Consider the following 121896-nt stretch of genomic DNA (forward strand, 5'->3'; position numbering starts at 1 on the left):
CAATAAAGCTGCACAACAACAGAAAAGACATGATTAAAGTTGTTTATGGAATCAAAATGGACGCAGTTATCATCTTATTTTTGAATTGTGTTTTTATAAAATTGCATCTTCAAGTGCATTTTGTCATAGACTGTACACTATTATGAAAATATGTGTCTGTACGCAGTGTTATCTCCTACAAATTATGTTCAAATGCAAGTGTTTTGCAAATTACATTCAGGAGAGTGTGTAATACCACACAGATTGTGTTTTTTATGTTTTTCTTCACTGCATCAGACAGAACTTTCGTACTGCAGATGTTTTTAACCATTAACTCTTAATGGTACCTGTTGGATTGACCTTTACTATCTGCCAGAGGCAGATATTAATAAAGCCATTTTATTAACTTTTGAGACATCTCATAACTAAATAAAAAAAAAACAGTTTTGCAGTTAGTTTATTTTTGCTGTCTGTCTGAAGCAGACAGCACTACATTTTTCTTAAACATTTGGTTATGAAGTTAGTTTTTATTTTTAAAGTGGAATAATATTCTTTGAAAATCTTAAATATATCAAAGTGTTTTCCTCTTTTCCAGGGAATTGAAGGAAACAGCCCTCTTGTATAACTGAATCAGTTCCCAAGGTAATGCCTTTCCACTTTATTTCCTTGGAAAATGAAGTTATTTTGTTCTTATTGATGGTCTTAAGAAGGAGGGTATATTTAGTAATGAAGTGTTTACCCTGTGATATGATATTTAAACTTTTCAGCTTCCACAAAGCGGAGTGGCGCTTTAATGCTTTATAAAACATTAATGAGAGAAAATAGTATTACTTTATCTCAAATCCGATAATAGCATCATGCTGTAGAGTTTGCAGTGTTTGATACTGTACCTTTAGCCAGCTTTGCCTCGGGGCTCATATTTGAAATGCTGCAAATGCTGTAGCAACACAGGATAATTTAATAGGTTTCTGACTGCCAATCCCCAGGAGCCAACATGAGACAGGGGGAAAAAGGCAGTTATTCTAATGTGTGCTTGGCTCTCTTACTTGACTCGGCTGCAACTAGCACTGATAGGAATGATGGTTTTTATATGTATCGCTTTCTGAGTGGCGGCAGATGTTCCGCATTCTCCAGCAGCGCTCCGTTCCGGGGGGAAATCAGGGAAAACTACGCACTATAAAATTAAACCACTGACACTTCACCAGCCCTGAAACCAAATAGGGCCAGCAGCATCAGCAAGCTGGAGCGAATCCATCATTTCTCATTTTTAGAGGGTTCCATCTGTGCTAACTTTCATTAACACTGGCCGTATCTGCAGTGAAGTGCTTTATAATAGATAAACACCACACCACTTATTCACCAGGGCCCATTGTGCTAAATATCATGTGAAAACATACAGAATGTACTCTAGGATTAGGAAAACACCATATGATTTCAAAATAATTGTCTTATTTCATTATACACAAAACTACAATTACTATTTATGTTAGCGTGTCCCACAGTTAGAGTGTGTCTGTAATAAGCCCTTGTTCTAAAAATAATTTATTTCTCTTCATAACAGGTTCCAAAAAAGCTATGGTGTTTTCTTTCCCTTTAAAAATGTGGTTTAATTTCACTCTGAAAGATGAGGTAATGTCATTCATCATATTCTATGAGGTGAGGACATTGTTCGTTCTTAATTACAGGAAAAGTTTAATAAACAAAATACAATACATAGAAAATATATAGACTGACTTCTCTCAGTCTGGGGGAAAATATTGTTTGAAATAAATGATTCATTGTATGATTTTACACTGTTAGACAATGTTTTTGCGCACCTGCATTCAGATATTTTTTTTTTAGTAATCAGTAGCCAGTCACACTCAGCTGGACCTGGATAAGGGGATTAGACCTCAGGCATTATGGAAATAGTAAAGATCAAAAGGGGACCAGCAACGGTCAGACTGTTCACAGGTAGACTGGTGGAACAAAGCCTTTTTAATTACCCTTTTAATTGCCCCTTTAACAGTATGAATTAGCATTTTAATGATGGCTTTGTAATTAGGGTGGAAAAGGCTACTAGAGCTGCAGGCTGCTAATAATGCCTCTCAGCTCAGAGATCACAGCAACAGGAGACAAGAGCAGCTGCACCTGAGCGCCGACACACACTGCACTACTCAGCCAACAATGAGCAGATGCTACATATACACATGCATTTCTGCACACAGGCACACACACGCACAGAGTCGTGTTTCCATCACTTTTGGGGACATTACACAGACTTTCATTTCCTGGAGGCTTAACCACCACCTAACCATAACAATAAACATTACTTACCCTCTCTTAGCCTAACCCTAACCTAAGCCTAACCTTAAAGCAAGTCTCCATCCTAATATTTAATGATTTATGTTGTGGGGATCTGCATTTTGTCCCCATAAGTAAGGCAGGTCCTCATAATGTGACTGTGTAAACAGATTTTTGTCTTCACGACTACAGGCATACGTGTCCACACACACATACACACACACACACACACACACACACACACATCCATTTCTGTCCAAATGTCTGTTTGAATCATTAAACTGGTCATTAAAACCATGTGTATTGGAACTTAAACCTGACAACTTTGTTCATGCTGTGTAGACAATGGCACCTTGGTGGAAATAATAACCATGTCAACAATGACAAAATATAGACAGCTTATGCACACACTCATGTGCACAGACACACACGTACTCTGACACTGTAGCAAGCACAGCCTGTCAGTGGAGCAGCATCACAGAGGAAAGTTTTGAGGACCTTGGCAATTACACTATTTACAACAGGCTCCCCTAACAAGTCACATGTAGAGATTGAAGGACAGTAAAAAATGAGAGTAGTTTAGCAAAAGGCTTTCCAGCTAATTAAAAGAATAATCCAGCCTCCAAATGAGCATTAAGATTCATTTGGCCTGCATGAATAAAAGCAGAGATGTATGTCAAATTTTTGAATTTCCCTTGGGATCAATAAAGTATCTATCTATCTATCTATCATGAAACGGGAGGAAGAGGAAAGCAGGCAGCAGAAAATATGTCATTCATGAGGGCCAATCATTTCTTGTCATAGAAATCTTTACCTGTTTTTGCATACTCAACTTCAAAATGAGTATGTGTTTCTTTGTTTTATTTTGTTATGTTTTGCCTCTTGAATATACAACAACTTACATAGGCCTAAAGGAGCCACAATGCAGTCAGTAATCATACGGCATGATGGCACAATATGATTGGCACATATCTAATTACAAACCCATGTATCAGATATCTGCAGTGCAATGGAAAGCTTTGCTCATGTAGCTATTTAAAAGTTGATATATTGTGAATTCAAACATTCTTTTGTTTTGTGGCCAAAAATGATCTTCCTCTCTTTGAACCCAGCTTTGTGCTTTATAACAGGCGTTAAACAGCTTGTAGTATTTAGGACTGGACACTAATAGCTGCACCAATGAGACACATTTTATAAGCTGAAAAGAGATCAAACCTTACATGTAGCCTTTATTTCCGTGAAACCTGTAATCAGCTTTTGCATTCAGTCTGAAAATTGTCCTACTTTTGGCTAATCTTACTCTAACTGGTGCTCCTCTTTAATGTACCACAAACTTGGTTCTATTTAGCACCAGCATTAAGATTATTAAGCCAAAGCCCAGACATAAATATCAAGGCAGGGGTGGCATCAAGAACAGAGGAATGTCTTTGTGTAGTGCTGCCTGTGGGAGAAATAGGGAAGGTATCTCAGTATGCCCTGGACAGCCGTCCTAATTATTTTCCCAGAGATGAGGTCACATTCCTCATGGCCCAATCAAGGAGAGAGGAGAGCTTGTTATTAACAATCTGCAGACAAACAAACTTGCTCACTAAAAGGCATCTATTCAGCATAAGCCCTTAGAGCCTTTTTGCTCTCTTTGCAACGATCAAATTCAAACAAACAAATGTAGACACACAGTAAGGCAAACAAATAATAATCACAATATTTCATATGAGAGTTTTAATTTAGAACAACCGAACAGATTTCTCTGTTTTCCCTTGAGGCTTGTAGCACTGTGGCATGATGACACAGTGGGCAATAATGCCATTAGCAGACTATTACTGTTTTTTGATGTGCATTAAGCAACCCTTCTACAGATGGTTTAGTAATGTTCAGGGGTATTAGTCTTGTTGCCATGGTGAATAAGAAGGCTCCCACAAACTGTGTGGGAAAATTTATGTGATAATTAGCCTTTCTTATCATAATTTGTTTCTAGTGATTTAGAATCAAATGCCACGCTAAAAAAATATGAGACAAACCAAAAAGGCATCATTCAAATGTACATATTTGCTTCATGTTCTCTTTGATATCTGGCAACCATGCAATGTGTAGGATTCTTTATGTAACCACAAAGGAAAATGAGCTTTTCTCTTGCTCGTCTTATCAAGGAGGTCTGAGGTCAGGTTCACTTGAAGAAAACCATCCTAGAGTTCGGAGGATTTCATATCCTGGTCAAAGATACCTCAGTAGATGGTTAAAAAACACGAGAGTTAGATCCCTAAGATCACGTTGTTTATCTACTAGGCTTACCGTTCAAGAGTGGCACCTATAGAGTTTACAGGGATAATGGCACACTCAAAACGTCCTTAATAGGAGCCTAACAGGCCCTTGATTTCATACAGAGGTACACAAAAGCAGACTTCTCATTTAGGGGTTTTATCTGCTATTGCTAACTAGCTAATTAACACTACTTTCATGATTTGGCTGAAAATTGTACACCAAATGTTATAATTTCTCTCTATAAAATTTGTTATAGCATCCTGGCTCCAACATAATAGATGTGTTCAGAACTGAACAGGAGTTTCTCAAAACTGTAACCCTTGCAAATTAATGTTGTTAGCTAAAAATATGCTGCTTGGCTTTGGATGTAGGTTACTACTTACAGTCTAGTTAACTGAAAGTGCTAACATTTACAGACTTCAAATAAGGATTATCTTATCTTATCTTAAATCCAGGCTAGTGGTTTAGCCAATGGTCGATTCAAGCAATTTACCCTCTTTGTACTTGGCTTTGTTTGCACTTTGATTTTGAGCTAAGTGAGCTCTGTTTTAGTTTAAATATGCCACTCAACCAAAATTTTTAAAAATTATGAAGTGATTATCACTGTGTTCACAAAGGTTACTTATGAACAAAAGCAAGGCAACAACACACAATAGTATCTTTCCATGCATGTAGATAACACAGAGTCACATCTGAACCCATACTGACCATACAGTGGCTACCATCACACGTTTGCTTTCACACTTTTTTTTCTTATCAAATTTGATATTTCGCAGACCCCACTCGTCCACATTCACAATAGGAAGAGCTGATTCTGCTGAAGGTCACTCCGACATGCGAGCTGAATGAATGACATTTAGAGTACAATTTCCTATTTTTCACCATTTCCTTTGAAAGGCGTCACTCTTCATGTGCGCACCATGCACACATCCACACACATATCCACATTTGTGCACATAGCCTTACAGCAGGCTTTCAGCTGTCACTGTAAGCTCATGTATTTTACTGCAATGAGTTATACAGCAGTAATGACTCGGTGAGTCCCAGTGTCACCTCTCACTTTGGAACAGATTAGACACAGAAACAGCGCAAACAGGATTTACTCCTCAAATATTTATCTTAAACTTCAAAATGAATATTGGTTATAGGTAACAAATAATTTCACTTAACATTATTTTGAAAACAATATGGAGAATTCCAAATTTCAACTTTCCAATTTGCTGCTTTGTCCTTTCCAATTTCTTAAGTAATTAGAAAAAAAGAAACACCAGAATTATTCCTTTATTCAGTACTTTCATTTAGGTATTCACTTACCTATATGAATTTTCAAATATTTAGAGCTTTTGCTTGTGCTCCTGTTATTAGAAGATGGTATTTCTTTGAACCGTGTTGCAAAAGGACATGTCTCTTTGTGCTCCCATCCAGGATAATCAAGTCATCCTTGTCCACATGCATCCCTGTATCTCTCCTCCAGCGCCCTGACCTTTATCTTCAGCTAAACCTTATTTGCCTTCAGGACTTATAGGGTTTTCCACTCGTTCATAATCTATTTGCAGTGTCCTACAGACTTTTCATTGCTATGACATTTGACAAAGAACTTAACGGTAAGATATTTCAGTCCCTGTATTCATTTGCGGTCGACTTTGAGTGAATCCTTTTGGAAGCAGTGGGTAGATGGATAGTGAGCAGCTTTGCTCCAGGGATATTTTTTCCATAGTTGAAGGAGATTACTTTTTTGAATATGTGCTCCATTAAGCAGCTCCTCAAATCATGAAAATACTCCACCAAAAAACTTTCTGGAGTGGTATTGTTTACTGTCCACTAAAAGGAGTCTAATGGACTACATAACAAACCAATGAATCACCACTGTTTCCTTTTCCTCTTCAAATGACATGACGACTTTTTCTTCCTCACCAGAAGCAAGTGAAATACAAAAAGCAAACAAATGATTCAAGTTGAATGTGAAGTGGAAATAAAGGGAAACTTTCTGTCAACACATTATAAGAATAGCTATCTACTGCATATGAGGTCTTTGTTGAAGCTGCTGTCACAGGCTTTGGAAAACACAAGCCCAAAGTCCTGATTAGCTCACACAGCTAACATGATGATCCAGGTTATTTGGTTATTAGCGTTATATGCACACTTCATCAACTGTTACTTGTCTATCTGATTTGAGCTTTTTTGGTTTATAAATCAGCTTCCCAAGTATTTGTTTTTGGTGGTTCAAATCATGACCAAGACTGGAGTGTATTATGACCAACATGAGACAAAGTCTTTTAGGGGTTCAGTCCAACTCAAGACACAGAACCAAGACAGAGTGCGATCGAGTCAAGATCAAGACTAGACCAACTATGTAAGGCCCACATTAGAACACAAATGTGTGGGTCAGCACAATGCATACACAACACAGACATTTTGGCAATCAAGTTTTTGAAATAGTTACTTAAAACTCCCATTCAGCTGTTAATAAAAGGCAGTGATGTAGGCTACAGATTTGAAATAAGGTGCTGTGCTTTACCATACAAAGCAGCAGTACATAAATTATTAAACAAAGTGCAGGTGCATTGCTGTCTTCACTCTCTGCTGTCACATATGTAGTCCTCTCACCCAAGTGAAGCAGCGGTGACACTGCATATATTGTTAGTGCTTATGTCAGAGTTTCACATCCAATCACAAACATTATATTAACAAATAAATCAGACACACTCAGGGACTTTAGTTATATCCCTGCAGTTGTTGTCTTGTTCGATCTTTCAATTAAATCCCAAGTCCTTTTGTCTGAGACAGACACAATACTGAGTGAAAATGTGATCGATTCCAAGATGAGAGCTTCATAAAGTGATCTCGAGACCAAGAACAGTCTAGTGTACTGCCAAATCTGAAAGAACTCTCTTAATGTAGCATGTAACTTTAGTAATAAGCATATAATTGAATTTACACAATTTGGACATTTCTAATAGTAAAATGAACAGCTGATCCTGGTACTGTGTGGGTGGAAAACTGATCAAAACAGCACCATTACTTTAATAAAGGTTGATATAAAACCGCTATGGAAGAACTCAGGTCTCTGTTGTTTTGTTCTTTTTGTTTTGTTTTTTCCAAGTGCTGGCAGCCCTGAATTCTGTGATATTGTAAAACTGGTCAGATACTGGCATCAGGTGATCCCAGCATCTCATAACGTTTCCCTGTTGCTGACCTGTGGTTTCTATTTTGAAACCTTCAGGATTTCAACCATTCAGCATAATTTATCACTATTTTTCTTAGTGATAAGGACAATACTGGACTCTGTTGAGAATTACTTAGGAATGGCTATTTGTGTTCAATAACTCTGTATGAACCACCACTTCAAAGACATCGGTGTCTCAGTTTTGTGTAAATATATAGCGATTTTCTTTGTTTTATAAAACTTAAAAATAAAGAAACCCATATCCCTGTAAATAACCAGAGCTGTGTTGCTGCACCACAGTGTGACTAGGACAGCCTCTGTAGCCTGCAGTGGTGGTAGGGGTAGATGAGAAGGAGGAGGGGGGTAGGGAGGTTGGAATCAGTGACATTCTTCAAGGCCAGTGTAAGATTAAAGACTGGGGCTGTCGTGCCTCTGATCATATATTCACAAAAGATACCCTGTGAAGAACACATCTTTAAAGAGAGGCTGGTTGAAAATAAGACCACTACTTGTGAATATTTGTGGCAGCCCATTATACATATCATATAAATGGTCCATTACTGAATAAGGAGATTACACCCCAGAGAGTTTTTTTAGTTACCCTTCTCACTTTCTGTTTGCCCTCTTTTTTGGCACAGTCCTGTGAGCAGCTGCCTCCAGTGGCATGAGTTTGTCCTCTGTGATGTTTTATGAGTGCAAACGTCATGGATCTTAAGTTCGGATTTAGCCGGGAGAGCTTTTTTTTTTTTCTACAGAATCACTCCAACATTAAAGTAATGTGGCATTGAGCTCAAAGAGCAATGATTAAAAAAAAAAAAAACTAACAGCCTTGAGCATAATGTGCAACCAGGAGCATTTATGCAGAAATGGAATATGTCAATAGTGCTTCCTTCCACAATATTGCCTATTTCACCAGCGCATAACACTGGCCAGTTGCTTGTGAATATAAATGCGGTGCACACAGTACAGTAAACCGAATAATGATTAATAGAACTTTCATCTTGGGTTTGCTTCACTTGGTGTGGCCTTGGGTCCTTTAATAGTCATGGCACAGTGGAAAAATTTAATAACTTGCTATTCTGCATGTCCTTCAAAAAAATTTTCCATAATGGATTCTTATTGGTATATATATATATAGTGCACCATTAGTCTTGCCCTTTTTCTATCTTTCCAGCGAGTTTCTCAAAAAAAAAGAAGATCACAGGATTACAGCCCCTGGAAAGGGACAGCAAGCTGCTGAGAAGCCGTAATATAATAATCAAGTATCTCAGGTTGCTCTTAATTCAATTGTCTCTCTTAACATTTCCCAGCTATGTCAATCAATGTGCCTGCTTTGTCCTTAAAGCAACAGAGGAGTTATCCATTCTGGCACCATTAAAACATCAATGTCTCATTCCTGCTAAATGGCAGTGGAAAGATAATTGGCATGTGTGCATGCATATTAATTAACTGATAATGAGACGATAAGGCCCCCTCTCTATCTGCACATGTGGAGCCACTAATCAATTGGCAGTGAAATGGGCTAAAAATGTGCTCCTTTTATCCCACTACTGAAATTAAAAACCTATTTAGTACCACGTTTTCCAACAAAGTGCTTTTCATTTATCTTCTCCAGCACATTATTCAATCATGCTTTCCATTTGTATAATGGTAATATTTTCATGTAATTTCCCACTGCATCTGAGATGGGTATTTTTGATATGGCTTTGTGAAATGGCTATTCCATTTCAGCTCCATTCACTAGCTGGTTATAAACTTACAACCTATATTTCAGATTAAATGTCTTCAGCAAATGGAGCCAGCCTCAGATGTCTCTTAGCAACGTGGAAAGATCACTTCTGCTCCCTGGTGGCGGCAGAGCAAACTACTTCAACTTTTGTCCACGCCCCCTGGTGGCAAGCACCAGGAACTGCTTGAACATCTTTGTAACCCAACTCTTGGCAGCATCTCGTTATTTGCTGTATAAAGGACTCGCTGTCTCTGACTGTTCAAATGAACAGCAGTAACAGGCCTGTGATATGCAGAGCATGCTCTACTTGGAGAGCTGCAAGGTATCAGCTAAAACATAAGCTGACTATCTTAAAGGGTTGCTGCTGTAGCCTGCAGCAGAATTGGAAGCGTTTGAAAGAGTGTGTTGCAACTATCAGCCCTGACCAGAGGTGTGTGAAGGCTTCAGAGGAGGAGGTTAGGAGAATGAACATATAACGGCTGTGAAAACAAAGGCAATGCAAAGCATGCCGCAGGGAGGGCTGTACAAAGATCTAAACATATGCTGAAAAAAATATAAGGAAAAACAGGTACACAACAACACAACGCAGTGTTTGAACCAGTGTATTTATCAAAATAGTTTCTAGAATATGAACAGAAGAGATGGATTTCTTCACAAGCATGAGTGTGTGTGTGTGTGTGTGTGTGTGTGTGTGTGTGGCTGGCACAGATGACACAGAGGTTGATGGACAGTAGTGCAGCGTTGCCTCCTCCTGCTGACAGGCCCTCCTTCACCCCAGACAGGCCAATCTGTACACACAGTGACACAGACACACAGAGCCCATCTCAGTCACCACACAGCCCATTTGTCATGTCAAATAGCCTTAGAGAGACATGGCGGGCAAGTTATAGAGGTGATTGTATCAAAGTGACCCCAATGCTACGGTCATAAATTGCTTGTTTTTATGGTGAGGCACTGCATCCTTTTTCCATTGATAGAATTGAAAACAATGAAAGGATAGCTTACAAATAAATTAAAAAATAAAAAAAATCACGTAGATTGTGAATATTAATTAAGTAATGTTCCTTAATTAATAATATAAGAAGGATACATCATTTTCAGGTAATATGTCATATTTCTTACTTTGAGAAGAGTTTAGGATGAGGTGTAAAGACAGCTCTCAGCTGGAACTCGCAGTTTTTTCATCCTTGTTTTTATCTGCTGGTCCACTGGTTTCCTCTGAGGATGCATCCTTGGTGGAAGTGGCTGTCTTTGGCCTCTCCTCCTCCGGCTTTTCAGAAGGGTCCACCACTGGGGAACCCCGGCTTGAGTTGCAACCCATGATTTGGCAAAATCTAAGAGCCTGTTCAGCTGATGGGAGTACAGTGGCGTATAGTGTTAAAACACTGTTCCTAACCTTAAAACCTGTGTAAGTGTTGTGGACTCAGGTGCCTTTGTTCTCCATGGCAACCTTAAAACTTCCTGTTGAGTCTGGGCACCTGACTGTGTGTTGGTTTCATTTTACAAACCTTTGTCTGCTGGCTATACTGCCTGTGGTAATTATCTCCTAAGCAACATTGGTTGAGATTTAACTCAAAACCCAAAACATGGTTACTGATAAACACTCAGGGTGATTGCGTGTCAGTCACAGGGCAGCCATGGTTACCAGATTGGTGGGAGTTTCTGCTTTCACTCAGTCAGAGAAATTTATGAATTGTATTTATTATCAGTCAGCTAAAGTCAGAGCAGGTCCACTGGGTCTTAGGATACATAAAGGAAAAATAAACTGCAGATCATTAGTTTGGTAGCACTTAGCTTTGTATGAAAATGGAGTATGAGACTAAAAAATGAAATGAATATTTAATCATAAAATCACAGTCTATGTTATAAATTATGTTAGTGAGTCCCTTGCTGTTTGCTAGTATCGCTCTGCCAAGTAAAAACAGGTTTCCTGGACACAGCTCATTAGCTTTATAAAAAAGGGAGCACAGCAAACTGAAGCTACGATGCTGAGGGTAAACCAGCTTTCTCAGAACTGAGGACAGAAAATATCTACAGTATAAAAGAGAAATTCAGCAGCAGCAGCCTCTGTCTTTGATAAGTGTCTGCAATCATTTCACCATACAATAAAGAGAATGATTTAATGATCAAGAACGTTATGGAGACACAGATACGTTTATGTTTATTGTTAATGTGTAAGTAAACTCTGTGTAAGTATCAGAGTTTATAGCAACACAAGACAGTTCAGAAAAAGTCTGTAGAAGCCCATTTCTGTCAATGTGTAAGTCAGTATAATAAGAGACTTTCTCAAAATAATGACTTAATATGTCAAAAAAAAAGAGAGATAAACCTTCTCAGTATTTTGACTTAGGCCAACTGTCACAAAGTTGCATGCACTAGCTTCTGTCATTGTTATTGGGAAGAAAATGTGGGAAATAGAGCAAGCTATTTGTAGATAATGTTGTGGTCTTGACAACTTAAATGTTAACCTCATGAAGGTATCCTGCCTCGTGCTGTTCTGGTGGCAATGACAGAAAGTTGTTGTGGCTTTGTAATGGAAGGCCTAAGTCAAAATACAAAGGAAGTTTCTCATTATTCTGAGATATTCTAAGATAAGACTAAGATATTAACCTATTGTTTCAATAAAATTCCACATCATAATGGCTTACATGATTTTTTTTTCATCACACTGGTAGAATTGGGCTTCCATAAAACCCAGAATCTTTGAAATATTTGTGAACACAAGATGTCTCCTACTTCTCTGAAAAGTGATTTCTCAGTCTCCATATCATATATCATATACATATAGTTTCCATATCATATTTGTGCAAGTTGAATACTGGACCATGATTGCCTTCCAAACTAGTGGTGATGTCACAAAATCTCGCTCCTAAGCACTCATCTTTAACTCCAACTTAATGTAGAGAAACCTCGTCAGCGGAAACACATTTCTGAGTGGACGGGGACTTTAATAAAATTCATGATATTAAGATTGCAAGCTGTAATAGCAAGATCAGATGATGGGATGTAAAATATTATTTGTCAAACAGATTTTTTTCAATTTCTCTGATCTGTCAACTTTTTTAAGTACCACTCAGTTTCATTCTGCTGTGACTTCAGCAATTTCCTTTCATTCCTGTAAAGAAGTAAAGAATCACGTTTCACTGTTTTCAAAAAATTCAGCTTTATTTATTATTATCATTATTTATTTAAAGCTTTTAAGAAGCTTAGAACGTATCATTACATTGTAAAAAAGAAAAGAAAACATTAAAAACTGCTTTAGAGTGGCTTGCAATGAACACTTCATGTCACCCCTTGCTTAATCAGAGTCTAGTCAACTACAATCAAGTATTCATGAAGGCCATAGACACTAGTGAAGCTTGACATGTGCTTGTCCCCATGAGTACTGTAAGGGGAAGACAAGCCTGTCCTCCTGTTTTAACAGCAGGTCAGTTGATATAGCAACATCCTTACTCAGTCTAATCTTTATTCATCCAAGGAAAGTCAGCTGAGCACTTTCAAGACATGTCCTACTTCAAATTCATACAGCATCATACACTTCCACCAGGGAACTGCCAAGGACGGAGACAAATCTTCTACCAATGGCCACTGAGCTGAGGGTCGAGTGCCTCATTCAAGGATAGCAGATGTCAGAAACAGTGCAGAACAAAAGAGCAAAAATGCATAATTTTAGCTTAGATTGCAGATAATACTGAGTCAGTCAAAGGATTTGGCCCAATGGAATTTTTATGCCATACCTGTAAAGGAAGTAAAAGCTGTTCTGTGCTTTGTCCTCTAACAACCTGACATTGTTGTCAAAGTCTCAGAAGCAGGTGTAGAGCGAGGCGACATGCGTCCTCTTTGCTCTAGTGCAGGTTAAGCTTTATAGTTGGAGATGGCTGGTCGTGGCCCCTTCCTGTTGCACGATCATTCACCACATTCCTTAGTCGCCTCTGCAAGGCTGACTCATCATCCAAATGAAGTTTCTTTGCTGAAGGACCATCTTCTCCATCCTCCTCTTCTTCATCCAGTGACATTGCACAGCACCGCCTGTTGGGTGATCTGCCCGTCTTGATCATGTTATTGATCTCACGCAGACGCTGTTGGAAACAAGAGGGATAGTTCTATCAGTATTTCAGCTATACTAAAAGTGTCGACTGAGTACATAATGAAAATGCAGTGTCTTCAGTCTACACAAAGTAAATCACATAATTTCAAGATGACAGTCTGAATGTGATGTCCACAGACCTCTGGAGGGCTCGAGTTGAAGAAGTAGCAGAGACCACTCGTGTGAGGGGAAGTGGTTTCTGCGTTGTATGGAGAAATGTAAATGGAAGGGGAGCTGGACAGCCTGAATCTCCGCGGAGAAGATTTCCACTGTCGGGGGTATGGAGACAAAGGAGGAGTGTCTCCCTACACGGCATAAGTAAGAAAACACTTTGAGAGATGAAGTGATACAGCATGTTACAACATATAGAATCAAATGGTATCATAGCTTCTTACTTGAGGGGTGGGGGCAAACTGCTCTGCAAAGTGCTGCATCTTTGTTGTGTAGACCTGGTTGTAAAAGTGAATGAGATTGCCCCTCTTCTCCTGCCAAGGTCCTGGATAATGTGTTGATGGTGTGCTGGGGGTCAGGATACCATCACTGTGGTCTCCATTATCTGCAATCAACAATGTAATAAATGGACATTTCTCATTGTGCAAGTAAACTCCACTTGCATTACTGATACAATGCAGGTAATATATTGTAAGTTGTTGTGGTATCTTGATACAAGCATTACCATGTATAATGTATCTCTCCAGCCCCATACAGTAACACCTGACTTTTGGCTGACCCTAGCTCTGCTACCTAAAGGGGTTCAGTTAAAGGGAACATGTCGGTGTTTGGGCCAGATGGCAGCTTAAAATAAATATATAGCCTGGGTTCCAAGAACCTCTTTAAGCTGATGCAGATGACACTCGCATACTGCTGAGTACAGCTGTAGAAGTCTAGAGTTTGTATGAGTTTATTCAGTCACCTTGTCTTTCTGTGCAGTGAAATAGGAAGCGTTTCATTTGAGCTATGTAACTCCAACAGAAAAGTCAAAGCTTGTCTAATCTATTATTATTTTGCATTAAGGAACTTTTAAGCAAAATAATATATTAAAAATATTAAGTAAAACTCCTCCAGTGACTAAAAGGATAAACAAATGTTTATGTATGACTATGAAAGGAATCACTGAATAAAATAATATAGTGTATGTGTATGTATGTTTACTGTGTTGATACAGTGTATACCACACAGACTTTTTTGTGGGTAATGACAGAAAGTCCTTATTCCTGCTATTACTCCTGCATGCAGATGAGTCATGTGTATTTTTACATATTTATTTTACTGAGGGCTTCCTTACTGTTGTCTCCAGTCACAGACCCGTCTCCTTCCCCTACAGAAATCAGCACATTTTTGCAGACCTGAGAAAAGAAAATGTTTGTGTTCATAAATACAAAATTAATATCGCTATAACACACACACTCACACACACACACAAAAACTAAAATATACATTAAATATGTTGATCACACTCAAATAATGAACACTCAGTGTTCACGTCCAGTAGCATCTAAAATCACATCTTCTACATGAATTCTCTTAGCAGGTTAGCGTAGCTGGTGGCAGGAATAATCTAAAGAAAACTTACACTTTTGCTGGCAAGTGGCTGAGACTTGTAGCACGTCATTATGCGTTTGAAAGGCATCTCCACATTGGTAATCTGTAAAAGTAATGCAAATTCTGTGTTATTTACTTATTCTGTGTTGCTCTGAGACTACACTAAGACCATGTCCTTTAATATCTACAAATGAAATACATTTGTTCCAAAATTGTTTGACCCCTTCACTGACCAGAATCAAGCACTTTGTAAGAGGTACTGATGTCAAAGTAGAATTAATGAAAATGAATGTAATTTGTGATTTGCAGAACTTCATATTCTTAACTGTAACTATAAATAAGTCTGCACCATTACTGCATCATCAACTGAGAATGCAGAGTAATTGTAATACAAAGGAGTTTATAAGTGTGACATTAAATACATCATGTCTGAATTTGTGCAGGTGGCACTGATTGTTTGAGGACAGAACACCACAATAGTCAGACAAATCTAACACATGACTTCCCTGCATGCTTATCACATCATGACATGAATAAACAACCATTTAATGTACCGAGAGCGCTCTCAGTTTTATCCAAACCTACCCTAGCCATGATGTAGATGGCACACATGAGCGGCTGGTCCAGGTGACGGTCTACCATGAGGTCAGTGCAGCAGTGGACCAGAGAGTACTCAAAACAGGTCCAGATCTTAAACCTCAGCTCATCAGAAATGCCCAGAGTGGAACACAGCTCCCTCAGACGTCTGCCCATTAAGCTGTAAACCTGAGGCGAAGAGAAAACGTCACCGTGGTAAGTGCAGCATCTCTAAATTTTACCAAAAACCTCCCCAGAGAGATGATTATGTGATATTCCATGAATTACACAATCATGGGAAAAGTGGGAAAAAAAATCAGTTTGAGACATAATGTGTCTATAAATAATATCCTCTATCTAAACAAAATGGTGAGTGAGATGAAAGCTGTTATTTGGAGCCATAGATTAGCCATTTTACACAATAGAACAATGTTGTGGTGTGGTTGACTGACTTACCTTGCGAGCAAACAGATGGAGGGAGTTACTTTTCTGAGGCCTGTTTGCTGTGGATGGTGGCTGCTGTGGATCAGTGCTCCTGGACACCTCAGCTCCCAAACTGACATCCACTGGCAAAACCATAAGTCACCAGTCAAACCATAATAAGAATATCTTTGTAATGCAAAGCACTCCCAATAATGTAATCAAAAGGAGTTTTAATGCTCTGTATTTATACCTCCAGGCACGTCTGTTCTGTTCGGATCTTCAAGTTGTGTAGGAGGCATCACCTGCGTATGACACAAAGCCCTCCTTAAAGCCTCATTTGCGCAAATAAATACTGTCATGCTTTTAATGTTTTGATAAAGATCCATTGAAAGAAACATTTTAATCATATTTTTTATTTCAGACACTGTCACCATTGGAAGAAACTCAAGCATTAAATTTTAGACAACCTGTTGGCACATAGGCAGATGGCCCTCGTTGGCTCGGATTTCTTCCCACAGCGGTGAGTCGCTGGTCCAAGCCAAACTCTCTAGGACTTTCTCTTCCACTTGGGCGAGGTGTCTGAACACAGTGCGAGACAGGCCCTCTACAGCCCGCAACACCAGCTCAATTACCTGTCAGACAAAACAGAGGACAAAAGTATCCTCAAAGTTAGAGGTCAAAGAGGTGTTGCTCTTAGTTCAAATCTCAGACCAAAAACTACTGTTAAGGTTCTGATGAGGCAGGAATGTTGCTGTATTTTGCTATATTTGTCCTATAATATTATTCCCACAAGTGTTTTAACCTTCTCCATCCCCCTGTGCTCTACAAAAAGATAAAAGTTGACTGTTACAGAAAAGTTAAGAGAATATTTTTTTATTTATTTTTTGGAAATTATTTAGAACTCACTCACTTACACACCTTACAGAAAGCTGACATAGAATTGATTGCTCACAAGTTTGGAAACACACCCTCCAGAAGTGGTATGGTGCCAGCCTGAAGATCTGAAGTACCAGAGGGAAGTCACATGGGAGACGGTTTGAGAATATGGTAATCTCCAGACAACAGGCAATCAGACAGCGCTGGAAAAGATCATTCTCAAAGATGATCTGTGAGAAACACATGAATAAAACGGTACGGGCTCTTTAATTGAAAAATAAAATGCAAAAAAGTTGAACAGAACTCAAAGCTTAAGAGAGACACAAACATTTAGTGTAACAAGTCTTGTATGACTCATTGACTGTTCACATAGCGCCCCTAGTGAGCAGATAAGGTGTTTGTCAGACAGCATTTCCAGTTGTGACCACGGGAGGGCAGTACACTCACTGAGATGTCAATGGCGCCCAGTCTGTTCCTCTCTCCACTGGCATGGTTCTCCAGGATCCTGTAATACCAGATCCCAGCTTCATAGCAGCACTTTGTTGCCAACTCTGTGAACAATATCACATGGATTATATGTGATGTGTCAACAACAAGGGCTGTACTGCAGAATATAATACCTGCCATTAAAAAAGCCATCTACCTAATCATGGAGAGATTAATAATGTAGGTAAGCAGATGGTGCTTCCCTGCTGTGCTCAAAGAGGCGTTGCTGCTTCTCTTAACACCAGTAATATTAAAAATGTGGTCTGTTGTGTCTCTAAAGTCTCTAAAATAAAATTATTGGTTACAAGCCAGTAAACCACTAACCAGTAACCATCTCTCCTCAAGAAATATTAAAGATAAGATGGCAGTCCTTACCATACGCTCATCACCAACATTAAAGTTACATCCCCTCAATCCATTAATTGAGAATCATCAAATATGTTAGTGTACCAGTGATCTCATTGCTTGCATTGTCCCTGTGGTATTGTAGAAATGTGTGCAGCATACATCTCAGTCTGGCTAGAATCGACTCGGTCGGATCTCTGGAGCAGGCCCTAGATCAGATCAATCGTAGTAGTTAATACAGTAAATAAATTAGTTGATGGTTGGAAAACATTTGAGAAGCAAAAGTACAAGGTTGCTCAGTACAAGACGTTCAAACTCTGTTAAACAATCAGCTCCTTTGTCTCACTACAGTGTAGTTTATACACAGTATCAGTATCAGTGTCTCTGTTAAGACTGCTGTATAGGCTACTAGCATTTCCTGCCCTAACAAAATGGCTTCTGTATGAGTAATACTGCAATACTGTAGAGCAAACCTGAACATAGCGATCAGACAGTCACTGGGGCCAAACCTCAGCTTTCCCAGGTTACCCTGAGGCTCAGTTGCCATGGTGACATCCACACTCACATCAGATGAGAGTCAAAACAGGAATGGGCACCTGAGCAAGAACATTAGAAACATTGAGACATTTAGGGAACATGAAACCATGCAGTGCAGTACAACCAGTGACCTAATTAAGTCAGGCAACCATTAAATAAATGCAATCCATAAAAACTGTACATAGTTTTCATCGCTTTTTAAAAAAAAATATTTTCATGAATCTCGTCTTGATATCAGTCATATAAGTAAAGAAACAGTTCACTCCACAAACTGTCTTGCACTAAAACCACAGACATGGGCGGGGTGTGACTTTAGTGTCACCTATATTCTGAATGAACTTACAAGAATAGTTTGGTACTGATATAACAATATACAATTATTTGCTTAGATACCACTCGGTAGTTACTGCTCTCACAGAAAAGCAATCACATGTCAGAGATGGTTAGCTTAGCTTAGCTTAAAGTCTGGCTATTTCCTAAGGTAAAAATAAATAAATAAATGAATAAATAAACAAAAACAACAACAACAAAAAAACTGCCTATGAGCACTAAATATCACAAATCTGCATGCTGTATCAAGTTTGTTTAATATAAACACAACATGCCATGTAGCGTAGCTTGTGAGTGGATTTTTAAAGCTCGGACAGAGTTAGGCTAACTGTTTCCTCCTGCTTCCAGTTAGTGTGCTAAGCTAAGCTAATCCCCTGCTGGGTCTGGCTTCATATTTAGCATACAGATATGACAGTAGTATTAATCTTCTCATGTAACTCGAGGAAAGGCAATGAATAAGGAATTAAATTACAATCTACTTCTTTAAACTTAGAGATTTTAAATCATGCTCCAAAGCTAAATTGTAACGCTGTAGTGATGGTGCTTGCTGTGTTGGTATCCTCAGTGCCTCTTTGCTGTTAATTTACCACCAATTTTTTAATCTCTTCTTCTTGATCTCAACAGGCAGTTCTGATGAGTCACGTGTTGTAATCATCTCAGACAGGAAAACTGTTGTAACGAGAATTTTTTTAGATGCCACAGCAGACTCATGTCTGTAAGCAACGAATAAAATAATGAAACCAATAACAGTCTTTTTAAGAAGTTTTCATTGTTGTGAATTGTGTCAGGTGATGAGGCCATGGAGGCCATGTGTTATCTCCATCACTTCAATTTACTTTCCACTGTTGTCGGCCTACTGGTACTTTTACTCTGCATCCTCCTTTTTACCTCAGCCATTTCAGTTTATCTGCAGAAGCTATGTTAGTTCCCCTCCAGGTCTAGTCTGAATGGTAACTGTTCCTCTAATCACTCCCACATGTGCTGTTGCTCATTCTGGGCTATGTCCTCACATAGTCTGACAGACCTCAGTCTACACTGATATATGTGTGTGTGTGCGTGCATGTGAGATACAAACCACGAGCTGAGAGACTGTAAGGAAGCCAGGAGAGGTTGTCTGGCACAGAATGAGGATAATGATGTGATTTTGTTCCTTCATCAGAAGAGCATCTTTACGTATGCACAGGCTGGGCACCATGTGTGCATGACATTTGTGTCAATAAATCAAACTCAACAACCACCTCCTTAATATTTCTTACTCACAAAGTCATTTTGAGATCCACTTGATCAGGTTTAGTTTTAAAATAAGTTTGCAAGTTTGTTTCAATCTGAAACAGTCTCTCCCAATGATGACACACTGTATACTCCGTCACATTCAAAACTCTCAGTAGCATAATGAGATCAATCAGGGATCAATATCATTCGATGCCCAGGCACGAATGTTTGTTTACTCTTGCTTCATTCATTTATCTGGACACATTTCCAAGATGAGGTCGCTTTTATCTAGTGATGATCTAAATTAAGTTGCGGTAATTCTTCACCACCACTATAGCTCATCTGAGGTCAAGGGGGGGTCAAGGGAATCCAAGTAAGACAGGGAAATATTTATTTTCACTATAATTCCATCTGTAAGGAACACAGCCATAGGATGTGTGACTGCTCTGGTCATTATTTTCATACATTTTGTGCAATAAAACATCAAAAAGCAAAATTGTTATCAGATGAGGACAGCATCTTTTTAAAATTGGGGTCTGTGCTCTAATTTGTGTTGGTTCAGAGGTCCTTGGTATGAAAAGAATTGGGAACCACTGAACTAAGACACTTAAACAAGAATCAGCAGACAGATGCAACATTTGCACATACAGCATATGCTTCTTCACCAAAACATCCCCTTATTCCAACACATTCATCTCAATATGAACAGCTGCTTTTCACTTCAAGGCCTAATCAGCGTCTGGCCTAGCTTCATTTTAATACTCAACAATTCAAATACTGAATTTGGGAGACCAGACAAATAACATTTATGCCAAATTATGTCTTCATCAGTCAAATACTGGTTTTCTGACTCACAGCTGCAGATGTGAGACAAGACATTTCTCTGAAGCAGGGCGACACCTCCAACTTACCATACCTGGAAGCATCAGCATGCACATAGCTCGTAAGAACCATAATCTGTGCCTCTCATTATCTGATTACAAAATGTCCTGAGTCAAGAAATCTTTGTTTATCCTCCTTGTACAACAGATGAGTTAATACGCCATTACAAAGGACCACCAGTACCGTGAGTCACAAAAAACAGGAAACACGGAAAATCAGGCAAAGGTACATTTTGCATACGGACGTATTACATAAGTAATATACTGGACCCAAACATACACAAAAATTGTCCACATTTAGTTTTTAACGGGACGTGACTCAAAGGTGTTGCTCTCATTCATGCCTTCTTTTTAACCTAAAATGAAATCAAGCTGAATTGTGTGAAAAGACATAATTTTCTATATAATGCCATCCAACACTAACAACATGTTTGTTTGTTGTAAGTATCAGTAATACTGAGCAATAAACAGGAATGAATTTACGCTCTGATCTAGATATGGGTCACACCCATTTCCTGTTTCCTCCTGACTGGCCTTCACTGGCAGACGTTCCATCAAAACAGGCCTTACTTTCACTTTGAGACACGTGCTACACATTTAAATGGCCTTTTAGTTAGGGTATGGTTATCAGTTAAATGTTATTGATCGGTGCACTGAGCCCTAGCTGAAACAGAGCTATTTAAAGGAGTCAGTGATTGACTGTAGAGGGTAGTCTGAGGTGCAGAGCTGGATGACGGCAGTGTTGACATTTAGCTTAAACTTTCAGCTGACTTTTCATGCAGTTTTTTGTCATGTCAACTAAGCAGAACTTTTTAAATTGACATGGGAATCATAAAGTCAAAAACAGGCTTACTTACCGGTGCTGGTCACTCTTGTGAGTGCTTTTTGTTAAGTTCAGGAACCAGATGAAAGCTCTTCTGCTCTTGGAGTACCCCCTGTGTGTGTCTTACAGCCAGCTGGTTGCAGTGGTGAGGTGCACCATGGTACAAAGCAGTCAACCCACCACTCTGCAGACTGAGGAAGTTCAGATCATTGGCCTCTCTGAGCAGCAGGCAAGTCCCAACTTGTCATCTGTATCTGGTTGCTATGATAAGCACTAAACAGTGCTGTTAAAGTGACTTACACAGGTCACTGAGCGCCACCGAGAGGATAAACGGAGCACTTACAGTACAGTGGAAAACCTGTTAACCCTTTGCTTTCACAAAGATGTTCATGAGTTGGACTGTTCATGCACTGATGTCTGGCTGTATTTTTTAGGAAGTTGTGTTGGTTATTTCAGGTTTTATAGACCTTTCTTAAACAATTAATATTCCTTTTTTAAGGGCTACAGTTAAAATTAAAACTAACAAAAGTTTTTGCAGAACTTACAACATTGAATGATGCATTATAATAGCTATATTGAGCACTGAGAGAATCCTGTGGAGCTCCTTTTCACTACAGGTATACTGATGTTATGGTTTTAACCACTGTAAATTGATCTATGACTCTCCATGACAACTTTAAAAATGGAGGCAGAAATTGACTTAATCCAACCCTTAACTATAGCCAATTTATTTTCTGCAACTGTGTAGTTTTATACTAAGACTTTCTGTGCCTTCTCCCACTGACCGACAGTGCCAATGAGAATGCTTTACATGCTAGCGTGTAGCAGGAATTGGAATGGAGCAGTAACAAAGTGCACATATGGGATAGGAAAAGAGTTGCCACAAAGTTCCTAATATCAATGATTTTCAGACAAAGCAAAAGGCAAAAACCACACTTAATTGATAGTCAGAAGAATATGTTTAATAAAAATAATTAAACCTCAATTTCCTCTATAGAACTTCATAGAAAGTAATCCAATAAATTACAAATGACTTTTAAGATGCGTTTCCTGCACTACATAAAGAATTATTTTAACTACACAGACCACAATTTGCAAATATTACAACTTTCCAATGAAAAAAAAGAAGACAAAAACTGACCAGGGTGACAATTGAATATTATCAAGCTTCAGAACCCCCAACCCCCCCCCAAAAAACCCACAAAACTCATGATGTTAGTTTTGTCATCTCAGTGATTACACATAAGAAAACGGAAAGAAAACCTCCCTGTACAGCAGTAGTGTGTTTTGTCATTCCTCTTGCATATCGGGCATGGTTTACTTGTGTCGGTGTTAAAGCGCAGATTCAACACTGCTTCCCTAATAATAGCAGTGCATTGGGAGTCCTCATACAATACGACCTAAAGAAAACAAAATATGAAAAGAGAAGCAAAATGAAAGCAAAAAGTCCAATCCTATGTCCACCATTTTTTTTCCATTTGTGTCCTAAAGAGGCTCAGCAGTCTTCAATCCATCTACCCATCGCTGTGGGGCAACAAAGAGTAAAGCAAAAATTGTTAGATCAATCACTTAGAGCAGAAATAGCAATGGCTGGGTGTTTGCATAAGGGCACTACAAGTTTAAAGAGAGCAGGGGTGCAGATATACAAAATGACAATGGCATGTTTAAGTTCATTGCTCAGACATAGAAAAATACTGTACTGTTAGTAATATTAAAAAATGCATTTGCATTGCAAGCAAAACCCATGTCGAGGTCTATATATATATATGGGAGACACACATATATATATAACAGGCATACAAGAAAACCACTTTAAAGCAACATTATAAATCAGATGTGTCTTCAGCCACTGGTCTGTTCATGGTTTCACCCACTAGAGAACGATGCTACAGCAATACTTAAGAGTTAAACAAACTGAGTTAATTCAGTGGGTTTCTCCAACACAGGAGGAGTGCTATGTCGCCCCCAGTCCAGATGGAAACCTCACTAAGGAAATAATTTTGAAACGTGTGTCTAACAGTCCACTGTGTAACAGCAGTCCTAGAGCAAGCACTGCTGTGCCTAGAGAAAGATACAAAAGGTACTTCGGCTTGACCAGTGTTCCAGTGTTTATGTGTATTGGGGTTACTGCTGAACATGTGCAGAGATGATGAACAAAAATGCACAAACATGGAGACTGAATCTGAGTAGTCTGTCAAATAGAAGGTGAATGAGAGAGTGAGGTACAGGATAAGGGCACTTCTACATCTAGCTGAAGCTCCATTCATCAGCACAACAGAGTCAAGAACAAAGTGAAACACACGCAACCAAGCTGCAAACTCCCAGCAACACAAGCTGCTATTATTTAGCCTTTTCTAAAGCTAGCCTGACTAAAAATGTGTTTGAAAATTTAATACTCAAATACGATGACATTTACTACAATCTTAGCCTGGATTTGAACTATTTTGTGCTTGTACCAAGTGTGATCTGTAAGACTTTGGTAGACAGGTGGTCATGCAACACAGCATCCAAAGGAGTGTAATTTTTTCCATATTTCTAATGAGACATGTTTAAAGATTTAAAACACTGTAATGTGTTTTCAACTAGTCATAATTTACAAGCCCCCCCCACCCCCTTAAGACACAACAGTCAGAAACGGAAAGTTATGTAAGCAGTAGATACACTGGGTGAGATGAGGAGTCCAGCCAAACAAGATAACACAGTGGAAGCTCTCAGTAAAAGTGAGCTCAAACACACACATTCCAGCAGAAAAAAGGACATTAAGTACATGGACAGCAAGAAACCACTCCCATGTACATGTACATGTGCACAGTGAAGCCAATCCATTTAGCACAGTTGAGGTAAAATGCAGTCAAATACGCTGGGGTTGTAGTAATAATATCCATTTCTTCAAGAATCCCGAATCTTCCTCAACACAGAGACAACTAAACTCTGTCAGGACCTCACAGGGTCAAAGGGCAGTTTTTTGGCACACAGTAAAACGTTGTTTTCTGTCCCCACAGCTCAAGGAGTTTATTAGACTCTGACACTGTAGTCAGAATCAACAGATGTGCAAGTGAAAGTATATGCTTACTGTGAGTAGCTAAAGTGCACCTTGGACATTTTGTAACATGTTTGTAAGGTGATGGTGAAAATGAGTTTCAAAAATGAGATTTCATGTGAAAAATGAAACCTCTCAAAAAAGAAATCTCAGCAGACAATAGAATTATGGCCCATTTTGAATGACTTAAGCTTAAGTTTGATGTGTTTGATTGAAAAAATAATACTTGTACAGATTTACCCCAAGTTGAAGCCTTGTTACAGAAGGAGCTTCAGGTAATTCTGCTTCCAATAAGGATGCAAGTGAGTGCAGAAATAAACTCTACAAAATGATTTGAAGGTAAGTGACAGGAAAGTGAGTCTGTGTGAGTTGTGCACTGGGGTGGAAACATGGCGGACAAAGAATCTACAGCTTCAGTGACATTCATTAGCTGCCCAAGTTATTGCTGACATATCCAACGTATGATCTGCAAAGCATAAGTGTCAACAAACCTGTGAAAGTACTGAATATTTACAAGAGAAACCAAAGTTTTTGTCAAGTGTCATTCTCCCAATCCCCAACAATCAAAATATATTAATAGTACAGCTCAACGAGCATGTTGATGTAGTTTCACTTTTTTTAATAAAATTAAATCCTGACATAATTACAATAATGCCTGTTTTTGTTGCAATTGTACATAATTGTGTGGTACAAGTTCACAGAGATCAGAAATCTACTAAAGTCTGACATGCAAAATGTCTCAAAACAAGACTGTACCTTGTGAACAAAAACTGAAATTTTATTTCAGTTGCTTTTAAGTCAGTTTTTACTCTTTTTTTTGTTAGATTTTTGTAGTCTTTATTACACAACATTTTAGTTAGTTCTTATATTTACATGTAAAGAAATCGCAACATAAGTGCTGGAAAATCCATATATGTGAATATATGTATACATTTCTAGGCAATACATAAATAAATTTATAATTATATATTCATTGAATCAGTCCTCATCACTGGAGTCTGAATCATCTGATGAGGAAGAAGAGCTCCCAGACTCCGATGAAGATGACTCGGCTTTCCCCGAACCTTCAGCACCGCTGTTTTCTTTTTGTTCTGCTGACTCTTCTTCTTCTTCTTCTTCGTCCAAAGCCTCTCCTAACTCCTCGTCATCCTCCTCTCCATCCTTCTCTGCCGCTGGCCGCTCTGTCTCCTGTGGCGACGACTGAGAGGCATTCTGAGGAGGAGGGGTGGTGTCACTGTTTGAGCTCTGTGGCTGTGTGGCAGACACAGGAAGGTTAAGGCCTGGAGTGAGAAGCATCCCTGGGTAAAGCATACTGGAGAGTAACAAGGGGTTAAGAGACAGTGGGTGACTGGAGGCTGCAGATGCAGTTGAAGCACTTTGTGGGGCGGTGGCAGAGGAACTGGAGCTGGAAGTGGAGGAAGGAGTCATGTTCGAGCCCTCTGTCCTTTCTCCTTTGGTGTCTGAGGTGTGAGGCGGTGCTTTAGAGGCAGACGGCTCTCCTGATGCACCGCTGGAGGTTCCCGTTGTCTTCTCCTCAGAGCTTCCTGTGCCTTCCTGAGCAGGCTTCCCAAGCAAGCTACTCATGCCAAGCAAGTTTGGTAACCCAGCCATACCAGACAGCATCATGGGAAACATGGCAGCTAAGTTACTTGCTGCCATGTTGCTAGTGTCGGACGGCAGCCCCATCAGGCCTGTGGTGAGCTGCAGGGACTGTAAGCTCTGGAGGTTTTGCTGGAAGGCCTGCAGGCTGGTCAGGTCCATTCCAGAGAGTAGGCCGTTGGCCAGCAGGGGGTTCAGACCCAGGGCAGACGCTGCTGGGTTGGGCGCCGCCGCCGCTGCTGCCGCTGCCGCAGCTGCCGCCTTGGCCAGAGGATTCTTAGGTCGACGTCCACGCCGGCTCACCTCCTCAGGAACGATGGGTCCCGTCAGGATCCTGTCAAACATGCTTTCCGGGAGGTAACCCTGAAAGACATAGGCAGGGTTAGCAATTTTACAGACCGAGCTAAAGATGATTACTAAAACTTGCTAAAACTAATATACTCTAGGACAAGAGTCCTGCAACTAATTCTACATTTTTTTGTTGACACTGTTTAGGCAACATCTCTCTAAAACAGGCTATGACTTTCGTAAGATAAGATAAATCTAGCTTGATACCCAGCGGGGGTCAATAAAGGCAGCAGGACAATGACAGAAATAAGTACAGATAAGTATAGAAAGTAAAAGAAAGAAATAATAGCGCTAATTAAAAGTAAAACACAAAAGTAAACTTACAGTGATGTGGTTACCAGAGTCAACAAGTCAATGTAGAGAGCAAACAACAGTATAATATATGACATGGTTTATTATTATAGTAGATATTCTATATTGTAATAAAATATATATTCTACGTTATAAGAAAGTTGCTTTAATGCAATAAGTCAAAGTAACAGTATAATAGTAGTATTATAATAGTATAATATATGGTATATATAATGATATAGTATGGCATATTAGATGTAGTATAAGGTGAGTAGTACAGCAATATAACAAAACAGATTATATTGTCAAATATAATATGGTAGAGTATGAGAGTACAGTGTACTATATAACAAAATATGTTAACAAATAGGGAGTGTTGTGTGGCCTTACAGGCCGTGGTCTCACTACAGTCTGATGGCAGCAGGTACAAAAGAACACGGTTTTAAACTTGGGTGGGTTGATCCTGTGGCTGAATGAGCTGCCCATCCGCCACAGCTCATCTTGGAAAGGGTGAGAGGGGTTTGCCACAATGGTTTTGATCTTGTTCCCCATCCTAGTACTTGTGGGTACTTATAAGATTCCACCCAGAGCACATCTTCTCCTTAGGTGACAACTGGGACAGGGGAGCCTCCTCTTTCTTTGGCAGTTAACCACCAGCTCTTTGGTCTTGCTGATATTGTGCATCATGGGACTGTACTGCACAATGAGACAACACTCCGCCTCATGGAACAGTTATCAGTCCGTGGTATGGAAACAGTTTTGGAAGGTCTCTTTGGGACCAAACCTTCACAGTCTTTGTGGAGGCTGCCTGTTACTTCACCAGTGGCTTGCAGATGGCGACAAGTTTTATCAGGTTGTTGTCTGATTCTCCAAGCGGAGGGAGAATCAGCCCTCTTTCGCGGTGACATGAAGAGATGCATGATTGTTTTCAATACATGGTTCACACATTGTTTAAAGTTTGTCAAGACAAGCTTAAAACTCCAGCTCCATGCTGGTATTTGAGGAGCTTGATGAGCGTAAGCAACCATGGTACACAGAGTGAAAGTAGGAAAGATAAGAAAAACAAGAAAAACAGCGAGAGAGCTGCTGCATCAACTAGCTGCCAGCTGCTCTTTGCCATCTTGAACATGTAAGAATTTGCTGGTGGGCAGTTAGTTGTGTTATGTCATCAGTATTTACTGGTGTACCTAGTAAACCGGCAACTGACTGTATATAGACATTGTTCAAAACGGCTTTTCTTGTTACAGTTGAAGGTAAAGTTTTGATCTGATTGATGTGTTACTTTGTGACTCACCGACTGTTTGACAACATCAGCCCATTCAGGTGGGACTCCGTATTCGGGATTCTCCTGAAGGAATCGGCACAGATTCTTCAGAGGAGGAGCAAAGGCTCCTCCAACCTGCAGGGCAGGTTAAAGGCAATGTGAACCCAAGTGAACAACAGGCCAAGACACATGTTTCACAAAATATCACTTTCACAACCACCTTTAAAAGGCAGCAGTATCTGATTTTCATTATAGAGGATAATGTCAAAGTTACAGCATACCGTTTTAGAAAGTGAACCTGACCTTTAATGGTATAGTTGGTGGAGATGACTGTGAATTTTGTGGTTAAGGTCATACGCAAACTCAAATACAATACCACACACAAACACACCTTGCGTGCATTTCTCCTGTTGATGATCTGGACCCTTTCCTCTCCTGTCAGGCTGTTCACATCTATCTTGTTTGGGTTCCTGCAGCGGTGCCTCTTCTGCTTGGGACGACCATCCTGGAAGTGGAACTGCATTTGCATCTTATTTACCCCCTGGAAATGAAATGGAAACATTTTCATGTGAAAAGAAAATGTGTACCTGCACTCCCTTTTCTGTACAAAGGAACTGCTACTTGTTACATCTATTACACTGTCAAAATGTGGATGAGCTTACTTGCCAGCGAACATCTGTACACATATCAATCTCTCTAAAGGTACAGTACTCCATAAATATTAATAGCTATTACTGCAGGTTAAACATGCCATATCCATAAACAAATCTTATATTAACCTTTAACTAACTAACTTTCTGTAACACTACAGAAAAGAATGTTTACATAACTAACTCTTAGGAAGAAGATGATTGAGAGACGAGGTCTATAAGATGTACTCACAGGGATAAAGGCTCCTGTGTCTGCCACAAAGCCAGGGTGCTCTTTTAGCCATTGATCAAGATCTTTCCTCCTGGGAGCGTCGTCCCCAGCAAGCCGAGTGCCATCTTTAAGGTTAATGACAGGGACCCTGCTCTCGATATCTCCGGGGACCTGACTGGAGCTCAGCACAGGGGCCACAGCCATGCCCACCTGGCCAATACCACCCCACCCTTGAGGCACCTGTTGACACATGAGCACAAAGAAAAATTTATATAATTTACATTACAATTCATCATATATAGCATGCATGTATAAAGTATACGTCTATATATATACAATATAAACATCAAACCATAATTTCAAATTTGAAGCCGAACATTTGTGGCACTCCAGCTTTTTTTACAACGAGGAGCAAAAGATAACTGCATACCTGATCAGGAACAGCAGGGACTCTACTCCTATTCATGAAGAGCAGGTCCATCCCCTCAACATTCTTCCTCCTTCCCCTCCTCTTCTTAACCACTGGCTGGCTGTCCAGTGCGCCGTTCAGCCTCATCTGACCAGTAAAATCTGCAGGCACTGCAGAAGAACCAGCATGTAAGCAGTGAACTATTGTGCCAATGTTTGCCTAATTTAAAGTTATACATATGTATTTCAGACCGAACATAGACATTTTCTGTTCCGTAAAAATCTGTGAATATAACAGAAGGTGACTTGGCAATGCGGTTTCCAATTCAGCATAAATCATACTTTGCTGCCATCTAGTGGTGGCAAAAACAGAATGGCCTCACCTCAGCATAAGCTGACTTTAACATAAACACAAATTTTCATGTACTTGTACTTGCTCTATTTTAAAAAAACACACCAGCCTGGAAGCTGCACTGAGGCTTAGTGATGTCAGCCAGTCCTGTGTCCGAGGCGCTCTGTAACTCGTGAAGCCGGGCCAGGTACTGCTGCTGTGCCTGGGGCCCCTCTTCTGACTCCAGGGGCCTTTTCAGAGGTAGACCTTGTTTCTGGAAGGTCAACTTCAGACCTCCCTCCTGCTACACACACACAGACCAACAAAGGTGTTAGGTATGTCTAGAGAGATGTATAGTCACAGGAAAAGCAAAGAGTTAGAAACAAGGAGAAACAATAGTTCATTTTTTTTATTTCTTCTCAGACTGTGCATTCCACATGGGATATTTCCCTGCCCGTCTGTCTATCCAGTGATCCATTTTCATGTATTTAATTCTATATTCAGGAAGGTATTCTGAAATTCAATTCCCGTAACAAGCCATCATCTCACTTCCAAGAAACTAATATAAGATCAAACATTTCTCAGGTATTTTCTTGTTAGTAGTGGGACACATGGACACACAGTGGGTAGTGACTAGTAGGGCAGTGGGTAAAGGCTATTCGTAGTTTGAACTGTAGTGGGAAGCCATGCTAAGGAGGTAGCCGCTGTCAGCATATAAAGACTTTAAAGCGGTGTTTGAGGATCTGCAATGGTAAAAATCAAACAATCTGGGAAAAGATCCTTATCGAAAAAGCAACACAAAAGCAAGGAATAAATGGATGCAAGTATGAAGGCTGCCAAGTTAAAAGCCACGTTCCCTAAAAGCACATTAGAGAACACCCACAGCCGAGATTCTCCATTTCAATCAGATTATAAGCAAGACCCCTTCAGTATAGAGAGGCTTCAAACTGAACCTTGTTATATTCTCATGACTGAGTGATTTGTGCTCATGTAATCACAGCCTCAGAGCACAATTCAAATTGAGTGTGTGGGAAAAGAGAGGAAGGCTGCTATTAAATTAATCTCTCCTCCTGCCAGGCAGTTAAAACCACTAATCACACCCAAAGGAAAGAAGGAAGAAAACCAGAGGAACATGCTGAACACGGCAGCTAGCACTGGTCATGGCAGCAGAAGTGGTAGGGTCCTACGATTAGGGCGAAGCGGAGGGAGGAGGGGAATAAGGGAGAAATCAACATACGTCGTTGAGTTTTACTGAGAACTCCTTGTTTTCTGCAACATGCTTGGTCACCTTTGACCCCTGTGGCGAGGCAGAGGGGTCCTCGCACAGGCTGTTGGCGTTGTCCAGCAGCTTGGTGGTGTAGAAGGAGGCCACTGCACCTCCAGGCTCGTAGACCCGACGCGTTCCAGGCCACTTGCCCTTCAGCACTGCTTGGCAGATGCTGTCCAGGCGGTTAATAATAACACGATCCTAAATAAACAATACAGACCATCAGCACACTCAAACTCCTGTATCAGTTTGAATTTCCCCCACAACTATGCTTTAAATTTTCACATTTATTTGTTTTTACGATGTAAATAATAGATCGACAGAATTAAGTACCTCTCATATATAATGATCAATTATTACTTTAACATTATACCAACAGGGACATTTAAAGCAACGTTTAACGTGATTTCACATGCTTTGTAAGCCACAAGTGTTGTCATTCATCGTATTAAACAGAGACACAAGTGCAGTAGAGTTCACCTTTGGCCAATAGGATGCAGCGAGCATGTACCCTCCTCCTTGGAAAGGATGTGAGGAGTTGTTGGTGATGCCATTCTCAGCCACTTGTGTTTCATCCTGTGTAGTGCTCAGAGATGCCACACTGTCCTCATCAAAGCCCTTGACAGTTGCTGCTGCAGGCACTGAGAATGGGACAGGACACGGATACAGACATTAGAAACACACCTAAACCTTTCTTGGTGCACACGCTTCTTGGATACATTTTTATGCCATAAATAATTAGGATAAAACAGCAGGAGATTCAGGTATAATAAGTATAGGGAAATATGTCTTTGCTCTGCACAAAAAAAAAATCTTAAATGAAACAGCTTTTAGTTCAAGTTACTCACCTTTCTTCTTCCTTTCCTCTCCCTCACTTTCACTGTCATCAGAAGATGATGAAGAGGAGGACGATGATGATGAAGAGCCAGAGGAGCAGGACGATGAAGAGGAGGAGGAGCTGGACCCAGAATGTGACGAGGAAGAAGACGAAGAGGAAGAAGAGGAAGAGGAGCGTGATGAAGAGCTTGAAGAAGAGCCATCTGAGTCGGACTCTGAGCCACGCCTCGCCTCTCTCCGGGCCCGTTTGCTAGCCTTCTTGGGTTTCCTCTCAGAAGAGTTTGGTGTGAGAGGTTTGGTTCGTGCTGCCACCATCTGCCTCTCGCTGTCCCCTGTCTCAGACACAGGCTTCTCCTCCAGACCTGTGGGAGTAGCTGGTGCTTGAGGAGGGCTCCAACTCTCACCCTGCTTCTCCCTGCACTCCTCCTCCTCTGAGGCAGGCTCCTCTTTGGGTACAATTCCACAAGGCTCTGTGTTTCTCTGGGTGGGTGGAGGCTGTGGAGAGCCAGTCAACACCGAGCTTGTGGCCTGAGACTGAGGGTGTAGAAGCGGGGTTGATGTGCGTGATTGCTGCTGCGCCGATTTTGTTTGACTGTAGTTGCGTTGGGCGGCCATGAAGCTGAGCTCAGGGTCTCTCAGAATGTGATAATCTGTACGGCTGACGCCATGCTTAGCAGCACCGATTAGAAGGTCACGGTCATGGGTACCAGCTTCCCACCAGATGGGCAAGTCAGAGCTCATCTGACACAGAGACAGGCGCTCGTAAAGTAATGGATGACGAAGGACTTGTTCTCTCACTTGGCGAAGCAACTCTACTCTGTACAGGGTACGAGACGCTCTCTCCTCTGTGATAGGCTGGATGTTCAGAGATGGATCCACTGCAGAGTCTGGAACAAAGATGAAGAAGCGGGTGTCAGGGAAAGTGTGCAAGCTGAACAGCTACCACCCAAAGACCTGTTTGCGCCTGGAGTTTAAACATCACACTGTTTATCCTTCCACAAATGATTAACCTTATCAGCCCTTCCCAATCAGTACTGCTGAGCCAGCTTGTTTACTAAGGTGGTAACGACCTCGCTCCAGAAGAAAATCATTCCCAAATAGGAATGAATGCAGCACATACTATAGTCATCATCTTTACAGTGTATATGTATATGTAACATCAGAGCATTGTTCAAAATATAAAACACTGTGACGTGACCCTTAAGGCACGTTTAGATTATGTACCCTTATATGATTGATTTCACCATTTCTGACAGATGCATCACACAATATGCAAGACAATACAATATCCTAATTTATCTAATGAGCATCATTTCTTGTTGTGGTCATAGCACAGTATCAGAGGTTATATTGGTGACTGCTCGAAGTCAAAGACAAAATGTTGACATGCTCCAATCCTCTTCACTTCACATGTGTACAAAGACTGACAGATGTCTGCATGTGTGTGTGTGTGTGTTCATGTTTGAATAACTAAGTAGACTTCTGACCTCCCTCTTTGGGTGGCAGGCGACACACCCTTCGGCACATGGCGGTGAAAGCACACAGGTATTTTTGCAGGCTCTCGTCAGTCTTCTTGTGCAGCCGAGCCATGGCCCTGAACTTCGTCCAGTCGAACCGGCCGAGGTTTGGGTCAAAAACAACACCAAAAGTGGAGACCACACGATAGAAGTCAGCCTCTTCTCGCCTGGTCCATCTGGGGAAAGAGAAAAATTTACAGTGTAGTAACAAGCTCCGTAGACATTCCTTCTCAACCATCAAACCCTCAGAGGTCCAACCAAACGATCAATCGATCTGCTCCATGCTCTGACCTTTGCTGGCGTTCAATCTTAGCAGCCATCTTGGGGTTGAGGGTGTCGTTGAGTGTGGAGGGCAGAGGGCAGAGTGGGGCAGACAGTATCATGGTCTGCTGGGACTGAGACTGAGTCTGGTGGATTTGGAGGATCTGCCGGCTCTTGGTGAAGCGCTGAGAGGCTGTGATCAGACGCCTCAGCCTGGCTGTCAGCACTGAGGATGAGGGCCAGTAGATGGTTTCGCCTGTCTGTGGAACTGCATCTGGAGCAGAGTAATAAACAGTACAAAAAACATTCAAATTCTGAAAATCAGAGCACTGATATTCTCATTTTTGTTATTATTATTTTTTCATAAAATAGTAGCAAGCGCACTTCAATTTTCACAACTTTTCCAGAATTTCCCCATCTGCAGAAAGCCTGTTTTTCTAATAATCATAATAATATCACAATCACCTGTGGATTACAAGCATCTCATACTCACCTCCGGCGCTGTCAGTGACAACTAAGTCTCCAGGGGAAGAGGCGTCATCCTGCATGAAAAGACAGCATGTTTTTATGGTGTGACAAAACATCATATGCTTTATCAGAAAAAAATTGCCTCATGTGGAATTACCTCCATATCGTCCTTCAGCAGGGCTGGAGCAGGCTTGTACTCTGGATCATCCACATCACTACACACAGATAAAATTTGCATCATTTTTGTAGCATAGCAGACAAATTATATATATGTATATATATGTATGAGTAAAGCACATTAAAATAAAGGCCACATAGTGTTTCTCAGACTTAGGACTAGTGTGATGCACCCACCCATCCATGAAATCATTGCCTCTCTGTTCAGCAGCGATGGCCTTCTCATCTGGTCGTCCCACACGCTCTATGAAGCACAGGGTAGGGTCTGCACGAATAGTGTTGTACTTCTCATAACCTGAGAGTGCATAGGAGGATAAGCAAATACCAAAGTTAGCAAAGGATAATGCATGGAAAGTCTTTGAGTGGGAATGTACACAAGCTGGATGATTCCCACAATCAATGGATATTGATGGAAAACACACTCTAAAAATAGTGAAGCCAAACTTGGAAGGTATTCTGGAGACAGACAGTTGATTTTTGAGTCTCATTCAAAGGTTGTCAAATACTGACATTTTGAACTGGTGACTCAGGACGTGCCACAAAGCCAAAGCGTAGGTATTTGATGATCTGCACCTTTAATATAACTTTTTAGCTTTGAAACACTTAATGTACTTTTAGATACCAGGACTGTTTCACAGTAGATGAAACAGCTACTGACTTTGTCCCCCCCCCTCTGAGAAGTGACAGTGAAGTTAAGACTGGTTGAGTTAAACTTTAACTCTAGACCACATATTTCTCATTTGGATTACCTTATTAAATAAAAGAAGTCACAGAGAGTGCTGAGTGTTCTTACCATGCTTAAAGACACCCAGCAGCAGACACTTGTCAGAGATGGCATCCCACCACAGGGCTGGCAACTCAGAGTGGTCAGGATCTGGCACCCAGATCTTTATCTCACTAAAGAAGATAAGGTTGAGATTATTATTTCTTAATTAGCTTAATTTACTGATATCCAACAGTACTGTGGATTATTGTAGATATTTTTTAAACATACTGCATATTATAGTAGAATTTAAAACAGGAGCTCAAGCTGTTTCTTAAAGCTGCTCCCACTTGCTGTATTAATTTGCTGTTAACGTAATCACTTTCAGCTGCTCCCCATGAAAGGCTTTTATCGTAAAACACCAAAATAATAATTAAGAATCAGTAAACGCTTCCCCTAACTTTCCAATGTGATTTCCTGGTTGATAATTTTTAACTGCGCTGTATGGTAGAACAGTGAAAATAAACTGCCCATCTTTCACCAGCAGGTGGAGCTCCAGAACCGTCTAAGACATTTGGCTGATCAGATGATTCTTTCCTTCAACAGGTTAATGCCATGTGCTAATGAGCACACTCAAGGAGAAAAATGTCTGAACCAGATATTTCACCTTGATATGGAAGCTCTACTGTATATACATGTGGCGTGAAAGTTGCTGAGTTGTTGAATAAAGTAACTTTGTTTTCTCAATGCGAGTCTCGATCACTAGAAAAGGAAGTGTAGGCCAGGTAAGATAACTTTAAAAAGCTCACCTGGAGTCTGCACCATCCAGCACCTTCTGGGCCTGGTTTCCTATCACCTCTTGTTTCAGGTAGTAGAGCATTCTGACCCTGAGCAGCACCCTGCGCAGAGAAAACCCATTGGTCACAACAAAGCCCTGACAACGCACAAACGCTGAGCGAGCAGAACCAACACAGACAGACACAGACACAGACACACACACACAACAAGCTATTGAACACGATGCAAATGAGTGAAATGTCTGACAATTCAGATGTAATCCTAAAAGTTCACTGCTGCAGCATACATTAAGCATACATTAATTCTAACTAAATAATGTATAATATTCACATCTGGGTTCTGGGATTTTTGTGTGTGTTTAGATAGAAATCATTAGCTGTAAGGCCTTCCAAAGAGCAGGACACATACACTACATGTTACAATTCATGTTACCAATTCACGATAAACCTGATCAATTAAATCTGTAAATGATTACACTGGAGTTGATGTTACTGTATAGACTTTGTAGGGAGTCATGAGCAGCTCCGCAGCTACAGCTCTAATGACTGAACACACAGCCAACAGTCTCTCTCTTCAGTCGTCATGTGGTCGTGCACTGGCAGTAGATGAAGGCTGGTAAGCCTGGGAAGCTGAGGCTGACAAGGTAGAGAGGCTGACTCACAGGGGAGACATTAGCTCTGTGATGCATGATCACACATCACAGCCAGCAGGCTTTGAGCGACAGTGAAGTGGTGGGAACTGTGGTGCACTGGTGTGCCAGGCTGTAATGTCTTGTATGCCTTGAGATTTTGCTTCATGTTGTTCTGTGTAATCGTTTTATCAGAACACAAAATGATTTTTAAATTACATTAATGTTACTGCTGTTGGAAAAATGCAGCACGGAGATTTAAAGAATTCCCTTTACCCAAATTAAAACTTAACTTTTTTTCAAACCAAATCAATGCAAATTAGTTATGAAATTTCTGTAGTTACTGTAAACATCTTTCTTACTGTTAGTAGCATTAACTAGCAACTGTTGTCAGACTATTACTATTACTTTTCTCATCACTTTATAAAACAAATTATCACAAAGACTTCCATATTAATCTATCACTTCATGTCCTCATCTTCTGCCATAGCTCGTCCGTATGTGCTGTTCTCTTCTTGTGGACTGCCATTCTGAAATATAGCGTGCCAGACATTCCATCTTTCTTACACTGTAATTCAGCAAAATATTGTTATAAATGAGCCCAAAATCCTTCCCTGATTTACTGACAGGAGCAGGAAAAACTGCAGGGCTCCGAGGTCTGTCTGTCTGTGGGAGTGATGGATGTCTGTCGTGACCAGTCTAGACTTGTAGCTCTGGTAAATCAAAGTCTTGAACTTCCTCCCTCTCCTTTGTCCACCCCCCCCACCCCCCCATCCTCCGGTGTGACTGGACCCGCCCAGGAGCAGCTGCTGCTTCCTCTGCCTGTCAGCACAACCCTTCATCACTCCCTTTCTAAGCCTTTGTTAGTCAGTGTGTGTGTTCGTGATGTGGTTCACTCAGAGAGGCTGCTGAGGATCTCAGCACGTCATACAGTCTTACAGAAGCAAATAAGCCAAGCATGCATGACATGAGTGGCATGCAAAGAATTCCTCATGATCTGTTGATAGAAAAAAATGCGTTGAAAAAAACGGTTTAACAGCAGCACACAGTCACTGCTGTAAGTTTGATTCAAAACACATTTTATGTGCTTTCTCAAAACTGTATCCTACATGCCAAAGCACATTTAGTCACTTCTTTTCACATCTTTACTACAATATGCAGGAGGGAACATGTGATATTTATACAGCAAAAGGCACAGACAAGCTGCTTGAGGAACAAGAAATTCAATATGATGATCCGTGGTGATCAGATTTTCTGACCTGTTGGGTCTTTCAGACTTTAGGAATAATTGCCCATCAATTCGGATAGTTTCAGTTCCTGTGCAGGAGCTCTGTCCTACATTTACGACCCTGTTAAAGAAGCCAATGAACACTCCCCCACCCCTCACCCCACAGTCACATTCCAGGTCCGCAGACCGAAAATGCACAAGTCAGCAAACCCTGCTGACTGTGTGTCCCCATTTGCCCGGCATGTCACACATGAGACAATCTCTGGATTCAGCACAACTCAACCAGGAAACAAAGGAGAACTTTCTATGGAAGCTTCAGCTCTCTGCAGTCCAAAGCCCTACGGACACAAGCCCCCTTTTTAAAAAGAAGCAGCTATCATTTCGCTTTATATCTCAGTGACCCATGTTTTGATAGCAGCCAGTCTTTCCCCCTGTCTGTAAATAAGAGAGAGCTATGATGGCCATTAGCTGGGCTGAAGTCTCATTAAGAATCATATCAGTTAGTTGGTCTCGATGTGATGTGCGTTCATTAATGAATCAGTCGAATGTCGGCTCCAATAGATGTTTTAAGGTGTCCTAATTACAGTGGCTCAGTAGTGCCACTGTTAAAATTTGAGCCCCATTCAAATTGCATTTTCATACACTCAGGCTTGTTCTATTAAAAATAAACTGATGCAATCTGTGCTTGAAGAGAATAATGACCACATGCCAGTTGCTATAATAGCACAAAAGGTTTAAACACAGAGACAAGAACACGCTCTCACTCTCAAGAGAGAGAACCACACACCAATAGACTATGAGTTACCATGTGCACGGTAAGCAAGTTCAGTGCTCAAAAATATTAGACATTACAAATGTCTCTTCATCTAATAACACTATTTTGGATAGTGAACACGGATAGGAATATTTATCCTTTGTGCGGATGATACTCCTACTGTATTCTTACAAACAGCTACTTACAACATGTGAAATGGCAGGTTTTCTGTGAATTGATATGTCCTTATACTTGACGTAAACTGAAGCGGATTAAAGTATCAGCTAAGTGGGATAAGGAAACACCTACTTGTTGCAGTGGTGTTTGAGGTGTTTCTTGTAGCCGTCGTCCTGAAGCATATGTTCTGGGTTGTGCTTCCTGAGCCACTCGGCTTTGTGGATGTCGAAAGAGCTGGACTGGGTCTTCATCTTCTTTCCCTTTCTGCCTCGAGGGACCGGGGCAGATAGACCTAGGGGAACAAGAGGAGATTTATAAAGACATTTTGATTGTTTGAACCTCTACACGTGCCAATGTATGTCGTAAAAAAGTTCCAGTGAAATGTAGGCTGGAGGCCTTGAGGCTCACCCAGGTGATTCTGCAGCTCCTTGGTGCGTCCATCCTCAGTAGGGGCAATCAGGTCCCACATGAAGCTTTTGATTTTGTCATCTCCACGGTAATGGACCAGACAGTAAGACAGCAGGGCCCTGCAGATGGACTCCACATCCCACTCTGTCAGCTGCTTCTTAAAACGCCCATGTTTGAGGATATCCTTCCAACGACCCCACCTGGATATTAAGAGGGAAAGGACAAATTTAAGAAAAGGGCTGACGGACTGAAAGTATCACTTGTCAGGGTACACTGGGAAACTTATTGTAAAACTACACTAGACGTACATCGCTTTACAGCTGCAGTTATGGCAGCCCAATCATTTGTATTCAACAGGTATTCATTTTTTACTATTTTATTATTTACATCACTACTATTTTCTTATCTCTTTAAATCATCTCACCCATAAACAAGTAGGTTCTTTTCTACTCTGAAGCACTCAGTGCGTCCATAGCTGTTGAGGCGGTCGTGGTTTCGCCTGAGCTTAGGTTTGGTCTCGTCACTGTCACTTTCACCCTCTGAAAGCTCTGCCAACTCATCCTTCGTGGCACTGAATGGCCTTGTCTGCTTTCTGACACGAGGAGTGTCAATCACCAAGCTGTTCTGTGGAGAGGGAAAGGAGAGCAAGCTAAATTTCAGCAAAGGGCTTTTCAAGTAATGCAGAAAAAGGAAAACTGCAGCCCTTTTGTATCGTAGTGAGGTCAGCAAATCTTTGTGAACACTGTCCTAATTATGCTTTGCTCTGTACATTGTGTGATTTGTGGCGCAGTACATACTCTGCCGTTGACCATATCCACATCAATGTCAGCCTTTTTGGCCCATTTGTCCCAGAAGTTGGGGTCATCCAGAGAGATGTCTGTGCGGTTTCCAGATGCTACAAAACTAGCCTGAAAACAGATACAAGAATCGGATCAAACCACGACTACTTCTGAAATTCATCATAAGCTGCTACTAGTCAGAAATCAGTGACGACCAGTGAACTGTATCACTTGTGTTTGGGTGGTAGCATTTATGTTCTTCATTCACCTTGGCAAAGGTGGAACCTCGCCCTTCAGACTCAATGGTGATGGTCTTTGTCCTGCGCTGGAGGATCTGGTCGATGTCCTCTTCACAGAATTTGGCCCCTTCATCCTCCTCATCCATGATGGCCCCGTATGCACCACGTCGCAACAGATCTTCAATCTCCTTCTTAGACAACTGCTGCTGCACTGCCTGAGAGGTAAAGACATTTAGGGCCCAGAAACTACATACAGTAAATAATATTAAATTATACTGGTCTGACACATGATAAAACAGACCTGAGGCGCAAGTACTACATAATGCACAGCACACACATAACTTCACAATTTTCTAAAACAAGGTACTGTCAAATACACAGCACAAACGCAAACACAGAAATGTTGGGTTATTAAAATCATAACCTCAGCAACCCTGTGCATACTCCCAGCAGCTGTTTATTGTGCAAATATGTTCAGTCAGACCAGATGTGGAAACCTGTTAATAGCTCAACCTCCTTCTACTTCAGATGATTCTCGGAGGACATCAACTGCAGATAAACATCCACCTACACACTTCACATGCTGTTGACACACTCCCTCACAGAGAGATTAGACTCTAATAGGATTGGTTACACTTCAAGCGGAAATTTTAGGAGTGAGCTCCAAGTTATCTGGTTTGTGAACAGCTCTTTTTCTTTGCTTGGCATTTTCTAGTTGTCTGCCATCTGTTTTCCTCTGATGTCATTCAGGACTGATTACATTAAGACAATAGGAAGAAACGTTGTGTATTTTGTTTTCATAATTTCAATCATTCTTGCATGATGACAACAGGAAAGTTAGTAGTAAGTTCAGTTATTGGCTTGTTTAATGGTGCCATGACTGTCAAGTGAGTGCTTAAACTTGAGTCAAGTTTCAGATCTACCTGTGCTTGAAGATTTTAGTCTACTTCATGTGATACTAAACTGAGTAGGACAACAGAGTGGATAGATCTAATTAGAGTAAACAAATAAACAGAAAGAAATTTAAAAAAAAGAAGGGTTTAAGAAGAAAACATGGATAGCAAAAGGGCCAACAATGAGGGTCACAGTATTAAATCTTGTATTCACTGTTCTATAATTATCCTAGTGCCAAACCAGGCTTTTGCTGCTTCCTGCTCGTTTGTGAGATGATTTGATGATGAGAAGGTTGAACTGAAAGATTTCATGTGCGGCCAAGGTCAGCTTGGGAAATACATGGTATTCATCTCTAGCACTGTCTGAATACAAATACTCTGCTTTGAAAATTCACTGAACACAATTTCCACGACTAAATGATTTAAATCCCTACTTCTATTCCAGACTATCTGGACAATTCTCAAACTTACCCCTCCCCCAGCACCTCCCCCCAGGCTGTTATCTCGGCCACTCATGCTCTGCAACACGGCTTTGTCCAGGCCCAGCTTGAGGCTGGCGCGATCAAACATTTCCCTCTCGTACGAGTTCCTGGTGATCAGACGGTACACCTTCACTGCCTTGTTCTGACCGATTCGATGGCAGCGAGCCTGGGCCTGAGAAGGACAGAAAAACCTGAGTTAAGGGCACTGTGCATACAAGCAGAAGCATTTGTGTTCATTTCTTTAGTGTGACCCAAATGTCAACTGATACTAAATGATGATAACTTTAAAAATTGAGCGAAATTTGCATGTGTTCCTGAATGGACGCAGTGCAATGCACTTGGTGAGGAGTCTTGTTGTCAGTTACTCTGGTGAATAGATATCACGTAAACAAGAGATAACCGTAAATTATCTAATACCTATACATTAATAATAAAAACCTCCAACAGTATGTTGCATCTGCTGCTAAATAAGTCTGTGCGTGGTGGTGTTATACCTGCAGGTCGTTCTGTGGATTCCAGTCAGAGTCAAAGATGATGCAGGTGTCTGCTGCTGTGAGGTTGATGCCCAGGCCACCAGCTCTCGTACACAGAAGGAAAACAAAGCGTTCCGAGTCGGGCTTACTGAAGCGGTCGATGGCTGCTTGCCGCAGATTCCCACGGACACGTCCGTCTATCCGCTCATACAAGTACCTGCAACAGGAAAAAACATAAATAAATAATGCACGTGGACACACAATAACAGGGTCTAAGAGATTTAGGTAACAGTTTATTTTTAAATGTAATGAAATAAGCTTTTAATAACATATGTTAACCTGTTACAACGCTTAATATTCCTAATACTTACAGACTAATTCTTTAAATTCACCCAACACAATTATTATTTTGCCTCCCTTCTACACCTAAGAAACACTATCTTCACTATCTTCTTCCTGGTTGGGAGTAATCCACTCCCAGCCAGAAGAAATTTTACAGAAGCTGCCGTTTGTCTGATGTGGTGGAGCCCTGAGGGCTTCTATAACCTGTTCCTGAACCCTGTCTGAGGTCTCTGCTGCACAGCAACTCACATGTTTACAATAGTTTAGGGTTTGCTCTAGCTGCTGGTGGGAAACCAGAAAAGAAAGATTAAGAGAGAGAGAAAATGAGACCTGTGAGCAACAAAGGGATGTTGAGAGATAATGGCCAACAAATAAGTCAAGTGAAATGAAAAAGGCTGAGGAGTGAAAGTTGGGAGGTTACAGTATAAAAATAAATCAATAACCCAAGCTCTATATTTGTGATCAGTAAATTCCTAAGTGGTATTAAAGTCTAAACTTAATGGCTAGTTGTAAAGATTTCCCAATGATTGTCTTGCTAAATGTTTCTGACCACTCAGTGCATTTCATCTATTTATGGGGCTCAAGACAGAACTGACAGTGACTGAACCAGACACACAGAGAGGTAAGCAAGGTGAGAGCTCTTACTTCTCAAAGCAATGATCCAATGATGATTTAAACTGTTTGCAGTAGATTCTACAATTTGCTTTCAAACGATTTTCATCACATGAAGCTGGTACTGAGTGTTTGCAGTACACTGTACCAGGAAATCTTGCCTGTTATGTGCAAAGCTTCGGTGCTTCTTTTGAATGTTAATAAATGTGATAAAGCCAGAGAATGAGAGAGATTTTACATCTCTGACTAGCAGCACTAAGTTAACAATGAAAAGAGAAAAATCTTTTAAAACAAATCTTAAGTACAAGTTGATTTCCCTCCCACATGAACTATAACAGAAGACGAAGCGGAAGCCATCTGTTGTAACTCTATACTTTCCAATTCAAATTTTCATTGTTATTCATTACTGTTACTGTTTAATTTGATTTAAACCGACGCTGATTGAATATCTTCATACAGCTGATTTTTGTCTTCACTGCAATCCATGACGTTTGTTGAAAAACACAATGACTCCAAGAGATTAATGTAATTACAATCACTATCTGACCTGTGTAGGAATTCTTCAGTCTGAGCTGTAAACAATAAATCCCTCATCACCTGTCAAAACATTACCTTCTCTGAATGAGGTAGTCTTCCAGGATGTCCAGGCAGCGCACCATTTGGGAGAAGATGAGCACCTTGTGCCCTCCAGCCTTCATCTTAGGCAGCAGCTTGTCAATAAGGACCAGCTTCCCAGCAGACTGTACCATAGCCTGCAGGTGAAAGTCGATGGCAGTGGGGCTATATACCTCCCTGAAGTCCTCCAGGATCTTCTCTTCTGCTCCTAACATGGCAAAGACACAGATACCATCGGCAACACTGTTTTTCATGCTTCTCAAGTTTTCGATGCTCAAAATTTTATTTCACATAATGCTCAAAGTATCTTCTTGAACATCAGGTTTTTACCATTTTTTCTGACAAAACAAATGCACAAAACAAACTTTAGAGGCACATCTTTGCAAAAGGCTTGTCTTGCCTCTGAATGTCAACTTTTTAGATGTCTGTGTAACATAAATTACATAGCAAAATTGTAGGAGTATGTGCCATACAAATAGTGAGCCTAAAGATGTGTAACTGTGATGATGTGGTTCAATTAAAAAATGAACAAAGACAAAACACCAGACAGATTCAGTGCACGTGCAATATCTGCTAAATCCACTGAGATTTTCGTGGCTTTTTTAAGGCAACATTACCAGTGTGCAGTCTCATGCAACAATCACTTAAGGTATCAAATTATAGTGAGCACCTAAATCTTCTAAAATGAACCCACAACACCTCCTGAAGACTAAACAGGAAATTGCTGAAGTGCAGACCTTCTGTTGCAGTACATTTCCACTATATTTAACAAAGTTAACCTGTATTTAAGCTGAAAAAGGTATTATCCTACCTTTGATGAGGTAGGGGTGGTTGCAGCACTTTCTCAGCTCCATCATGGTGTTGACCAGGTTGGGCATATTTGCCTGGCCAGCTCCTTTAGCCAGGAAAGAGAAGTTCTTCTCTAGGATAGCGCGGTAGTATTTCTTCTGAATGTTGGTGAGTTCAACTTCGATGATGGTCTCCTCTTTCGGAGCCAACTTCTTCTCCACGTCCTCCTTCAACCTACGAAGCATCATGGGCTTCAGGATACCCTGAAGCTTCTGCACCTATGGGCCCAAAAATGAAAAGAGTTATAGTTATCATGCTACAGCAAATGTTGTGGGATTGTGATATATACTGCAGAGGTATACAGGTGGCTGTGTTTATATTAGCTTTGATTAAATCACAATCATAAATATCAGAAATCATAAGTACAAATCATAGATATAAATAAATGGGTTTCCCATTACCAAGCTGATAATAATTTAGTGTATTCAATTAGAACCAGCATTTCAGTTTTCTTTCCAGTTTACAAATTTTTATATTGGACATGTGGGAACGTGTGTTTCCTGACTACAACAGAGGACACAGAATATTACCATTAAAAACAATATACATTATGTAAATAATGACTTTGTAAATGCTGAACTCAATGGTAGATGCCTGCTTATTATCTACAACCAACTCATCAAAAATCAAACAAGAACAATCTGTACTATTACATAAAAATTCTTATGACTCATCATATGCTGTATATTATTGGTATCTAAAGAATAGGTCTTTATGTATATATTCAGTTTTACCACCAGAGTTCAGAATGAATTTCTTTGCCTTTGATGCAGAACCACATTTCCAAAATCAAGAATTTGTACAAGCAGTACAGCATCACAGCTTAGTTACTACTAGGCCCCCAAGAACGGTCAAGCTTTAACCAGCTTTCTTTTTTTATTACCAATACAGGTCCCTGTTCAACATCAGATGTTACATGTTGAAAAAGTACCTTTCACAGCACTGTTAACTTTTACTATGAAAAGGATTTCACATTTCCACTTGCTCCAAGAGCTTCTAGATTTAGTACCATGTGTTGAGCACTAGCTGTTCCAAATATTCTAACCTTCAGCATTGAACCACACTTGTGTTGTACTGGTCTTTCCTCATGCATCACTTTAGTGCTTTCGCCTTAAAATGAAATGCCAAATAACTATATGTAGAAGGAAAGGTTAAAAAAAAAAAAAAGAAAAAGAAAAAAAAAACCTCTCTCTTCGATTCATAGATCAACAACGAGTAGCATAATACCCAATTATCTGTTATCATTATTCACCATATGTTTTGTGTGTGTGTGTGTGTGTGTGTACATCATGTCACTGTGGCCTAGTTAGAAAAAACCCCATTTTATGGGTTCCATCTGTACCAAGAGGATCATTATATCTGAGCATCGATGTGTGTTGTTTAGCTCCAGGAAACAGTAATTTGTGTTTCCCTAGAACATCTGGAAACAATAAGATAACAAAAACTGCACCAGAACCTCAAACACCATTGTCTAAGCTGTTTATGTGACGTGGATTTCTGATTTGTTTTTTTTATGCTGCATGTTCACTATAACATGTTGTACTGTATGTACACGTTGTACCATCGATACACTGTATTCATATATATTATCTTGCATCTGTGGGCTCACCTGCTCCTCAGTCTTGAGGTCGCCAAACTCCTGCATGAAGGTGTTTTCTGAGGGGAAGCGTGCCGGCTCCAGGAAGTGGAGCAAGCTGAAGAGCTCCTCCACTGTGTTCTGGAGAGGAGTACCTGTCAGCAGGACCTTGTGCTCCTGAAAGAGAACAAGAGACATGAGATTTAGCAGTGAGTCTCATTTGTTAAGAGCACCCTTGCATCAGAATGATTACTTTACTAACGATGCTGTCTATGATTTTATTTCATGACATACAGACATTAGACTGTATACTGTGGAGAGTGGCAGGAACTAGACACAATGTTTCAGCTTTGCATTTAAGTCAAAATATACTGAATGTGTTTTTAAACCTGTGAGCACAACAATGCAATTTCTCTTTAAGTGGATGGTATATCTACCAAGTTCATGAGCTTGAAGCCCTCTAGCAGCTTGCAGTTCTTGTTCTTGAGGCGGTGGGCCTCATCGATGATAACACAGCGCCATTCTATGGCATTGAGCTCGGGACAGCCTCCGAGGATCATCTCAAAAGTGGTGATAACAGCCTGGAACCTGTAGGCCCCTCTCAAAACACGGCCCTTGAAAGAAGAAATGGAGAGATGTGGGACAAATTTTGTCAAATTGATCAATCAAAAATTTCATAAAACCAATACAATTTTAGAGATTACATTTTTGATTTTATGCAGAACAAAACTGTGTCTCTTCTACAAGTGCTGAGCTGTTTTCTGATAAGATACTGTGAACACATTCATACCTTAGGTACTCCAGTGCACCCCTTGGAGGTGCTCTTCTTCCCTGTTAGAAGCATACTAAATTTGCAGCCTCTTGCTGTCAGCAAACACACGGTTCAGTTTAGATTTCATCAGCTATCTAAATGCACACTTCCTGGTTGGGAAGCTACTACAGTGTAACCAGGACATGTTTGTACACCCGCTGGTGAGTGTTTATGCTGTTTTGTTTATTTGTTTGTTTGTCTGTCAGGGGAGGCTTTGCTTCAGCCCGCCCCTCCATTTGTATCTATTGCCTTGACAACAATCCTCAAGGGATACTCAGTTATCCAGTAACCCCCTCCCACAGTCGGTCCAGCCAACAGACTGCTGTAGAGAAGCCTCTCGCTCTGATATGCCTGAGCAGCGCTGACAGCGAGCTCCCCTTGGAGGCTGCCATGACATCACAGGCTGCCTGGGAGACAGCCTGGTGGCGGCTCTGCTCTGTTATGCTCTCGCTCACTTTAATTCCTCCTACGGTTCGTCTGAATACTAAGAGCTTCTAACTGCCTGTTGTGACACATCACACGGCCTGCCAAACACAGAAAGCCTCTGCCCAAGGCTCACTAACTACCTAGCAGCCCGTTTATTGTAAGGCACGTGTCCTTCGTTCAATACTGTTATATGCTACATTAGCACAAAGAGCCACTAATTCATAAAAATGCTCTCAAGCACAACACAGTAAGGAGTCATGGGCTTTGTGAATAATTCCACTTGACTTCATTTTTTTTTTCATCTTAGCATTTTCTGCAAATTTCTGTATTTTAAATCTGTTACACTATTTAAATGTACAGATATTTTATAGAACATTTTGACATGACTGAATAACAAAGTCACAAAGTATAAAACATTTTTTGCTGTTTGCTCACAAATAGTACCCACACAAACTTTTTCTTTACAGAACATTTTTGCTTAGATATTCACTACCATTAAACTGCTGCCTACTGTCTTATTTTTAAAGATGCATCTGTGATAAGTGAGTTTGCTATATTACTTCCAGACTCTCAGTCTATCTAGCTTTGTGTTACACATGGTAATGACGTTCTGCTGTGCTTTTTCATACCCAACTCCTATTGTTGTATTTATATTGTTTTTAAACATGTCATTAGATTACTCACAGGACTTCATATCGCTGCTGTTTTCTAAAGCACTGTGATTATTTTAATCGAAGTGAATCACTACTTTCCGGTCCGGGGGTAGTGAAGTTGCTTTCTGTTCATCTGTCTTTGAAAGGGGAAGATTAGATATGTCAGGATGAACTAAAAGACCTCTCAATCCTCACGATTCCATTTGTGTTAGGTATGTGAGAAAATCTGAATGCCCAGCTGTGTATCCATGACTGAGTTTTGCTTGGCCCAGCTCAGAAGAAAAGCAGTGATCTTTCGTGAAAAACGCAACCCGCAATAGTTGCACTGCTATATCTACATTTGTCAGCCTAAAACATATACAATGTACAGAGGATGTTTACCTGACTTTCTGTACTGCTGTAGCCTTTCAATAATGGTACCTTTACGCACTTACTTGAAAATGCTATAATAAGCTCTTAATTCTGTCATGTGAGAATGATATATAATATGCTGTATATGCTGCACTATCCCAGCGCAATATGTTGGAGGTCCTGCACTGAAGGTCCCACTGTACTATGGCACAACAATGTATATGTATTTATGCTACTAATTTATATTTTTTCCCCTAACTATTTTGGATACTTATGTAAGAAGGGTATTTGTGCTCAGCGAACTAACACCCTGACTACAAAACATCCAGGAAAAAGGCATAAAGGTCTGTGTGCTTCTTGTCAAATTACCTGTGCATCCCTGAAATACATCTCATACTGTTGGAGCATCTGCCTGCTGACCATGCTTCCATGGTAAACGATGACATTTAGATGGGTCCAAGTACGAAACTCGCGCTCCCAGTTGGCAATGGTAGAGAGCGGGGCAATAATGAGGAATGGCCCTTTAATGCCCACACGATGGATCTCTTCTAGGAATGTGATGGACTGGATGGTCTTTCCGAGGCCCATCTCGTCTGCCAGGATGCAGTTTCGTCTGACAGGTGCAGATAATAATGGTTAGGACAAAGGACAATGTAAAGAGTACATCCCTGGTGTGTGCATCACACAATATGTGTGGGGATATGGATTTTTGTGGGAAATCTGACCATGCTGTTAGATATTATGTCTCCATATCACCAAGGTAAAGCAGTATCATGAGGATCTTTGTTACCTCTATCTTGTACTTTGGTACACAAATGCGTAGTGAGCTACAAAATGAAATTTAAACAGAGGAAAACAAGGTAACCAAGGAAAATGCAAAAATCTCATGATACTAATAGAATAAACAATGAACAATGCCAGAGAAAACGACATCATCAGCAATAATAACAGACCGAAGAGATGAGATACAACATAATGGCAAATGCACGTGCATTTGCTGCGTGGTGTACTCCGGCAAACCATTTATTCAGCTGTCCAGTGGGTGGGGGTATTTTGTCTTGATGCTAATTGCAACGTGCAGATATTCCCACTGGCCTCTTAAGCAGCTCTCTCGTCTGATGAATATCTTTGCGTAGGCATACAAAAAAATCCTGCATGCTCACACATAAAGCCAATTCCCAGGCTTAATGCAAACACATTGACACCATGTTCTCCAGACGTACTGTGCAGTGCTTCTTTTCTGATTGTGGGCGAAGAAAAGCCATTTTTGTTGCAGCAGTATGCACCTTGACAGGAAATTTGACTCACCTTGCAGGCCCAATCAAATAACACGAATACAGTCAAATCACAGCATGGTCTATACATGCACAAAGATCTAAACTAAATTATAGGTACGGGAGTATGTAGAGGGATGTCCTTTTGCTTGAGGTGTAAGACATATGCTAAAAGCTGTCTTTTCGTTTGGGAAGTGTGCTGCTATTGAGGCCAGCCTGGCTAAAGAGAGAGGCAGCATGTCCCTGTCCCAAGGCACTTGCTTGAAAAGCATAACAATCTATGATAACTGGACTGAAATATTTATTCCTTTAATTTCCCTTCATGTATTATATTGTTATATTTCATGCATGTGAGCATGTATGCATACACAGCACCTAATACTGACCTGTTGTACCAGTTGAAGAGGAGCCAATTGACCCCCTCTAGCTGGTAGTCCCTGAGGCTGTTGCCATTCCTGTATTCCCTGGACTGCTCCCTCTTCTTCCACAGATTGGCTGGGGGCCGTTCCTGAGTGACAAATTTCAATATTTTGAAATAAAGTCTACATTTACCTTTTAGATGAAAAGATTTCTAAGAAATTACAACATTTTATATGTAAAAATGACAATGATAGACAAGTGACTATCTTAGGAAATTCACTTGTCATGGCAGCTCACAAGAATAGAATAGAGTGCAAAAAGCAAAAAGTGTGCAAACAAAAACAAAGAGTTACAAAAAATATAGAGATAATAAATTAACAATTTACAAGTAAACACAGTACAATATGCAGCTATATACAAGTCAAAAATGTTTCAAAGTAGTCTGGAACCACTCCTATTATGTGGTAGCTGCATGGCCGTAAGTGTTTATGCATTTGTATGCTGATAAACTGGTGGATCTACAGTTATGCAGACATGCAATGTGTGAACTTTCCTGGTGGACAGGGAGGTCAATATGGCAAGAGGACCTGAAGATAAAAAAAGGACCTGAGAAAAAAATCTTTCTGGGACTGACTGGTGTATAGTCAGATGACTACCTATTATTTTATATTATACTATAAAAACAATCATTATTATTGTTTCATTGAGCAGAATCTATGAGTTAAAGGTAAAAACATGGTTCTCTTGAAGCCCTTTGTTTTCTTCTTCCTCCTGAGGTTTTAGTCTAAATAGGCTGTTGCCAGCTGATCTTAGCCAGGAAGTATCTTCAGATAAGTAATAAACAAACAAATAAACAATATTTTTGGTTTTACAGCAGAAATATCATTCACTGCTCTTTAAGTGACTGGTAGCAGGTGGTTCTGAGCCTTCTAAGTTTGTTTACATCGCTGTGTGAACGTACTATATTATATATAGGAAGAAAATGGAAATGCAGGGCCAAGTGAGGAGTATCAGAAGGCTTGGCTCACCATTCTGCGAGAGTCTGGCTTTACTGCCTGCAGCTGCTCAAACTCTTCAATCTTGCTTTGATCTACGTCGTCCTTTAGCTCCCAGGTGCTGTCCTCGTAAGGCAGAGAGCACCACTTCACCAGGTAGTACACCACCTCCTGTAGCAGTCAGAAGGAGAATTAGTGCTGCAAAAGACTAGAGCGAGGCCAAGCTCTGCTTTTATAATATTAACAATGGCTGCGAGGAAGCCCATTAGAATGGCCTTGGGCACTTCTGAGATACAAAGACATCACTAGAGTGGAGAACATACTGAAAGGACTGAAAACGGAGAAGGGTAAAACACATTCACGCAAGTAGACACAAATAAAACACACACAGAGGCAGCTCACGGATATGATTAACAAATGAAAGAGGATTTACTTTACCTCTCCTGTGTCTTTGTCCTGACAATACGACACCTCCAGCACTCGGTCTACTTCTACATAGTCAGGGTTAAAGGGCTCCTCTTCCATCTAAGAGACAGGAAGAGCAACAAGAGGGAATAAAAGCGAGTGAAAAGAAGAGAATAAAGCTAAGTGCCCACTCACCATCTGGAATCTGAGATAAGCATCACTGCTGTAAAGAGATTCAAATATATGCACACAGATGTGCCTGCCCACACAAACAAAACACAAAAAGTAAATTAAACCTCCACACACACACACACACACACACACACACACACACACACACACACACACACACACCATCGACATATATGCATGTACACTAAACACACGTCCTTGGAAAAAAAATGCACACCTGCTCATACCAAATGCCCAAATACAAGTACACACATAAAGACAGTATGCACAGTGTCCACACAGCCTTACATCTGCAAAGATGAGCGCCCTCTGTGCTTGTTTCATCTTGAAACGTTTGATCTTCTGCTGAATCCTCTTGTCCTTCTCCAGCTGTTGCTCCGTGGCCCACTCACAGTGTAGGTAGGAGCTGACACCCGCACACACACACGTGCAAACACAAACACACACATTCAGATTAATCTGAGAAACACTGATAAAATACCTTCTAAACAGCATCTGCAGCTAACAGGTGTGATCACAGATTGCAGATCTGGTTACAAAGTCTTATAAAGACATGCTTTCCAGAAAGTTGTTCATCTCCTCATGTATTATAATAATAATATTTGGTTTATAAAAATTACAGGGATTACATAAATTTTTCTGCATTTTTCATACAGCAAAACTTCGCAATTTGGCTTCATGACACGTTTATTGGTCATGTGCAAAAAAATATTTCTTTGGAATTTTTAATAACTGTTGAAAAACTGGATGATAACATATATGGCAATACTGAAAGCTGTCCCATAGCTGAGATGGTTTTGTACAAAACATACTTCTTATTCAGAATTCTTGGACAAAGCCTTCAGGACATTTGTTTACTATCTTTATCCAATTTTTGTTGCTTAATTTTTCTGTTGTAATTTTAGGGCATGCAATGGTAATGTTTGGAATGGTATCTATAAAAAGATCACACCCTTGCTTAAACTGGAACGATCACAGACATAATACATGTAAATATGTAAGCACACATTATAATTTCTGATATTTCTGCTATGGTTTAATTAAAGGAAAGCAGCGGCTAACTGAAAACTAACCACAAAGAGGCTACAACCAAACAATGAACTTACTAGTTTTTGTATTTGACAAAAAACTCCTCCACTTCAATGACCACTCCTGGAGAGACCTGTACAGAGAGAATTTAAGATTAAAACAACTAAGTAAGATCATAGTTGTATTATGCTATATAAAAAATATGTTTAAGATTTTGATTAAAGATATATATACACGACCAGTCAGCAGTTTGGACATACCTTCTCATTCATTTTTCCTTTATTTTTACTACTTTCTACATTGTAGATACATACTGAAGACATCAAATATATGAAGCAGGATATATGGAATTATGTAGCAAAGAAAAAAATGTTAAATAAGTCTAAATATGTATTATGTTTTAGATTACTCAAAGTAGCCACCATTTGCTTTGTTGACAGCGCTGCAAACCCTTGGCCTTCTCTTAATGAGCTTCAAGATGTAGTCACCTGAAATGGTTTTCACTTCACAGGTGTGCCTTGTCAGGGTTAATTTGTGGAATATCTTGCCCTCTTAAGGGGTTTGGGACCATCAGTTGTGTTATGCAGAATTCATATTTAGGCAAGAACCAATTAGCTAAGTAAAGAGAAATGACGGTCCATCATTATTTTAAGAACTAAAGGCCAGTTAGTCCGCAAAATTGCAAAAACTTTGAATGTGTCCCCAAATGCAGTCGCAAAAACCATCAAGCGCTATGACGGAACTGGCTCACATGAGGACCGCCCCAGGAAAGGAAGACCAAGAGTCACCTCTGCAGCTGAGGATAAGTTCATCTGAGCCACCAGCCTCAGATATCGCAAGTTAACAGCACCTCAGATTAGAGCCCAGATAAATGCCACCCAGAGTTCTACATCAACTGTTCTCTCTACAGGCACGAATCAGGCCTTTATGGTCAAATAGCTGCTAAGGAAATGCAACAAACAGAAGAGATTTGTTTGGGCCAAGAAGCACAAGGAATGGACATTAGACCAGTGAAAATCTGTCCAAATTTGAGATCTTTGGTTCCAGCCGTCGGGTGTTTGTGTGACGCAGAAAAGGTGAACAAATGCTCTCTACACGCATGGTTCCCATCGTGAAGCATGGATAAGGAGGCGTGATGGTGTGGCGGTGCTTTGCTGGTGACACTGAACCAGCATGGCTACCACAGCTTCCTGCAGCGACATGCCATCCCATCCGGTTTGTGTTTAGTTGGACCATCATTTATTTTTCAACAGTATAATGACCCCAAACACACCTCCACGCTGGGTAAGAGCTATTTGACCAAGGAGGAGAGTGATGGAGTGCTGCGCCAGGTGACCTGGTCTCCACAGTCACCTGATCTAAACCCAATAGAGATGGTTTGGGATGAGATGGACCGCAGAGTGAAGGCAAAAGGGCCAACAAGTGCTCAGCATCTCTGGGAACTCCTTCAAGACTGTTGGAAAACCATATCAGGTGACAACCTCATGAAGCTCATCGTGAGAATGCCAAGAGTGTGCAAAGCAGTAATCAAAGTAAAGGGTGGCTATTTTGAAGAAAGAATTGAAATATATAAAACATGTTTTGAGTAATTTCACACTTTTTTGTTCACTACATAATTCCATATGTGTTCATTCATAGCTTTGATGCCTTCAGTGAGAATCTGCAATGTAAATAGTCATGAAAATTAAGAAAATTAAGAAATTAAGAAAAACCATTAAATGAGAAGGTGGGTCCAAACTTTTGACAGGTAGTGTATCAAGTAAAATATTGCTTTGCAGACAACATTTGTGGTGATCATTATCTCACTATTATGATACCAGTGGAGCCTTTACAATCAGTAAAAAGCAGAAAAAAACCCCCATTGGCAGATCATTACCTCCTTCTTGATGATACGAGAGGACATGATTTTGTCAACAACAGCAGCATCCTCTTCACTGGGATTCTCCTTGGGGATGAAGAGGACATTTATTGTCAAGTGTTACTTCATAGTCTCCCACAACAGAAATGTGCATAAGCATCAGGAAACCACATACCACAGTGCATTACTACAGTGTAATAATAAAGAAGAAAAGTCAAAACCACACCGTCTGTGAGCAATTGTTCTCATGAACTAAGTTTTTTTTTCGGATCCTACTAGATAACCTAGGGTTAGAGGCTGTTGTCTGACAAGTTTGTGATTTGGTGTTACACGTATAAAACTTCTCCATCTGTTCAAAGCAACTAAAAAAAGTGTGAAATTTAAACGACTGAATCTATATTTTTAAGAACATGTTTTTAAGCAGAGCTGTTAATAATTCTCCCTTCCTAATTTCTTTGCTGCTGCATCTAAATTTTTAAAATTAAGCACCGAATGCGTCTCTTCCCTCTATGTACAGACATACTGCAGGGGTCCTGGCTTGTACGTCACAACGTTGTGAAAAGAACGGGCTGTGCTGCACTTCACTGAACATGTAGTGCTGTTGTTCCTCTGCTCTTGTTTCTTTTCAACAATATTTATGCGCATAATTATTACAAAAACAGTTCTTTGAATGGATTGTTGTTCGTAAGCCAAAAAATACTTTAAATACTTGTAATGAAATCAAAATGCATAATGAAAATATTTTTGCTCTTTTCTGCTCTCTGGTTTTCTTAAAAGTGCGTGAGCCAACGTTTTGGCTATAATGGAGTTGTAAACAGAGCAACTTACTACAAAGAGTTGAAGAGCAGGCTCCTTCGATGCTGCAGTGTTGGTTTTCTTCGCTTTGACAATAACCTTGACTTCATCATCTGACAACCTGGCCTCCAGCTCTTCAGCATATTTTTTTCTCTTCACCTGCCGGTTAGATCGCCTCTTCTATAAAAACAAGACAAGGTGGAGGAAGCACATTTACACACAATTTCTCAACTGATCTTGACTACCTCATAAAACAAGCCCAAAACCACACCATATACACAGCTTAAATCAGTCCTGAATCCTTCTCCCTGAGTGTGTTGTGTATCTGAAGCTGGTATTTTCAGATGCACAACACACTCTCCTCTCTCACACTCTCTCCTCGTTACCCACAGTTGTACTGGTGAAGCTGAGGGCCATATATGCCTCCTTATATTTTCTTGTCTTTGCCTTGGAAGTTGTGCTTTGAGTCGGTGAAGACTCATCCCCTGCTGTACATTTAGCTGGGAACCCTCTCACAAACTAGTCCATGTTTAGGGGTGGGGGTGGGGGGGGGGGGGGGGGGTGGGGGGGGGGGGGGGTGGCGGGGACACGCCACCCAATTTGGGAACCATACTGAAAAGGATAATATTGGTTCACTGGTCTCCTGAAAGCCATGAAAAACATAACCCATACATGAAAAATATTATGCTCTGTAAATCACAAAAATCCCACACAAGAGTGTTTTAAAACGTAGCTTCTTTCTATTCCTTCCTGCCTTTATAATTATCTTATGCGTGGGCTGCTGTATCCTGCATCAATACATGAGCCCCTCCTAATGATAATATGTAGTTAATTAGGAATAAATGCCACTGAGCCGAAGTTAATTAGGTGTGCAGTACAATATCCCCATGGAAATACACCCTCACATCCCTAAGTCCAAGCTGACCAGGAGCTGCCAAGTCAAACCTGCCGCATGCCATGACAATAGAGCTGAACCCCTGAGGTGGCCATGCTTCTATTCTAGCTGTCAGCCATGCTCTCCTGACTTCTTCCAGAGTATTATCCTAAATGAGTCATCAACAGACTGTTTTAATTAAGGCCAGGGGCACCATTTAACGAGCATAATTATATCATAGGCAACAGTCCGGATAGGAGGCAAAAAGGAGAGAGGTGGTGGGGCGAAGGTGGAGAAAGTCACTTGTCATCCCTACTCATTCAGACATGTCACTCTTAATACAGCAGATATCTGTCATGACTGTAGTCAGCAAAGGAGCTTAAAAGACAGGATTGTTCTAAAATAAAAGATACACTCGCATGCTGCAACCGTTATTATTGATCAGATCACACTATCTGCCATATTATCGCTGTTGGAGTTTGGTAGATTTGTTATTCCATAGCAGACAGCAATATAAATATATAACAGGAGGTTTTAGCTAGACTTTAACTAGGTTTCAGTTTAGACTTGGATGCACACTGTGCCACAAGCTCTACGGCACACTAAGATCATTACAAATTAGATTTAAACACAAGGCGTTCAAACAGTTTTATCTGACTATCTAGAATGAAATAATCCCAAATTTTGATGAGATAGTAACATATCAAAAAAAAAAAAAAAAAAGATTTTACAGAGCATTTTATATAACAGAAATTAGACTTAGACTCATCCGCATATCGAACTTGTAAATTTCAATTCACCTTTTTTGAAAAGGAACAATGTGTACTTACACATGGTAAGTCAAGTAAACTTAATGCCAGCTCCTATCTATAACTCCTCATCCACTGTGGTGTACAGAGAATTCATTAGGATGTACTGGATGCCCTCCCCCTGCTATTCCTTTTAAGCTTTAAACACTTCAGGTGAGCAATCATTTATTTTACTTGTATTCAGTAGAAAACACAGGAGAAAATGGCCATCATTACTTTGGGTATGAAAAAACAATGTGGTAATTTAATTTTGCTAAGTGTTATGTTATCAAATTACCTAAAAAAAACTGAAGGGTATTAACTTTCACTGGCTGCTGTGGCAACAACATTTCCTTTGAAATGGAAACCTGTTAAATTTAAGTGTGTGCATGTAGAGGTGTTACTGTTGCGCTACGTGTGCTGTGCTGATGAAGTCTTCGTCATCAACACTGATAAGAATGTGTACTTGAGACAGCCAACCACTGCATGACCTCCACATGAACCACAGAGTCAATGCCACCAGGCTCAAAGCAGTGAGACTTTCCTCAAGCAACAGCGTGAACAGTCAGACCAAGGACACCTTTTCACTTCAACTCACTGTACCAAAGTGCTAACAGAAAAATGGCATGCTTTCTTTTCGCAGAGCTATGATTCGACAAGTTATAACAACCACCACATTTGAATAAAATAAAGAAAACAAAGTTAAAATTTCCAAGTTTACTTGAATTTGATAAAGCGAATGAAATACACTCCAAGTGCTCCCAAGTATTACTGCCCCTTTTACAATAACAGAGACTTGTAATGCAGGTCTATTGGTCTGTTTGTGTTGATTTGTGAGTATATGCCGGGTCTTACAGAGTCCACATCTTTCGAAGTGTGTCGAGGGGGTGGGTCATCTTCCGACTCCTCCTCTGAAGACTCTGGCTTTCGCTTTTTCTTCTTCCCAATCTTGATGACAATTTTCCTGCAGGAGGGAGAAACACACCATGATGAGATGAAGGCCAGAGGAATGAAAACCTGCAAGGGCACACAGTACTGTTTACTGCGTTGTTGTTGAATACTTGTGTTGACAAATGTCTTTAAGAAACAGTTAGAGAGAGAATTAAAGCGAGAGAGTATTTAAGCACTTGACTGATATAATGTTACTCATGGCATCAGCACTCGTATCAAATGTTCTAAAATTAATCTGACAGGAATGAAAATAACTTCAGTCCAGTGAACTTCTGTACGTGTATGACAGCTTACAAAATACTAATACAGAATTGTCTTTACTGTGTCAGTATACTGCACACAACATGACCAAATTCATTATTACCTGTACCTGTGTGTACAAGTCAGGTATGGAAGCAAAGAGAGGGTTTTGCGTACTAAGCAGACAGTAACTTTGGGAAAAACTTATGATTTGTCTAACTCAGACTGCTGAAGTTTCACATTGGTTTAAGCTGAGCTTCAGAATGAATTCATGAGTACTGTGGACTTTGCCCCCCCATCACTTACATTGAGATTAGAAAGAGATCTCTTTGTGGCCTGAAAACAACACAGGAACAAATACAGCTACCAATAACCCTTCCGATGATTCAGTTTATAGCGCCAATTCACAACAAAAGCTGTCTCATGAAACTTTGCAATTAGAGCAGGTCTAGACCATACTCTTTCACTAAATTTTGTAATACATAAAACCCAACATTCCGCCATATGTACACAAGTATATCAGACTGCTTCAAGAGAGTGAAGAAAAGTGAACCTATACTTTCAGGAAGTGAGAGAATAACTAAAAGGACAACAAACGGATGAGGATCTTAGATGAGTTATAAGAAAAAGATGAGTCTGTGTTGTCATTCAGGTGGTAAAACCAGGCCTACACTCAGACACACTGGCACATTATCAATGTTGGACATGTCTTGCAGAAGAAAAAAAGATATCCAAAACCATTTACGAGCTCCTCTGCAGAGTTGCACCGGTATATAAGATGGGCTGAAACAAGAAATCACAGCTTAGTACACTGCAGTCCGTTAATAATAAGCCATTTCAGCAGTAGCGTATGTTCTATAAGAATCTCTCTCTGCACAGCTGTGAGCATGCAATTTTTGATGCAAACATACATACAACAGCAGCTTGGGGATCTGCTGAAGTATGGTAGGAAATGCTTATACGTATTAACCTGCTCACAATGGGTACTGCCTGGGTTTATGGAGAAAGGAATGCACTGCTTTGCTAAATCTTCCACCTAGTCAGTGGATTCAACATTATCTGACCCATTTCATTTTTCGCTTTGAGCTATCATGGCTAGTTTGCAGTAATTCTCAAAAATCACTTATTACTAAAATTTGAAGATTTATAATGTAGAGTGAAAATAAATTCACCCTCTTTTGCTGGGGACCCCTGGAACCCCTGGAACTAAAAGACCGCTGGACCCACCTTTGATTACCACTGTCTAAATGTACCAAGTCAGACTGCTGCGGTGTGACCATATCATATCATATCATATGATAACAGGAGCACAGATAGCAACAGATTGTACAATAAACAGACAGAAGCTTATACTTCTTGCCAGCACTTCATCCTCTAACTCTCTCCTCTCTTTTTCACACACAGTCACATATTATTTCTGTGACCTTTCCCCATATATTTTCTCACCACATATGCAGCCACTTCCTATCTTGCGCCTCTCCACACGTATTATCTCTTGGAAGCCACAGGCGCCAAATCTCTGGATTGGTGTGATGTTGATGGGAAAAATAAAATAAAAACACTGCTATCATACTGACACAAGACAGCATCTTCCCTCTCTTACTCTCCAACATGCTTACATACACATAATGAATCCACACAGACTTCCCGCAAAGGCAAACATGCACTGCACTACACACACACACACACACACAATCAAAGGCATACTCAAATAGATGAGCAAGTGTGTCTCTTGTGAGAAGGATGTCCCTGTGGACTGTATTCATGCGAGACTACATTAGAGACTAATATTGAGGGTGAACAAAGATTCACACAGTAGCCAATATCTTCTCCCGTTAGCCAAAGAGTCATTTTGTTAGACAGCATGAGAGCTTACTAGACAGGAGGTCAGCTTGCACAGCAACTTGCAAGTCACGTAGAGACAACAAGCCAACCTGTTATATATACATATTAGTTTGTTCAACAAGTCAACCATCAGCTGACACCTGAGTATGATTAGGAGGGACATTTGGTTGAGACAGAACATTTTAAATCCAACTTTATTCCAGCTTCTTTTCAACTCAGTTGTTTGTGGTGTTGATAGATTTCCCATTTAATAAATTAATAATAATAATAATAATAATCATTCCATTTGATCCAAATTGACCATATTAGCAGCAATACCTCCTGGACATTCAGGCTGGAACTGTTGCAATATTCCAGTACTAACCATATTTAAAGAAAGAAACACTAACATCATGTTAACAATATACATATGATGATATTATGCAAATAATACACTTTCTCCACCTCCCTACACTCATATTCGGCATGTAATTCATCTGTCAAAAAGGAACACACAACAAAACAAAGCTAAAAAATGAATTTGAAAATGAATTCTTTTCAGATGTTCTATATCTATCACTATGATGATATATGAATTTTGTTTGGCCATGATATACTGTGACAGCCCTAACTTACCCCAGCATAGCTTCCATCTAGCAAAAGGCCTAACTGCGAGCAGATATAGATTAAATGGTTATCTGTATCAAGACCCTTTCAGGACACACAAAAACACATCCATCCTAACATCTGACAGAAGGAAAGAGGAGATTTTTTTCACAGCATTGTGCTAAAGAGGTGTCCCTTCTTTTTGACATCCATGCCCCTTCCAGATGATACTACATTTCACACATCCTCTTGACAATGACACTTTATGGTTGCCATGCAACATGCCCTTTGGAGTGTATTTGGCAATGTGGGCGACACTGTTCATGGTGACATCACTTCCTGTGAAAAACAAGACCAGTACATGTCCACTGACACTCTGAATGGCAGAGAAAAATGTGCCAAGTCAGAGTGATACAATGAAAGAAAAATTAACCAGCTGTGACATGAAGCAGAACAGAAAAACAAACATTATAAAGCTGCTGAATGGGACAAAACACAATGTTCTCCCTCTACCAAATAAAAGCTGGCTGGGATACGGCCCTTGTAGAATAACAGTGTCACATTACCAGGCAGCAGCTCAACAGATAACAGCATATAACAGGGCTAAAGCATCTCTCTGATCCCCATATGGGAAAACCTGAACTGTGAAACAAGATACTTGAAACCTGTGAAATCATCAGTTGAGCCAGTACAGACAGAGAACACTGATGGTGAGATGGCTCCTTGGTACTGCCAGATACTATATGTGAGCATGGCATTGTTAGAGCTCCATGTGATGAGAAGTATATATTGTACATACACACAGAATCAAATAACACACAATGCAGAGGCCATACCTTTGTGATGGGTGCAGCCCTGCTATGGCTGATACACAGGGCCACCCAGAGGTTTACAAGCAAAAATGTATCAAAACTTTCAAATCAACCTTTTACTGACAAAAAGAGGTCCGAAAGCAGTCAGATCTACTGTTCATGGTCATGGTAAATTCTCTGTGGTGTGAAGTACTTGACAAATGCAACAGAACCCATATATACTGACCCTGAATTATAAAAGAAGGACATCTTTTAGATATGATACAAGTGACTGAAAGACTCAGCAAAAAAATAAAGAAACTGACAAACTAAGCTCACAGATTTGCCACCACAGTATCTTCTACATTTCAGAATGACAAGTGAGTCAGATTCCAAGAAGGCATTTGTTTGAACACAATTCACGTTCAGAAGGATCTCCTGTTGTAATTTTATCATCTGGCAAATCAGTAGAAAACCCATCCTAAACCATGTAATTAAGACAGGCTGAAAACTATATTGATTTACCTCAACTCAGTATACTTGGCTGATCCTGGACTAACCTCAATACATTCATGGACTCAAATGTTGAGCAATATACTTTGACTAAGAAGTAAACATGCTGAGTTTAATGTCACAGTACCAAGCAAACTCAGCAGGGTGAATATTCTACACCAAAAAATAATTACAAAAAATAGTTTTTGGATACACCAAAGCACATTAGTATTTGTCAAAGCATTTGGCAAGGAGATTTACAACAACTGCCACTGTAATTTTTGTTGAATGAGAAAAAAAAGCACTGATATGTCCTTTGTCTTCAGAGAACACAAGAGACACATGAGGCACATGGATCTTTTTTCAAAAATGTCAATAAAATTAACAGTTTAGGTTAAGCTACTGATTTGGAATGCAAATACTAAGCAAATACAGTACAGCTGTGTTGTAGTAATCTAAAGAGTGAACTAGTAATATTCCGCGAGTAACATTGGAAGAACAGCCCTGCTAATGCCACTGCTGTATGAGGGGTCTTTTAGACATTTCTAAGGCTGAATGGGACTTTTTGTTGACAGACAAACTGACAGACAACAAACATTCTATCTAGAAAACACACTTCAGTGATCATCTTACACATGATATCTTTACATCTAAGTGAGTACACCCAGAGTTGTCTTTTGTGCAATGATTTTTTTTTTTCTGACTTTCGAGGCAGCGACATGCTTGCTCTTCTATAATTAAAGCGGGAAATGACACAAGGAGATTGGAGTGTTGACAGCGCTAAGGTGTGTGTGGGCAGCTGTGCTAGATTTATGTTCATTTATTTTGATACCAGAAATAAAACAAACATTTCATTCCGAAAGCCTGTTGAAATGCATGTTGAAAATAGATCATATATTTTACATGCCATTATTTGAACATTTTGTGCAGTAAAACTGTCATGATGCAGACATAAAATTGATATTTTATTGTATTAAAACAATTGCTGTAATAGATTCCACAATAAATCACGTGTTTAACCCATGATAAGCCTGTATTCTGTTACTGTCCTGAAACACCTTCTTTCTTATTTGTACACAGATGCATTTCCACCCTGTGGTGCTGGCTGTAGTAATGTTATTACTGATGGAGAACTGAAGTGATTTATTTGCATCCCCATCAGGATTTAAAGGGGCCATCCTCCAGACATAATCTTGCATTTCTAATGAGACTACAGCTGCCCCTGATCTGACATTACAGCGTGATCCCTGATGATAGGTTACCACTAGCCTTTTCCTGAGAGTGATAGCCTAGTTGCTGTTCAAAGCTTGCTTGGCTCCCATCCTCCTATTGTGCCAAATAACCTCCATCCCTTGTCCCCCCAGTGTTGTCCTGTCCTACTTGGCATGCTGCCACTGGCGTGTCTGTGTGTGTGTGTGTGTGTGTGTGTGTGTATGTGTGTGTGCATGCGTGCGTGTGTGTGTGTGTAAGAGGGCTTGATTTTAATAGAACCAAGATATGACAGTACTTTGCAGACCAAAACTGCAATGTGGTGATTTAGAATCTCAGAGAGACCTTCTTTGCCTTTAAGTGTGTCTACCTTAGAAATTCTGATTGTGTGCGACTGAGTCGTCTACAAAACTGCTATAAATGCACAAGTGTGTGTGTATGTGTGTGTTTCTCATCCTGAGGGGCTTATTGAGACAGCGGTGTTGGTTCTTGTTAGGAAATACCCCTTCTTATGAATGGAGGGCTATAATCTCAGTGCCACACAGCACACAACTGGAAACAGTAGTAACAGCACCATCAAGCCTTCCCTCAAAGACATATACTGTATCAGCACAGTGCACATGGCCACACAGGGGATTTCTGCTTTATTCAGCACGCACACACTCACTAGAATGTGTATATTCACATGACTTTCAACACAAAAACACGTCACACCGACCCACAAACATGTTTATACATCACACACGAACAAGCACGCGTGTGAACATGCACACATACTTACCCTGCAAGGGATTAACTAGGAAAATACTCAATTAAAAAACAGCTTTAACTCTTCCTAATGAAAAAGTGAGGGAAAAGAGATTATACGGCTTGCAGACAAGCACTGAAATATGAACAGCTATATGCTGCTGCATATACGCTAGACTTAAACCTCCATTTTCTATCATGTAATTGATCTCACGAGCACCATTTTGTTTGATATTTTCCTGCTACCCGGCTGCTTTGTAGTCGTATCAGAGCATGCCTGCTAACAGGAAACATTGGATGCACGGCTTTGAGCATGGTGGAAGAACCAAATTTATATTAGGGAAAAAATGTGAAGGAGGAGGGGGAGGGTGAGATGAAAAAAGGAACGAGCTGCATAGTGCTTTCATCAGATGATTATATGAGGTTATTTTTCAGCAGGTAGGCTGCCTAGAAAAGCAAATTCCAGCCTGCTGAGCTGTGATCAGTCAAGCCTGACTTGTTAAATAACCCTTGCCTTGCTCAAGGGTAGATTTTGTTGGTGAATATCTTGATACACTTCATGTACCTATGGAGCATAGACCTAAAATCCACCAGTATTTGCTTTCTTTGTTAAACATTAAATGAGCATTTTATTATGGATAGGGGAATACAAATGTATCATGGTTTGGTTTTGCCGAATCCTTCAAGCGAACAGTTCTCTTTGACAAGTTTCCAGCAAAAACTTGTGAAAAAGCTTTTCCTGTTAGCAAGAAGATTTTTATTATTACAGTGGATTAAGCCTAGACCTCCTACTGCTAACCAGTTATATGAAGAAATCTTTAAAGTTTTGCCGATGGAGAATTTGAGCTCATTCTTGAAAGGGAATGAGAGAGTTTCTGATGAGCTGCGGGCACCTTCTCTAAACTACCTCCCAAACTGCACAGCAGACGCAGTATGCAGGGAGCACTGCACTATGACCTGGCATCCTTCCAGTGTCTCATGAATGTCTAAAGTTATCTCCTGAGTATTTTACTGCTTTGCATTAGTTGTGTATTCCTCGATCTGTATGAAGTACCCAAACTCCAAAATTTCTTCCCTTGTAATGTCCACATGCTGCACTAGGTTCTTCCTTTTTTTCCTGTCTGTTTTTTGCACACCCCTTAAGGTTTGTGATCTGCTCATATGTATCTTTGCTGTCTGTTCACAAAAATTCAACAAAATGCTACATTAAAAAAATGAATGAGAGAAGGTTAAAACTGAAATACTACTACGTTTTTGCAATGTCTATGCTGAAAACTTTAGACTGCTTTAGATGTTGCTGAAAACAGGGAAACTGTGCTCAGTCTGCCCCACAGCAGCGGTGATACCTGTACTTCCCCATTTACCACGCATGCTCAACATGAAGAATTTCAGTTTTTTCTTTCAATTGAAATAGGCCTTTGCATTTAAACTGCAAAAGTCAAATGTGCCATGAAAAACATAGTTATCATGAAAATGATTATGAGTAACACCTTTTTCTGTAATGTCAAAACGTGTGCTGTGAATAAGGTCATTGCTTGAGCACAGATCTGCAATACAATTATCCACTACATACTCTAACATGTCATTATCATTGTTTTATGTATAAGGGGATATATAAAGTAACACAAGTCATTTTTGAAACAAAATACTGCAAATGAGTGAGTAAGAAGTTGCAGGAGAGAGACCTGTATTATTTTCTTAGCACGTGTTGAGCTATTCCCCAGGGTTTTTTCTCCTTCCGACAGCAATGCGCAGTTCCTGCCTTTTTGATGTGTTTTGATTTGTCTGAAGGCTACTGGATCTTAGAGTCTTAACTTAGCTTTGATTTGTTTGTACAGATTAAGTCTATTTAATGATAAAGAATAGCATTATTAAAAATTTACATTTAAAGCAGTTTCTATTGTTCCACAGTAGCTGACTTTAATGAACTATATTTATTTTAACCAAAACATCAGTTGGCTTGTGAGCAATTGAAATGTCTTGTGTGGTTGCATTTTCCTTGAAGGTCCCCAAATAAGGAGCCTTGGTTGATATTAAAGCACTTTAATAGTCAAGAAGAAGATCACTGAAAAAATGCATAACTTCTTTTCTTGGATATGTGTCATGTTGCCTGTCCACCTGTCACAGTGGCTGGTGAATCCACATATTAATCAGCTACGACAGATTTTCCATATGATGATGTGACCCCTAACTTGTTTGCCATACGGCTTGCAGGGTAAATTAGTAAAGAAATCCAGAAGGCACTTACAAGCAATTAAATGGAACTGATGGTTCTAGCAGAAACCCACATTGTCATAACAGCACAGTGGTCTGAGAGAAATAGACCCTAAATTACACAAGACAACTGGGATAATAGCATTATCTCAGGGCCCATTCTCTGCTTAAAGAAGGGTCCGATGCAATGAAAGACTGAGCATACCCTGGACACCAAATACACACGTTATGTGTATATTTGCTTTCTGAACACAGGCCTGCACACACCCTCAACAGAGCGAAGGCTCGAGTAATGACTTTAGCGGAAGGTTAGTACCTCTGCAGTCAAGATGCATTAATATTTTATGGGGAGATCCTGTGTGGTGCATATGAACAGGACTCTCCTCGGGTTTGAATCTCTCCCCAGTGCTTCCTGTCATCATGCAAGCGGGCTGCCTCCATCACTCCACATTAGCAACAGAACAACAACTACACTTCATTGTAGCTGTACAAACACACATTCCAGCAACATCTTTGTAGATGGGCAAACACACCTATTCTCACTGTATTTAGTGGTTTGAGCCAAATACAGTCAGCTACAACCAACCCCAATTGAGTACGTTCACTGCCAGCACTCCTTCACTGACTTTGTCGGCTCTGTCTGCACTCCCTGATGTTAATACTGGAGTTAATTGTAAGAGGGTCTCGATGGCTAAACAAAATATTGAGATGTAGGCCAAGGTTTGTAACATAAAGCTAGTACATGGGATCAAATCGACATGGACATTACGTAGGACAAACTCTCTCACAGTCATCATCACATACTCACAAAAGCATTTATTCCTTTTGACTGGAGCTGCAGCAGCACCGTTACTTGTTACACCTGTTACAACTGAGTCAGCGTTATATTCTTCAGCTTGAATGTTTTCTCCGCTAGACCAGCAAGATTCCTCCTCTCCAGCCCATATGCAGTCACCACCAGAGTAAAATATCCCCAAAAGCGTCTAATAAAGAAAAAGTGGCAATACATTTTTAAGATGTTAAAAGATGTTTTTTTTTTGTTTAAGTATTTTCTTAGTGGCATAAATACATCCAAAAGCAAACGTTGAATAACAGGGAGCATAATCAGGCCATCTGGTGTTCAGGCCAATACAGTAGTATTTATGTTTTAGTTCTCATGTTTACATTACAGTGCCATGAGCCTGTGACTGATCATGCTCTGACTCATTCAAGGCACAGACCTGTCTGCCTCAGTCAAACTGTCCTCTAAGGAACAAGTCAGTTTATTACCTTACATTTTATTATAACTGATAATTTATAATTAACTGGAAGTGGACATTCGACTGCTGTTAGTATGTTTTGTCCACAACATCATGGTCATCAAGAGTCTCATTTATGCTGGTTATTAAGGCCTCAAGCTTCATCACTGAGTACAGCTCTTTAGAAATCTCTGCTCTACGTTGCCTGTTTTTACTGTGCCCTTTCCAAATAGTGAAAAATTACAGTCATTCGCCAGCAATGACTCTTCACACCTCAGATGAAATATTCACACACTCCCACAAGCCTCTTCACATATACAGACAGAGCTATACATCATTGCCACATTTGCTCCACGAGCCCGCACATCTAAACTTCTTTTCTCAATTAAAACAAAGGAGAGCGAACAGAGAGCAGGTGCTACAACTGCAAACTGGTGATCACCACATGCTTAAGATTTTAAAAATACGTAACCACTAAAGACTAAGTCATAGCATTCAGATTTCATGCGGCAAGATAATCTACAAGGTCACATTCAGATTTATCCTGATTGCTTTTCAGGCATATTCAACTGTCACAATTCCGACTTGTCTGAGTCTCCATCAAGAAAATGTGCAGACTGTGAATGATGATCTGCCCTGTTTTCTGTAGACTAGTACAGACTCCCAGTGATCTAGAAATTTTGGCCATCATGAAAAAAAATCAGGGGTAGGTAACTAGGGGTAACTGAGCTTTAAAAGCCTTGTGAAATGGTCTTCATCACATACAAGACGTACTCTTAATTTACACCATTTTCAGGATGAGCATTTGCAACTGTGAATGTGTATGTAAAACAACAACGCACTCCAAGCGTTGCATAAATCACACAATGTGTTACAAGTTCAAGTTCATCCGTCAGATTTTACTTTGCTTGATAGGGATTAATAAAACATAGAATAGCAGCATGGATACTCCACAGACTGAAAATAACCAGGTGTGCTGAGAAACTAGAGAATAAGCAAACACAGATATAAAGCTATTAAATTAGTATAAAGGCCATGGCCTATATAAAAATTTGTGGAAGACTGTGCCAATTTGTGATCTGATGTACCACATTTCACACGGTTTACGTGTTTGACGTTTCAAAATGGTTGGAATGCATGATGTAATGAATGCTCTAAAAGGTTGACTGAGACATAGGCAGCTGTGCTGCATGCACCCTTATCTGATGCTTTTTCTGCCCGTAGGCCAAGTATGGCTACACTGAATAAAAATGGGTTACAAAGCTTATCAACTTGTAACAGCAAGGATCGATGTAATCAGTGACACATCTGAATGACCATGGTGATGAAGACCAATTGTCAGCTGTCCTGTAAGACTCAGGCCTACAAGTCTTTGCTTTTGAATAAATGCTAAAGGTTTACTCAGCTGTCTCTCCCTTCCACTGCAAAGTGGTTAAGGAAGGTAAAGGATCACAGTGTGTACTGACTAACTAACGCAGAGTTAAGCTTCCTGATCTCAAAAGTGTCTTGTCTCAAAGTTAAATTGCATCAATGACCTGAGTATTTATTAGGTAAGAGGTGGCAGTTTATTAATATTCGAGCCCATCCAACTGAAGCTGGGAAGCAAGGAGAACTATGTCACAGTGACGGATTCCTCCATCATCCCACTGATCAGCACTGCCACAACTTCCTCATTATCATACACAATCTACTAGCAAAATCCATTATCTCCAACAGCATTTCTCTGCCTAACTCATCTAGTTATGTAGTTAAAAAACACAGGCCCTCTCAATGAAGGCCAAAAAAAAAAAAAATTAAAAAAAACTGTTGTAACTGTTGTTTTGTAAGTGGCACAATCTGAAATTACCATTTCTAATCATTCCCCCTTTTTCTTTCAGCTCCCTGCCTCGGCCCTCACATCTGCGCACGCTGATATTTCAATAGCTTATGCTGGGTGTGGCTTCTAGCTACACACTGCTTATAACAGTTAGACAGGGGGATGGGAGGGGGCCGCGGTATATATACATCAGCACTACTTGCCTGAATATACTCTGCAACACCGTTTCTCATGTAAATGCAGCCTTTATTTGCTTCTCCCATGTCTATGTTGACGACTGAGCCGGGTTTATTGTTATGGCGTGCAGTAAATTTTGTTGAACTTTGAGCTTCCATCTTGACAAGCGCAAGCAGAAAATATACGCCAGATAAACAACGTACCGGTAAATTAAACCAGTACGTGAGTAAGTTAAATCAGTAAAATAGGCAGTAACTGTAGGGGCTTCAGGTATTGGTCATCCCTCCAAATAAACTGAAATGGGTACAGCATTTAACACGAGCATCTGCCTACATAATAATACCAATATGACCATGTTCTCAGCTCAAACACAATTGACTCCAACTTGGCCTCAACAGGAGAGATTTTATAATGTTATCAATAAATCAGAGAGAGATTTCTGATGTACTGAGAGAGATGACATGCAAGATGTCATTCTGTAGCTTTTCAGTCATAATGAACAGCAGCGAATGTGGCCTTGTAAAACCAACATTAAAAACACCGACTTTGCACCATCTTATGTCAAAAGAAAAACAATCTCTTGTGCCCTTTAAATTCCTAAGGCCTAATAGTATAAGGTTCTGTTTTATTTATTAATTCCTCCCCAAATCAGAGCAAGCAAAACAAACCATTGTGTTAACACTGCACATATATATGTTGCATATGTGGTTCTGCCAGTACTTTTTAACATTTATCACATTCATATCAGTTTGCCCTTGCAGGCAGTTGATGTGAAAAGGCTCTAAGAGAATTTGCTTTGTCTTTATGTAAGGGAAAAATCTGCAATAAGAAAATACTGGTAAAATTATGGCATCAAAATTATTTGATATTTAGAAAATAAATTTGCTGCTGTTACAAATATGATGACATGAATGTCACTGTAAACTGAATTTTGTGTCCTTCTGCTCAATCTATGATGTGCATTTCTCATCATTACTGCCATACTTTGAATTTAAAAAAATACTGAAGGAAAATGATCAATAGATTGACTGATTATGAAGATAACTGTATACTGTAGTCCTATGACAGGGAGTTTCCTGTTGCAGTGGTACATGTCACTCATTTATTCAAATCATTTATTGCTGCTGCTGTTTAGACTGAGCTTGTGTTAAAACAAATAACACACTCTTTTGGGTAGGAGCTGATCAAAGCTCTACTTGCTGGATTATTTCAACAACATGCATTTCAGTGGTTTAACGAACAGTTTTAATGGCTGTGACTACATACCCGATCTTGGCCTTCTGCTTGGGTTTAGAGGAGGGTACAATGCAGGCTTTCCTACAGGGTTTCTCTTTGAGCCGTGCCTTGCCGTTTCCTTTGTGCTCACGGTCACGGTGGGTCTTGTACTGTGAAGAAGAGCTGGGGAAGCTCTCGGGGCTCATAACTCTGGGGATGTTCTTTTCTCCACGCTGCCGGGCCTTAGCTATAGCTTCTGATATTATCCTGTTGGCCTTCTCCTGCTTGTCCTGTAAATCTGACTCCATCTGATGATGCGTCCTTCGTGGCACCCTCTTCTCCGAAGAGGAGCTAGAGGAGGATGAAGACGACGAGGAAGAGGAGGAAGACGATGGGCTGCTCTTCATTGGGGGACTAAGAACCCGAACCTGGCTCCCAGGACCATTAGCGTTCTTTCGAGGCTAAGGAAAGAGGGAGAAAAATAGAATGATAATTGGTATTTAGAATTATGATCTTCTTTAAGGGAAATACAGACATGATGTCATCTGTTATAGATGACACAAACCCAAATTCAGATGCTGGACTATATGTGCTGTAAAAAGTGAGACACAGACCGTTAACAACTGACATTTAAAGGCAGGGTTGACTGATGAAAGATGAAGTTGTACAAAGACAAGTTTTAGCAGATTCTCTTGCAGAAAAAGAACAAAACAAACAAAAGGATAAGACCGAACTCAGTTCATTTAAGTATGTTATAAATTTTGTAGCTAATCAGGTGCTACACTTAAGTCTTCAATGCTCTAATCAATCTATGCATTTCTCCATCTATAGAGCTACCAGACAAGTTATTTTGTAGATAGGTCTGACATTAAGTGGATCCATCCTCAAAGGGTGTCCTTTTTCTTACATTACTGTTTAAAGATCTGCCTTCATGTTTTGGAATATACAAAAAGCAATGATACTGTAGTTAAAAAGCCAGAAATAACAGGGCTGCTATGGTCATATGAGGCCATTATAGAGTCATTTAGTTCACCTAATGCGTAATACAAGCAAACCTCAGTTTCCTTTACAGAAAATGACGCTAGCACACTGAGATGCTGTATCACTGCACAATAAGTGTGTGAATGCAGTAATCAAAAAGGAAACAGAGACATAATACAAAAAATGTTAACGGTAAACCACTGCAACCCCTTCATGAGATTACAATAAACTCCAATTCGGCAATGTAACCACTGCAACTATAACTCATTCAGAAAAACCCAACCTTCTGGAGGCTGTGTGAACCTCTCAGACAGCAGAGCTTGTTGCTGTCCCCATCTCAGTTGCTGGGGGTGGGGGGTGGGCATGTCTCACTCTGCATGATGCTCACTTCAACTCTCAGCCTCCTATGCAACTCTACCAGCAGATCTTCAGCATGAGAAAGGCCGGTGTTTCCCCCAGGAAATCATTTAGATCAGGTGAAGAGGAAACCAATGTGACAAGGAAACTCTAAACTTGATACAAATGAATTTTTCCAAGTGGAGTAAGCAATGAAAAAGTCAGGTAAATACTAGCTCAATGTAGCAGGTTACAGTGAACCTTGCAGACATAAATAATCCAGTCTGGCTGATACATGATAATATGTGAATAATAGATGGTGTGACGGTGGTTATGTCTACACAAGTGCTTTGTGGTGGGCCTTGAGCCCAGCGGAGAGAAAACCCATAAATGGATGACCTAATCTAAAAATGTGTTGCGTATGCCTATATGGTCCAGGCGTGGCTGGTTGCTGTTTTTCCACACTGCTAGCTAAATAAAGAGAATTAGCTTGAACCTCGACAACGGAGTGGGGGAGGGAGAAGAATAACTAGCGATTCATTTAGAAAGAAGGGGTAAGAAATACACATACACACACATACACACAAGAGCTGCATTATGGTTTTCACGTGTGCAACGCTGCTGAGGCTATTAGGAAGAAATTTACTGGATCATGCTGGAATGTTCTCATTCAAGTTAATGGTAAAAAAAGAGGGGGAGGGGTTGAAAGTAATGCGTAAGAGCGGAAGAACATGAAAGAAACAGTAAGAGAAAGAAAAACAACATGAAAACAGGCTTCTATCAGGGAAAGGGAGAGAGGGAGACGGAGAGAAAAGATAAAATGCACCAAAAGTGAGAGCACCGCAGCTGTGTAATACATCTATAAATAACTGAAATTACAGCCTGCCAGCACTGCAGTGATTTCAATCTCTCTAATAGCACGTAGTCCTACAAAAACGGTGAGGATCATTACAGCCCATGAAAAGGTAGAGTAAGCTCCAATTGGGCCGGCCAGCTTTCCCTCGCTCTCACCCCCTCATTTCCACATGTAGTGAGCTCTCTGGTGACTGACAGGTTCAACACATGGAAAACCCACACACACACACACACACACACACACACACACACACTGTACATAAACTACAGTGCAGGGCAGCTTGGAAAGAGGACTTTAAAGGACGATGGGAAAAGGATGTACAGAATGAACAGAGAGTGGGGGTGGGGTAAAGAAACACTGTGAAACCAGTGTGCCCTGATAAGGTCTCGCACAGCAAAGCAAATGAGTACGGAGAGAAGGAAAATAAAGCAGCAATGAGTTCAAGATGGCGGCAGTGCAGCATGAGCCAGTAGCAGAGGAGGTTGTTCAGTTCCTGCCGGCCCCTCCTCCTCCCCCCCTCGTCCCTCCTCCCTCCTAGCTCTCAGAGCAGCTCACTTACCCTTCCTCTTGGCCTCTTCACTGTAGACATGGTGTTTTTTTTTCTTCCTCTTTCCTCCCCCTCTCCAACCGGCTAACAAAAGCCTTGCCCTTTCGCCGGGTTTTTCCTCTCTCCGTTGCTCGCTCACGCTTTCTCTTACAGACACACACACTCTTTCCCTTTCAACAGTCGTTTTCTCTCACTCTTCCTGAAGCCGTGTGTCCCCCCCTCCCCTCCCTCTCTCCTCGTTTGCCTCCCCTCCTCCTCCCCGGTCAGCTCTTCTCCTCAGGCAGTGCGAGAGCACTGGAGCCGTTCGTCTCCTCCTCCCCCAGCGGGCAGGGCTCAAGGGGAGCGCATGGGAGCTCTCTCTCTCTCTCTCTCTCTCTCTCTCTTGCTCGTTTGTCTCTTCACAGGGTGATGAGGGAGCAGCTCTGTGGGCGGTAGAGGAGGTGCGTGGCAGTCCAGGAAGCTCTCATTCTGCTGATGCGTGCCTCTTCGCCGTCGTCCAGCTTCATCCAAGTCTCCCTCACTCTCTCTCTCTGTGCTTGTGTGTCAGAGTTGCCTTCCCCTGCCTCCTCTCTCCTCCCCTCTCATTGATTCCTCTTTCCGCCTGCCTTTCGTGTGTGCTCTCTATACCTCTCTGAGCCTTTTCCCTCTTATTTCTTGCTCTTTTTCTTGCTCTTTCCGTTCCACCGTTTCCCCTTTTGCGCCTCTCCTTGTCTTCTTCACCACCCAGGATAAGGTAGGTTACTCCTTTTATTACACACAAAAAGGCTTTTGTGTTAGCTTGCTTGCTTGTTTGGCCAGTTGTTTTTTCCTCCTTTTTCCCCACTTGTCTTTCTCCTCGTTCTCCCTCGCTGCCCTCCCTTCTCCCTTGATGGGGCGTATGTGGCAAGCTCAAGACTCTGGCAGGCAGAGCGGCGGAAAATGAAAGCACAAAGCAGCAAAATGCATCAGCATGAATATTAGAGATGTCGTTAAAACCCAGACTCGTTTTTCTCTCTCTCTCTCTCCCTCGCTCACTCAGTCGCACTCTCTCTCTCTCTCTCTCTCTATAAGGAAGTAGGCCAGCAGATGGTGCTAGCTGTTATTACATTAACTTTCACAACTTAACCCCCAAAGTACTGGATTTTACCCGAACCACACACTTTCAACATTGTAGCTTTTTTGTCCACCTGTGGGTTACTGCCAATGACAAGCTGATTTATTTATGGAACAGCATCATACAGAAAGGCTAGATGAACAAACATATCAGCAAATTCTCAAAGGCTGAAACCGTATTCCCGATAGAAACAGCCTACAAACTTGCAGAGATTAAGAACTGAACACAGCAGTGTATAACAGACCTTCTATTACCTCACCACACCATACACAGTATCCAGGGGCTCCAGGGGTGAATTCAAGCACTCGTGAGTTCAAAACGTGGTGGCATGAAGCAGGGGCCATGTGCACCGGCTGGCACATGGTACTTGAAATTATGCGGAGACACAAAGCTGGCCTGAAGCCAGGTACAGTGCACAACACTACTGGGTCAGGCCTGAGTTACAGACTGATACCCAATCAGCTTTTAAATCTTTATTTACTGTGCAAAATCTGCTGAACAAGCTTCTTTTCACCCTGTTCACTTTTCACGCAGCTGCACACACTGGCATATGTGGGTTCACTTGGGATGAGTTTGGGCACAGATATAATTCAAACCATTACACAAACACAGTGTGTCAACATATATCTCCTTGTAGGTGAAGCGGACTACATGCTGTTGACTTAAATAGATCAGTAAATATAACAATACACAGACAGTGAAACATCACCTAGGATCATTCATAGTATCTTAAGAAGGAAAGAAAAATCTTAAGCAAATATCTCTGAGAAACTCTCTTACTCTCATTATTTTTCTGCTTCTTTGACCAGGGCCTGTCCTGGCAGATACTTTGGAACCCATAAAATGTTATGTTGTATTATTTTTGCAAAAATTACCGTACTGTTCCATTCTGATCCCTCTCAGCCCAAAGCAACTGGCACTACTTCTGAGTTTAAGAATGGTGTGAAATATGTGGGCGAGCATGTGTAGGTTACAAAACAATATGGCTTTACGGTGCATATTGAACAGATAACCTCAATAAAGTTATATGCAACTGACCAACTGAAATGGTGTGGACAGCCTCATTCAAAATGTGTATGTGTGAGTGCATGTTATCAGATTAGTGGTATGATCACTGGCAACACACAGGTAAGATAGCCACCTTCTCTCACTATATCTCTGTGGTTTGTTTAAGTTTTACATTTTACAGGGTTATATCTCTTACAGAGACAAAGACAACTGCTATGAGTGCATAACAATGTCTGTTCCAAATGTGTGCATGAGCAGACATCAGATCAGCCTGCCGGGCTCGGCCTTGGAGTTTGGACTTTAAAGCAGACCACATGCTGACTGAGAGCTAAGCAACAGTGTCCTCCCCAAGCTTAACAAAAACATTGTCGGTTAATGTCCACCAGTGTACAACACCTGAGGGTGAGCTTTAAGTTCTTACACATCAACAGCACAATGGGTGTTAAATCTCATACAGAGACTTGGCCCTTTTCACATGAACAAAAATTGTCTACACAGTCTCTACTAAAGTGTCACACACCATCAAAATGAAAACAAAACTATGCCATTCATGACTGTATCAGCCATAGGTGCACATACAGAAATAACTTAATTCTGTCTTGCACTTGCAACAACACAGAACGATCTCTTCTCTTTAAAGGAATGAGAATGAGCTAGAATTCTCCTTAATTGTGATCTACAATTCTAATAAATCAGTGTAACACCTTACAGACTGTTTGATGAGTGAAATTAGCCTGATGCGACATTTAGAGTATCTGAATAACGCCTGAATTAAAACACAGAAAGACTTTGTTCTTATACATAGCCAGTGGACATGTCTGTTTGGGTGTGTCAAAACATGAGCAAAATAAAAAGAGGATAAGAGTCAACAACATACACATGCTTCAACAGTCACATGGCACAAAGCCACAGTTTCTTGGTGACTAAACAGTTAATATGCAAACAAGTCTGGCAGCTCTCTATGAGGGGGAGTGGCTTCCTTTCAGGACAGATCAGATGAGGGAGGGAAGAGGAAGAGGAGGGGAGGGGAGTAGAGGAAGAGGAGGGGAGTAGCAGAGCTGGTGAAAGGAAGTGAGTGTGTGTGTGTGTATAAAGAGACAGGGGGAGGGAGGGAGAGATAGAGAGAGGCTGTAAAGGCACAGGTGTCTGTCTCTGAACATTCTATTACTTCATCAGAGGGATCGTATTAGCGCACAACTGCTCTCATTTCTCGCCTGAACCACTGTGAGAGTCTCCACTAACTCACCGTTAGGGAAATGAGAGCTGAGAGGTAGCAATGACTGAATAGATGGTTGGCACCCACCTGTCCATCAGAGTCTGCATCTAGCTGCTGATCTCACGCACAGGGATTATAACCATAGCCAACTGGAATAAAATATCATCCAGTGTTAATGGCAACATTGTACATTGTGCACTGAATGATATTTTGTGCACTTGTTCTGCCATAGACAATGGGCATGTTTAATCTAGCAATTGAGTGTTTAAGTTTTAAATTTCTGCAAGAAAGGGATATAACACTGTTTGGTTTAGATTAGATGCTGGTAATATTTTCATTATTTAACGATGATATGAAAGTGATGCATGCCTCATAACTGATAATTAAAACTGTCACTTTTATAGCTAATAAAGTTATATACTAAGATCTCCTACAATGAGGAATCAATAATACCAAAATAGCAGGCCTTGCCAACCTAATAATGCAGCACTATTAAGTGTACGCCCATCACACCGCGACCAGGGCTTCCCATCGGTCCAGCACTGATTTCTGATGGTTTGATGTCCAACACAGAGTCGGCTACAGCAAATTATGATAAAGTAATTTTTTTCATACTTAATCATGGATGGATCAGTCTTCATGTTAAAATGTAGTTCCCTGCAGACACCTGACAGGTGGTACTAAAGACAAAAATTCTGTATATGGGAAACAAACGCAAAACATTTTTCATAAATAAGTAAGAATTCAAGTTTGAGCTACCTTAAGCTAGGGTTGGTAAGGTATTTTAGAAGCATTTTTGTTCAATCAAAGGTACAAAAAAAAAAAAAATAAGAATCTGGTAGTCTGTTGCATTTTAGTGTCACTAACAGTCACTTTTTTTGGCTGCTGTCTGTGTTTGAGTTTGACACACACAAGGACAGGGACTTCACGGTGTGTTGTAGTTCACCTTAAAAATTCGGAAATCAGCACTCAAACGGCCACAACAGTTGTTTTAAACAGGAAAAAAAAAAATAAACAATGTAGAAATGCTTAGGCCAGAATGCTAAAATTCTAACAATATACCATTCATTTTCACAATTTAAATATTGCATAAAATTCAGACAGATAAGCAAGTGCCACAATATTCTTTCACAAGAAGTGTCCATGTAGCTCTGTGACAATTTTTAAGTTGTTATACTGCAACAGTTTTAATAATTACTTACTACAATCATACCCAATATGCATACATTTTGGGTGGTAAAAATATGCTTGGCTGTTGGATATTTTTCATTTACCGGTCAACTTGGGCAGCGAGTCAAAAAGTTAATTTACACTAGCTGTGAGTACTAAAATTACCCCTGTTCATTCTTTACATTCACCATGATATCGTTCTGTATTTTCTTACATGTGAGTAAGACAAGAGGTAGTTGGATACAGTTAGCAATGACAACCATGTGCTGTGCTTTCACAACCTTACTGGACAGACATGAATGTGCGTTGAATATCCATCCTAAAACTAACTTCACTGCAGTGCTCAAACAGCCCTGAGCTGAAGAGCGAGTTTACTGCAGCAGCACCAACGGACCTGCTCAACGACTAACCTGGTAGCAGCACAAAGCACACACTGACAGCACTGAGTGGTAACCACCTGAACCGAAATACGAGCGCAGTGACTAGGCCTGCAAATAACAATTATTTTCATTTTCAATTAATCTGTTAGGTTTTTTTTATGATTAATTGACTAGTCTATAAAATGTCAAGAAATTGTGAAAAACGCTCCAGAGCCCAAAGTGACATCTTCAAGCTGCTTTTTCTCTCCAAGCAAAGGTCCAAAACATAAGACTCTTCATTTACTACCAATAATGACAAAGAATAGCAGCATGTCCTTCCATTTACAGCCCTGGAACCAGTTAATACATTTTTACTGAAAGGATTAATCAATTATTAAAATAGTTAGCAACTCATTTTCTTTCTATTGACTAATTGATTAATTAAATAAACTAAAGGTTGCAGCTCTAGCAAAGACAGGCTGCTGATCATGGCTAAAGTAATGTTATCACACACCCACAGCAGTGAGCAATAACTGTCAGGATGGGCCTTTCAGAACTGAGGTACAGTCGCGACAACTATTTTGCTTGTGTTTATATGATTGTGGCATTTAACAGAGTTGTTATTTTTTTGTTTATTTTTTAGACTAAAAAAAGAATATGGGAGCATACTGAATGAGGCAAACACACCGCTCATACATCTCTCCTAGCTGGAACTACAGGGCAGTCAGTTTAATCAGGCAGTGCGTTTGTTTTAGTAGACTGGCTTTGGAGGGAGGTCTGAAATGAAGGGGTGGGATTTTTTTCAGTTGGATGCTTTCTAAACCTAGCTTGCTCATGCTTGCTTGTCCAGTCTTACCAGCCCCAGTTTTAACATGAGAAGCTGCCCTTTCTAAAAACTCAAACATATGATCCAATAAGTGGGGATGCTGTGTATAAAAACACAATGCAGTCATTTTCAAACAAACTGTTAACTAACAACAGTTTTATGAAGTGTTCCTGAGTACAATCTTTGCTTAAAAACGACTCAGCTTTTCGAGGACGCCCATCTCATATCCGGTGATTCCCTCACCTGTTACCAGTGAACCTGTGGAATGTTGCAAACAGGAGTTTTTTGAGCAGTACACAACCTTCCCACTCTTTGGTTGTCCCTGTTCCAGCTTGTTTGAAACATGTTACTCTATTAAATTCATAATAAAGTTACAAAAATCAAGGAAGACGAAGCATCAAATATACTGTCTTTGTACTGTTTTTCTATTGAGTATATGTTAAAAAGGATTATCAAATTATTCACATCCGTAACACGGCATCCTACTTTGAAATCAAGGTTGCAAATGACATAAAAAACTGAAACTCTCTCATCACCTTCACCTCCAGCCTTGGTTGAAGCCTTCACCACACCTAAAACACCACACACACACCTCATACACAAGAACTGTCACCACATACCTCCGGCTTTGTTAACGAAACATAATTTGGAGATCAGCTGTAGGTGTGACAAAAAAAATTGGACCCAACTAATTAGGCCTACAGCTACAGGCCAGCTTGCAGCCAGTTTGCTGGAATGTGAGGCAGCAGCAGGTTTGATAAATGAGACAAGACATGATGCACAGCAGTGCTTCCTCTACCAATTAAATACAGCACCATGCATTAATGATCCTTTATTAGGGCCAAGAGTAACAGCTGGGCCAAGCATGGTGCACCCTAGAGAAGCTGCTCAAAGTCTAACAGTGCATTATTACTTCAGTCGGGCCTGCCCCACTGTGACCAAACAGCCCGACCGAGCCTAACAGAAGAACTACGATAGGAGAAACGTTGTAGCGAAAGCCAGCAATACAAAAACAGACTTCAGCTGCAATGGCAGTGTTAAGAAAACAATAAAATTGTGTTTTAATATTAGTGTATTAAAACTAGTGTCCAAGTGTACTGATCAGGATGTGTGTTGCTCTTGATGGCTTTAAATGAATACAGCAAGAAATATTTGCGCCTGGGTGCTCCCCACCATCCTCTACTGGTGTACAGATTCTCACACAGGCTTTTCAATTGATAAAGCAACACATACTGGTTTGGCTGTGATGTAGTTTGTTGGTTACAAATCAGATTAATTATCACTTAGAAACTAGACATCCAAAATGCAAACTTCCAATGTGAATTATTGGAAAAAAAAATAAAAAAAGAATATTTAAGCTATCTAACAGCCACTTAAATCATTTCCTTTAATTTCCTAGTAGTGACTATTGATCATGTTGGTATTTTCAGTATTTCACTTACTGTACACTCAAAACATAGTGACACATTTTTGTCACTTATATTACTGCATCCTCAGAGTTAACCATGCAATAAGCCGAAAATATAAAAAGAAGAAGGAAGCAGAGTTCAAGTCTTACAGCTGTATTGACCTCAGAAAACACAACACTGGTAGTCTTGTGTGTGTGCATGTGTCAGAGCTATTTATAGTACACATAATAAAGCTCAAGGGACCATGATAACAAAGACAGAAAACAAAATGTACACGAACTGAAACAGAGCAACACCAGGTTAACTGTGTTCAAATACAGCAGTCATCACACTGAATACAATCATCTAACTGGTCCAACTATAGCAGAGATGTGTCTCAGCACTATACTCTCAAGCAACTTCCAATTTCCAAGCCCAAGGCATCATCACAGACAGCCTATTTACTTAGTGTTGTTCAGTCAGCTAACTGATTGTGTCCACACAAGTTCAGCACAGACAGCCATTCCTTGCTATTAGAAGTGTTCATGAACGCAGACTGATCCATGTGAAGTGCTACAAGTGCGACATGTTCTACCTAATCCTCTGTCTAGGACAGAATTGAACACTAGGGGGTGACTGTGAGGAGAGAGCAGCAACACATGCTTAAGAGTGAAAATGTCTACAAGGCATCTGCCATCAGCTTTTGAGTTTGCTATCTGAATTAAGTCTACTGAAAATACCAGAATATTTTGCTTCATTTGAGTGATGTCAGAAAAACACAAAAAAAAAATTAGAAAAGTAAGAAACAGTCCACAGAACTTTGTGAAAAGTTTGATATTAATATGAATCTATCCTAATGTCTGTTTTGTATCTGTTTTTAGTTTCCTCATGATGCTCACTCTCTCACTAACCCCTGTAAGAAATAGCGGTGGCTTGGGTTTGACTGTTGTGCAGAATACAGAGTATAGTCTGGCTCCGTGTCAATCAGTCCCAATGACTGAGAAGCTCTGGCGGTGATTCTAACTAGGGCATCTGCCCTTCTTGTCTCTTTAAGTGTCAGCTCAGAGGGCAGTCGCTCAGCAAGATTTAAGATGATATTTTAAGGGCTTGTACTGTGTGCAAGCACTAGTGAGGATGAGCCAAAATGAAAGCAAGAGGCCATCAATCCACAGTGGGACACCCTTCATAATTAGTAGCTGCCTCCCAAATTTACAGACCAGCAGTGCCATTGTGGATGCTTTCCTATTCATCCGGCTCACTACTATGCAGAGTTCTTTCATTTTAAATAAAATAACATTGTTATAACAATTACAAGCAAACCTGTTTAAAGTTTGTGGTAAAGTAACCAGTGCAGCTATTGTCACATCCTGTCAGTGAATTCATGTTACCTTCTCACAGAGAGGATCATTAAATTACTACTCAGAAAAGGTCTTGCAATACTTAAGGATAATTTGTAGTTTAGTTTTCCAGTTTTCTTACAACCTGGATTTTTGTATCCACCAAGGTTTTGCTAAAATCTGAAAACACAGTGACTAGTCTGGTTCTCAGATCTCAGCCATCACTTTATTGAGTACAATGTTATCACAGAAACAACATCCAAAACTATGGAAAGAGACCATTACAGTATTAAACCACAGTGTGGTGTCTCTTCATTCAGCAATCCAAACTAAAGAAAAGACAACTTATTTAAAAGTATCTGATTGTTCCTTTGATGTGAGACTGTTCTCTCAGTAACATGAGTAACAGGACCTAAGAGCAGCACAGGTGCCTTCCAGAGAAGTGACAATTTTACAGGAGCAATATGATTCATTTACCCCGGAGGAATTAAATGTGTTTGCATATTCAACAGCTCAAGGGTTTTGTGTGCTTTAGTGTACATGCTGAGCTGCCAGAAAAACTGTGAACCTTCCTTTTTAAGGATTTCTTTTAAAACTGTGGTTCTTGTGAATAATGACCCATTACCCTCAGAGATGTCACAGCAGGTCATACGCCAGTCAGTAACGTGAAGCTGAACTGTGCAAAACTAGCAAGCCGAATGATGCCTTTCATTAATGGGTCCACTAGTTCAAACTGAAGAGTGGGGCTGCGAGGCAGTCCCTTAGGATGCAAAAGAGAGAGGGAGCCAGACAGAGACCGAGAGTGAGGGGAGGAGAGAGGGAGGGATGAGATGGAGGGGAATTCAGCAAGGGGCTTACTGCCAGACCTTTACAACTCCTTCATTATTGAAGCGATGCAAAGCGAGAGCAGGAGCAAAGCCTGTGTAAAAAGGAACACCCACAAAGGCAACTACATACATATGCACACAAGCAAGACATAGCAGGTGCATAGTTGACATGCAGCCTTCAGAATATGATGCAGTGAGGATTTCTCTCCCCCTGCTCTGATTTCCACCCCCTGCTCAGTGTGGGGGCAGGGGTCTGTGGAGTGAATCTCCACTTGAATGGTAGAGGACAGGCACATAGCTTTTTTCCCACCAAAACAAGAGAACTTCATGAACAGCACAGTTAAATAAACATAGTTATATATATATGCATGGTTAAAAACATAGTATACATAGTACACAGTATACATCGTTAGAACTGGATTAGAAGGCTGGTGTTAACAACTACATAAATATGTCACAAAAGACATCATACCAGGAGTACAAAAAAAGAAAGAAGATCTGGACAACATGGAACAGAGCTAAACTTGTACAGAGGGTTGCACATACAGTACACATGTGCCAAATATATGCACAGATTCCACAAGGGCTGTGTTGTGCAACTCTGAATGGACATGCTGCTTCAATGACACAAAAAAGTGTTCAGCATTCACCATTTGTCTTGAATTTATTCTCCATGAAAAAAAAATCAGGTCTTTGATCACCTCCTATACCATGAGTCAATTGTCATCCATTCTGATCTTGCTCTTGTCCATCAAAGAAACAGATACAGACAATGTAGTCTACAACCGTTTGATAAGAAAGCTGTCAGAGGTGGACTGGATTGTTTCAGTATCACTCAGTAGCTGCATTTCATCTGACTGTGATAGCAAATATTCATAATTCAACTCAGCTCAGTACAGCAACATCATGACAATCAGTGTGACTGCCAGACTCTGACACAGAACAGGCAGCAGCAAGTGACGACAAGGAAACATCTTGATGAAAACTTAAGTTAATGCTGTACATGAAAGTAACTGTACTTAAAACCATGACCAGAAAAACTAGAATTACTGCCTTGCGGTTGTATGCCTGCACCACCCAGTCAAGTTCTAATTTATATCCATGTCTGACTGATTTGTTACTTAAAAGGACTTTAATTAATTAAAGCTATTAAGTGTGTATTTTTTTTGTTGTTTGGTGAAATGGAAGTTATCACTATACTGGCATGTATTGTTCTAGATAATAATGTGAAGTCAGAAACACTGTTTCAACGACAATCAACTGAAGCTAAACTATGGTGGACTACTAGAGCAACAGGGGACCTCTATCCTGGTTGTTGTCCGGGGAGAGGAAGTGAAAGGTGTGGACTCATGCAAGTACCTTGTGTCAAAATAAATGAAAAACTGGCCTGGACTCACAACACTGAAGCACTCTTGAGGAAGGGACAGAGCACACTGTTCTTCCTGAGAAAAATCAGGATGCATAATTGATTTGACTTGACTTTGTTAAGCTTTGCTGTTCTTATTCTGCTGTATGTATGTTAGTGTGCAGGCTCAAAGGAAAAAAAAAAACTCAATGTATGTGTTCATATGCTTGGTCAGCAAATCTGATTCAAATAGAACACAAAGTTTGTCTGGGCTCTGTATTGGTACTTAGAAGAAATAACCCAGCAGTACTGAAACTTCTCCAGTCAAACAATATCTGCCTTTGATCCCATTTGTCAATCTTGATACATTCTTGCTCATAGCCAATCAAAGCAAGTATTTCTGATTTTATGTGTTGTGTTGAGTGTGTGGAGTATGATGATCAATTTACTGTTTATCAGATGACAAATGAGACAATAATTAGACTGGAAAAACAACGTATGCCAGATCGGAGTGCTTCTGGTGGCCCGGCCTCATAAGCCCAAGTATTCCACTTGCATTTGCCCCTAAAAATTTACGAGCACAGAAAACATTAAACATACCACTAATCTCTGATAATCATTCAAAAACTATGAGCCCCCATTCTACAGAAGCATTTTCTGTGGTAATGCAGAAGGAAATGAGTGAGAGAAAAGTGAATCACACTGAAGATAGAATCGGTCCAATCTGCTATGTTCTTCAAGAGCAGTAGATCCTCAGTAGCGCAGTGCATGGTGTGTGTATGACTGAATAATTGCGAAAGAGTGAGCAGTAGAAAAAGTAACTGGCAGTAAATGTACAGTAAAGGTGCAGTGTGTCAGTTAAAACATGCTGCAGCTTCTCAACACTAAGAAAACTCTCATATGTTGTTTCCTCAACTGCTGGAAAAGTTAACAGGGTTATCCCCAAAGCGAGAATCAACTTCAGCCTTGGAGGAAAACAAACACCTCCCCTGTGCTTCCAAACTGTGGTGTAGAGGCTGGGCAGGAAAGGCTTTGCCTGCTTGTACAGACATCACTAAAAAATGGAGTAGCAGTTAGCTGCGTGGTTAACTGCGCTAACAAACGAATGAAACTAACAAACTAAAAAGAGTTAGCAGTGGCAACTTAACAGTAACTTGAGCAGCAAGTAAAGCTTTCTGTCCATCAGGAAACTCCATTAATTACTCGAAGATGAGGCAGAGCAGCCAGGGTACATCAGGATACATGTCATGAGAGTCACTGTATAATAAATTGGTTTGCATTTGTTGTTGATATTCATGTCAGTCTTGTATCAGTTTCCTGACATGCACTGATTGATATGTATCTCCACACACTTATAAGTTCTTCCTGTTAGTTGGCTTAAGCGTTGGTTAAAAAAATGGAAAAACATTAAAAATCTGCAGGCTTTCAACTTATAAGCCTATTAGAGTACTTTGTTGGGCTAACATAAAATCCATCCATCCATTTTCTACACTGCTTTATCCATGCAGGGTTACGGGGGGCTGGAGCCTATCCCAGCTGACTATGGGCGAGAAGCAGGACACAATCGCAGTCAGTCGCAGGACTGACACACAAAGACAGATAATCACACACGCTCACACACTCAGACCAAGGCGCAATACAGAGTAGCCAATTAACCTAATGTGCATGTTTTTGGGACTGTGGGAGGAAACTGGAGTACCAGGGGCCCACGCAGGCACAGGGAGAACTTGCCATCTCCGCACAGAAGGGCCCAGACCAGGACTCGTACCCAGAACCCTCTTGCTGTGAGGCGATGGTGCTAACCATCACACCACTGTGCTGCCTGCTAACACAAAACAGCTTAATAAAATCTTTAGCAATTATATATCCAGCAAAGTGAACGCACTTTGAACTGTAGATATGCTTCAACAATAAAAAGCTGCATAAGGGTAACAGAGTCTATACTAATTTTGGTACAGGTGCCTGTATGGCAGACTGACTCACTACTCAGTGACTATTGATAGACTGACATACCAGTTTAGACAGTGAACTTCTTTCTTCTCAAAAGTTAACAGAGAATTGAGTGAATCCAATGCCCTTAAAACAAAAATGGCATGTTGGAAAATCCAAGCATAACATTCAATAAACAAAGTCTCGACTTGCAACACAGGTGTCCATGGCAACGAGCTAATGACTTCCTACTGACACAAACCTGTTTGCTGAACTTACAAATCAATAACCAGTGAGTCAACCGCTGTCTTTGTGGACAATGTGACCGACATTAAGCTCCGTCAAAGTCAAACTGTGGTAAAGAAAACCACATATTAAGAGAAACAGAAGGACAGACTTATTGTAGCCCTGCTAACATTCACTTGCTTTACTCTAAGTCGCTTTATTCAAGCTTTACATGATGTTACAATGTTTTAATGCAAGATTTTCCCAGGCAATGCCTCCTTCCTACTACAAGATGACTTGTAATCATTGTGGCGGCTGTAAACACAAGGGCAAAGGGGTCATTACCCCTTTCGTGCCTTTTCCAATTTCCTCTGTTACATCCTACACTGAGGCTGATTCAAAAGTGGTTTTCATGCTGTCTTCCTGAAGAGAGTGTAGAATATTTATATACCCGGAGACAGTGGGATAGTCTAACCACCCAGCTTTCTTTCCCGTCTCCACCAATCAAAGGTTAACACAAGTTCAAGGAGGTTGACCCACGTCACAACCAAAAAAAGTGCATTCCAGTCACACACACACACACACACACACACAAACAACAACAACAAAAAAAAAACACTGCATTTGACCACAGAGCAAACAGTCACCCACACATCACCCCCCAAAAATATTCAGAGCCATTTAATCCCTGGAGCAAGAGGCACAAAAGAAAGGAAGGAAAGAACAGCAGGATAAAAGAGCATAGTTTTAATTCAGACTTACTGTGCACTTTGGGCTGGCAGCGTTCCCACATGCTCCTGACACACTCAATCCAAGTACAACTCCCTCCTCCCTCTTCTCTCCAAGCTACTCCCCCGCCTCCTCCACTGAGCCCTCCCCTTCCGCCCACGGCAAGGACCGCCTGATTTCCTGTTTACCTCTGACCCTTAGCTATCTCCCGCCCCCGCCCTTATCTGGCATGTCTCCAAACAGACAGGCCGATGAGGCCGGATGCAAACACTCAGAACACTTGACAGAGTGAGCAAGCGAGGGAGTGAGTGAGAGGCGGCAGCGGCGGGGGTGAGGGGGGTGGCTTGTGTATGGATGTTGGGGGAGGTGATCAGAGAAAGTGTGTGAATGAGACAGCCTATCACCATGTGGCCACTGAATCAGCAGGTTTCCCAGGGGTGTGTGTGCGTGTGTGTGTGAGGCGCATATGGGTGGTGGGGTGAGGGCTGGAGAGATGCATGGTGTCAAGTTTCAGGGCTGATTATGGCATTGCTTGGCCTGCCCAGTCTGGTCGGCTGGTTGGCTAGGAGTTATATAAACCTTAAAGAGGTTAGGAAGCGACAAAGCAAAAAACACACACAAGCGTACGCACATACCCTAAGTTGCTTACTCGAGACACAGCTCAGAGGCCAAGGAAAGGGGAGAGAGGAGTGAGCTGCGATACCCAGTCAGATAATAAATCTAAACCAGCAACAGAGGCAGGGAGGAGGCACCTGCTCAGTGTCATTGCCAGGGGGCCTGTAGCAGCTACAGCAGCCCAAGCCATCAGTATCCATCAGTCTCCACATCCATCTCTGATTCTACTCCATTCAGCAAGGGATTCATTTGATTATTTGAAGCCTCAGGTCTGAAGAGAATTACAAACAGCTGAGTCTAGCAAGAAACTGCAAAATAAATCATTAAGAATACATGTGTCATGTCAAGAAATCAGGCATACAAATTTATCCAGAACAGATTCTGTTTATCTGATGTGACATCATAAAGGAAACTCCAGATTCTACAAAGAAAGTAAGGCTAAAAAGCAGCATACAAAAACTGAAAGTTGTTTCCTCAACTGCCACTGTGGCTGGTCACTGAACAACAACTGTACTGGGCACTTTTTGCCTTATGATTTCCTGTGTGACACCTTAAAATTTTAAATGCCTTGGTAGTGCTTCAGAGTAGAAATATGGAATATCTCATGAAAACTGACCATTAATTGCTTTATAAAAATAATATCTATCAGTATAAGAAAAAACGGGATAGGCTCCAGCCTCCTCGCAACTCTAAGTAGGAGTAAACAGGTTATTGCAATTAATTTAAACACTTTCTAAATCACGGTGCTAACTTGACTTCTTCCAGTAACCTGGTTTTGAAACATTTGAAACAGAAACATGGGTGCCCATCTCATTTTTCAATTGAAATGATGGTTTCTTAGGCATCAAAGGACAGGACTGATGGCTGGGTTGCGCTTTGAGCATGCCAGGAAGAGGTGTGCACCAAATCACCAGTTTCTCTTTTTCCTTTGGGGCTTAGTTTAAATTGCACCCATACATAGGTCTATCAAATCAAAATTAAGACATATTGTGAGCCTTTTTTCAGTAGCTTTGGTACTATGGATGCTGTCAAGTGTTTTCAATATATCATGTTAAGGATATGGTAATCCACACCAAATGAACTAACTAAGCCCTTTTCACACTGGACAAAAAAACATCTAGCTTTTAGCTTCAGTAGGAAAAGGTACAATCAACATTCATTCCCAGGTCAAATGACTCTGCAGTAGTCACCCCCACAGTTTACCCACATTTATATGTCTGCATTTACGCACTACGTTTGGTGTAACATTATACTGTATGTAACTATCAAACACTTGATCAGTTTGATAGTAGCGGACTGGTTTACCCTGTAAACTGTAACTGTCTGTTACAACCTATGAATACTCCATCTCTTTTGTCTGTCACTTTAACATGCACAGAAACCTCAAAAGACATCCATCTTGACGTCTGGCTGCACAAAGCATAAAAAATGCTGACTCACATGAGCAGATGAAAGCATTACAAACTGGCATGAGGCTCAGAGGTGGTCTCATTTACTATAAGGTTGAACTATCGCCTCAAAGAAAGCCCCCAGAAGTCCATACTTGTTGCCGAAAATGATTCATGCGATAGACTGGAGTTCGACACACGTCTGTTTATATAAGTTTTGATCCAAGGGCCTGAGACATTATTTAACCTTTAACTATGGCAACCTGGGACAACTACTTTTTTTTCTAGAACCCTGAGTGCTCATTATAGCTGCAGCTGACCATTACAACCATTGGAAATCTTAATTAGCCACACTCGCTGTGGGGGAGTGAAGAGTGGACTGCTATCCCCCTGATGCCTTGCCTGTTCAGCAAACACACTATCAGCAGGCTCTTCACACATCAGTGCACATGAACAGCACAGTCAGCCTGCAAGCATCAACACAGGGTTGGGTGTTGACACAGACAGGGAGAGGCTCGTTTGTATGGCTGTGGTTCATGGCCCCATTTCAGTCCAGGACCTCTGCAGATGGCCAAATGGCCTGTGTGGAAGAGCTCTGGTTAGGCAGACCACCAGATCTGTTGTTGCCTGCTGCCTGTTGGGGGACAGTCGAGGCAGTACTTAACGCAGGTTGTGTTTTGGCTCGTGGGCATAGGTTCGGTTTCAGAAGTTTGGTACATAATAGGTGTACTGCCAGTAAGAGGATACTGTTGAGATATTTATATGAGTCAATTGAACAGTTACTGCTAAATTGTAATCACTCATTTGTTTAGTACACTACAGTAAGTGCAGACACCAAAAATGTGGCTTCAGTACAGTAATGTCAAACGCTTCTTATTTGTCAGAGGCAGGGAGACTCTGTCGGTCTCTTATGTGCCCTTATGAAAAATGTGGAATTTATTTCTGCTGCTCTCAACAAAATATGTTTAACTGTTGGCACAACTGTTGTTTATGCAACAACATGGCTAAAATGTAACAACTATTATGAAAACAGAGCACAAGGATGTGTTGAAATTCACATGTCCTTTTTCACGTGTGCACACCATGATGAAACATCTTTTGCTTTTGCTGCTGGTCATGTGTCACTCATGGACCAGGGGGGCTGTGTGGATGCTGTTACTAGCCAACTGAGGTCCAGGAACCGCCTGAAGCCTGTTACAGCCAGCTAATGCATTCTCCCAACCTCCCCCTCTGCTTCTCTTCTCCCTCTCATGCTCTTCCTCTCTGTCTCTTTCCCTGCCTTTCTGTCCTAAGCTCTCCTTCTTTTTCCATGAGCTACTGCTCTCTCCATCTCCCGAACCCCCTCCCCCTCAAGTGCTAACCACTCTCCTCCACCACACTCTTTCCTTCCCGCCCGCTCTCTCACACATGCACATACACTCACAGACACACAGAAACTGTGGCAGCTACCACAACAGTTTGCAACCTCCCCCACACTCCAGCGAGGCAGTGTGCAAGTGCCTCTGGCTTGCCCTGACCCACATCTTGATATAGCCCTAAGTATGCTTACAGCTAAGTCCTGAAGACACTCCTGCCACTCTTAGCCTAATCAGCCCTGACCTGCTGCTGGCGCACTGGGCAGATAGACAGACCAGACCGGACAGACCATTATCATTTTCAGAAGGCTTTCAGATGACCTTAGGTACTGCCTCTCCACCTTCCCCCACTCCACCACTGATTGCAGGTTTCCTACTAGACAAACACATGTTCTATCTGGGATAGTTAGTTAAACATTACATGAGTGGCTAGATTCTGTGCCATCCTACACTGAGAAGAACACATCAATTCACCTAGTGTCAGCAAAGAAATGTTCTTCACTAGTAAAGACAATATAATTTCTTGAATTAATTTCAGCTTACCAACCTTTACCCACCTCTAATTCTCAGCAATAATCTTTATATGAGGAGAGAGTGCATAGGCCATAAAGATAAAAAAAATTGTCTTGAAGCCTGTTCATGTTTTAACATCTGTCCTGCATGATCTGATCACAAGTGGATAGCTCTCCATCAGTTCAAACTTCAGTTCAAACACAACGCCTTTTTACACAAAGACAGAACTAATGTATACATCAAGAATTTGTCAAAGACAGAATTTCAAGTTTATATAGTTTCTCCTAACTCAGCAACTCAAAGAACTAAGCAATTTTTCAAAAGGGGCAAAGGGGATTTTCCCACAGGTGACAAGTACCCTATACTGGTTACTCTTTACTGAATATGCAAAATTTGTCATATTTTCCCCCCGACAAAGTGTTATCTTCACAATTCTGTGTAAATTCTAAAATTAATCGCAACAGTGTGTTCAAACAACCACTCAATGTTGGCAGGTAAGATTCACTTTAAACATGTAGTAGCGGACTGGTTAAAATGACACTGTGACAAACTGACACTTTTCACAAGGAAAGAATCAACTTAACAGATGTATTTAACAACAAGGAGCAAATGATTAATAAAGAATTTACCATAGCTGTTAATCAAGTTTCTCCTGGCTCAACCACTCTCAAAACTGTGCAATTTTTAAGGGCGCCTACGGATACCCTAGTTACTAGTTCAATGGTAAGATCAGTTGAAACAGACAGGGTGTTCACAAACATCTCCTGCTTACTTTAGCAGGTAAGACAGCCCAAACACTTAATTTGCGTTGCAGTGAACCAAATGCAAATAGAACAGCATATACTCCACTGTGCCTGTTGCAGTATCTTGCTGTTTCACAGAGGATGCAGTTGAGTAGGCAGTGCTTTGGTGTAGCCCAGGACACATTTGCATACACACTGCTAAAAGAGCGTGGTCATACATGACCTAGATCACTTCTGAATGTGGTCTAATTAATCAGACATCAAATCAGTCCTCAATATGTCTTGGTTGCTTCCCCACCTGTTCATTTGAACCTGTACCACTTAGCATGGATGTTAATACCAGGTCTGAACAGCATCAAGGACTAGGTCTCTCTGCAAGAGTATGGCTCAAATATCCAGCTATACATGTGCCTCAAGACATACAAATGCTTTATATTTTTTGTAACCAAAAAGTTAAAAATATTTAAGTTTGTAACACTGTATTACCTTCTCTTCCTTGTATTCAACAGGTGACGGATTCCTGCACTCACGTCCCTCCTGGTTGGAATCGACCCAGGAACAGTTGGATTCCTCCTGTTGGCTGAGAGCAGCCTCCAGCTGGGGCAGTAGGTCAGGCAGGAGGTCTGGAGGATCCAGGTCCTCTAAGTCTCCATCCTGAGGTTCTGATGGCAGGAGACTGTCTCCAAACGCTTGATATCCATTAGTGTTGATGGCCCCACAGCTCTGAGGCTGCTCAGAAGGCAGTTGGCTGACCATGCCAGGGTAGCAGCTCATAGAATCACCAAACATCTCAGATGATTTGCAGTTTGCCTGAGTTTCCCCTGAACAACGCAGGGCCCGGAAAGGACATTCCTCTGCCAGGCTCTCTGAGGCCCTAGTGTGCTGCTGACTCATAACTGCTGGTGATGGAAACTGACATACTGTCCCTGAAAGCTCAGCCACTGTAGAAGTAAGGGGTGCAGTGTTGGTGGTGGGCCTAGGCACAGAGGCTGAGGACAAAGATCGCTGACTGAGACTGGGCATTTCTGGCTCTCCAGGATAGGCGGGATACTGAGCCGGTTGGTAAGCAGTGGCAGAACTGACTGAGCCCGTAGGCAGGGAGTGAACCATAGATGATGCATGCATGGGAAAGCGAAGGTTAGGGTCTTCTGGTCCTGATCCACAGAAGGCTTGACCTCCCCTGGCTAACTGGTAGCTGCTCTGCTGCTGATGTAAGCAAGTCCCACTCAGAGAAGTATTCTGATTATCCAAGTATGACTTACTTGGCAGAGCCCTTGAATGGTACCTTGGCCCTCCTACAGTTATTTGCTGCTGAGAGTGACCTACCTGATGAAAGGAGAAACTGTGATGCTGCTGTTGCTGCACAGACACAGTCTGTGTGTTCATTTGTTGGTGCTGACGCTGGGTTAACAGCTGCTGCTGATGACTTTGCTGTTGCTGCAACTGCTGCTGCTGTTGTTGCTGCTGTTGCTGCCGCATTCTGTGCTGCTGCTCGTGTTGTTGTTGATGGCAAGGGTGGTGTTGCTGCTGCTGTGTTTGTTGTTGTCTGACGTGAAGGTGCTGGTTGTGCAATTGTTGCTGATGGCAAAGTTGTTGCTGCTGCTGCTGCTGAGATACGGGGTGGTACATATTCCCATTCTGGTCTTGGTTGCCCCACATAGGACTGCTACTGTTACAGAACAGCCCGTTGGATTGAGGTACTTGGCTCATGGCAACACTGTGGTACTGGCCCTGTTGCTCGACAATCATGCCACCACCTCCACCACCTGTGCCCCCAGGACCAGAAAATGCCTGCCCAATAGGATTCTGTGCCTTCATGCCAATGTAGTGACCCATCTGCTCACTGTAAGTAGGCATGACTTGTTGGGTAGAAACTGGTGGCAACATGTCCTGGTGCTTCCCTGGGCCTAGAGGCTCCACTTGGAGGGGCTCAAAGTCAGCACTGAGGTTTAGCTCATCCACAAGTGATGGTGCTGAAGGGAAGCCATCCTCATCCAACCCTTCCAAACCCCCAACAAAGAGACTGGGATCATTAAAGAAGTCCATGGCAGAACCCGGTGGGTAACTGGAACCTTTGGAACTCCACCAGATCCAAGCTGGTCCCAATGAGCCTCACTGTCTACAAAGCTACAGCATGTCCATTACATTGTGTACCTGTACGAAATAAAAAGGGAAAGGAATATTAAAATACAACATTAATATGACAAGATGACAGCTGTGTGTTTTACCTAGTAATGTTTGGTCTACTTTATAAGAACATCAGATCACAGTTTGCTAACAACATAATAACAATAATGAAGCACAAACACAGAAATTAGTAATTCTCAGTCTGAGATGAAAGCTTATCAAGTATAGTTTTTCCCACTAGATCTATTTTGATCATCCATTTCCTCATCAGTGATACATGCTCATGGGCTAATAGAATTGCAAGAGTGCCCACACAGTGTCAAAAAAAAGCTTTCAAATGGCAGGTAATGGCAAGGTCAGGAGGATCTGAGAGAAATTTGGCACCGTCAATTAGCTATCAGTACTGTGTTTCATGTGTGTAGCAAAGCAGCTGGTGCAAACCAACCGCCGCTATCAGCAGGTGTCTCATCCTGTGCCCCCTCCCTTTTCACACACAGACGAACGCACCTCAAACCCCCACCCCCACAACCAGTGAAGCTGCCTGCCCTGCTACTGCAGAATGTGTGGGAGGCACAGACAGCTGATAGAATTTCAACAGCTAGGGACACAGGCCTTTGAGAGAGAGAGAGAGAGTGTGTGTGTATGCGTGTGCTGTGTGTTCTGCAACCACAGACAAGCGGAAGATGACAGAAGCTTACCCAGGTCAGTCATTACATGCTAACTTGCTATGCGCACAGTCACACAAAAGCACAAGTAAGCACAGGCATTTCCACAGTATCTCAGTCTAACTTGCAGAGATACTTGTTCTTTCCATGGTTTTAGTCAGTTAGGCTGATTGGTAAGTAGTAAAAACCTATAGGAAACTGGTATTTTCTGCACACCATTCGTTTAAATACATGAGGCGTTTCTCTAAACATAAACGTAATGGCAGCTTAAATTATTGCATATCTACTTTGTAATTATAGGCCACACTAGATCACTAAAAATTACTTTCTTTGAAAGCAATATTAGGAGTACATAAAAAGTTTTGCACTGGTGCAAATGAAGTAAAAAATTCTGCGTTGTATTTACAAAAGTGGCCAAATATCCTAGAAACTTCATACACATCACCAGATACAGCATGAATGTATTTATAAAGTCTGTAAGCAAATTTGAATCACAAATACTGACAGGATTGTCATATTTGATAAATATAAGCAACATGCCTGATCTGAGCTACACTAAAATGTGTTTCAAGTTGCCAACTTTACAATTTTTAGATTGTGTAAAAAGTTATATCTGGCTTGGTGGTCTGCTTGGTTCATGTTATACTAAAACAACCACATAAACTATCTTTAGTTTATAGTCTGTATTAGTTTTAGTGGCTCAAGCCTTTCCCAGTTGACACTGAGCAAGAGGTAAACCCTGGACAGGTTGGTAGTAACCACTCATGCTTGCTTTCACACCTATGTCCAAATCTCGAGGCACCAGTAACTCTAGCCTGCATGTGTTTATGTGAAGAAATGACTTTTAGTAACTCATTTCTCATACCAGTGCTTTTTCAAGCGTCATATCACAAAATCATACATTTTGTACACAGGCAAATCTGTTATTAGAACATACTGTATATGTTTTCTTTATTTCAACCTATCATTTACACTTTAACTCATTTTTAGTTTTGTACAAGCAGAATATTAAACCAGAGTAAATAATATCTTGCTCTTACCAGGGGTTCTGTTAAGGACCAATGCCAGGCTATGGAATACTGCTGGATAAATCCAAGTGTTGTGCTTTACATGTAATTCACACCCAACACTAATTTACTTAATTTTCAGCATTTAGTTTTATTTCCAGCAGGCCATTCAGAATCTGGTAAAGTAATTTAAATTATTAAAAATCTGAAACCTACAATGAATTTAAATAATAAATTGAACAAACAGAAGTAGTAAAGATGACGCTCCCCACCAACCATTGTCAACAAGTTCCAGTAAAGATCTACTTATGTTCAGAAAGCCATTCCTGTTTTCAGTTTGAGTCGTGTTTCCAACTCACTGCAGTGCTTTGTCTACTATCCTGTTTATTGGGTAAACATGAAACTGTCCTGGAATGTGGCAGTCCCAATTGTAAATATTTTTAACGCTTCTTTGGAAAGGCTATAGTCATAGGCCACATACTGATGATTTGTCTCACACTCTTGTCAACAACAAAACATGAGGCCTGTGATATCGCTGCCTAAGAAGAGATAATACTTCCTGATGAAGAATTATTTTGGGGGGAGAGTTTTTCTATGAAGGGCCTATTCAGGGTGCTAATAATAATGATATAATGATACACTTTTAAGATGGGTAGGCCTACTAATACTTCACGATGACACTACTGGGTTTGTGCCAAACATGAGACAATGTATAAAATGCTTGATATCCTTTCCTTATGTGATTAAAATTCAACCCATCTGTATCATTTCAAATTATTTCCAGCATTTATTCTCTTGTTGGCAACATTCAAACTAAGTGTGAGACACTGCTACCCCGAAGTTGAAAGCAGAGATAATGGAGTCCATTCAAGGTGGAAACTGGTGGTAAAGCAGTATGTACCATATGAAAACTAAAATGCAGAGTGAATAAACAGTACTGGTGCTGAAAAAAATAATCTACCCATCTCACCCAAAACTCGATTCCACATATTCCTGAGCCAACCAGTCAAGGCACTGCTAACATTTAAAACACCCCTAATCTGGCCCTGAGGCACAGACCAGTTCCCTAAGCCTCTGTCGCCTTCCAGCTGTTTCCTTCATAATCATGACGTTGTAAGCACCATACAGACACGTGCATCTCGTGCCTTATGTCAACAAGAATTGTGTACGTAACTGTCCGGAGGTGGCCATTGAATTCTGGGACTGATGTCATACAAATGGCTACGTCGGCGCCCCTTAGTCAAACAGCATAAAAAAATAGCCAAAAAATTAAAAAATAAAAAGATAGAGACGGTGGACATATTATGTGGGGACTGAAATGAGCAGACAGCCACTTTGGGATAAAAAGTAAGTGTTGTTGTGACTGAAGGCGCAAATTCTCAATAATTTTTACAATGGTTACAATGTATCACTCGTCGTGATTGCTGAGGGTTGATAAGGGATCCTGCTTACATTAAAAGCATACCGGGTTCACCTCTGAAGTCTCCAACATCCTCTTCATCTTCAATCCAGCAATGGCTTCAGCTCCTGCGAGAGCGGTGTTGGATAAGCCAGCGAGGCGGCAATGTGTTGCGCTACTTTAAGTGTTCCCCAAGTGGAAACAAAGCCAATGCACGTGGGACTTCTGATTTCAGATTGAAAATTTTAGACCCGCACAAACGAGATAGCTCGCACGTGTTAGCCCTAGCCAAGTCTCCACTTTGCAAGCCACAGGATTCAAGAGGTGTCGTGACGCTTCCTCACTGAGGAAGAGGAGGAGGAGGGGGGAGGAGGCCGGAGATGGAAGGAGAGGTCGACAGTGATGGTGTCCACGATAAAACAACTAGTTTGTTGTGTTGATTGCAGACCGAGTATCGTTTTCCTTTTCTGATAAAGCGCCCTCGTATTGGCACTACCAACAGTCCCCATACAAGTGCGGTGCTGACTAAGCTCGGCTCACTGGTCGCTGTCAGTTCAGGACCACCATGACCAAGAACCGCGGAGGGCTACTTTGGAGCCACGCGCATTTTTATTTACCCGGCAAACTGTGAGGAAGTACGATGACATTTGCCATTTTATATGCGCACTCACGGAAAACTAGTACGGACTAGTCTGACAAGTCAACAGTCTTATTTCTCTCGGGAAGGAACACACTCAGCAAGGCGGTGTGTCATCAGACAGCTGAGGCGAGCCCCACTGACTGTCAAAAAAAATTGACAGCTCCTTGTCTGAATGAAACAGAACTCCTCGAGTACGAAAAATCTTTCAAACTAGCTACAAAAGAAGTGTTATTTCTTACCTGAAAGGAACCCAAAAGTGCAACTCCAGACGTCAAACGTAGGGAGAGCGTTATCGGCGAAGTTGTGACTCTGTTGTTAGTCGTACTCCTGCTGGCGACCACGGCACAGCAGCTCTGCCGCTGCTGCTGACGTGACTGTGATAACACTTAATTTGCATATTAGTAACCTCCTCTGTGATTGGACCATTGACAATTTGTCACAATTTGACTTTTCCATGTAAAACTTCTACCCGGTCTCCCCCATATGAGTGCTTTTGGTGCGTTGACGCCCCAAAACAGCACCGGAGATTGGCTGGTTAAATCATGGATTCATGTCTGAAGTCCTTATGTTGACAGAGTACATAAGATGGCCGCGAACAAGCCAGAGCCAATCCAGAGAGCTTTTACTTTTATAGCTTCTCTTCAGCGCAAGCACGACAGGAGTGGGAGAGCCTCTCTCCACCGTGGGTACATATCGACCTCTACTGGCGAACTGGGCGACATGTCTAAATTAAATAAAGTCTAATTACAACTAAAAAGTAGTTATCTGTAGTTCGCAGTTGGTTATAACATATTGACTCGATACAATTTATGGCATTGTTAATTCTCTTGGGCACGCGAGTATAATGAAACTATACTTAAATGTAGCGATCTTTCCAGTGACATGAATTCTCTCCTTGGTGGAGAGATTAATTCAATAACCCTATATTTAAAAAATAAACTTAAAAGACAGGACTAACAGAATTAACAAGACAGTAGTGACCACACCCACGAGTACATAAATGTTAACTTCCTCCCTATACTAACGCACTTAAAACTTGTTTCCCTGCTCCTACAAGTCAGCTGTAGATAAGCATGCCTGACTCGGGCACAGAGAAACTATTGAAAAAGATATATCCAAAAATATAGAGGTGAAAACTTTAAATCATTTTGACTCAAGAAAGGTGTTATATAAAATTCATATATCAATAAACAGTGTAATCTTTGCATCAAGTCTTTCAAAACTAATCAAACCATTCGCCAAGTGTGACAACAAAAATTCAAATTATGACTTTTTTTTTTTTTTCCATCATTTTATTGATTTCAGAGAAACTTATTTAAATCTCATGTCATCTAAGCAATGATGTCTTTCATAAAGTGGAGCAGGAAGATGCCCACAGCCCAAATGGCAATCTGTTAAGTACACTGAAATTTTGTTACATGGTTGCCTTTCCCAGCACCCATATATAAAGAGGTTTCAGCACCATATCTGCTATTCTAATATAGTCATTCTGAGGTTTTCAAACATTCAAAAAACTCCATCCTTTAATGATATTTGCATATTGAAAGCTGCTTGGATTACTATTAATTAAGCCAAAGCCCCCCACAGACGAAAGATATCACATACAAAGTGACATTCATCTGGCGTAACAAAAGGTGTGGTTCTTGTAGCTGGATTAAATTCCATTTGGTGTTGCTCTATGGCTGGTTAATAAGTAAACGTTATCAAAATAAATATCTGATTTTCCTTCAGATCTATGTAGCAAGCCACATCAACTTCTCTGACTTGTGAAGAAAACGTCTACAAGGGAGTTTAAGTAACTAAGCTAAGAAAACCAAAACAATCACTTAGAAAATCCAAGTATCGTTGCAAACAACTCTTACAGTCAAAGCTTAGCACATCATCCATTATTTACACATCAAACATTTAATAACCAAAGATACATAAAACATTCAAAAGGATTTAAAATCAGACAAAATAAAATACATAAGCTTAAAAACTAAGCATCTCATTTAAAACCATACTTGTCTGCTCTGCTTATATATAGGGAACTATGTAACACAATAGTTTACACAGTGGAATTAAAAAGAAATCATTGTCCAATAATAAACAAATATAAAACACCACATCAATCAACTGGGTAACGAGGGGGTGACAGTAAGGATGTTTCATTCACACATCTGTGACCGACAACATTCCAAGTCTGACAAATGAACAGTCCTGAGCCAGTTTGAACAAGTGGTATAGATCACGTAGTCCACTATACTTACCATATGAATGCAAACTGCTTTCCTCATACTTTCCAGCTCCATTTGGGACAAAATATCATATCACTTAGCCCAACATGTGCATGGATCCGAAAATCTAAATGAGAAAGCTCTTTGATTGCAACACAGCCTAAATGATGTTGCTGAGACATCCATTTGCCATTGTCAATTAATATGATACAAACGCTGCTTATTCTAAAGCTGTTTGAGGAGATGCCTACAAAGCTTTTAAAGCTGAGCAATAATGTGAGGACTTAATATAAAGTTCCCCCAACTGTTTCAAGGATCCAGTTCACTTAAACAGCGGAGGTAAGCCAGTGCTGTAGCATCCAATGCGCGTGTCGCCCTCTAGTGGCTGCTGCTGCGACACTGCAGGTTCAGCTCTGAGGAGAACTGTCCTCTTTACTGAAGGGCTGTGTGGATCCAGGCTTCACCCAAGATAACCCTGACACCTGCGTTCCCTTGTGGTGATCGTCAGGCCGTCTCTAAAGCAACAAAGGCAATTTAGCAGTTACATAACAGAACAACTCAGCCATTCAAAGTGCTCATAGCTCACACTCTGGCTTAACCAAACCCTTTGGGTTTTTATTCTGGCAGAACTGCTGTAGACTGCACTCTCTTGCTCGTACACAACTGAAAATGTCAGAGGTGGTAAACTTCTGCATCGCCCCCTCCTCCAATTTTCTTAAACTTGCCTTGTATGTGAACATCCGCTCTTTTGCCTCCTCATGAACAGCTGGGTTCCATGGAGAAAAACTATCAAAAGGACAAGAGTGGCAATGTGAGTGTGAGAGAGAACATTAACCCTTCAGTTTCATCACACAGACATGATTACAGGGTGTGTTTTCATGTAGTGGTGAGGGTTGAAGAATGTCAAAAATGGAGACAGTTCACCAACCTTATTGCGTAGGGATCATCTATCTTGGGCGGGTCAAAAAGATGACTGTTGCATAGTTTTACACTATCCACCACTTTGCTCTTGAACAAATGCACATCCTTCTCATAACTGGAAGAGAAAAAAGTTTGTTATATGACACGGTTTAAGGCTACAGCCTGAAACAAATCCAAACCTTTTTTGTTCTGAAAGAAAGATGTGCATATGGCTCTAAAATATGAATTACCAGGAGAAAAAGAGATACACAGCACAACTCATAAGGCAGCTGAAAAGGTTGCCTTTTTAGATCACAAATACTTATTTTATTCAGATTCGTGCAAAAAAGACCAAAGACAATATTTATCCAATTTTTGGTTTATTTTACTTTCTATGCTAACAAAAAGTAACGACAAATAAATTGTGATGTATTTTTATGAAGGCAGGAAAAATAATGACTCTAGATCAGCATTTTAATTCTATTCAGTCTAAAATATGCATATAAAAGTCTTGATAGTAAAATACAAGAACTACTGGTCTATGTAGTTTTGGCATTTACTAAAGGATTTTTATATTTGTGTTCCAATTGTACAAAAACAACCTCTGAAAAATGCATTCAAGAAAATGTAAGTATATATTGCACACCAGAAAAAACAGGGAATACTCTTAAATTTTGGCAATCTCACACAGCATTGGAGAGTTGAATGACGACGTTTTATGGTTCATCTCTTACTTTTGGACAAACACAACTGAAAAGAGGCTCAGATACTTACAGTACAGCAGCTTCTGGATTGAGTGGTTCAGCGGTATTGATCTTGTAGAAGATTGTGCGTGCATACATCAGGACTTGCCAGATGTGGTTATGATTCCGTCTACAAGAGCACAACATACAGAGTTGACAACATAATTGAAAGCTTTTTGTCAAAAATTTGAGTGCATGAAATCACAAGAAGGTGTAGAAATCTAAGACGACTCAAAAAGACAAATATTTTTGATTTCCTTCACCACCACAGAATGGTAGTTACATCCATAACGCTGTTCTGAGACATCTTTTAGAACTATTTAGGCAAATGTTCCAAGATATTCTCCCTCTGATTCCAACAGTATACTGAGTATGTTTTCACAATTTAGTGCTTTTTGTGAAAAAAAAAAAATAAATGCATTTTTCAGTCTCAGTAACTTGTCATGTGTGTTTACCTCCATTTGGTGAAAGCTCTTCTGACATCAAGCTCTCCAGACACAGGGTCAACAAGAGGGTGGAAGACTGGGATGTCAAAGACTAGTTTCTTTAACAAAGCACAAGGAAGAGATAGTTGAGGGTTTGTACCAACTTTCTGCTCTATAAAATGTTATGACCGTTCTATAAAACAAAGCATCATTGCCAGGATCATTGGTCAACCATTACCTCTTACAGCTCCCAAGACTCCTGCTTTCAATTAACCATAAGAGTCCACTACTCTTGAAAGCATGTCTAGTTTAAAAGTTTACCATTGAATGACAGTTTCAAGATATACATCTTTTTTGTTTCTTTTTGCAAATTTCAAAATCACTACAAATTTTTGTTTTATTCTGATTATGACCTCACAAACCCTGACCACAAGCACACAAAACTGTTTTGACAGAAAATACACTGCATCTTTTGTAAGTAATAAAAAACAAACAAGCTGTAACTTATCAGAGAAGTACACTATACTTACAGGACATTCTCCATCTGGATAGTTATCTGGAATATATACTGTGAATTTGAAGACTCCGTCCTGATACAAGCCATGTCTGATGAATATGACACCAAACCACACTAAAAAGTGGGAAACATATGGTATTTCAGAATCTTCACTTTCATCAACACAGGTATGAACCATGCTGAACCAGACAAATGCACAGGGAAAAAAAAAAGAATAAATCATATTTTCTGCAGAATACAGTGACACATGTTGCATAGGAAAGATAATTTATCTCACAGAAAAAGGCTACAAAACATTTAAACATTTTACTATTTTTTTTGACTTTCAAGGTCAAAAAACATGCATTAACTTCAAAAACTTCCTTACTTAGTGCCGATTTGTAGGATGGCTGGACATAAATCCCAGGGAGTTTCTGCTTAATCACTAGTGTGCTGCAGATCACATGGTAAGTAAGTTGGATCAATACAAAAGAGAAAAAAAATGTGCATGTAAATCATTTTCTTTGAAAAAGGTACCAAATTAAAGCAATGTTTTAAACCTAAGATAATACAGACTGCATTTAAAAACCCGGTGCTACAAACCTATTTAAAAAAAAACATTATGTATAAACAAAGAAGAGTACAATGAGGTGAGCCAAGGGAATAAAAACAAACCAACTGAATTTTTAATTCTGTTACTGGACCCACACTTACAACTCAGCCAGCAGAGAGTACTCCAAGTAAAATGGGCCATAAGAGGCGTGTGTGCCATTGGCCGACTGGGCAGGGGTGCCTGTTGATGCAGGCTTGGTAACCGGGGCTGCATTCTTCGGAATCGGTGGAAGCTGCTTTTTGCCAAAGGGCAGCCGGGCTGGGCTGGCTCTCTGTTCCCCGTGCCCGCTCTGTTCCTCGTTGTCAGACCTCTGCTGTTTAGTATAGGACATGCAACAGGAATGTCAACACATCACAGGTAAATGTAAAAAAATAACTATGTGAAAAAGCAGGTTAACAGCAAGTCTTGAGAGCCAGCTAAGAAAAGGCTAATATTTATGAGCCCTTTTGCACATCCAAGAGTTAGAGCAATGGCCCAGGGTATGGACCGTGTGCTGTGACCAACCTCTTAGGTCATACTGCCCATCTGGTTTGGTCGTCAGGAAGCAATGTCTAAATAGGAGCAACCACTTCAAGTATAGCTATCAATGCATTTTACTGAGGCTGTTCATAATATCTGTAATTACAATACACCGTACACATAAAGCATTCATCAGCACAATCACAGAAGTGCATCAAGAACCCACAGCAAATGTTGCTGATGACTAGTACAAGTATGCTAGGAATGCTTACAATGAATAGCTGTGCTTATTCAACAGATCAAGTCTGCTCATTCATTTAAGTCAGACCTGACAGCAAAATGTTTCTGAAATGTTCCTTTGACTGGGAAGGGAAAAAATTAACTCACCTGTGCCCAAAGGACACTTTTTCCCCCTGCATGTCACACTGACCTCAACTCCCTTTGTGGTAGAACTTCAGTCAAGCACAAGCCAACTGTACTAAACCACTGGCACCAGTAACTCAATTTGAAAAACTAGCCAATTTCAATCAAAAAACAGTATAAGAACACGCCCTGGAGAACTGGAGTATCAACAATTCCAGTCTAACGAGATTCCTCAGAACTTAATACAAACGGGAACAGGTGCCGGAGGTGCAAAAACAAAACAAAGTTCTCAACTAAAAAAAAAATAAAAAAAATCAAAAAAAAAAAATCAGACAGCTTTCTACAGCCACTGATTGCTTACACATAAAAAAAACACTGTGACCTCTGAACACAAAAGCCCTCATGTTTCTACAGTGTTGGCCATGCTAATACATACTTTGATCCACTGGCAACTACATGGCACATAGCATTCAGTTTGTTCCGCCCCAGTTTTTTGGCAAACAAACATTACATATTACATAGAACTTTGAAGAATCTTTCAAAGTCCACCAACAGTTAACTTAAGAGCAATATATGATCTGCATTTTATAAAAGAACGTATTGTGTGGTTTAATTGTGATGGGCAATCAATGTTTTTAATCAACTCTGAACTTTTCATTCAACTTCAACTGTTTTTAAAAACAGTAAGTTGAATCTGTAGGCTGTCATACGCATGTAAAGCACCATTACTGGACTGTAAAGACTTGGAAATGGTTTATGTTCAGCTCTATAAAGTATTTTCTAAGACTGAAATGTCCACTAGATTTCAAAGAAAACTTCCATAGATTTAGGCTATTTGCACACTATCTGATTCAAGTTTTCAGTCATTGTACAGTCTCTTTACTACCAGGTTTGTTACTTCCTTTCCCACACAAATTACTAAGGGGTGGTTTTTAGTTCTGTTGAGTATATTGTAGTCTAAAGTTTCGTGTTACCTTACGACTTGTATTGCCAGACATGCTCCAGAAGGGGTTTAAGTTCATTACTCATTCAGAGGTTCAGATTGGTGTCCCTCCTTTATGTAGGTCCCACTACAAGTGCTGTCGGGGCCATCCGTTGCTGTCATGAAAAGAAAATGCATGAAACAAATGACTTAAGCTGCAAAGCTCAAAGATTTACATCACCAAGTACGTGACGAACACTGTAGTTGTGTATCGTTGCAACCTGACAGTAAAATGTCACGAAGTGCTGTCTGCGAACAAAGTGAGAAAAAGTAAACAGCTACTACTCCGCAGTGATCTAAAATGAGGGGCTGTTTGGGATAGATTAGCTTGATGCTAACTGGCCGTTTCATGGAAGTATGCTAACTGTCGTTGTCGACGTTCAATAAATCTACTGTGCAAGTACTGTAGCGGTTGTAGCGTGGTTAACAGCACCCGAGAGACCAGTCTTTTAATTTCGACAGAATTTGCAATTACTATCGTGGCATTTTTAACAATATAGCGAGGTATAACGTTAGTGTCATTCGCTACTATCTATGATACAGTGCTAATGTCGAGTTAGCAAACATTACGTGTGGTTGTTACAACTAACGTATTTTTGGCAGACAGTTGGAAGCTAGCTAGCTGACAGCTTCTTTCGATGCGTAAGACTAGTTACTATTAAAGTCCACACACTCACGTTCTCTCACCCGTTTCTTTGACTCACTTAACGTTACCTATAGCATTAGCTAACGAGACTATTTTCGGCGTTCCACAGAACTTGATAGGCGTTCATTTCTGTAATTTTAGCCCTTAGTGTAAGAAAACTTAGAGCTTTAACTCACCGTATTTACCAGAGAACTGTAAAAGTCCCTTTAGCAGAGATGTCTACGTGTGTCCCGATTTAATTTTTGCAGAAAGTGCTCAACAGCTTGTCATTCCTTAGGGTGTCATCCCGGTTAACTAGCTAACATTGGCTGGCTAAATAATTTGACAGACACGGAAACCGGAGTTCAATCTAACATGAAGAGGGGCGTTTCAGTGTCCGAGCTCAGATTCTTATTGGCCTCTGGAAAAATGTCTTCGTAGTTGATTTGCTGGCCCCTCCGTCACATGAAAGGGAAAACGTGCTTGATTGAAAAAAAGTAGCCGATGGTCTCGCCCTGCTGACACTCTGACTGCTGCATCTCACTTAGAAGTCCTCCTGTGATTGTGGTGAATGATTGACTGTCACTATGACTGTTACTGGGACACTTCACGGAACTGAGCCCTTGTTAATATTATGTATACTATTAATTGTAAGCCTACCTGTGTTTTTTCCTCCTGACACGTAGGCTTAACCCAAACCTGGGAATGATGTCCAGAGAGGTCCTCCCCCAGATATTTAATTAATTATGAATTGTGATGTTAAAAATATTAGTAGTTGTTAAGCTACTAACAACTACACTACCCTAAATTAGTATTAGTGTGCTATGAATGGAAGGATCCTTCCATTCATTGCACACAGAATCCTTAACAACTGTTGTTAAAATTTGGTTTGAAACATAAATAAGATCATTCATGGAATATTCCATTTTAACTGACCCACACATGTACACACAATTTTCATACAGTTTATGCAGTATAGTGCATGAACCGTTCGTCTCTCCATCATCTGCTGACTGCTGTTTAACTGTGGTTACTGCTCTCTCTCTCATAGCCATAGAGCCTATGGTTTCATAAGCATGTTGACAGTGTTTGTGTAGTTACTCTCAATGTCAGAAGAGGGAGACAAAAATTGTGCACTAATATATTCTCTTATTTGACCCAGCAAGTTGCTGTAACAATATGTGGCATCCTATGTGTCTTAAAGTGTGTTTTAATAAGCAGCAGGTATTTGTGAATGCACTGTTTCAACTGATTTCACGTTTTATACTATTTTCCAAAAGAAGAAAATTTTAATGATGGTAAATTTTTCAGATTTTACCAAAGTTTGTCATGGTTTGGATTTTTTTTTTTTTTTTTTTTAGTTAGTTTCTCATTTTATAGTGTAGTTTTTCTCCTCTTGTGTCTTGTTTACCTTTACATTTCCTGTTTTGTCTGTTTTCCTTCTTATTTTGATTGCCTGCTCCGTGTCTTCGCTCTGTTTCAGTTCATCTGTGTTTCCTGAGTGATTTCTCTCTTTTTGCTCCTCGTGTATCTCCCCGAGTTGCTGATTTTCTTTGGTTACTTTTAGGACTTTTTATTGTCTTTATGAATCATCTTTATTTTTGATTATTCTTTATTTGGAGTGTTTTATTCCTGTACTTCTGGCTGCTTTTAGTATGCTAAGTTTTTCAAAATCTTTTGAGTAAGTTCATTAAAATTCCATTTGTTCATTTTGCACCTTACATCCCGTGTCTGTGTTTGGGCCTTCCAGTCTGAAACAAATTTCACATAGTATAAATAAGTGAAGTCAAGAAGCGAATTTTCTTTGCCATCATTTATTCACCTCTTTGCTTCCACAGAATTAATGTGAATGTGAGGCAAATATTTGCCTTTGCCATACTGGGAAAAAAAATACTTCATACACATGCATGTTCAGCCTTAACAACTTGTAGCAAAATGTTTATTTAAATGGAAAATGGGGTATGTTGAACACCTTGTTGTGTTAGGCAAATACTCTGTCTTTTTAATATGGTAGGGTTTACATTCATTTCTCTGCTGATTGGATAGCACCTCTGACACACACACACCACATGACCACATGGAAGGTCATATCTTAAAGCCCTGCACACTGTTTTTAGATTGAATGTGCAACAGTTTCTTTTTAGAGAAAAATAAAGATTATAGTTATTAACGGGGTCATTGCTTCAAGGCTAATTTTACAAGAAACCAACCTTTTTTACAGCAGGCATTTTGACTTGACTCATAGCAGACACAATGTTGCCAACTAATTTAAATTGGCAACTCAGCATTTGAGTCACTTTTTGAAAACTGCAAAGTTTCCAAATAAATTTTAAAGGTAGCTAAAATTGTTGGTAGGTGTTCTTTGAAAATGTTGCCTGAGTAGTTAAAAAACTTGCTAAATGTAGCAATAAAATTGGTAAACTGGCATGACTAGACAGGAAAAGTACAGATATAACATTAAAAATGGTCCTGTTCAATTCTATGTCCCCATAAATCATGATGGCTAAGCAGCATGGAAAACAGGAGGCCCTTGGAAAAGGCTAATTGAATTGGAATGCAGTTATTAATGTGATTACACTTGTGCTTTTTGTGTTTTTGTATATCTGCTGTGAAGAAGGTCTGTTGGTTGTTGCGCATCACTTTATGGTCATCCAGAGCAAAAAAGCTTATAGGAAATTGATTATTTTGAACATTTGTCTTATGTAACTACATAAAACAGATCAATGACAGATTTTTAGTACTTTAATGTTAACACCTTTGTAAAATAACATGAATAGGCTAATAGCGTTTTTCTTCCACTTGTGCTTTGCAAAGGTTAAAACAGCTTTCTTACAGTGAGGATGCACTGTGTCATTGTACTGTATCTGTTCAAAGTATTTTTTAAGTCTCTTTTCATCCCATACATTGTCTTTTCAGTTATAGAAGTTAACAAAGAGTCCCCCAAAAGTGTTTCAGTGCACTTTGACAAACATGAAAATAATACACCCTTTATATTCTCTTAAATTTAATGTTTTGGCATACTGCACAGCTAAAGTCCCTTGAGGGTAGGATGCATCCAAGCCATCTGTGTCACATGTTTCTTTAGTTTTGACCACGCTTCATTGGCAGTTTATTCTGCTGATTGATTGATTTCCTGACAATTACCCCTAATTATTTTTCTGGGTGAGGGGGAAAAAAAACTAATTTAATGCATGGGTGATTGCATTAATTGGGAGGAATGACATTGTCCAAGTTTTAGAGTAAATACAAATTATTGACTCCATTATTGTTATCTGATTGTATATTGTTCCAAGTACACTTCACTGACAAAGGTAATTAGTGTCCTGCTTCTTTATTGGGGCAGCTAACAATGCAAGGTCACCATCACTCTTTAGACACATACAAATCAAAGACCACCTCAAAACAAATAAGTTTATGCCTGCTTTGCCTTCATCGACATTGAGATAAACTGTGTGACACAAACAAGGGTGCAAATATCCACACCATTGCGTTCGTAATGAGTTTTTTTGTCTTTGCCATTGATTCTTTATCTAATCAACTATTGCGACCTTGTTTGGTCAAACAAATATACTAATGAATGTAATTAAAGTGTGGAGATTGGATTAACTAATTGAATATGTGACCCATTGGTGCTGGATTTTCTTTTATACTGGAAAATGTATTGCAAAAAAAAAGAAAAAAAAAAGAAAACTTTGATGTCTTTTGTTTCTTTTTACCCTCATTGGGCATTTTTTTAGATTAAAATATATTAATAGTAAGGATCACACAAATCTAATTGTTCTGAAAACACTGAGACACATTTCCCAGTGACCTACACTACAGTAAATGTAGCACACAAGGAATAGAATAGGAAGCATCAAATCATCTTTTTTTATAATGTATTTTATATTGTACTGTTATGTATATCAGTGATGTAACGGGATACTTTATTATCTGATTGTTCCTGCCTGAAAGATTTATATGCTGTGGTTTCAGCAGCACTTTCCAGCTACACACCTTCAGCTGTCATCAGAATTCAAATTTAAGATGAAATATGTTCCCTTCTGTCTGTCCATTTCTTCAGAGAATTTTAGGTCCGCTGATTCAGATCTACAATATGGTTTAACTGACAATAAAGAATTACAATTGGCAGTCCCTGGTGAAATCTGTCTTGACAGCGCAGACATAAAAAAGTGAAAAAAGATGACTCCGTGTCCAGATAATATGTAATAACAATGTTAGTTTGAATAAAGAAAGCCAAATCTAGATTCAAATGTAATATTCATTTTAGAAATATGAACAACTGGGGAGTGAAGGTTAAAAAAAAACACCCACCAGATCCTTCATATAGCCATAGTATTTCCTTATCCCTGAGGCTATGGCCTGACTAAAACCTCAATGCAGCAATTATTGTCTGTAATGACTGCAGTTCAAATAAGCCTGGAGATTTTTATTAAACCAAATGAGAGAATCATCAGTGTATTATCACTTAGTGATTGACAGTGACAAGTGTTGGGCAGACTCGGATTTGAGCATGATGAAGAAGCTCTAAGCAAAGCTCTCGATAATGTTACCCGAGATAAAGTTGCCTGGAAAACCTCAGCCAACAAATAGAGAGGGAAAGCTCCACGCATATTAATTCCAATTGTCAGATCCCTCCAGTGGTGTGTGTGCGTGTGTGTGTGTGTGTGTTTGTGGTGGTGGTGATGGTGGTGGGGTAATCTGGCAAGCAGCCCTGGCTGTCCCTCCATTCACTGAGTGGCATTTTACACAACTAATGAAAAAGAAATCCATTGTGCTGATCATATGCATAGATTTCACTCCATAATAATGATGAAATAGAAATATTCATAATAAAAGTAAAGGTCACTCGCTCCTGCAGCTAAGCTTCCTAAGCTGCAATCTTTGCAAGAGCAGTTGTCAGGTTACAGCGATAAAATAGGAAAAGGGAGAGGCGTCAAGTTTTAACCCTGCAGAGGCTAAGAGGTGAGACACGACAACCAAGCTTCTGCCACATGCTGCAGCTCCTTGGTCATTTGTTGATCTTCCTCCCACACCAAACAGTACAGATGTCAGTTCAAAGATGCATCCAACAGCTCCTCTCCAGCTCTCCTCCAGTGCAGAACGGAGAGGTTAAAGGTCAGTCACATAGTTGTGATTTACATACTGCAGTCCTCTCTCAGAGGTACAGTGTTAAAGCCAGTGCCTACATTCTTCGGGGATTTGTCTAGTCTAGTTAATAAAATACAATATGAACAGCCGCCTCTCCTCTCTGCAGCACTCCCATCCCGCCTATCTCTGTATGTAGGTCACCTGGGCTTCTTCAGGCATATAAGCAGTGGAGTACAGGTGTGCAGAGGGGCATGTCTCACCTCTGAAGGACATTCACAGCATTATTATTGCCCGCTGTGACTTCCACACTGAGCCTCGTCTTCATATGCATCATACATTGGCATTTATTAGTGCCATGCACTAAGTACAGGCCATGTTATTGAATTTGAATATCAGCTCCTAGCCACATTCGCAGGCCCTGGAAATATATTATAATAAGATGAAGCAATCTCATTTAATAACATCCAAACTAATAAAAGGAGAGCAGATTGGAAATTAAATTTATGAATATTGCTTGGCAGCAGGAGTGATCCAAAAAAGCCCAGCCTGGTCTGTCACATGCAGATATTTCTCAAGCTGTAAGCCCAGGTGTTGGAGAAATTTCCGACTGTCTCCCCAAGAGTATCATGTTGAGAAAGCAGCAGGTACATTTCGGTCCTGTTGCATTTGTCGTCATTCCAAAGTAGAAATCCATTCTGTGGGTTACTTCAGTCTAACTGCACAGAAGCGTTTTGATAAACGGTGTGATTTTCAGTCTTCACACAAGAACACATCGTAAGCATAAAGGCCAAATGCAGGATAGTGTTGCAATAATGCAACATTCCGATGGTTTTATTGTACTGTATGTGTAAGCTAAGCTCTTATTTAGCAAATACAGTTCAGTTTTGGTAATCATCATTTCCTCCTCTTGATAAAGTGACGTTGTAAGCCCTAATACCACAAAAGTCAAACTATGAAAAAGTGTGCCTAGCAGATTGTTTGAAAAATCCTTTTTCTCTTCTATTTTTCCTCCAAAACCTTGAAACACTGTCTTTCTGACATGGCGTTCACCCAACAGCAGTCATATCAGTCTGCGCCAGAGCTCAGGAGCTCAAATTATGGAATGCCACTTCTTCACTTTACAGACTCTGCTTCACATGAGGCCGTAATGTCCCCCCTTGTGTTGTTGATGGACAACATTCTTTCGGTCAGTGTTTAACTCTGTGTGTGTGTGTGTGTACAGCAGCCAAGACATCCGATGGGCTGGGTCCATCTGTGTGTAAATGTTGACTCCCGGTAGAGCTGTGACTGTCACTCATTGCCCAGCCAGTGTAGTGCCAGGCATTGATCACTACATATATCTTGCTCTGTACTTCGCAAACCTTCATCAACAGATGCGGTTGCAGAATTGATTAGCAGCAAGTCAATGACCAAATCTCTTTGGAAACATTTTTATTTATGTGTGTGTTTATGTGGATAGCTTAGAGGGCCATTAGTGGGATTACCTTTGAGGCTTGGCTGAACAACAGATGTTCAAAGACGACTCAATTAATCTGACTTACAAGAGGCTGCAGTTGCCGGAAACAAGTGATAAGTCTGTGAGGGGGGAAAGAGGGGTTAAATAAAATCAGTTCACTATGGTAATACAGACGTACAGCAGAAGAACAGAAGAATTACACTTAGCGTAGGTCCATTATTTAGAGTGAGATCACTGACAGATTCCCTAAGACTAGAACACACAGTTAATAAATTTGAAATCTTTGTGACGTTTATAAAATGATCAAAAGATTTGGTGGTGCTGTTCCACTGGCAGCTTTAAGCCCATTTAAGTTATTCCTTAAACTTACCCTACGTTATACACAAATACAGGTAATCATTTTTATTAAAGTAAACAAATTCTGAAAAATACCTACATATCACGTTTATGTGCTTAATCATTTAGCTGAGTCATACATAAACCAAGTTGGCTTGGCCATTTAATATAATAAATACATATAGCACAAAATATGTTTTTATTAAATGGATTTCAGCCCAAGCAAAATTGCACGAGTGAAACATTTTCAATATAAGCAGCACCAACCTCCAGAAAGGCCTGTTTTAATTTGTGCAAAGTAGTCTATTCAATTATACAAGCATCTATATTGAATTCAAATTAATGTCTGATATGGGTATTTTTATTATATTTAAATAATCTTGATTCAGCACAAAATGTACCATTTCTCAGAGAAGATCATGTTCTTTCATTCTTTTCAATTTTCCCCTTTCCTCTCATGAATCAAATAGTGAATAAATGTGTTGCAGAGACTCACGATCTGCCTTTCAAGTCCATGCTTATGCCTCCTTATCTGCAAACTTATTAAAATTAAGTCAGAACACAAAATGGTATTTAAAAAGTTTAAGTGAAACAATTTGCATTGGGAGTGTGTGAAAATGCTAATGCATTCTTTCACTAAGCCCCACAATCACTGTCATCCATTTCGAGCTCTGATTGTTTTCCACATGGATGCCTTCATTCATTATTGCAAAATTATAAACATAAAGAAGATCTCTGTATTAATATTTCTGCTTTTTGTAAAAGCTCAATCAACCATAATGTTCTAATTTTTTCTCTGTGAACCTCATTTTATATTATCTCACTACTCAAGGAATGGATGTCCCAAAAGGGATTTATTTCATTTATCAGGATTATTGAATTAAATTAAACTAGACACTTACCGCAAGCCGAACAGAGGTACCTTATCCACTTAAAAGGTAGGCCTGCTCTTCACTGCTATTTAGGCAAACACATTAGGCAGTAAATGCCTTTTGTCGGCTGAGCCTAGGTTACTGCATAATTCATTTGTTCATTAAGGAAAAGTGTTGAAAGTGCTTGAGGTAAGTGGAAAAGGTCATGTATTGAATGGATCTTTAATTAAGCTACTTTACAACCACAGTTACACAACTGATGACACGTGCATCATGTTTGTTTACATGCAGAATTAGTGTGTGAAAAGACAATAAGTAAGGCAGAAATAGAATAGATGTAGATGAAGCTGTTTTGGCCAAGTTATTTGAAATTATATTTCATACCGTGCAAAAAAGAATGAAAATATAAAAGATCTTCCTGCATGTGTGTATATAATGTTCATTTGAATTTATGATAATTTTACATTTTGAACATTGAAGGATTTTTATAAATAATACTCTCTCATATAGAAATTCTATATATCTGTTTGTTTCATAAGAACAAACCTCTTGAAAAACACAGGTCTGGAGACTGTCTGTCATTCTGGAGTCCAGCAGCAGATGGCAGGCTGTTTCCACTGATGAACCATCTCCTGACAAAAGCACATGCTGAACTTCTGTACCCCGTCGCTGTGATGTTGGCTTCCCAGACCTCACTGCTCTTGCCTGTGAAATGCATTCCCATTAAAAGGCATTTTTAAAGCCAACACCAGTGCTATAACAATCATCGTCCCGAAGCCAAGCCTCCACACCCGGGAGCTCGGCACTGCCACACAGGCAGACATGTGGCGGCTGCCACAAACAAAGGCCCCGCACTCTCCTCCCTATTCCTCTTCCCTAAGTCTCCACATGGTTACAGGACGGCCTGCCAGGGGCAATTACACCCACACCCACAGTGTGAGGTCTCACAGAGACCCCAATCACCACTAACAAGATCAAGGCTAACTCCCCGTCACATGCACAGTATACACATACACCTGCATGTGCATGTAAATTGTCTGTCCCCTTTCTCTTCATCTAACCCCCCCGCCTCTCTCTCTCTCTCTCTCTCTCTCTCTCTCTCTCCCTCCGTCTTTGGCACTCTCTGAAATTATAACACATTTTGAGTGGCTGTGGAAAGTATATAGCTTTTTTAAGAGCAACAAAAATAACAGGGTGACAATCTTGCTGTCAGACGTGGCTGTCTCATTTTCACTGTATGTCACCAAGTTCAGGACTTTGTCTTGGTGACACTGCAGCAGAAATACATCAACGTGTTTCATTGTTATACATGACACATATTTATTTTGATGACAGTCAACTAACTTGCTGAAACCAGAAATGACATGGGGGTCAGTTTCAGCCACACTTGCTTATGAAGAAGTATTTAAAAATGTACATTATTCTCCTTTCTTTACAGATAGAGGATTTTTGTGCTGCAAAAATGTTACCAAAATCTTGTGCCACTCTGTGTCCTGTAACAAGTGCTAACATTTGTTTAAACTCTGTGTAACCAGTTGTTCTGAAAGAGTTTTACTTTATCAAATGTCAGGTATTTTGGAAGGACACCCTAAATTTCTTATGTCTGCATCATTCACTTTTAGTAACAAGGGCGTACATTTCACCTGTCTTACCAAGCCTGACCAATGCATACAGACTTGATAAGTAACCCGTGGGTGGATGGGTGACCGAGAAACTATACCCCTGTACCCTGATACAGCCATCAATACCCACGAGGTTGTGTGTCATCCGGCAAGCTTCCTGGGTGGAGGTTCACATGCCTCCTATGATACCTCAGTGAGAGCCCATGCTTCATATCCACACACCAAGCGTTGATGTGGCAGCTTGTTAAATAATTTGTGCTTCTTTACCAGGGTCATTGGATAGAGAATCTGGTTGTTGAATTATTAATCGAGACACAATCTAAGCAGCCGACTTCTGTTTCCTCCTCCTTTCAGCCAGATTGTCTGCCACTGTCCCCCGCATTCAAACCAACTTGCCGTCTAATTCGTCTGGATTGGAACCTCCATCACAATATTGCTGTAGGCAGACTGGTGTTAGGAAGAGCGTGTCCTGAGCATGACCCACAGGATCTCGAAAAAGGAAACCACACAGAGCCGCAGAATCTATTTTCATTTTGTGGATAAAAATAAAACAAAAGCCTATTACTGCCAAAGCTTTGTTTAGCTACATAATTGCTTTTCATTATTCAGTGCACAGTTGATACCCACAGTGTAGGTTGAAAGAGGTGCAGTTGTTCGAGTGCGGCTGGAAATGAGATCTTTTATTGATACTACTGTGTCTCAGATCTGATTCTTACAAATGCTGTGTGATAAAACTGGAGCCTGATTGTCTGTCTGTCTCTGTGAATACTAATGCAAGTCTTCAGACTGTAACATGGGCTTATGGTAGCCTAGCGGTTGGACAGGCAGACTTGTTACAAAAAGATTTCCCATTCAGTCCACCCAAAGGCTGCAAAATCTGGGGCAAAATGAACAATTTATGGAAATCATAACAGTGCTTGATTTAAGATTATTCACCTTCTGATGAAGCGTTAGAAACAAGCAGTACCACTCTTGTGTTGGTAAATATAAGGCTACTGCAAGTAACCAGTAAGCTTAAGCTACAAATACTGGAAACAAATAAAGCTAACCTTGTTTCCGCTTAATGTTATTAAATCCAGCTATCAGCAACAGCGCTACAGCTCACTGATGAACACATTTTATAAATTGTTTGGTTAGGCCATACAAAAATTGAAGTGTAAAATGGCAATTCACCATATTATTGGGAGCTAGACTATGTGACTATGTACTAGACTAAGCTTCATGTTTACTGATCAGGTATGAGCCTTGGATCTATATTTTCATTTAAATCCTTGCAAAACAACAAAATCCTTAATTATTGTTAGCGGAGTCCCTTTAGCAAGGCAGTTTGCAGTGATATTTAAACCTTTAGCAATTTTATAGATATTATGATAGGTAAAAATGTGAAAGCAGATTGAAATCTTTGCATGGTTAAATAAATAGTATATCTATAAAACAAATTAAAATTAGGCACTGTTATTTAAAATGCCACACTGTACCTTAAGTGCTTAAAGGGACAGCTTTCTCTCAAATATAACTGAACTATAGATGACAATTCTCTTGTACTGCTCAAAAAATACATTTGAAAGGCTCATCCCTAAGGATAACCCAAAGACCTTGTTGTGAACAGTTTCATGCAGTTCTACGGTAATACTGTGTAGTTGCTTAGAAAGAAAGTAATTCCCACATGATACTGTTTACAGCAAGGTCTGTGGATTACATTGAGTAACGGGTCATAATTTTTACAAAGAAACACTGCTTTTGACTTTTCAAATGTATTATTTTTATTATTCGGAATGTCATCTAGTTCCATTAAACTCGTGAAAGACATCTCTACAGTCGATATATCCAAAACTTGACATCTCACACCCACATCTTGACTGATACATAGCGCTACAGGTAAGATGAAAAATATGTATTTTTGGTTTTGGGGTGAAATGTCCCTTTAAGTGTTAAGCATGACTGACCCCAGTGGGACTCAGGCCTCTAAATCTGTCAGTTTTAGTGGCATGCTATTGTCACTGGGAAATAAGACACCAAAAGCAGACCAATGTCAACGAGGCTTAGATACATTATTTTGGCCCCTGGAACCAAGACTCAGATTCTTGTGTGCGCATACCTCAAATACTTTCCCATCACTGCAAATCCTGCTCATACTTAGCTGTCCCTGTGCTCATCACTGATAACTTTCCACATGTATGTAAATCCTCACACTGATTTACTGTCATATTTTCTCAATCTTTGGTTGTTTTCAGGAGAAATAGTTTATGACCGGCGTCAGTACCCGAGGATAATACCCCAACATGGTTGTCAGGGTCTATGTCCATTCAGAGCTGGCATGCAGGATAGCGTTATAATTCTAAGGCACACAGTAAAAAGGACAGTAAGAGATAGAGCTCTTTAAAAAAATACACCAAGACAGGGAGAATGACACTTAGCCCTTAATCATCTCTGTGTCTGCAGGGATCCCCTGTACTTTTGTGTCTATTGCAGATAATGGTCTTTCCTTTCTTGACAGCATGTCTTTGCCAAGCCAGAGCTCTGTAACCAATGCTTAAGTGTATCAGGGTGACAAAGCGTTGCTAGATTCGGTGGTGTCACGGCTCATCATGTAGTGACATTGCTGACAGCTGTGGTGTTAAGATGGGGAGGCTGTTGAATGGAGACAGAATAGATTTTAGTGCAGTAGACCCAACTTCCATAACAATGCCTTCCCTAAGGATCATGCTGCAATACGCAATCCAACAACACCAGCTGTAACCACTGGAAGACAGGGAGGGGAAGTAATGGAAATCTTGGAGTGCAAACCAAAATGCTGCTTCAGTTATTGGAACGCATGGACGCTTGTGTTTCAGGAGAAAAACCAGAGGCAAAAAGAGTACAAGAATGGCTGTGTTTTTTTTTCTTGGATACATATCTCATGTGCTATAATGCCTGGCACACTGTCCAAGTGTACTGGCTCTTTCCTCAGAAAAAGTGGGAGGGAAAAGTCCCAGCCATCAGATATAACCACACCATCTTGAATCTGTCCAATCCCATCAGTCCTTCACTATGAGCCTGTCGGAGGGGACATGTCTTTGCCAGGTCCTCCACTGGTTTTCAGAGACTTCCTGTTTGTTGAAAGCAGTACCGACAAATTGTATAATGACACATGGTGGCCCAAACATCGTGGGAGCATGCCGTCTCGGGACCTCAAACTCAGTTGCAACTAATTTTGCCTCAACCCCAAAACAAGCAGAACAACATGACAATGACCAGGCTTTGTCTGTTTCCACGCAAAAATGGTCTCTGAGGTTTGGCTAGATGTGAAGAGAGTATACTCGTAGTTATCCACTTTCTGCTGGGCTGTGAAAAGTTTTTAGAAATGACTCCATGCAACGTGACTGAGAAATGCATATTTTGTTCTACCTTCTTGCATTTAGGTCATTTATACTAACCGAAGCTGAAGACAGAACACTCAGTTTGGCGCCATGGTGTGTTTGACAGACCTCACTACTAACTGGATTCCAGTGTTTATGCTGCTGATCAGGACCCTTGATTAGATTACTGTCATCCTCTATTAGAGGTTAAGATGGGAAGAAATACTAATGTTAAAGAGTGATGCTCTCAATCTTCTTTCCAGCCAGTTGTATCAAATGATACAGTCTTGCCTGTGTGCTCTGCTGTTGAGATCTTGACATTTATCCTGATTTATAGGCTGTGGCTTTGCCATCACCTTTCACCTACTTAAACTATAAGAGATCATTCGCAGCAAGAAAGATGTCAGTACCAAATGCTTTACATGGAGCATGACATCAAGCTTTTATGTTCCCAGGTTCGACAAATGTTTTGGTTTCATCATTTCTTAAAAAAAAAAAAAAAAAAAATCTTAGAAAATGGGTGCTCATGTCAACTGTTTTTGATTAATTAATTTTTTTCAAATGTAATAGAGTATTATTGTATGCATTATGTATTATTTCTTGGTGGCCTGAAAAGTTAACATTTTAGGGAAAACCTTTGCTTTTTTGCATACTGACAAAATTGATACCACTCTCATGTCTATGTGGTAAGAAGCTAGCAATTAGCCTAGCATAGCATAACGACTGAAAGCAGGGGGAAACAGCTAGTTTACTTTACTCCAAAGCAAATGAGATACAACCTGTTATCGACTGAGCTATTATGGTGATAAGATTAACTTTGAACCAAGCCAGGCTACCTGTTAACCTCTGCTTCTAGCCTTTATGCTAAGCTCTTAGCTTAGCTCACACAGAACTATTATTGGATAGCTATGCATTTCTTAGTAATCTGCTATAGTATATGATAATTTTATATTCAGTAACTGCTAACTTGCCACAAGTTTGATGGCGAATATAAGTTTGTCTCTGTGCATTAAGTGGTCGGAGGGGTTCAACTGAGCACAGGGGCAGCTAGCATCAAAAGAGGAGAAAAGTGCCAGTTGTCTGCTTTTCTGGCAAAGATGAAATTTATCACCATGGTTTTTGTCATTCTCACTGCATGACAGTTAAATTCAAAAGCCTACTGGTTGAATTTTTAAACGGTCTTGATTTGATTTGATTTCTGTTAATCATTTAGAAATATAGCAGCAGAAATTTCTCCTTAGTCCAACACACCCAGACCTCCATACCACAAACTGTCCATCTTTGGAAGTTTTATATATGTTTAAACACAGGCCTCTGCAATGATGCTGCTGACCATGTGCTCACACGTGACTGCTCAACTTTGTTGCTGAACTGTAATGAATGTTGTGGTAATCTGTTTCATCCCCCAACCATTAGCAGGCTGTGAACACTCTAATACCATACTGGGCTTCATTTCCCAGGCCTCTGATCGCACCGAGCTGTGGGCACCTAATTCACTCAATGAAATGGGGCTTGTGATTACTGAGGCAGAGATTTGATGTATCACAGAAAATTAGGTTGATTTTAATAAATTACTCATCCCACTGAATAGTCCACATATGTTTACAGTGGAAGACGGGCTGTTTTGCCAGCGGGAGGACTAGTTGTTTTAATACATGTATGAGCAGATTGGTACAAGTGGTGGAAGAAGGGCTGGTGGATGTGTTGGCTGGGGGGAATCCTCCACCCAAATAATAGATGGCAGCATTTCCTGGTTGCTTAGTGAATTTGGAGTCCTTATAAACAAGAGCAATTCAGGCTTTAGCCTTATCCTCAGTTATCTTAATGGACTGCACGTACCTTCCCATCTAAATAATCTATATTCATAGCTTCCTGGACCTCCCAAAAAGTGGCCCTTCCTTTGGCACACAGCAACTTGTCACACAATGCATGAGTAAATAAAATATGAGACAGGACATTTTCACCATGTAACACAGGGTATATTTTACTTTTACGGCAGCATATTTTGCTCATGATGGAGGGCGAGCGCGAGAGAAGTCCACATGCCTCCATAAATCAATCCTTGAGTTCTATCTCAAAAATAGTGCTCACATGATAAATGTGAGTTTACTGGAAGCATTTTAAGTCAGAACAATGAGTCTGTGTGTGTGCGTGTGTGTGTGTCCGTGTGTGACAAATCTGGAAGCATTTTATGGTCAGCCGCAGAGGCCCATGTGATTGGACAAGCTATGTCACTGCTGGTCTTAAAAGGCTTTGCACAACAGCGAGGGCATCCGTGAGTCACCCCCACATTTGTGGGATGAGAAATTCCACAGGATTCACCACATAGTTCTTTTCTATCTAAACTGCTTATTCTATCTCCTCGCTCTTGCAGACACATGATTCAGCTTGTTAATTTGTGATTGCTGTCTATAATCAAGATCTCATCTCACCCAGGTAACTACCTGTTCAATCTGCTGCCTTCTGGGACATGCTGTAGGTCTATTAAGATCTGCACCCCCAGACTCCTGAACAGTTTTTACCCATGTGCCATAAAAGAACTGAACTCTCACTAGAACCATGCGATATCTTAGCTTGGTGCAATATTATTTTTCAGCCGAAATAGTGTCTATCAACACAGTGACTCTGTGTTTTTACTTATATTGTGTATATCTACCTATTTATGCTATTATCACTCCTTTGTGTTATGTGTGAGTCATTGTTGTTGTGTTTTTTACCTTTTTAAATCTCCATCTTTTTATCTTGCACTTTATCTTTTGAGCCATTTAAAGGAGTTGCACTAAAGTTTCATTGTACAGCTGTGCAATGATAATAAAATGCATTCTAAACCATTCCAATAAGTATGGCTTTCCGGAGCTTCACACTGAGTAATCTGTAAATGGTTTTGTCAGTGTAAGGGATGAAAGCTCTGAATCACACTGCTAATGCTCTGATGTGTGTATATTATTGTGAGTCATTCACTTACAGAACTAGCGTGTGAACTATCTGAATGAGAGAGGTACAGTATATTCCTGTGGTACAGGTTGCACATTCACTGTCATTAGCTCAGCGATAACTAGATTCACAGTCCCATTATCTATTACCTAGGACAAATGCTTCCAACATTAGGACAAATGCTTCCCTTTACTAGCACTTAGTGACACTGCCTCCGTAGTTTCCCCTTAGGGGAAGTGCAACAGGCTTTAAGCACAAAATTAGCTTATTAAGCTATTAAGACTTTATAAAATTGGTGTTTCTTTGGAATGTATTAGTAAACAGTTGCTTATTCACACATCCAGAAGACTAGGCGCTACATTAGCATTCATTTGGATCTGCACTTCTTGCCAACTGACTGACAAGGCCAATATTCACTCTCCCTTTAGCTATGGTTTTGGTCACCAAGTCCAGTGGGAAACACACTGGACTTGGTGACCAAAACCATGACCAAAACCACACTGCCTACAGACAGTAAAACCAAAACAGTCACCTGAAAGATGCTATAAAGCACTGTAGAAATTAAAAAGCAGAAAAAAAATGCAGGGTCGGGTGATATTTTATATGGGTTTGTCATTACAAGCAATACTTTTCACTCTATACATTACATGTAAATGTTAGTATAAAAATCTTGATTAGAGTGTCATTGGGTACTATGGCCTCAACCATAGCAATCTCTACAAGTGTATGCTTGTAATGTGTATTTAGAAACTGCAGTAAAACATATTTTGTATATTCTGGAATCTACACTGGGTGAGAATATAAGCAAAATGTCAAACAAGTTATAGTGCTGAAAGCAGAATTATACACACATTGTTCAAAATTGCAGACAATTATTGATTATCATAAAGCGCAGTGCATGTGAAATCATGCAAAAGATTATAAGATTATGGGAGATATTTAGGTGATGTCCTCCTGAATGTTGTCAATACAATAATCCCCCCTCTCCCCCCCTTAGCAGTCGACAATGTAAAAATGGTTATATATTATAAAGGAATGCAGGGTAAATACATAATGACATAACTACGGAACAGGTAAGACAAAAGAAGAGATAAACACGAGAAAGTCAATTGAAAGAGTTTTAAAATTTAAAGTCAGTTTTTTATAGATAAATTTTTGAAATGAAAAATCATGTCGGTAATATGTTTACATATTCTCATTTGCTAGAGGATGTTTGAAGGTTTGTTATAAGCTCTGTGAAAGGCACTCAGAGCTCCCAGAATTCTTCATATTACCACACTGCTCCTTCTGTATTTCACAAACCCATTCCAAACAACTCCCCCGCTTCTCCATTCAAGATAAATATGAAACCAAAAGGAGAAATTCACGCTTGAAGCAAGGGAACTAATCTCCCTCTTGCCTGTTTCACTCCTCTGTGTTTAATTGATAGAAATTGCACGCATCAAAGAAAACGCACACTGAGATTTAATGGGCATAAAATGGACATTAGCATTTTAAAGAGGTGGATTAACACATTAATCCGGGCAATTTTCATCCAGCACTTCCAATGCGATCGTCACAGCGCACAGGCTCCTAATGGGGCTTAACTGGCTTTCTGCTTTAGTGCTGCTCTCAGGGATAACACCAAAACTTTTGGTTTTTGGAGAGTGGAAACGAAGGGGCTTAATTTGTGCGATGGCTCTTTCAGAAGTGGGCTTTTACTTCCAAGTGA

At 40.4% G+C, this 121896-nt stretch overlaps 3 protein-coding genes across 10 annotated transcripts; all 3 read right to left on the bottom strand.

Annotated features, from left to right (window-relative positions):
* Positions 1 to 12554: 12554 nt before the first annotated feature.
* LOC124073536 (retinoblastoma-like protein 2) lies at positions 12555 to 21825 on the bottom strand. The gene is made up of 14 exons (XM_046415861.1): positions 21569 to 21825; positions 18225 to 18347; positions 17857 to 17960; positions 17368 to 17471; positions 17013 to 17150; positions 16512 to 16676; positions 16295 to 16346; positions 16078 to 16187; positions 15631 to 15810; positions 15077 to 15148; positions 14789 to 14849; positions 13899 to 14059; positions 13644 to 13808; positions 12555 to 13495 (listed from the first exon to the last, which is right to left on the bottom strand). Exons 2-14 carry the CDS (start codon positions 18296 to 18298, stop codon positions 13262 to 13264), a joined length of 1620 nt encoding a protein of 539 aa, XP_046271817.1. The 5' UTR covers positions 18299 to 18347; positions 21569 to 21825; the 3' UTR covers positions 12555 to 13261.
* A 649-nt stretch (positions 21826 to 22474) lies between these two features.
* chd9 (chromodomain helicase DNA binding protein 9) lies at positions 22475 to 97098 on the bottom strand. Of its 7 annotated transcripts, none has more exons than XM_046416229.1 (39): positions 96954 to 97098; positions 91363 to 93030; positions 70142 to 70551; positions 57426 to 57534; positions 54942 to 55088; positions 54132 to 54200; positions 52333 to 52388; positions 51515 to 51632; positions 51068 to 51154; positions 50663 to 50800; positions 49661 to 49782; positions 48370 to 48613; positions 46197 to 46373; positions 45793 to 45936; positions 44146 to 44401; positions 43332 to 43542; positions 41787 to 41982; positions 41282 to 41464; positions 39947 to 40132; positions 39697 to 39807; positions 39324 to 39523; positions 38900 to 39099; positions 38624 to 38783; positions 35716 to 35805; positions 34997 to 35100; positions 34381 to 34498; positions 34184 to 34241; positions 34052 to 34100; positions 33589 to 33832; positions 33268 to 33473; positions 31792 to 32667; positions 31424 to 31584; positions 30965 to 31144; positions 29803 to 29977; positions 29368 to 29516; positions 28959 to 29177; positions 28468 to 28617; positions 28107 to 28211; positions 22475 to 26536 (listed from the first exon to the last, which is right to left on the bottom strand). In XM_046416229.1, exons 2-39 carry the CDS (start codon positions 92920 to 92922, stop codon positions 25553 to 25555), a joined length of 8952 nt encoding a protein of 2983 aa, XP_046272185.1. In that variant the 5' UTR covers positions 92923 to 93030; positions 96954 to 97098; the 3' UTR covers positions 22475 to 25552. The 7 variants fall into 7 exon arrangements, with proteins under 7 accessions (XP_046272185.1, XP_046272099.1, XP_046271942.1 ...); XM_046416143.1 differs by having other exon boundaries at positions 29803 to 29980; XM_046415986.1 differs by having other exon boundaries at positions 29803 to 29980; positions 30914 to 31144.
* Positions 97099 to 97984: 886 nt separating this feature from the next.
* Positions 97985 to 105041, bottom strand: LOC124073967 (akt interacting protein). 2 transcript variants are annotated; one of them, XM_046416668.1, is made up of 10 exons: positions 104734 to 105041; positions 103904 to 104027; positions 102209 to 102417; positions 101883 to 101947; positions 101529 to 101629; positions 101029 to 101117; positions 100605 to 100703; positions 99859 to 99966; positions 99656 to 99716; positions 97985 to 99445 (listed from the first exon to the last, which is right to left on the bottom strand). In XM_046416668.1, the coding sequence occupies exons 2-10, from the start codon at positions 103949 to 103951 to the stop codon at positions 99338 to 99340; spliced, it is 888 nt and encodes a 295-aa protein (XP_046272624.1). In that variant the 5' UTR covers positions 103952 to 104027; positions 104734 to 105041; the 3' UTR covers positions 97985 to 99337. The 2 variants fall into 2 exon arrangements, with proteins under 2 accessions (XP_046272624.1, XP_046272543.1); XM_046416587.1 differs by having other exon boundaries at positions 102209 to 102420; positions 104734 to 105023.
* Positions 105042 to 121896: the final 16855 nt, after the last annotated feature.

This window comes from Scatophagus argus, chromosome 1 (assembly GCF_020382885.2).
Source record: "Scatophagus argus isolate fScaArg1 chromosome 1, fScaArg1.pri, whole genome shotgun sequence".
NCBI lineage: Eukaryota > Metazoa > Chordata > Actinopteri > Scatophagidae > Scatophagus > Scatophagus argus.

What these genes read in the sequence shown, in the direction of transcription:
- LOC124073536 (XM_046415861.1), bottom strand. Translation starts at nt 18,298, where the DNA reads ATGGCAACTGAGCCTCAGGGTAACCTGGGAAAGCTGAGGTTTGGCCCC. An exon ending in CCATCTACATCATGGCTAGG is followed by an intron (nt 15,149 to 15,630) that starts GTAGGTTTGGAT and finishes TTACTTTTACAG; the next exon opens with ATTACCAATGTGGAGATGCC. An exon ending in GTCTGTGACTGGAGACAACA is followed by an intron (nt 14,060 to 14,788) that starts GTAAGGAAGCCC and finishes TGTTGATTGCAG; the next exon opens with ATAATGGAGACCACAGTGAT.
- chd9 (XM_046415986.1), bottom strand. Translation starts at nt 92,922, where the DNA reads ATGGACTTCTTTAATGATCCCAGTCTCTTTGTTGGGGGTTTGGAAGGG. An exon ending in CTGCTCTTCAACTCTTTGTA is followed by an intron (nt 54,201 to 54,941) that starts GTAAGTTGCTCT and finishes TTCATCCCCAAG; the next exon opens with GAGAATCCCAGTGAAGAGGA. An exon ending in CTGATGTTGTCAAACAGTCG is followed by an intron (nt 26,537 to 28,106) that starts GTGAGTCACAAA and finishes TATGTCTTTCAG; the next exon opens with GGTTACCTCCCGGAAAGCAT.
- LOC124073967 (XM_046416587.1), bottom strand. Translation starts at nt 103,951, where the DNA reads ATGAACTTAAACCCCTTCTGGAGCATGTCTGGCAATACAAGTCGTAAG. An exon ending in ATCCAGATGGAGAATGTCCT is followed by an intron (nt 101,118 to 101,528) that starts GTAAGTATAGTG and finishes GCTTTGTTAAAG; the next exon opens with AAACTAGTCTTTGACATCCC. An exon ending in GATGATCCCTACGCAATAAG is followed by an intron (nt 99,717 to 99,858) that starts GTTGGTGAACTG and finishes TCCTTTTGATAG; the next exon opens with TTTTTCTCCATGGAACCCAG.